Source organism: Perna viridis, chromosome 12 (genome assembly GCF_037379345.1).
Source record: "Perna viridis isolate PV_CMFRI_1.1 ecotype Kerala chromosome 12, ASM3737934v1, whole genome shotgun sequence".
Classification (NCBI taxonomy): domain Eukaryota; kingdom Metazoa; phylum Mollusca; class Bivalvia; order Mytilida; family Mytilidae; genus Perna; species Perna viridis.
In genome coordinates, this window is record NC_142456.1 from 14530962 (window position 1) to 14675140 (window position 144179).

At 32.8% G+C, this 144179-nt stretch overlaps 5 protein-coding genes across 10 annotated transcripts; all 5 read right to left on the reverse strand.

Annotated features, from left to right (window-relative positions):
• Nucleotides 1-24752: 24752 nt before the first annotated feature.
• Nucleotides 24753-27292, reverse strand: LOC148601323 (acetylcholine receptor subunit alpha-like 2). The gene is made up of 2 exons (XM_088555844.1): nucleotides 27196-27292; nucleotides 24753-26803 (listed from the first exon to the last, which is right to left on the reverse strand). The coding sequence occupies exon 2, from the start codon at nucleotides 26695-26697 to the stop codon at nucleotides 25747-25749; it is 951 nt and encodes a 316-aa protein (XP_088411970.1). The 5' UTR covers nucleotides 26698-26803; nucleotides 27196-27292; the 3' UTR covers nucleotides 24753-25746.
• Nucleotides 27293-40092: 12800 nt separating this feature from the next.
• Nucleotides 40093-41456, reverse strand: LOC148601324 (acetylcholine receptor subunit beta-type acr-3-like). The gene has a single exon (XM_088555845.1). It carries the CDS (start codon nucleotides 41382-41384, stop codon nucleotides 40221-40223), a length of 1164 nt encoding a protein of 387 aa, XP_088411971.1. The 5' UTR covers nucleotides 41385-41456; the 3' UTR covers nucleotides 40093-40220.
• A 4301-nt stretch (nucleotides 41457-45757) lies between these two features.
• Nucleotides 45758-47610, reverse strand: LOC148601325 (neuronal acetylcholine receptor subunit alpha-7-like). The gene has a single exon (XM_088555406.1). The coding sequence runs from the start codon at nucleotides 47119-47121 to the stop codon at nucleotides 45961-45963; it is 1161 nt and encodes a 386-aa protein (XP_088411532.1). The 5' UTR covers nucleotides 47122-47610; the 3' UTR covers nucleotides 45758-45960.
• Nucleotides 47611-58696: 11086 nt separating this feature from the next.
• On the reverse strand, nucleotides 58697-113794 carry LOC148601326 (phosphatidylinositol 4,5-bisphosphate 3-kinase catalytic subunit delta isoform-like). 5 transcript variants are annotated; one of them, XM_088554202.1, is made up of 24 exons: nucleotides 113689-113794; nucleotides 107289-107442; nucleotides 105058-105153; nucleotides 104217-104352; nucleotides 103488-103606; nucleotides 98341-98463; nucleotides 97508-97684; nucleotides 92378-92447; nucleotides 90917-91095; nucleotides 88437-88622; nucleotides 88119-88254; nucleotides 86743-86843; nucleotides 82512-82565; nucleotides 80571-80780; nucleotides 78449-78570; nucleotides 75730-75873; nucleotides 75352-75505; nucleotides 73849-73976; nucleotides 73059-73168; nucleotides 71114-71192; nucleotides 69184-69345; nucleotides 67962-68079; nucleotides 65547-65689; nucleotides 58697-64545 (listed from the first exon to the last, which is right to left on the reverse strand). In XM_088554202.1, the coding sequence occupies exons 2-24, from the start codon at nucleotides 107427-107429 to the stop codon at nucleotides 64287-64289; spliced, it is 3147 nt and encodes a 1048-aa protein (XP_088410328.1). In that variant the 5' UTR covers nucleotides 107430-107442; nucleotides 113689-113794; the 3' UTR covers nucleotides 58697-64286. The 5 variants fall into 5 exon arrangements, with proteins under 5 accessions (XP_088410328.1, XP_088410325.1, XP_088410326.1 ...); XM_088554199.1 differs by lacking the exon at nucleotides 82512-82565 and adding an exon at nucleotides 85652-85705; XM_088554200.1 differs by lacking the exon at nucleotides 82512-82565 and adding an exon at nucleotides 85652-85705 and having other exon boundaries at nucleotides 107289-107516; nucleotides 113689-113787.
• A 10631-nt stretch (nucleotides 113795-124425) lies between these two features.
• On the reverse strand, nucleotides 124426-133192 carry LOC148601327 (vitelline envelope sperm lysin receptor-like). 2 transcript variants are annotated; one of them, XM_088556193.1, is made up of 10 exons: nucleotides 133142-133192; nucleotides 132110-132151; nucleotides 130588-130627; nucleotides 128666-128880; nucleotides 127859-128016; nucleotides 127189-127343; nucleotides 126413-126494; nucleotides 125591-125756; nucleotides 125339-125378; nucleotides 124426-124822 (listed from the first exon to the last, which is right to left on the reverse strand). In XM_088556193.1, exons 1-10 carry the CDS (start codon nucleotides 133166-133168, stop codon nucleotides 124590-124592), a joined length of 1158 nt encoding a protein of 385 aa, XP_088412319.1. In that variant the 5' UTR covers nucleotides 133169-133192; the 3' UTR covers nucleotides 124426-124589. The 2 variants fall into 2 exon arrangements, with proteins under 2 accessions (XP_088412319.1, XP_088412321.1); XM_088556195.1 differs by lacking the exons at nucleotides 130588-130627; nucleotides 132110-132151; nucleotides 133142-133192 and adding an exon at nucleotides 129701-129954.
• Between the last annotated feature and the right edge of the window lie 10987 nt (nucleotides 133193-144179).

Sequence of the window (144179 nt, forward strand, 5' to 3'; positions counted from 1 at the left end):
AGCATGCATTTTACACCTCTTTACCTTCGCAAGTATTGCATCAATTTTTGTACGAATGCTTTTCTACCCACAATCAATATTTCAAATTTCACCTTTTATTTTTTACAAAATTTTACAAAATTAGACCGGGTCAGCTTTGTGTACGAAACAGTGCAACCTAAGATAACAGTATTATTACAGCAAATGAAATGTGTTCTTCGGCTTCTACCGGAAGAAGTACCAATGGGTTTATCAAACCAGTTTGTGTGAAAAGTCAAGATGAAGAAAAACGATCATTTCTTCCACTACCGTTTGTCAACAAAGGTATAGATGCAATTAATTTGGTTAACATCCTCCATCACAAAAACGTTACCAACAAATTTCCCCCATATTTCAAAGACAAATCCATACCAATTATTTCATATTCCTATACTGCACCCATCGCATCCAAAATTTTCAATTATAAAAGGCTATTGCAGAACCTCGAGATTGAGGACTTCAAGGCTAAACCACCTGACTGTTCTTGCAAAACCTCTCCATTCAAATATGGCCCTTCTGATCACGTCGTTACGGGAGATTTAACCATTATCGAAAACGAATCTCTGTGTAATATCCTTTCTAAAGGTCCTAAGTATCGTGTACCACGCCCCATAAATTGGAATTATAACTTTAAAGTTCTTATGGATGCCGTCGAGGACTATGCAAAAAAATGGATAAAACGAGAACAAGAAGACATTGTTTCTCTGTCAGAGTGATTAAAGGACGTGAGGTCTTTAATTTTGAAACGAATGAAAGTTTTAAGTAAGTCAATGAGTGCCTAGGCCACATCTGTTTTCAAAGACCCCGATGTAACAAAAACATTGTCTACTATACATGACAAATATGTTGTCGTACCAGCAGACAAAGCCCAAAACAACATTGTTCTTGTCTGCAAAACATTTCATATCCAATGTTTATTATCAGAGGTAGACGTAGAAAATAATAGCAGTGATAGGACCTACACTGCTACCACTCTCTCCAAAGAAGAGATTGTGGAAAACCATAAATCTGTGCTATCCTCTTTTGGTCTCTCTACCAAGGACGATGATTGTGATTTACCGTCTATGTACTGGATTCCTAAACTCCACAAGAATCCATACAAACAACGTTTCATAGCTGGATCTGCAAAATGTACCACCAAACCTCTTTCAAAACTTTTAACTTCTATACTCACAACTGTCAAAGAGGGTCTACAGTCCTACCACAACACTTGTTACTCCCGTAGTGGTATTAATTCAATGTGGATCCTGAAAAATTCGAAAGATCTTTTGGAGACAATCAGTTCAAGACTATTATCTGAATATAATAGCATTAAACCTATGATTTTTCAACACTGTATACTTCTTTTCCCCATACTCAGTTAAAATCCCAATTTAAAAACATTATACATCGTTGTTTTTCCACAAAAGATGGTACACTAGATACAAATATATAGTTCTTGGTAGAGATTCCTCATACTTTGTAAGAAATAATTCCAAATCATCTTCCAAATATACAGAGGAAGATGTTTACAAAATGCTGGAATTTTTAATCGACAACATATTTGTCCAGTGTGGTAGACGTGTTTTTCAACAAACGGTCGGCATTCCAATGGGAACAAATTGTGCTCCTTTACTTGCTGACCTATTCCTTCACTCTTATGAAGCTGACTTTATAGCTGATCTGATCAGAAAAAGAAGATTATCGTCTGTCTAGATCCTTCAATCTCAGTTTCCGCTATGTAGATGACGTATTATCTTTAAACAATCCTAATTTCGGGGATTTGATACATCGCATCTACCCAAAAGAACTTGAGATAAAGGATACCACAGACACTGTGAAGTCAGCCTCATATCTTGACCTACACTTGGAAATCGATGGTAAAGGAAAACTATTGACCAAACTTTACGACAAACGTGATCGACAAACGTGATGACTTTTCATTCTGAATTGTCAACTTTCCTTTCATCTGTGGCAACATCCCTTCGGCTCCTGCGTATGGAGTGTTCATATCACAACTCATACGCTTGCCGAAACTACGCAGACTTTTCGTATCGCGCTAGAACTCTAACAAATAGGCTTCTGGAACAGGGTTATGTTGCTACAAGATTAAAGTCATCACTAGAGAAGTTTTATGGTCGTCATCATGAACTCGTGGATCGTTATGGTGTATCAATCAACACCATGAAAACTGATTTATTCAACGGGTCATAGTTTTCCTTTCCTCGTTTGTCTACCCCGGACTTGACAACTCGGCGGGTGTTTCTAGAAAAGCAGAAGACGCATACCCTACCGGTGCACCTGGTCCATGCTCCCAGTTTTTAGTGGAGTCCGAGTTGCTCATTTACTATTGTTGCTTTGTATGTATGATTTTGGTTGCTTTGTGTTTTTTGTTGTGTGTGCCTTTTTTCCGTGTCTGGTCTTTGTCCCTGGATTGTATTCTTTTGATTACCGCTATAACCTTGGTTCCCTTGATTACTCTTTTTAACCGGATTGTTTTAATCTGTATAAATAATACTTATAAATGAAGATACATACGTACTTTTGGTTTATTAGTAATTCGAATATTTGAAATTAAGAACACCCAACCACAATTTATAAGTTAAAAACATGAAAAACTAAAGCTTTTATCTTTATGTCGGCAACTTACAGGTACTAGGTCTGTCGATTAAAACGAGCTTCTAGATCAAACCCAGTCACTGAATATCAACACACGTTATGTCCTTCTGCAATTCGTTTTTGATACAATACGAGATTTGATGCAGATTGAAAGAAGATAAATTGGTGTTTGTCAATTAAGAACTACAATGAATTATGCTATATTAATCAACAAATCGTTTAAATTATTTCATCCATTTGATCTAAGTTTTATATCGTTAAATTACTTGTGTATTGTTTCAATAATCATCGAAGTACTAAGTTTCTATGTGATCAATTTCTGATCAATTAACGCAAAAATGTATATAGAAGGATCTGTTTGTATAAAGGCACTGATAATCAAGGTTACACGTTTGTTATCCATTAGTCTGTTTTTCTTTTTATTACTTTCATTTTTTTATCAGGTAGAGTCGTCCGGCTAGGGACTTTGATCATGGTTTTAAAATATGACTAATAGAAGTTACAGCTATAATTATTCATTTTCCAAGTTTATAATGGACATATAAATACATTTACGATAATGGATTTATGTTATGTTTGATTGATTAGGCGGGTGTTCAATCTTTCAAATTAAATAATGCTTCTGTATTTAATATCATGTCATACCAGCGGAGTCAGAGGATAAGAGCTTTTCATATTGGTGAAACATGTCTATTGATATACGCCAATGCCTTCATAAGATTCTTCAATGAAATAAACACAAAAACCGCACTAGTTTGAAGGTATTATTAATATATTTACTGCTCTGGGAAAGTGATTTTAGCTTTAAACATTGATAGTGTGACTCGACGCGCTATCAATATTTTAGGCATTAGCATTGCTCCTCGAGCTGTATATTTGTTACGATGATGTCTACACAATTGTGTAGATGTGTAGATGTGTTGTTCTGATGCATCGTTGCCTAAAAACCGTACAACCCACTTCTTTGTTTGTTGATTGGTAGAAGTATTGGTTTGCATGCCGTATGACCATTTTTAAAAACAATTTTTTGTTAACATTTGAAGAACACATTGCTTCGATATACAATCTTGTATGAAAATAATCTTAGTAATGATACATTTTATACAACGTAATATGGTCACAGTGTGTGTACACTAAACACTTAAGTAGTACTCCAGCTAAGAATCATGCAAAATGTGATTCATGGGTGAAAAGCCTACATATTTTTATTTTTTTATATTTTGTTTGAATTGCCATAGTAAACAGAAAATAACATCATTCCTTTTCTTAAGTCGTGTTCTAAAGAGATAAAAATTATAAAGAATGCAGTGTAGATTTCAAAATTAAGGGAGATAACTCGGTAAATGACACTCAAATCTATTTGGATTTTCAATGCCGATTATCTTCTAAGAGCAGACAGATTAGGATGAATAATTACACGTTTAATAATATAAACCCATAAAACAATTACTTAATAACAAAAATAAAAAAAATATGTAGTCTTTTTCGGGATGTATCACATTTTTTTGATTTTACTTTATTCTTAAAAAAACAACTACTTATTTCCAATTTCTATTAAAACAACTTGGCAGATATTTAAACACTTGTCTGGATATTGATTCAAGATAGTTGGTCTGAACTTAAACTCCTACTCAATTTAATAATTTCTTATATGTTTTTAAACCAATAATTTTACTATCAGAACCATATTTGCAAGTCCAAGGACGGGCTTCGTATTTTTCCCTGATTCTGAGCAGCACACAACACGCATTACTTTATCAAACTTAATTTCATAAGGTCCCGTGCAGGTCCGGGTGTCAAAAGAATAGGCCTGCGACTAAATAGTGCTCAGAAACCTAGCCGGGGGCTAGGCGCTCTACCCACAGAGCAACTGGGATGTGTGCCCCAGATGGTGGAATGGGGTACCCCTGGCGTGTTACATGCTGGGGCTGTTAGGCTATAATACGGAAAACTTGTTGGGAAAGATGCCACGTTCCTCGCACGTTAAAGAACCCTGCTGTGGCATTCGATAGGAGTAAAAACCTTTGCACTCCGCCACAGGAGGCTAAATTGCCCGACCCTACCCATCCCTCCCTTTTATGTTGTGGCAATCAAGATTTGTCGACCCTATTATCCTTGTGTCCCATCCCTTTTTTTATTTCATCATCATCATTTCATGGCTGAAATATTGCTGCTCGGGCGTTAAACCACAACAATCAATCAGATGAAAATTTGTGCGACATATGAAAGTAGAACTAAAAATGTCTTTGATTACAGCAAAATCGAAATATTATCACCCATTTCCAAGAAACGAGAATAGAACAAACTGAGACATGAAAAACAAAACACAAATCAAACCACAGGAAACGAGATATCAAGATTCTACAGAAAACATAAATAGATTGGATATGTTAATTAACAATAATTCTAATCATGAGATTCTTCATTCTTAAAGCCGTTTTTGATTGGTCGAGAACGTCGTTGCTAGAAAGTTCATACATGCATGAACTGCGCCAGATCGTTCATACATGCATGAACACCAGTCAACTTGAAACCAATATGGCGGCCGTGTAGTTTGAAAAACTTCGTCAAGTTTGTTTACAGAGTAATTTTCAACTCGGGCAAAGAAACTTATAACTGAGTCTGACTAAACCCTTGAAAAAACCTTTAAATATTCGTTCGCGCTCCCACACGTGTGCAAAGGAATGCGTGTGTATTGAAGCGTAAACATAAACACAGTGTATCAATATAACCGACTGAGGCTCTCAGAGGGTAACTTTGACTATCGGATTGAATTATAAGGATTGAACGGCTATTTACGGTCGTTCATGCATGTATGAACGGATCTCGGAGCTCCCAAACTCAATGAACGGCCGAAGGCCGTTCATGTAATGTTTGGGAGTGGAGAGATCCTTTCATATAATGAATCCTATAATAAATGCTTGTATGTATACAATTTTATATACATGGCGCAACAAGGAGCTTAACACAGAAAAAATAACATGATTATAAAGTAAAAGGTGTAGTATAAGTAAATGGCCGTAAAAAGTTATTAAACTCCTATGAGAGCCTCAAGTGTAATTTATAGAATAGACAAAAAAGAATCCTTGAAATATGACTAATGAATGCTGGATTTTGCGCATTGTTGACGAAGGGCGAGATAGGATAGGTAAACAGTTGTCTTTTTATTAAATAACCCAGTGTACCGGACCTTAACACTGTAAATAATTTTTTTATTGCTTTTTACATATATATATATATATATATTCGAATTGCATATTTTAATTTTACATGAATTAAAAGGCTACTTTCCCTTAACAATTTCTGCAGGCCCGTCTGATATCTATTCCGAATTGACACGGAACGTCTATCGCATGCAATACCTCGTAATATAGTATGAAAATGCAGGATACCGAGGGTTAATATACGAAAAACAACCAACAATACAATGAAAACAAATTATTCTATTTCATAAAACTAATCAAGGGTCCGGTTTAAGATAAAAAACGGAAAGATGCAGGTATAATGAAACACTTGATCAAAGTAAATGCTTTGCAATTTGTCTACTTTCTTTGTGCGAAGAAGGTGACGCTACTATGTTCATGCTCCTAGTTTTTAGTTGAGTCCGAGTTGCTCTTTTATTTTGTTGCTTTGCATTTATTTGCGTATTATTTGGTTATTTCATGTACTTTGTTGTGTGTCTGTTTTACCAGTCTAGTCTTTGTCCTTAAATACAATCTTTCGATTTCCTCTAGAATCTTGGTCCCCTTGATTAATCTTTCTAATCAGGACACTTGTAGACTAAAAATCATTACACCCTTCCATTTAAAGAAATAACTACTTTTAATTTGATACTAAGTTCACAAATATTGTATACTTCAACAAAGCATTATAGGTTTAAGGAACACTATGTAACTTTTGTCAGTCCCTTTTACTGTTGTTCTTACTGCTTATTCAATCATACAAAAAACGTTCCAAATCTTAACAAATCAGTCTGTACCTCGATAACTACAGTTTGTTGCTGTTGTTTCTAAGATGTAATCATTTTGAATGAAGTACTCAAATACCAGCGAATCAACTTCGAACCCACCACTGAGTGCGTCTGTGACAATAACGTCCAGCATGTGCTCACCTGTATTAAAGACTATTGTTTGCTCAACAGAAATTCTATCGTCATCTGATGACAATTCAACAATGTTTACCGATTGCATTTTTATGGCAATTTTGTTCAAACATTTGTCAATTGTTTCAATCTGTCGACCTTCTTTTACGATGTTGATACGGGCAATTTTCAGTTTAATTGTTCCTCTTACACAGAACATCTGCCTGATGTATTGACCTTGACGCAGGTAAACCACTACCTGTCCATCATATCCGTACCTTAAACCTTCACTAAGCTGCTCTGTAAAATTTTCTGCTTCAACGATTAAGGATTCTGTACTAAAATTCTCTTGAAAAACTTTATCTTTAAAAACTAAATTCAAATGTTCGCTGCCGTTACCGCAATTAAGACAATTCGATTTAAGAAATCCAATTTCATGTGAGCTATACAGCAGAAGATAATCAATTTCAATACCACTGACCTCGTCGTCTGTTTCAATTGACCACATTAAATCGTAATTACCCCTTGCAATTACGACGGGTGAATTCATTTCTAGTGATGCAAACTCGTTCCATGACCCTGTTCCCATCAGTTCCTTTGACGAAACATTGTACCCGTTGACAGAAAATGTTATGATTGATTTGGAAGTTTTAATTGTTTTTGAATATCGTACATCAGACAACAATTGAAAGGGATGACTAATGTTAAGGGTACATTGGATAGCATTCCCATTCTTTAGAAAAAGTGACAAACCGTTTGATGCCTTTACACGTTGTTTGTTGGAAACTGTCACATTTGTAAAATTTTCCCCTTCTAGAATAATTCCATTTACTTTTGCAGCTCTTAGATTTATCGATTTGGACAACATTTTGAGATGATCATCTATCAACATATACCTAAAAAGAAGTAAACATATTGTACTAGATTATCGTTTCATGGGATGAGGGTACCGTCCTTGAATCAATCCGCGCAATGATTTGACGGATCGATGACCGCTGACTGATTGATCGCTGATGGATCGATAACCGATGCCCGGGGTCCCATCTGATTGCTGTTTTGTTATGTAAAATGACGGATAATCTGTTTAAGATAAAAGAATTGTGAAATAAAAGTATAAATTGATGTTTAAATCTTTTGCAGTATAAACAAATATGCGTAGAATTGACAAAGATGAACAAGGAAACCATAATATACAGTGACCGCTCTGTGGTCACGTAATGCGATCACCGGTTTAATGGTTCTGACATAGTACTTGCATCTCAAACGGAATGGTGGGTTAAATCTAGGTTTTACAGCGCGCATAACATTTTCTTCCATCGCGGCGTGAATATTCCAGTGGTGATTAAAAAGAATTTGCATGCTATTGTCATAATCGGTAAATCAGCTGTCAAATCAGCACAAAGTACAATTTACAAACAAAAACAATCATTACTCATTCTTTGAGAAGAACCTGAGTTTTTTCAACCAACGACTGATATCTAAAACAAAGAAGACATTTTAAGACGCATTTCTTAATATCCTGATTTAGGAGTCTGTTACGCAGATATTTATGGCGTTCAAGGAAATCAAAATAGTTCTTGCGTGGCGTATCAATTGTGAAATAAAACACCATATGCAGGAGATGAAGGTTTTGAGAAAAAAATTATTATATTAAAATCAAGCTCGTCTATTTTATCATAAATCTTAGTGCTGAGATGATATTTATATATCTATTTATTACAATATCAAAGTAACTTTTTTATTTCTTGTACAAAAAAAGAAATTGTATCCGAAATGTCACAGTTTCACAATAAAGACGCTAGGAAATCATTAATCGAATGCTCGTGGGATAGCTTTGTTTTCCTTATTGAATTTGCTAGATTTGGTTTGGTTCGTCCTCTTAACAAATACTATCTTTGCCAAGCACGCGTACAAAAGGATACAGGGTTGCAAATTATATTAATCAATATGATTTGGTTTGGAACAAACTCTCTGATTGGTTATATTAATTAATATGATTTGGTTTGGAACAAACTCTCTGATTGGTTGGTTTCAGGTTATTTTGATTATCCTGTCTTAGTACTGTGGTGTAATTAATGTAAATTGGTCTGCGCTCTTCGATTCGAATAATCCCAAACAGAAAACGCTTTGATTAATAAGCAATTATCAATCTTTGGACTGCAATCCATTACTTTGCAAATTATAGGGAATATTTCTAATATTTGAACAGGTTATATAAAGAAATCTGGTAGGGGAAAGTTTACATTCAGTATGAATCGCTTTGCGATTTAAAATATTGTACTACCGCAAGACAGGTTATTTCGCATAACTTGGCAATATTCCTGATAAAATATTTCCGAGAAGGTTGACAGGCGGTGGTGTTGCTCTTGTGGGCAAATACGCTATAACTCCAGGTCATACTGTCAATTAGTATAAAACAGGGTCTGTGTATTTGATTAAACGTTCCCGTTCTGAAATGCATGAATTACCGATTTTCTCTGGAAGAGGGTTATGTTGTTACAAGATTGAAGTCATCACTACAGACGTTTTATGGTCATCATCATGAACCCGTGGATCTTTATGGTGTATCCATCTGCACCATGAAAACTGTTCAAAGGTTCATAGTTTGTCTACCCGGACTTGACTTTTTATGAGCAACTCGGCGAGTGTTTCTAGAGTGGATCGTTACGGTGTATCCATCTGCGCCATGAAAACTGATTTATTCAATGTGTCATAGTTTTTCTTTCCTTTGTCGTCTGCTCCAGCCTTGACTTTTTATGAGCAACTCGGCGAGTGTGTCTAGAAAAGCAGAGAACGCTTACCCTAACCTGGTTCAAGCTTCCAGTTTTCAGTGGAGTCCGAGTTGCTCATTTGCTTTTGTTACTTTGTATGCATGATTATAGTGACTTCATGTTCTTTGTTGTATATGTGTGTTTTCCATGACTGGTCTTTGTCCGTGGATAACATTCTTCTGATTATGCTATAACCTTGGTTCCCTTGATTATTCTTCCATAAATGTTAAGCTTTAATTAACATAATTAGTCAATCAATCTTTACACAGGCTGTGTTCCTACTACTTAATCCGTCGATTTTCATACCCTCGCATGAACTACATATTTTTTGAGAATCACTCCTGGGGAGCTACAAGTGGAGAAGAGAAATCACGGGAATCAAGATTCCAGCGGAAATTAAACGAACATAATCCATGATAAAGACAAGACAGGGAAAATAGAAAACAGCAAAGGACATGAAATTACAAAAAAAATAATGCGTACAAAGAAACAAATGTAAATAATTAAACCGGACTCAACTACAAACTGTAAGCATAAATTAGGAGCATCGGTAGGGTAAGTGTCCTCATCTCCCTCCGAGTGGTTCATACAATGTCATGTCCGTGGTAGACGAAAGAAAAAAACAACAAATACCATACTATGGTGAACAAATAGGTTCTCATGGTTGAGATAAACCATGCCGATCCACGAATTCGGGATGACGATCACAAAACTTATGTAGTGATGACTTTAATATTGTAGGCAACATACAGTTGAATTCTTCATTTTCTGATTTTAATTAGACTAATATAGTTAACCTTGCTAATTATCGATGTATATTCACCAAGGGGATAAACTGTAATGTTTTGATAATGGATAAAGTGTTTCTAATCCAATTTGTTTAATGGATCAAAAGAGACATCAGTTTACCTTAAATAAAATAAAAACAAACTACAATTAACTTACATTGATTGTGATTTGGTTGAATTCGTACAGCTTCTCTGTGTGCAGTTGTTTGAAAGAAACTGGAAAAACAAAAATAACAACAAATGAATGATTACACAAAAACATACCAACAAAACATATTGCAGTAAGTACATAAAATTATTATACACATACTGCCTGCAATTGAGGGTGGTATACTGGATTACCACAGAAAGGAAGAATATCGCCCGAGACTCCGTCTCGGGCGATATTCTTCCCTGAGAGTGGTGATCCAGTATACTACCCTCAACTGCAGGCAGTATATGTTATATTATACTGAATATCTTTTTAACCAGTATACCACTCTTCTATTGATAAACAAATATCAAAAGATCTATTGACTTGATATTTCTCATTGTGAAGTGTTTTTTTACTCTGCGAAACCATCCTTAAAAATGTTGGCGTCCTTGTTTGCTATAAGTTCATTAATCTTCATTAACCTCGGCAAAAGCCATTGTAACTATCGATTGGTGTTTTTTTTTTGTTTTTTTTTTTTGGGGGGGGGGCGGAAATTAGAAAATGTACAGTAATACCGGACTGCCCAAAGGTAAGGACAAGATACATTTTCGGTCGGAATGGGTGGTATACTTCACTTGAAGGAAGGATGGTATACTGGAATACCACTTATCCTTTTATCCAATCAAAATTCTAGAATTTAATATGAAGTATAATACATAACTTCATAAGTATAAGTAATTTCTCTTTCGTCTACTATGGACTTGAATTTTTAATGAGCAACTCGGTGGCTGTTTCAAGAAAAGCAGGGTACGCTTACCCTAACGGTGCACCTAGTCCATGCTCCCAGTTTTTAGTGGAGTCCTAGTTGGTTGCTCATTTACATTTTGTTACTTTTTATGTTTTGGTTATTTAATGTTCTTTTTGTGTATGTCCTTTTTTTCATGTCTGGTCTTTGTCCGTGGACTACATTCTTTTGATTTCCTCTAGAACCTTGGTTCCCTTGATTACTCTTTCACTCTCGGACTTTCACCCATCAAAACGTCATAACTTTGATATCAATCCGCCATTTACAGAATTTTGAATTCATGTTGAAAATATCGATAAAGTATGAAGAAAATCTATATAATAAATAGGATAATCAACTGGTTATCGTGAATAACCAAAATATGATCACTTATGCTAACACCGCTTGCGGATTTAATTCATGCATGGAACAAGTTCCGCACACTCGTTAAATATAGGCGTTCATCGGCACTCGTGATAATAGTTTGGTTATTCACTCTTTCCAATTAATTATCCTTTAATATTCAATACGAACAGACATATTCTAGTAGTACTTTTTTTTTAAAACTCATCATTGATCTCGATCGAGCTTCTGCTGTTAAGGATAAATCAAATTGATATTTTAGTACTTTAGTTTTTGCGAACTTTTAGTAACCGCCAAATAACACAAAATAAAATTGCTGCATAAATTACCGATTTATTCAGTGATTTAAATACTGTTGAATTTCACTTTACCGTGTGAAATAAAGTTGATATTTCATTGAGTCTAATAACAACAGATATGTGAACGCACATGCGTTGGTAAATACAAACAAAATTACGAATAATAAAAACAGAAGGACAAATCAGAAACATCGGCATCCAAAGACATGGCCAAGGCGTGAAAAAAAAAACAGAAACGATCCAAATGACTATTCAGTAAACAATTTCTTCATATTAAACTGCAAATGCTGATCACTCACCCAAGGTATCTGTCGTTTTTCCATATAGATATACTGTTTAGAATATATCCAGTCTGCCTCTGTCCAAACAGTGTCAAATAGCAAGCATACACGATCCGTTCTATAATGATTAAATGATTTGCAAACTTCTAAACAAGCGCATTGTTCTGCGCAGAAAAACATGGTGTTGTAACCTCTTAATATAGCTGCTGTATCATATAGTACGCGAACATTTTTAAACTTGAAACTTCTTATTGCTAAAAATGGAAATGGTAGCAAAATTAAGATAAAGTAAACGGATACTGTATGAGACTTTCCCATAACCGATTTGATTAACAGTGTCAAATATTTAACGCATTATTTTGAAAAGTATTGAAACGAGTCTCATACATCAATGATGCAGGGTCTTTTATATTTCAGTCTTAATTGATTGACATTTCTTAAATTGATTCAAATTAGGGGTTATACTAATTAATTATTCATATTTTAGACAAATTAAACCTTACATTTTTTTTAAAAATACTGATGTATTGTAGTGATTACAAGACTGTATCCTTTGGTCCGAATCATCAGAAATATTAACACATTTTTTATAGAATCAATACGAGTGTTGAACCCATTAATATGAACATTTTGTTTGTCACGTATAATTATTCCATTTTGAAAAACCCTGTAAGAGACTAATTACTCGTTCTTTGTTCATTTGTTATCTTTATCTAAAACAATAGCACAGACTAGGGTAACATTACTTTTGATTGATTTCCACAAACCTTAATTATTTGTTAAAAAATGAAATTGCAAAATTAATTGAATTCTCATTCTTTCCTTAAAGAAACACCATCAATATTTTGGTTAAAGCAACTTGTATAAAATATTTTATTAGAATTCTGCTGCTGTAAATGAGTCTTTGTTACTGATTTCGGTTTTATTTATGACTGTGTTTTGGAATTGAACCTTAACGCTTTTTCTCATTTTGTATCTATTTCAGTATTTTAAGAATCATTTAAGCAGATCTATTATGGAACAAAAATCAACTTGTTTCTAGAAAAGCAGAGGGTGCTTACCCTACAGGTGCACCTGGTCTATGCTCTAAGTTTGTAGTGGAGTACGAGTTGCTCATTTACCTTTGTTACTTTGTATGTATCATTTTGGTTATTTTATGTTCATTGTCGTATGTGTCTGTGTTCCATGTCTTGATTTTGTCCCTGGATTACATTATTTTTAATTTCTGCTAGAATCTTGGATACCTTAATTACCCTTTCTATAAGATTCTTCATCCGACTTTTCCCATTAATATTATATATATATCTTTATCATTGTTATCGTCTTTGTATTTGTAATATATCTAAGCAAGACTTAAGTGGGAATTTCATAATTAAAACCACTATCGTCGATGTCACAAAAGTATTTGTTTCTGCCTTAAATCAACACAATTTGCCATAATTATTGAGATTCTGTCATTTTAGTCGTAAACACGATTGTAATTTGCGATTTGAATAAAAAGTCAAATTGGTAATGTTAAAATTACAACGGTGAGTTTAAACTTCATAAATGAATTTACTGTATTTTGATATTTTATGATCATCTTTTTCAAAAAGAGTGAAAATCTTTGGAAAGGGCATCGATTGGCAGAAATTCTTTCAAAGATCTTAGTTACTTTATGTTCTTTGTTGTGTATGTCTGTTTTCCATATCTGGTCTTTGTCCCTGGATTACATTCTTTTGATTACCGCTATAACCTTGGTTCCCTTGATTACTCTTTCAAAGAAAGTGATCAATATTAATCTTTCGTGAGTTTGTCTGTGACATTAAAGTTGTTTTAATTGATAGATATATTGAGATATAACGAGAATAGGTATGGTGAATATGTGAAGGAGAATGTCAGCCCAAGCCACCCATTGGTCTTTAATGAACGACGAGAAAATCCTCACAGTACAGGGCAGACTGAAGTTCGCCTCAAAACACCATTATGTAGAGGTACAGCGAAAGAGTTGTCTATATATATTCAAGAAACATAAACATAAATTAAAAGTGAAAACAAAACCTACATTCTGACAAAGAACATTTCTGGAAATAATATAAAAAAAGTAATTACGAAAAAGTAATCTTGTTGGTTCTAATTTGTGGTATATAAATACACTTCAACAATATATTTTTGTTGGAAACTACGATTTAATCATGATGTTTATAATAGCAACGGCAGTAATGAATCAATGTGATTATATACGCACTCTGTGATGTTTGCTTTCAGGAAATTTGTAGTTGTGAACACAGTATAAAGATTATGAGATCAAATATTTTTTTTTTGTTTTTAAATCTAAAGCAATACGATAATCACTCTTAAAAAACGTTACTTGTATTCTTGTCGCAATTAAACGACGTAAGGAAAACATTCAACAAAAGTCATTTTGAACGTATTCTGAAAGTGATGCAGGTTTTTCTGTAGGCTGCGCAAAATGCAAAAATAGGTACGACGCAAAAATTAATGCGTTTACAGTTGTCAGTTTCACAAGAAGTGTTGACATTTTAATTATATGCCAAATAGAAATCTTAAACTAAAACAATGAAAAAGAAAAAAAAACATTTGGGAAAGTAATGGTATCAAGATAAGGATGAATAGCCGAACAAAAAGTGGTATTCAATAAACATTAGGTACTTCAACTATAATACCCATGGTATTTGTACACAGTCTATCATGTTTAAACCTGGTATTTATAGAAAAAAAATTGTGTATTTTTTCTAAACTATAAGTGAAACATGCATACGTGAAAGTTGTTACAACTTACTAAGCGTCCTTGGACAACAACAAAAAATATGAACAAACAAACACTTCAGTTGAATGACTAAAAACTTTAAAACAATATTGCAAAATGTGTCAAAGTTATTGTTATTTGATGCCAATTTGTTTAATTAGTTCTTAATGTTTATTTAAAGGAAACTATAATAACAAATACTTTATTCGAAACGTAGTTGTACATTGATTAAATTTTAAAATTTTCTCTAGAAATGTATTTAATGTAAAACTTATTGATTAGTTCATACAAAGGAATAACTCCATCCATATATAAGCCCTGCAGCTTGTGGTAGATCGTTTCATTCGACCTTGACCTAATTGTTTGTGTTGTATGGAATAGACCATCTAGACAATTTATATTTCTAAAGATCGTTTTACATTTTCTAGCAATGTTCACGCACTTCCGACATTCAAGACCAATTTATTGGTAACTATCTTACCGATATCATTTATTATTGTCTACTCGATTAAGTCATACTAAAAAAAGTTGTGGAGAAAAGCGTAAGTTGGCACTTTTCTTTTATTTCGGTTTCCTTTAAAAAAAAGATGATATTTCATCAATAAACCATTCGCAAAACTTCTTTGTGTTTATTTAAATAGCTTTGACTTATTGGCAGGTCACAAATTTGATATAATAATCATCTTAGATTAGACGGGGTTGAAAGCGGAAAGTAATGAAAACTTAATCAAAGAAGGAGAGCCTAAATATCGTCTGACAAGTTACATCCTGCAAAACACTTCAGGATTAATAGATATAATGTGGTCGAAATAACCGGATAGTTCCAAATAAGAAAAAGAAATTGAATACAGAGTAAAGTACTCTCAAACCATCCTCATTAAAACAACTCGATCAAACCACAGCAAAGTTGCCCAAAGCCTACTTATATCCTGCACGTGATCGATAAAACCTCACTATCGTAATACTTCGTCCTTTTACAGCTTGTACTTGCTCCATATTATTGTAAGTGCTTTAGTTCTTTGTCTTGTTTGTTTTATTTTCAGTTATAGATATATAATGGATTTAACTTGATTATCTGCCTTGTTTGTATAGTTTTGACCACGTACTTAAATTTGGGTGTATCTGAATCATTCTTCTTTTTATTAATATTTCTCAGTTGTCCTTCTTCTTTTTTCCTCAGAATTTTTCTTCCTTTTTTGTGTTTTTGAATTGTCTTTCCATCATCGTGTCTATGACTTTTCCTTCTTTTTGTGTTTCCAAATTGCCCTTCCGTCTTCATGTTTCCGAATTTTCCTTCTCTTTTGTGTCTCCGAATTGTCTTTGTATCCATCTTTTTGGCTTCATGTCTCTGGATTTTTCTTCTGTTTTGTTTCTCTTTAATTTTAAAGTATGACTAGTTAGAGTTGTCTTTCTTGTTATTACACATGGCTGTCTTACAATAATCAATTCGTAGATGACAACTATGTAATTTTCCACTAATTTTAAATATACAAACAATTAGTAGCAGCAACAACCTGCATGACGATTAAAGGCCTGATGTTCCGCTGTAAAATAGGTTTTTAGTCAGATCACTAATAACCGACTATTGCCTTTGCTTCTGAATCCACGGCCAACTAAAACATAATAAATATAGGAATGCTAGATTGAGATGTCACCACAATAGAACAACTAGATTCGAAGAGATAGATTTTATAGGGCAATTGTACCAGTTAATACACAGTTCAGCATTAGATTGATTGATTGATTGATTGTTGGGGCTTAACGCCCGAGCAGCAATATTTCAGCTATATTCAGGCGATGAACATGAAAGGGATGATACAATGAACATGAAATTTCAGCATTAGAAAGCAATAAACTTATTATAATAGAAATGTTGCACTAAGTATGTTTGTTTATTTGTTCATAAACAATATTACATTTACTTTCTTACTGTTGATGCATTTACATTAATTTTTGGTTTTATCTTTGTATCTGTATTGTTCTTTATGGGGAACTATGTTTACGATTTTACCAATAAAAATGCAGGTGACAATAATTACGAAATACTACCCGCACTTTCAAAATTTCATAATTTTGTCTTTTACGAGAGTATCAAACAAAAGATAGTCAGTGTATTCATTTTATATAATCCAGTCCAAAACTTGACATACTTCAATTACAAGTTTAGCTTCTTTAAAAAGTCTTCGTAACTTCTTATTTTTATGTTTGAAGTATATAAGTAAAAATCTTGTTCTTTAGTTTCAAGAAAGATTTGGCATTTTGTTCTCGGAAAATTGATGACTATTTTCGTAATGTTGGCTTTATGCTTACTTTTGCTACGGGAAGTAAACAGTTTGAGATGTATTATGTGCACACAGTGTCAATTCGAAGCTTTGTGCAATGCCTGACCTTTGATATGATGTTCAGTTTTTTTACCTCGACCTTAGAGCAGGACATTTCTTAAATCACGTGTGTATTTGGACCTAATGGGTCATTTATACAAATTTGTGGGGGTCTTATTTCAAGGACGTAAATGAAGTCTGGACCTAAAATTTAGTATAGGGGTCTTGCTTTCATAAGCTTGGCATTATTGCTGCACATTGATTAGTTTATTATCTGGATACACCCTCTATTTGTTTTTACAATCATACCAAATTTCATTTATTAAATTGTAATAAAAGATATTTTGTAGTTATTACTGATAATGTGAAGACTGTCAACTTTGATGCGATCAGGACTTATTTTTAGTAGGAAAAGTTGTCAATGTGATGAAATGTTAAAGAGTAATCACGGGAACCAAGGTTATAGCATTATAGCGTTGTTTCCAAAAGATCTTTCGAATTTTTCAGGATCCACATTGAATTAATACCACTACGGGAGTAACAAGTGTTGTGGTAGGACTGCAGACCCTCTTTGACAGTTGTGAGTATAGAAGTTCAATGTTTTGAAAGAGATTTGGTGGTACATTTTGCGGATCAAGCTATGAAACGTTGTTTGTATGGATTCTTGTGGACTTTAGGAATCCAGTACACAGACGGTAAATCATAATCATCGTCCTTGGTAGAGAGACCAAAAGAGAATAGCACAGATTTATGCCTTTCCACAATCTCTTCTTTGGAGAGTGTGGTAGCAGTATAGGTCTTATCACTGCTATTATTTCCTACGTCTACCTCTGATAATAAACATTTGATGTAAAACGTTTTGCAGACAAAAACAATATTGTTTTGGGCTTTGTCTGCTGGTACGACAACATACTTGTCATGTATAGTAAACAAAGTTTTTGCTACATCGGGGTCTTTGAAAACTGATGTAGCTTTGGCACTCATTGTCCTACTTAAAACTTTCATTAAACCCTTTCTTTAATTTCTAAATAAGTCAGAAGAAATTAACGAAGTATTGGAAGACCCCGATAAGTAAACACCTGATGGTCTGTTTTCGTTACCTTCACCAATCCACAAAAATGTTATTCAATGAAAAACTAAATGAAATTAGGGTCGTTGATTTTTGTCCAAATGGCAATACACTATTACTGACTGCCGTTTTTCCGTGACAGGTCAGAAGCAATCAATTTTAATAACTGACGTTATCTTATTATGATTGCTGAACTTTTATTTTCTGTAGATAGTGATGGCAGAATAAAATGCATAAACGTGCGCCTATTGTGTAAAACAATTATTGTTCAAATTTTGATTTATCATGGTTGACTGTTACACCTTCCAATCTTTAGCTCAATGCAAGGCATCAATCAGGAATGGTTTTAATTTAATAGTCATTGTAAGTAGCAACCTTGACATGCCAAAACTATATTTTGACTCTTAGATTAATACAGAACCTCTATTATAATGATCATAGAGAATGAGAATATCTACTCGTATTTTGACTAAGATACTTCCATACTGTGAGAGTACTATTTATTTTACGTGGGGTACCAATTTTCGTGGTTTTTCGTGGGTAGGGTAAACCACGAAATTTGGTTTCCAACAAAAATGAGATTTCCATTAATATTTATATAGAAAATATCAAAACCACAAATTCAAAAATCGACGAACTTGTGCTTCTTTCCTAATCCACGAAAATTAGTATTAACGGATCAAAGTCTTTTTACTGTACTTCACATCGTTGTATAATAACATTTTCAACTACAATGGTGGCAGTTTTAGACTGCGTTTCTATAATTTCCCATAAAAAAGGTTTTAAATTCCACATATGCACTGCCGCTTTTGCAATGTTTTTGAAATTGACAATGTTTTTAAGCTATGATACTGTAGCATATCAAAGGCAATGATACAATCTTCTCGCCTATATCGATGGGCCACATTAATTTGTACGGAAAAAAAGGAAAGAAAAAATGGAAAGTTCATTCCTCTTGATGAATATTCGTATAATTGTCCTATTGGAGATTACTATTTTGATATTAAACAGAAAATGTTACAATGGCATTTTGTTTTATATTGCACATCAAACATGCTTTTCTTTATTACATATTGAAAATGGATATGGTGAATATGTCAAAGAGACGACAACCCCACTGGTTTGAAAATGTCAGCACAAGGCAACTAATGGATTTTCAATGAACGATGAGGAAACCCTCACACCACAGGGAAGGCTGTAGCTGGTTATTACCATAGCCTTTCGGATGGAAGATCCCCGTACGTCGTAATCGTTTACAAGTTTATATGTATTTAAGAATGTGTTCCTAGTATCGATAGAATTTTGTGAATGTTGTACGAACTTGTGATATCGAAAACCTTGATGAAAGCATGGGAAAAATCACCAGTATACCTTAACAATGAGGGGACTATAGAAGCCTAAGGCTTATCCATTGACAAGGTAATCCAGGAAATTGTTCCCTTTTGTAACTTTTAAGGTAGATCATATCTATTACATGAAACATTTTTTCTATATATTTTTTTCTATAAAATGATAACGAAGTGAATCGAAGTAATATTTTTTAACAATTTTATACAATAATTTGACATGAAATTCCTTCAAGGGAAGATATTTGTCGGGAAATGTGTTGTTTTTTTTTTGCAAAAGGGATATAATTGGCGGTAACCTGTTCTATTGAAAATGTATTAAATATGACATAATTTCAGGTCGGTGTTCATTATATGAAGTCATTAGAAACTCTACCACTTACAAAATATGTTAATTCAGGGTCATCCTTGAGGAAACTAGGAAAATTTATTTACTAGATATAGTAAGTACGATCTCCCATAAACCTTACTTGTAAAACAAACATTTTGTTCACATAGACAGCCGTATAATATCACTTGTAATCAAAACACCAAATACGATTGCGCGAAATACTGTGAACGTACTATTTTTCGTGGGTACCATTTTTTCGTGGTTTTCGTGAGTAGGTCAAACCACGAAATTTAGTTTTCAACGAAATTGATAATCCCTTTATGTGTATACTGACAACCTCCAAACTACGAATTTAAGGATCCAAGAACTTCTGTTCCTTCTCTAATCCACGAAAATTGGTATCCATGAATTAGAGTACTTTCACAGTGGGTGTTAAAGTAATACATAGTGTAAATAGGAAGTATAAAGTACGAAATGTGATAATATGTTCACTTTATGTTAAACATGCCACTTTTAAAGAGAAATGCGTTCAGAAATACAATCATATCATATTGATCATATTGATAAAACAAAATCTTTATTTTATAATCATAGTGAAAATAAAGAAATTTAATGTTTATGGATAGCAATAAGTACACAGTAAAATGATATCGATTCAGGATATATATTATTTGTAGGTTTAATGATGCGTTACTAATACAGTCCGTTTTAAACTTCATGTAATTAAATGTACAAAGGTTTACGTCAGTGAACACAAAGCTTTGTATAGTGTTGCATTAACCTCAATTATGCAGATCAGAAGATTGCCAAACACAAATGAAGTATTGTTTGTCTGTTAATGAGAGAAATATAAACCTTCGGGTATGCACTGTCAGTCCATTCAGTTTCTGCTTATGTATTCAAATTTGATCAGTAGGTCGTATACATACAAACATGACAGTTCTCGCCAGTAGGGAATCGTCTCCAGAAAACAGGCACTATTTTATCATGGTTAATGCTTTGACGAAATCTTTCTGAACAACTTACTTCAACGTCTATTTATTCTCTGCTTTTTCCTTTTGGATTGTTCTTCTGTTGTTGATTTACTTCTTTTTTTGATAAACATATATTTGACTATTGAATGTTTCCATCTGATTTATATCAGAGGTCCTTTTCACAAAAAATCTTAAGTGTAAAATTAGTCGTAAGTTATGATGTCATAAAAGAGTTAAGTGTTGTGACGTCACAACCTGTGACTAATTTTACTCTTACGATTTTTTGTGAAAAGGTCTGCAGAACCATTATTGCGAAGATTTATATATTTTATACACCCTATTTGCAAAGAGCAAAAGATACTTAGAAAAGCAAAGATTGGGCATGTTATCAAAATGCATGCTGGAATTGTTGATCGACAACATATTTACCAAGTGTAATGGATGCGTTTTTTCAACAAACGGTGAGTATTTCAAAGGGAACAAATTGTGCAGCAATACTTACCGACATATTCTTTCACTCCTATAAGGCTGACTTTATAACTAATCTAACCCAGATAAAGGAACATCGTTTGGTTTGATCCTTTGATTTTACTTTCGGCTTTAATGATGACGTATTATCATAAGACATCCTATTTTTGGAAATGTTTCACATCGCATCTACTCATAGACCTTGAGTTAAATGACTATAGACACTTAAAAGTCAGTCCCATATCCTGATCTACACTTGTAGATAGATTGTAAAGGAAAACTATTGAAAACTATACAACTTCCCTTTCTTCTGTGGCAATATCCCTTCAGCATCTGCGTATTGAGTTTTTATATCATAACTGATTTGTTGTGCCAGGGCTTGCCGTAACTACGCTATTCTTACAATCAAGCTTCTTGAACAAGGTTATATTTCTACAAAATTGAAGTCATCCCTACACAGGCTTATGGCTGTCATCATGAACTTGTGGATCGTAACGGCCTATTCATCTACACCATTAGTATCGATATTTTCATAATATCATAGTTTTCCTTCCCTCTAACATCAACCCCGGACTTGATGTTTTATGAGCAACTCCGCAGGTGTTACCAGAAAAGCAGAGGATGCTTACTCTCCCGGTGCACCTGGTCCAAGCTCCCAGTTTTTAGTGGATTTATTATAGTTTATATACTTTTGTTTCTTTATTCTTGCTATTTTGGTTATTTTGGTCGTTTCATTTTCTTTGTCTATTTTCCCTGTCCACCTTTTTTATACTTATAAAACGGATTAATACAATATATACTACGTAAGCATGCTTTGTACAAGTTGTATAGAATGTGGTTATTTTTGTGACTTTTTTCAATATTTTTTGTTGTATAAATTCTAGGGGTAAGTGCAACATATGATGACGATGTGACAAAGTTCATGTACAAGTTCCTTGGGTAATAAATTATATTGAAAGGCTACTTGTTGTACATATTAGTACAAATTCTCTAACGTTTCATCAAAATAAAATAAAAATCGAAAGTATGAATGAAAATATGCATTAAGGGTATTTTAAATCCCACAATAACGAACCGTAAAAGAAGCGTTAGATTCATTTAAATGCGTATCAATTACCTGAATTGAAAGTAATATATATAATGTGAATTGGCGTTTCCAGTCACTTAATCACTTTGAAAGTAATATTGTAATTGCATATGAAATATATGAAGGAAATTTCAATATGATGTCTATCAATGTTATGAAAGGGTTTTATAATTCACAAAGAATTTTATTATTGACACGAACTATCAATATTACTGTTTGAGAGTTAAAAACAGTATTGCATTCAATCACAAACATTGATAAACATAACAGATCAAAAAGATTAAAACAAAGTCGATTTTTTTTTCAAATCAAAATCAGCACCGCTATACCCAAAAGTGATGGAAAAAAATCAAGTTTTTTGTGCAATTATTACTTACTTTGGTCACAACATCCTACCAGAATTAAATAAACCTCATATCAATCAAGAATGCCTCAAATGAGTATTAATAAAAATTAAAGTGGTGAATTCGAAATATTTTTACACTTTCTTGCACTAAGCTTTTGAAGTCAAACCAATTTTTGACACTGAAAACCATGTGCTTTACATCAGCAACCATAGGCGTATGGTTTCCATGGCAACCAAATGAAAAAAATACAAAATTATGACTATTAATAGTATTTTCTTTCAATTGTTATACGGTAATTTTAGGTTCAATTTCTCATTACCGTCTTTATGACGTAAACTTTATGCTCCAAAGTATCTTTATGCCCTACCTCCTATGGTTAATCAGGTATATTGTTTCTACAGATTAACGGAATGAACCGAATGTCCGACATCCATAGGATTATTTATATGCGTTACATATGAAATGTGACCATGGGGGTTGGGGGGCTCTAACTATATATATTGTTCCAGAAGTGTTCCGACAAACGGGTTTGCATTTGAATATTGTCTAAAATGGGGTATAATTTTGTCACTGACATTATATTCTTATTGAAGTGAGTTAAAAAAATTCTAATATGACGCCTTCATATCGTCAAACAGTATATTTCGGTACAACCCCACCATTAGCACCTGGGCAGTGCCTCTCTTTCTTTCGCTGTCGCTTCGATACAAAACACTCATTTATACAATGATTGAACGGTTGAGAGGTTATCTAATTGAAATCAATTATATAAATACACACATTTAACACATGCGAGGACCTAAATATACAAATTTAGTCCAACTTCCATACGGGGGAGGTTAAACGGAACACCCGTAATTTTGGGCTACGCCTAGGGAAATTTTTGTTACAAAAAGTACCGTATTTGTCATATTAGAAAAGAAATAATTTCCCTCTGGGGGTAGAGTTGTTCTCATTTTAACATGGGTTTGGAAGTTATAATCTCATTTAACACCTCGCTGGCGCACGGTGTTTAATAATTGAATATAAATGCTGTACCCATATTAAAATGAGTACAAATTTACCCCCTTCACAAATTATTTCATAAAAATTCAAAAATATGTTTCAATGTTTTCAGCATGTTAAGTAATTAAGTAGCCGTCTTTGTAAGAATCATGCAAAATCTGAAAAAAAGTGATACACCCCAAAAAAGGCTACATATTTTTATTTTTGTAATTAAGTTGTTTTATGGGTCTTTACTATGAAATGTGTAATTATTCATTCAAATCTGCCTGCTCTTAGGAGATAATCCACATTGAAAATCCAGTAGATTCTATTGTATTTGAGCGCCATTTACAGAGTTATCACCCTTAATTTTGAAATCTACAGTGCATTCTATATAATTTTTATCTCCTAAGAGCACGGGTTATATGAAAAACCACGTGTTAATTTCTGTTTACTGCGACATTTCAAACGAAATATCAAAAATAAAAATATGTAGGCTTTCCAACCATATATCACATTTGCATGATTTTTAGCTGAAGTGCTACTTAACGCATGATTTGATATCCATACAGTACTTTATGTATTTTTCTAATATTCTTCTGGCAAGGTGTTTGTATTTTTGCGTGTATGTATTTTTTGTATGGTATGTAGATATCCATGAAAAATGTTTGGAACTGGCCAGGGTATGAACTACCAGAGGAACAACCAGTGTTTAATAGATGTCAACCCGGGAAACGTGACATTATGTTGTCTATATTTGTTGTAAATGGAATACAAAAATGACGATAACAAGATTTGGGATATTTATACATTACATTATAACTTGCAGCTTTTTCTACAAACGACGGAATACTTTCTTTTCTTTTCTCTTATAGGTTTGATGATATTAATAACGTTCACGGGTAAACTTTTTCATGTAACATAAAAGTGAAACGACATACAAATTAAGTAACAAAACAATAACAACACACATATATTTTCTCTTATGATTTTTTGGGTTAACCGTACATTTAATATTGTTGCAAAGTTGTATACAATTCTTTAACAAAACTTTCAAGAAATAAACAAATTGTATAAAAATCGGTGAAAGTTATAAAGTAATCAAGGGAACCAAGGTTATAGCGGTAATCAAAAGAATGTAATCCAGGGACAAAGACCAGACATGGAAAACAGACATACACAACAAAAAAACATAACCAAAACCATACATTCAAAGCAACAAAAGTAAATGAGCAACTCGGACTCCACTAAAAACTAGGAGCATGGACCAGGTGCACCGGTAGGGTAAGCGTCCTTAAATTTCGAATACCGAAGATAAACAGGAATTTATTCTTACACATTTGAATGTATTGGTCAACGCATCAAAGAATTCTTCAAAAGGCTGGTGTGAACCTGCCGTATCTGACAAAGAGATTTTTATAAAACTTAATTTGTGCTATATGTAAACATGCCAGTGAAAATTTTGTTAGGTCGATATTGTTAAGTCATGTCATGTCAAAACACACTTTATAGGTGTTAACCGTCTAAAATTCCAAATTGGGTGATCCCCTCTCAAAATTTTCTCAAATTGGGAGATTTGCCGAAATTTTGCTTAGCGACATGTTTATTTTCAGAAGCAGACCTTATTTGAACTTAATCATTTTTTTCACTACGACATATCTTCATGATAACCCATCCCGTGAAAGATGACACGCAATGTTTCCCTATCTTTCAATGAGTAATTCAATGGTCTTTATCATAATTTCAAGATCAATTTGTTTTGATAAAAATGAAATTAATTCATTATGATTTTAAGCTAAAAATATCGAAATTAGAAAGTTTCCTTTGTGACTTAATTTTCCGCTTTGATAAGGGCAAGTATGCGGTATTTGTAAAGAAATATCGGAAGATTTAACACCAATGAAATTTTTTTCAAGACTTAAAGGATTGGTGTTTGGTATTTACTTTGCATATTTCAAGCAGCTGTATACACAAAGTAAACAAGTATGATAATCACAATGAGTATGTATGAAACTAAAAAGAACAATTTATCAAGTGCATGCGCCATGTCTCGACCAGTAAACGGAGAACTAGAAACAAACTTGTTATCCTTTTCTCTGCCATTTTTAACCTTTCTGTTATGCATTTTTAAGAGTAGTTCGCCAAACTTTCCAGGAGTGTAATTTGATTCTCGATAAAAATATGAAGCAGAAATAATGACTGCAACTACAGTTAATCCGCTTATCATCATTATCAAAATCATTACTATTAGCAAAAAACACATCGGGTTTGATGAAGCTGGAATCGACGCTGCCACCAGTGTTAGAAAAATGGCATACGATAGTAATATCGTAACTGCGAGAGAAATGCGTTCTCCTGAATCTACAGGAAGTAGAAACACTAACGGGTTTAAGAGACACAATAATAAAGTTGGTAAGATAATCATTACAATGTAATAAACAGGTTTTCGTGTAATGGTTAAACTTACTTCATAAGAGTAATATCCCGTATTTAGTTTTGGATATGCCGATGTGCTTGAAATTTTCCAATTAGAATTTTCCGTGAAATAGTCCGTGTTGATAGTTGTAGATGTTGATGAGAACTTGTATGTTTCTGTACCAAAACCCCAAGCTAAAAATTGCAAGGCGCAAGTTTGGGTATCAAGTGGAAATTTTGATATATCAGTGGAGCACTTAGCTTCTAAAATTCCTCCAGGACTAAATATAACTTGACCATTGGAGAATATAATAGCTTTAAAAGGCGTATCTGAACCAATAGGCTCGAGTTTTTTGGCGTTATTTACAAGGTAAAGTAATGGTTTCCATACGTCCTCTGCGTTTACTGGAACGAAAGATTTTCCTCCATAATTCGAGGGGTCCCATGAAAAAGATGTATCAGACCAATTAAGTGCCATAGCACCAGTCATGACAAGTGTCTCTTCAATTTCCTTGAATTCGTTTATCGAAAGAAGATAAAACGATATTCCGATATCGACATTTGTAGAATGGTTGTTTGTAGGCACGATATTCTTTCTGTAATCATTAAATAAACTGTCGTGTAAATCCTTGACATTCTGAAGCGTTTGACTGTCTACGAAATGTGTAACTTCATGAACGGTAATTAACAAATACAAAATCCTGTTTACGAATTTCATTGTAACTTTCATTTAACACATAACCATTGCAGTAACCTTTTTACGTAAGGTATGAAAGTGTTTGACTTTTACAAAAACACATACAACGAATTATATCTTAAATCAGTCCATTTCAATAGTTGCATTGAAACTATCTTTCAACGATTTCAATAGGTTAGTTCACAATGAAAAGTAAAAAAAATGGTTATAATCCGAAATAATAATGACACTTTATATAATAGGTTTAAAAACACCGTTCTCTTGTGTATTTGGTTGATAAAGATTACTTACATTTTAACTGATCGTAAACCGCCGTCTCATATTTAATATGTATATGCTTCACCACAACTTCATTTAACAATTAAAGATCTTAAACCACCAGTGTAGAAAATTTTTCAATGACGTACCATTATGTTTTGTTACAAAACTAATCAAATTAATTGAAGTGTCATCCTCCTTTTATTTACATTAATCCTTATTAATCAAATAATACAAAAGCACTTTAATCTAACTGTATCACAATGCGCAAGGTATAAAACCAAATGACATCTATTTCACTTTATTCCTAGAACCGTTTTTGATTAATTTGTTAAAATATAACCGATGAGGAACACTATAGAGAATCTTATTTTATTTGTTGAACCCCTAAAATTAGTGGTGATTTAAAGAAATCAATCAATAAAATCAATTATCTCAATTGATATCGTTCATCTGTTTGTTCAACGTATTCGATCTAACGTTACAAGTATTTACCTTCAGTATAACATTTAATTGTGAATAAAATATGTTTGTTAAATACCTCTCCATATAAGAGCCAGTCGGTCTTACAGAAACGCTGAAAATGTAGAAATTATTGTTCGGAACTTTTATTGTTGAGAAGCATTCGACTCACCAAAGACATAATCAATTAATTCTTTATATTATAGATCCAGTATAATGATTTTAGCATTTTAAAATTGAAATGTTATATAGTTCTACACAAAATCGTCAGTGTGTTACGGTCTGCTTGATTTCTACATGGACGTGTACAAGAAATAATGAAAGGAAAAGTTATAAATAAGATCGATTGGTGAGGCAAAGGATATTTGAATGATAATTGAAATAATGAAAGGCATTTTACAATAATTACAAGTGTTTCCTGTACGTGAACAATAAATGTAATTAGTATTGTAAATTTAGCAGCTTCTTGAAACGATTTTGATTTCGAAGCTTGATTTGTAATTCAATATTTTCTGTACATTGAATCAGTATTTAGGATTCTACACTTATTTCGACAAATATGGTTATTTTTACCATAGTATATATAATGTATTGGAAAAAGATTTGATACTGCCAGTCTTAAATGTCTATATACCTCAAAATGAACTGAAAAATCAACCAAACCCTTAACTATAGATAAATAACAAACTAATACTTTACAATAGTAAATATCTTTTAATCGTATTATACCACTCTGTATTGACATGCTATTGTGGAAAACGTTAATTAAACTACTTGATTTTAATAAAAAGTTTGGATGAACTCTTGTTATTTTAAACCCTACTCGGTCTCGTTAATAGTTTTAACTAAGAAACGAGGGTGAAAACAGTTCAAGTTTAGGTGAACATTTTGTTTAAAAGGACAGAAGATTAGTTTGATCTTATACATATATATATCTTTATTTCCCCCAAATCAAAATAAAATGGTACAGAGAATATAAACACAGAAATTATTGAACACAAAAAAAAACAAATACAAAGGTAATACTACAAAGGTATCTGCATTTAGCATATAAGTATAAAACAGTTAAATTAACAAACAACTAGCCCAGGAGATTACATTTTTGAGTTACATGTAATAATACGTATAAATTTGCAGAGATTCTTTAAATCGGAAATATTTCTATTATTCATTAATTCTTTGAACTTAATAATGTTTATTCTGTCTCTAAATTTCTTCTTTATAATTTTTTTCTCTCTCATTTTCAAAATATTTACATAAAAAGAGATATTTGAATACGTCACCAACATTTTCAGTCTTCCCGTGCAATATTGTCCCATCTTCCAGATTTTATTAGCAATCTATGGTTGACTGTTCGAAATCGACAGAGAGTTATTATGTTTTTGTGATCTAAAACATTTAAATAATTTTCAAATTTCAGTTCGTCCTTGAAAATTCTATGTTAATAGACTTTGGAGAATTTTGCAACTGTGAAATCCAAACCTGGCGAAATTGATCAGCAAGATTCTGTTTAACACAAGAACTTGTTGGTTAATCTATGATAAACCACAATCATCTTAAACTGATTTAATGTATTAATTTATACCATGTTTTGGCCGTGTTTTCTAAGGGCAAAATTGTACAAGACTGCAGACAGTTTCTCATGTTTTCCTGGTATCAAATTTGACCAGTAAATGATCATACTAGTTTTAATGCAAATGACCGGAGGGTATCTACCCAACTCATCATGTATCATATGATCTGGTGTAGAATTCTTCAAATGTAACAGTATCTTACAAAATTTCAAATGCACTTTCTCTAATATGCAGTTGTTTCCCGTATTTCACATCCATAAAGTAATATGATTTGAATCATTTTATCAAAGAGTAATCAAGGGAACCAAGGTTACAGCGGTAATCCAAAGAATGCAATCCAGGAACAAAGACCAGACATGGAAAACAGAACACAAATTAACTAAATCATACACACTAAGCAACAGAAGCAAATGAGCAACTCGGACTCCACTAAAAACTGGGAGCATGGACCATGTGCACCGGTAGGGTAAGCGTCCTCAGCTTTTCCAGAAACACCATCAAGTTGGCATTCGATAGAATGATTTTGAATTATTCTTTTTCTTAGAATATCATACATGGCGCGACTTGCCTTAACTGCGTTCGCCTTTTTTGCTTTTACGATACTGCCTGTTCTTGAAAATTGAACATCTAAGTAAAAAAATCGTTAACTAAATCAAGAGGTATATCATTATACTTAAAGTTTAAATCATTTTGCAATCTCCCCTTTGAGAAAACAACAACTTTACTCTTATTATTATTGACTTTCAACTTCCAAAGTTTACAGCAGTCGAATAGTGCATCTAATTTGAGTCGCAAATCAGACATATTTTCATACATCAGAATGGAGTCATCTTCATATAGAATGACGAAAAGTTTTATAAACGAAAATAATGCAGGTAATAGATTTTCACCTAGTCTGACTCTAACATTACAAATAAAAAAAAAGTTAGATTATTCCTCTCCATCGAATATACGTGATTTAATGTTACTATACATGTTAACAATAACATTGAATATTTTTTCCATTTACAGAGGTCTTCAAAAGTTATGACCACAGGCCTGGACCCCATACCGTATCGGAAGCCTTCGCAAAATCAATGAAGGCACAATACAGCTTTTTTTTAATTCAACCTTAATAATTCAAACAAAAATGTAAAGTTATGATGCTTTGGACTGTTGAGTATCCTTTCCTAAACACATTTTCGCTTTCATTTACCAAAAAAGTTTACCAAAAAATTGCTTTATTTTGTGTTTAAAAAAGAGGTAAATAATTATCCCAAGCAACTCAAATTGTGATCGGTTTGTAGTTTTGTGGATCATTTTTGTGTCCATTGTTTTAGTAAAAAGGGATAATATTGCCAGTCAGTCATAATTTTGGAACCGTTCCCACATCAATAATTACATTAAATAATCTAACATATATAGACATTAACGATCGACTATTACTCTTTGTATATTCATTTATCATAACAATATCTCCAGGAAATTTACAATTTTTACAATTTACAATTTTTCAAGTCTTTGATACATTTAAGAATTTTAATTTTCTCTAAATTTATCATTTATAATCTAATTAACCTCATCATCGTCAGGCAATTAGAGAGGTATATCGTCTTCATTATCTGAAGTATTAAGTTTCTAAAAGAAGTCATAAAAATATCAATCGGAACTCCAGTTTTCTTTTTAAACTGTTTTAGAATATACCCAAATCCGTAGTCTTACTAGATTTCATAGTTTTAAGTTTTTTCCTCATTTCCTGAACTTTTCATCAATTCATTTTTCTCTGTACGTCCGTTAAGTTTATTTCGTATTTTAGAAATGCGACAGGCTCTTCATCAATTCTTTTTTCTCTGTATGTCCACTAAATTTATTTTGGCTTTTCTCTTTTTCCAACATTCTTGGCTGAACCAAGGTTTTTTTTTGTGTGTTTATCTTTTTCATAATTTACTATAAAAGAACCAAACACTTTTTTTGCAGAATCGTGAAAATTGTTTTAACTTTTGTTACTAAGTCATTTATGAAATCTTAATATTCTCAATATCTCAATATTAATATGATCGGTTTCCAATCGTTAACAATATCTATTGATTCTATATAATCATTTATCACTTCACTATCTCATTTTTTCAACTTTCTTATTTTAAAGTTTTTTTTCTATGAGAGGAATCTGGTGCAGCATTTAACGCATTTACATTAGAAATAAAATTAATGCACAATGAAATGGGTGAATGAACATCTGAATATGATTATGAAAATTCCAGAACATTTAAGCTATCTATATTGTATAATGAATCATGAGTACATATGAAATAATAAACCAAACTAGATGGTCTACAAGAAAACATGTCTTGCTTATCACCTTTGACTCTACAATATAGTATAAACATGTTGTTATTTCTACAGAAATTTAACAACTGATTTTCATAATTGTTCTTAGTCATGTCCTGACTTTGACGAAAATATGACATATTTAATTGTTTGTTCACCCCAAAGGGTATTCGAAAGCACGTTTCATTTATCTCTGTGGTGTAAACCTTAGCCACTATCGGTCTTAGGCGTCCTTTTTAACCGAGTTGTGCACCTTACTTAAATTGATTGACGTCGCCGAACTCGATGGAATAATAAACTCTTAGTTCTTCCTTTTTAAATTCTCTAATGAGTTCTTCAGTGTTTTCTCCTCCGTGTTCCTTTAACCCGGTAAATATTAAATTTTACTTCATGGATCTGCACTGCAGATCTAACACTATGCTTTTCAGCTCTAAATTTTCTTACCTAACATCGCTAAGTGCAGATTTTATTTCTTGCTTAATTTCTATTGTATGATTATTCAGATCGTTCGCAACTTTACTCACTTTCCATTTCATTTGTTTTAGGCATTTTACGATGTTTTTGTGATCTTTCTTGAAATCGCCCATGAAGTCACTTATCCCTTGTAAATTATTTGAGCTTTCTTAGCTTCTTTTTGTAAATCTTGAACTATTTTCCCCCACTGAATCTTGTTCGTTTCTAATTGCGACCATTTCTCCCTTTTGCTTGTCATTTCTATCCATTAGTGTTTCTTTTTTTATAAGATTCAATTTCGTCAACCTTCAGTTTCATATCTCCAATACTTTTACTAAAACAGTTATAGATATATTTACACTGTCTATTTGTATAAGTTTAGTTTCAATCATAGTAATTATGATATACATACTGTCATTCATACTCGATAAGAGTTGATACATTAATTTCATTGTGATCGGTTCATTTGTATTATCGTAGAGAGCCTCTCTGCTTTGACGTAATATTTTGTGCCATCGTGCCCATTCGTAAAGAGCCGCAATGAAAGTAATCAATACTGTAGTATTATTATTGAAATTAATATGTCACTCGATTTGTAATACTGGCACGAGGGTAAATTCGATTCTCTGTAGACTTTTCTTTAATTAAAACATAAACAAATATGTGTTTTAAAGTAAAGCACTTTTTCCGCAGTTTGATCATCGGCAGAGCCATCATGTCCATACTAGAAAGCTTTAGAAGGCATTTCTGTATCATTTAAAGTCTTATTACATATAAAAATAGATCAATTTATCTTAGGACTAAAAGTGCGTACCTCCATGGTACCTTCGTAATCCTCACCTCTATAACTATAGTGGATTCCTGTTAATCGCATTACCTATTTGTCTGAAAAGAATATGCAATTAACAGTTATATGGAATTAACAGAAATTATCATTTCATGGGAAAATACCTGATATTTACCATGTTTAAGTGGGATATATTCCTCATGTCTAGTTAGATTCTCGATTTAGTGTCCAGTAAAAATAAAGAGAAATTATTGTTGTATAAACACATTTCTTAAAGAAACTAAGGTATTTCACTAACGATGGATTGGTTTTTTTTACCCATTTAGATACATTTTTGAGTAAATTTTGGAAAACAAATTTTGAAATTATGTAATTTTGTCATTTTGGCCTTATGTTATACAAATGAGAGGATGTTTTTATATGGATAAGATGGGAAATGTTTTTATTCTTTAAGTTATTAAACAATTATCAAGAATATGCAATTGACAGGTATTCGATGAAATGGAATCCCATGTATTAGTAAAATGAGAGAATAATATGGCGTTAAAATGACATTGATTGCAGAGTAGTGATTGTTTTCCGATGCAGTCGGTATTGTTTCGCTTTTTACCCTTTGACCTTAAGGACGCTCTTCTATGGAACCTGATCGCAATATTGTTTCCCGATTGTCCAAATACCGATTACTTAGTAGGCGTTCGAAAAAACTGTATCGAAAATTGAAATTGCGTGCCATATGTTATTTTCTTGAATAAAATGTACAAACTTATAAGTAAAAAAGCAAAATTTTACTGCGTCGGTTATCTTTTTTGAAGATAGTACTTGTTTCAACTGCATGGAGATTTTCATTTCAATTCCTTCATGTCTATCAATCATACTTTTAATTGTATATTCGATGTTTTTTTTTGACTCAGAGAAAACTCATTTATTAGACAGAAAGTACACTTTGTTCGGTCGAATCCCTTTATGAAACACGTTTGCAATAAAATGAAAGTAACAATATTTTTATGATTGATATTTTTGTATTTTGTCACGTATAAAATAATGCTTTAGAAATATTGTAATAAAAGTAACTGTGTTCTGAACTGGAAGAACCTCCAAAGTTCATAACATAGACAGTGCATGCATATCAGCATAATCAAAAGAAGACCCTTATAATGCTGATAATTAAATTTGGGGACAATCCACTGAATGGTTAAGGAGATAGGAGAGAAAAGACATATAAGAAATGTCAATGACGCCAAAGACGGTAGACTATGGCTAAATCAATGTGTTGACATAAGCTCGCTTGCAACTGAGCAAAACAGTGAACTCCAAACCAGTGTACATGTACAGATTGAGAGTGTAAATTGGAAGTACGGTTTTTAGTAATATAGGACATAAGATGATTAATGTGAAATAAAGTTTTAACTTGGAAGCACCGAGAACCTGATTTAAGTCTGACAGGAAGTCACGTTTATGATACGGTCTTCATAAATATTTGAATTCAGATACTCTTTTCGTTTCCGACATAACATAAGAGAAGGCCTCTCCGACTTTAGCAAGAAAGTTCACACTACGAACACAAAGTCATACCGATCTCACTGATTACGACAGAAAGTGTCAAGAAGTGACAAAAAAAAATCAATAATTCTAGAAAAAGCGACAAAAGCGAAAAAAAAAACAACAAAAGCATTTTTAAATAAAACTATATATATTCAACTTTGTCTACTTACAGGCTACACCTGCTTAATATTAGATATATATATTGCTGTAGCTGTATTTATATTTCGTTGCAGGCTTCTACTGTCTAAACCAATACAATCAGAGGTTGTTTTATCAAACGTGTAATACAGTAACATCATGCGTAAATGTTTACTCTCTAAATTTAGGAAGTATTACCCCATTAATGAAAGCTATAAATTTGTATATAGCCTAGTTGGCGGAATGGTCTAGAGCGTTGGACTTAGTACAAAGCGGTGTTGTCATAGATGTCAGAGCAGAGAAGGGGTTCAAATCCCGCTGAGGAAGCGATCAAATTTGCAGCCATGCATCGATTCAGAGTTTGGTTGTACCATAGATTTGTATATACATGTATATGCATCCATGCATCAACATTCTATGTTGATCATAGCCGTGCGTGCTATATGCCTATATATTAATACACCAGCAAGTAAGATGGTAGATCAACACATTCTATGTTGATCATAGCCGGGTATAATATGATTTTTTATGTCAATGAAATAGCAAGAAAGATGGTAGAGTCCCAACATTCCATTAGAATTTTGCAATTTTGATTCTGATGCCATATGTTGCTGCGAATATCGTCATAACTACATGTGTACATGTCGTCGAAAAAGTTAATTTGCTTATACCAGTGATATATACGCATACAGTTTGCGGACAAAGGTACAACAATCTATTCTTCTACCAAAGTAGAATTGGTGAAGGGCATAGAAATATACCTTTGGCATGTTGCTTGAAAATGCCTTAAATGTTGATTTTAGTACCCATAAGTGTCAACAATAGAGATTAATTTCCTTATTTAATGTAATTGGACGTTATGTAAGTACTAAATAGCGCGTGACGTTCCACAGGAAGATACTTAGTTACAACCGCGTATATGGAATTTGTAAAGACGTGCTTATAGCCAATCAAAATTTAAATAAAAATTTTCAACTATGGGGATAATGTCTTAAATATATATCTCTTTTTGTACTAAATGCAATGTCAATACGTTGTGTATTTTAGGTTGAGGACAAAATTTAGATAACTTATTTATACTGGTATGCACCTAACACATTGTTTTGAACAAAGCAATCAAGACTACCTCAGTGTTAAAGGTGTAGGACAGTTAAAATATAATCAAAATGAGACGATTGTCACGTTTATTAAAAAACGATAAAATAGGATAGTGAACATTTGAAAAGGGTTCTAGTTTTCAAATTTGGGGTGATAGTATGATACGTCGAAGTTTTCAGTTGATATAAACAAACAGTCGTTTATTTGGTCACATGAGTTTTAGTTAAAAATCTTTTGTTCTAAGTATACCATTACAAAAATTAAAAAAAAAAACAGTAATTTCGTTCCTTTTTGGCTAACGTTTTTACCGTTTTTGTCTGAGGTAAAGTTTTTTTCCAAATGTTACAAAGTAGCGTAGAAATTCAATAAAGTTATCCAAAATATATGATATCTCGAATTTATTTTACGCGAACAACGTACAATACTGAGAAGTTGATCAAGCAGACGATTGTCACCGGAGTTCGATGGAAACTTACGAACTTCGTTTGTAAACAAATCGTCCCGTAGAAACCAACATGGCGGATATTAGTATGCGATTTTCCCGTAAGGATTTGTTACGCACGCTTTAAGCCAATAAGCGACTCGTTGGTACTAACACGTCATGCATATATGCGAACTATCTTCAAATTTAGTAAAAGAGAGACAATTCTAGCGGTAAGTCCCGACGGTTTAAAAAGTAGAGCTTTAATTTTAAAATGTGCTGTAAGTGACGTCGAGTATAATTAAAAAACACCAATCATATTAATATTGCAAACTTTGATATGCTGTACTCGTATTTCTTGGAGTATCCTCTCACCAGGCGTCCATTTCACAAAAATTAGTAAGTGTGAAATTGATCGTAAATTTTCACGTCATAATGCTATTTTAGATTGTGACGTCATTACCTACGATCAATTTTACACTTACGACTTTTTGTGAAATCGATGCCAGCAAAATAAGAATCAATTATATAGGAAGGATCAACTCTAAAAGTATTGAATTCAAGAACTACTAAAATAGGAAGACCAAGAGGTTCTACTGTTTGCAATACACGGAATTAAGGCTCGGTGTTGCAGGGATTTTAAAATTTGTAAAACGGCAGTTTGTTTTTTTTTAATTTATAATATAATGCAAAATGACAAACGAAAGATTAACTTTTGAAAATCACTCTTTGGACTTTAATATGTGAAGATGGGCACCCCCTACAATTACTGTATAGTTTGTTCCTACTTGCCAATATTATTTAAGAAATGTGATATATTTTAATATACGAAAATCATATTTGTTAACTAAGTTTCACTTTGGCAAATTTCTGTGAAAATGATTTCCATCCTTTTACTGTTGCTTCTATCCACTCACCAAAGGGTAAGAGAATTACGTGTAAAAATGGTAGCGCTACCAAGGCGACAAATCGTAGTCAATATGTTTTATTGTTATGTCCTTTTACAAAAAGTGGGCTGTTATTTCTGTGAAAAGTATTTCTATCACAATATGAAGACAATCTTGAACAAAAAAAAGCAGTATCCCGGCGACAACATCCTTTTTTAATGTATTTTATTCAATAATGACTAGAATTGTCCAGCAGGCTAAGCTTATTAAGACTCTCTCCACAAAGAACATCCTACAACACAATGACTGACGTACAGAAGGGTAAAAAACAAAACAGCCACACAACTCGTTGCAGTGATATCATTTAATGAGGTGTATATGATATGGGCTTCCTTTTTACTATTCGAAGTTGACCACTGTCTAGAATTGTACATAATCAGCTCGTTAATTTTGTTATTAATCTTCATGCTACCATATATACAACTATGTATTATGTGAAAGTAAATTTGAATTTTCTTAAGCTCATTATTAAAGTAAAACCCACAATGATATTTTGACATTGTCTTAATAAAGTGGTTTTATCTAATTCAGACTTTTAAAATATTAAGCTCTTTCAATCTGTTTAATAAGTATTAATATCAACTTATATAAAGAAACTTCTGAACACTAATGATAGTTTTTACCAACGGCTTGAACTAATAAAATTTGTCACTTTTTTATCTTTCAAATGACAGCTGCACTGAGAGTATTTAAAATCACAAGTTATTTAAACTCATACTTACTCCGAAAACAATATTTGTATAATTTTGTAGTTTATAGCTGTATATAGTGGCTCATTAGAGTGGAACCTCAAAACGAAATGAGTTCAAATAACACTATCTGCAGAGAATAAATTAAACTTTATCTTGATATATTTTTCGATAGCTAATCATGCTGTATGTTTAGATGAACAAGTTAGAATTCTTTGTCAAAAAGCTAAGCTAAGCTAAACTAAAAAATGTATGTTTTTTCGCCAAAATATTGGTTCCCTTGATTAATCTTTCTAATAAAACATTTATGAGACAAAAAAACTATTTTATTTTCTAAACCATCCTTGATTATGACTTTCCATTTTTAACTTTCGTTGTCAAAAAGCTAAGCTAAGCTAAACTAAAAAATGTATGATTTTTCCACTAGAATACTGGTTCCCTTGATTACTCTTTCTAATAAAACATTTATGAGACAAAAAACTATTTTATTTTCTAAAACATCTTTAATTATGACTTTTAATTTTTAACTTTCCTTTTCTTATTTCCAGTATATTAAGTACCAGTCCTTCTAAAAATCAGACAGAGGGCGATTCACGCATGTCAAAAACTCACTAAATTCAATTTTATTTCTTGTTCAGAAACCGTTACTGATCATATAATCAGTCTTAGTTTTTCATTTGTATGTTGCGCTTTTGAGATACAAAAAATATTTAGATCGTACAGGAAAGTGGTACTTTGCAAGAGTTATCGTTCTTTATTGTGTTTCATTTGGTTAATTTTAGCGGCAGATGAATGTATAGTTTTCTCGGAAGTGCATGTTGAAATACAATAAGGACTATCGTTATAAAAAATATAGCATATGGAGACTGAAAAAGCATCGTTTGTTTGGTGGGTTTTTCTACACAATAATCACCTCTAATATAGGCAGTGTCTGAATTTTATATAGACTGGTACTTAATATTTCCAGCTTAAGCGGTAAACACTTTAAAGGTGATCCGTTACTGTCATGGTTTTTATATTTACTTTCTGAGTACATACTTTATGTCATCCATCATAAAAAACATGAGAAATTTTCAATAAGAAAAAAATTGGAAGTATTGAAGGACCAGAATACGATGACAAGTTCCACAGAATGCCAAGATTTAAGTGTAATTGTTTTTTGTAAAACTAAGGCAAAATATACTACTAGTTATTTCACTCTCAGAAAGTTAAATTGCAGGTGCATGGTTTTCTTTTCAGAGACCATTCTCTACCTAGAAACTAACAAAAAAAACACCATAGACAAGGAGCACTGAATATCGTCATTTGAGTGTAAAAAACAATTTTGATTTATCACAAATAAAAACAAATGAATCATTTGCGACAAAACATGCTCCCGATTAAAAGAAAATAATGGAAAATATTCATTATTTTCATATTTTTACATGTTGACTACGTATATTATGTCAATATATAAAACACCTATGTTATGCATTGAGAAAGTAAAAAAAAACTGATAATTTGTTAATACGAAAATAAATTGGTAAGATAACCAGAATACTATAATTGTAATTGAAGAACTCGGGTCTTATCCCGTGCTCAAGTTTACTCTCCAAGTGTTCTCGATATGAGTTATTCCATTTTTGTGATTCACTAAAACTAATAGATAATCATATTTACTATATAGATTATCTGGATAATTTGTATTTTCTTTCAAATTAATAAAAAAAAATTGTGATCGGTGGATTGATGTTCTAATCAAGGATGGGTTAAACTACTTTCAAAAGTAATTAAATATTTTCAATTACTGAGGACTTTCTGTCAAACAAATTATATTGCAATTACTTTGATTTTTAAAAATGTATTTGATTTTTTTTTCAAATATTTGAAACATATTATTAATAAATTTTCAAATACTTTTTTGTTTTGTAATACCACAATATATGAGAAAGATATTAAAGATGCTAAATGTATCATCATTAGCCGTACAACATCATACAATAATACATGTGTGTATATATTTGATGTATCTTTTGTACTGGCTCTTATCATTGTTAAAAATGCTTGCATTTAGCTCAGGAAATGATTTTTTCCTTAAAACTGATCGCTTTAAAAAATAGAAAATAATCATTCCACTTTAAAACAAACTATTTTTATTATATTTTGTTCCTATATAAATTGATCATGTAGTATTCATATTGTTCACTTACCTCCAGAAAAACAGTGTTAAAATTATTATTAAATTGCAATGTATTTGAAATGTAATTAAAAAAGTATTTAAGAAAATCATTTTTTAGTATTTAAATACTTTCAAATACATATAATTAAAAATTCCTTCAAATTACAAATACTTTGCAGTTACTTCAAAAAATTTTTTTATTTGTAATTGATTTCAATTACCTCAACCCAGGTTCTAATCATCAGTGACGTCTAGTAAAAGTAAAGTTTTAGGACGTTTTTGCGACAAAAAAAAATCAAACGTTAAGTGACAATATTTATTAAACATGTATTACATCAACATTTGTTTCACGGGGAACATTGCTCTGTACGTGATAAATTGTAGCAATTCATTACTTTAATTTTAACATTTAAAATGAATTCCTTTGGAGCAGTTCTGTTGCTACTGGGCTAATAGATAAATTCAATGTTCTAATTAACTTTTTAAACTGAAATATATATAAAATATATAAAGAGAAACAATATAATTAGAATATAAGCAACAATCATAAATACTTTGTCAAATATTTTAGACACATCTTGTCCCGAGAATATATGCGCAGATTTTTCAGAATTATCTCCGTCGCCGACTTTCCGTTTTATAATTTTAATGAAGAATCTCATCGTTTTTCCAGGTTGATATTCATTTTTGTGGTAATACGTTCCAGACAGTATAACCAGAAATACTATGATGCCACTTATAATCATAATACCAACCATTAAACATAAAAGATAACTCATCGGGTTCGAAGTGGCTGGAATTGAAGAGGAAACTAATGTTAAGAAAATAGCGTAAGACAGAAGGATTGTCATGGAAAATCCTACGCGTTCCCCGGATTCTGAAGGTAGTAGAAACACAATTGGATTAAGAAGACACAATAGGGTCGTTGGAATCACTACCATCAAAGCATAATACGTCGACGCACGTTTTATTGTAAGATGTACATTGTACTTTTCGTATCCGTCTAATCTCTTTACCAGTGCAGAGTTTTCTATAATATCCCAGTCTGCATTAGTCGTGTAATAATCCAACAATATGCTCTTTTTGTTTGAAGAGAATTTGAACATACTACTATCAGACGACCAAGTAAGGAAGTTTAAAGTACATGACTGTTTGTCAAAAGGAAATTTAGATATATCCGTAGCACATTTCGCCTTAAAAATTCCCCCAGGGCTATATCCTACAGATCCATCGCTCAGTATATTGGCTTTAAATTCAGAATCTGATCCAACAGGTTCGAGTTCTTCGGCGTTATTACTAAGATACATCCATGGAACCCATACGTCTTTCGAGTCTACTTGCAGAAATTCTAAGTTCCCAAAAGACGATGGGTTCCATTGTAGCGAAGAGTCCGTCCAGTTCATCAGAAAAGCTCCATTTAGTACTAATGTCTGTTCCGTTTCTTTAAACTCGTCGATAGACAGTAAGTAAAACTCCATGGCTATTTCAAAAGGTTTGGAAAAATCATTGTTTGGTGTTAAACCTTTGATGTAACCATTAAAAATTTGATTATACACGTCTTTAGCATTTTGCAAAGTCTGGGCATTCGCTTTTGGTGATAGGAAGTACATCAAAACCGAAAAAAGGTATATCCAGATGTTGTTCATATTTAGACTAGGAAAGTTTGAGTAGGAAACGTGGTAAATTGTAGAATATCGCAGGTTTGGTGTTCCTCCCTGTGCCACTTAAGTTTGCAGATTTATTCTTGTACTACCAATTTAACAGCGGAATTATTATATAGATTTAAATCTATTAAAACCAATCGAAGGGTTACTTTGCACTTGACATTACAGTTTTCTCCACGTGTCTTTAGGAATTAATTAAATCTATTCGGACAAAAGTTTGTATAGTTGAAAATATAACTGCAAATATTATTGTAAGATTAATTGTTCATAACACTGCCCATTTAATTTAATGATCGCTTTGTATAACCTGAGTCGATCATGCATTGAAGTATTGATTTGTGAACATTGTGCGAAAATCATGGTCAATAACTTCATATTTTTATTTGTATAACATACGGCTCATATTTATAGAAAATGTGTCGTAGATTCAAATATGTTTTCATGTTCTTACATAATTTTAACGTTTGATAGTACTTTAATCATAATTGTGTTTGACTTCTTGTTATTGACTTGCTAGTAGTTAAATATGACATAAAAATACAGATGGTCGTACTGTTGTAGGACGTGTGATAAAACTGTAGTCAATTAATTTTTTTCCTTAAAATTAAAGATTAAACAAGTTGACGAGTTAACTTTAATCAAATGCCAACTAATAAAATTTCTATGAATCAGGATTGATCAATGATATAGATAGCAATTTCTGTAAAACTTGTTCGTACAAATGAAAACATATATATATATATATTATTTAAATATGTGATATTTATGGGAAAAAAAACAGAAAAATATCAACATGTACATTTTCAACAGTAAAACTATGCAATCCAGGGACAAAGACCAGACTTGGAAAACAGACAAACACGACAAAGAACATTAAGTAACAACAAAAATAAATACAAAGTATCAAAAGCAAATGAGTAACTCGGACTCCACTAAAAGCTGGGAGCATGAACCAGGTGCACCGGTAGGGTAAGCGTCAAAGTATTGATAACTATGGTTTGCGATATATAGCGGTAATCAAAAGAATGTAATCCAGGGACAAAGACCAGACATGGAAAACAGACATACACAACAAAGAAAATAGAGTAACTAAAATCATACATACAAAGTAACAAAAGCAAATGAGTAACTCAGACTCCACTAAAAACTGGGAGCATGAACCAGGTACACCGGTAGGGTAAGCGTCTTCTGCTTTTCTAGAAACACCCGCCGAGTTGCTCATAAAAATACCAAAAAAAGTCCAGGGAGGACAAAAGTGGAAAGAAAACTATGACACGTTGAACAAATCAGTTTTCAAATCAATTTGCAGTGAACACACCGTAACGATCCTCGTGTTCACGATGACGACCATAAAACTTCTGTAGTGATGACTCCAATCTTGTAGCAACATAACTCTGTTCCGGAAGCCTAATTGTAAGAAGTCTGGCGCGATGCAAACAGTCTGTGTAATTACGGCAAGCTTTGGCATAACGTATGAGTTGTGAAATGAAAACTATATACGCAGGTTCTGAAGGGGTGTTTTCACAGACGAATTCTGAATGAAAAGTCATTACGTTTGTCGTAAAGTTTTGATCAAAAGTTTTATTTTACTATCGTTCTCCATGTGTGGGTCAAGATATGAGGCAGACCTCACAATGTAGTATCCTTTATCTCAAGTTTTTTGGGGTAGATGCGATGTATCAAATCCCCGATACTAGAATTGTTTGACGATAATATGTCATCAATTAAACTGAGATCAAAGGATCTAGCTATATGATGTTCCTTTTTTTCTTTCCTTGAACATTCCAATATAATGTTTTTATCCTGTAGTGTAATTTTTTTGACCGCATAGCGAGTAGTCCATGACCCGGTTTCATGAAATAATCTATAATTGAGATTATCTTCAAATCCTTTCTCAACTCAAATTGAACAAAATGAGGAAAAACTGAAATAAAGGCCAGGTAACGTATCCTCTATATGGTATTTATCTGATTCAATACAACGTATGATATTTTAATAATACTACTTATTATTTTCACTTTTAGAAATTCTGAATGTTGAATTGCATACTTTCTTATAAAACTACACGCGAATATAACATTTACTTAGAAAATGTATTATGTACCTAACTGTTGACAGTTGACTTGTTTTCTTTAAATGTCGGCAATTGACTTTTTCCCCTTGAATGTCGATAGTTGACTTATTTCATTTGATTGTCGACAGATGACTTGTTTCCCTTGTTTGTCAATAGTTAACTTATTTCTCTTGATTTTCGACAGTGGATGTTTTTCCCTTGATTGTCGATAGTTGACTTATTTCTCTTGATTGTCGACATTGGACTTGTTTCCCTTGATTGTCGACAGTTAACTTGTTTCCATAATTGTCAATAGTTAACTTGTTTCCCTTGATCGTCGACAGTTGACTTGTTTCCTTTGATTGTCGATAGTTAACTTGTTTCCCTTGAGCGTCGACAGTGGACTTGTTTCCCTTGATTGTCGACAGTTAACTAATTTCCCTTGATCGTCGACAGTTGACTTGTTTCCCTTGATTGTCGATAGTTAACTTGTTTCCCTTGATCGTCGACAGTGGACTTGTTTCCCTTAATTGTCGACATTTGTCTTGTTTCCTTTGAATGTCGACAGTTGAGTGAAAACAATTCTAATCATAGTTAGTGCTTTAAAATATGTTAAAAATAAAATGGATCATTTACAAAAACGTACCCGTTTAAAACACAACCAATGCGATATATTCATTATTTCATACGCATGTGAGACTCGGAAGAGCGATGGGGACGCCGAAGTGCGATGGTCGCGCTGATCTGCGATTGTCAACGCTGAAGTACGTTGGATGTTTAATGCAAATGTGCCGAAGTGTGTTGGTACCCCATTCAACGTCTGCACGAAATTTTACGTGCATAAGAGCGTACAATGTTACAGAGAAAACTAACAAACTGAAAGAAAAGTCATGAAAGTACTAGTATATTGCTGCCTGTATAAACAAACGTCGTTACTAATTTGGAGTGTTAACATACATGTATTAAATGCAGTAACAAAACTTAAAGGCTACTTTACGATACTTGAGGTAATTAGAGTAACATAAAATGCTATCTACGGGTAACAAAAGATAGCGGATATTGAAAGTCGTATGGCACGCATCATGAAAACTATATTAGATGTAACTAAAAGATTTACTTGTTACCGGGACCACTTTGTTATCGTTGTAGTAAAAGTCGGGAAAAATGTTGCTTTTTTAATAAATTAGATATAATAGAATATTACCATTTGGAAAAGTTAGACATGCTTTCACAACAAATCATGAAATGTATTTTATAGTTGAAAGGCGAAATAGAAACTACTATATATAGAAGTTCAAAGAGTGTATTAGAATGTCGAAGACACAAATTAAGTTCCATTGGACCAGACTGGCACGTTTCTCTTCATATTACGTATAGTCCGTTAATACATCCAATCTAGACTTCTATCATGCTTTGATAACTTTAGTAGCAGTGTATAGAATGACACACATATAGAGAAAAAAAGCGCCGTCTTATACTACATTATATTTATACTTGCAAATTCTACAGGTACTTTTGATCAGATGTGTTTTATATAGTACATGTTGTTTATACCCTTACACATAAGTCTTTGAGCTATCCACATCCGTTCCATCGCTTAGTTAGTCAAGAAATATTCAAATATAAAAGAGTAGTTTTGTTCAGGTTGGATGCATTACATGCATTCATAATTTTTGTCAATACATAAAAATCTTTTTTATGCATTATAAGAATAAAACATGAAAAATCATCAAAAAGAAATAAATTTGAAAGATTAAATAACCATGAAAACGAGGACCAGTGTCGAAGAACACCAAAATATTAAGAGTGCGTGGAACTTGTTTCGTGTTCGCTAATCGTGTTGATTAGCCATTGGATATCATGAATAACCAAAATGCAATTACTCATATCGAGTACACTTAGAGATTGTCCTCTTTTTTATCTAAAAGAATAACTTTGGAATTGGTGCAATATAACTAGATTTTCTGGATAATTTGTGCAGTTATTTTCAAATGAATTGAAATTTTGTTGATCGATGGATTGATTTTCTAATAATCAGTGACGTCAAATAAATTATCGTCACAAGAGATATGTGTTGAGACAATTAAGCGGGTGTAATTTTGTCCGTAAAAACATTAAAATTTACAGTTTTCAGTAATCTTGTTTTAATTACGTATAATTGTGGCACTGTTATGACGTCACTCCAATGAACTTACACTGCAGAACATTCTCTTCCCTAATATTCATATATTTTATTATGTTATGAACAATTTGTATGCGATTTGTACAAAAATGATATTTTGGGGCAATATTCGTAGGCTAATGGAACTAAACCTTTATTGAGCATGTAATATATCAAATTTACTACTGAGAGAACAATTAATAATTCACTTCAGTGCAATTCAATAATTTTAACAACTGCTTTGTATGTTTTAAATTGTAGCATTTTGTTAATTAAAGAAATGAGTTCCTCTTGAGCAGCTATGTTGTCACTGGGCAAATAAATTCTACGTTGTAATTAACATTTTAGAAGAAAATATATATATAGAAAACAAAAAGAAAAAATACAATAAGAACGTAAGAAACAATCATAAATACTTTGTCCAACATTTTAGACACATCCTGTCCTGAGAGCACATTCGCAGATTTTTCAGAGTTATCTCCGTCACTGACTTTCCGTTTTATAATTTTGATGAAGAATCTCCCCGATTTTCCAGGTTGATATACATTTTTATGGTAATACGTTCCAGACAGTATAACCAGAAATACTATAATGCCACTTATAATCATAATACCAACCATTAAACATAAAAGATAACTCATCGGGTTCGAAGTGGCTGGAATTGAAGAGGAAACTAATGTTAAGAAAATAGCGTAAGACAGAAGGATTGTCATGGAAAATCCTACGCGTTCCCCAGATTCTGAAGGTAGTAGAAATACAGTTGGATTAAGGAGACACAATAGGGTCGTTGGAATCACTACCATCAAAGCATAATACATCGACGCACGTTTTATTGTAAGATGTACATTGTACTTTTCGTATCCGTCTGATATGTCTACCAATGCAGAGTTTTCTATAATATCCCAGTCTGCATTAGTCGTGTAAAAATCCAACAGTATGCTGTTTTTGTTTGAAGAGAATTTGAACATACTATCAGACGACCAAGTAAGGAAGTTTAAAGTACATGACTGTTTGTCAAAAGGAAATTTAGATATATCCGTAGCACATTTAGCCTTAAAAATTCCTGCGGGGAGATATCTTACGGATCCATCGCTCAGTAAGTTGACTTGAAATTCAGAACCTGATCCAACAGGTTCGAGTTCTTCGGCGTTATTGGTTAGATATATCCACGGAACCCATATGTCTTTCGAGTTTATTTGCAGAAATTCTAAGTTTCCAAAAGATGATGGGGTCCATTCCAGCGAAGAGTCCGTCCAATTCATAATAAAAGCTCCATTTATTACTAAAGTCTGTTCCCTTTCTTTGAACTCGTTAATGGATATTAAGTAAAACTCTATGCCTATTACAAAAGGTGTGGAAAAATCATTGTTTGGTGTTAAACTTTTAATGTAACCATTTAAAATTTGATTATACAAGTCTTTAGCATTTTGTAAAGTCTGAGCATTCGCTTGTGGTAATAGCAGGTACATCAAAACCGGAAGAAGATATATCCAAATGTTTTCCATTTTTCCGTTTAGATAATTTAAATATATGATAGACAATATGTGATATCACAAGATTGGTGGGATTCCCTGCGCCATTCCAGTTCAGAGAATTCATCTTCTTCTACTAATCCCTCAGCGTAAATTATATATAGATTTGATAAGCCAATCGAAATGTTACTTTAAACTTTACATCGCATTATTCTTCACATGTTATTAGAAACTAATTTAATCTACCGGGACAAACATTCACACAGTGAAACATATGAATACAAATGATATTTTAGCAGGTGTATCCTGTAGGAGAACAAAGTTAAATATATTTTATTCTTATACCGTCTGCAGTTTTACTTAAACTAGGATTTACTCTATGGTTATAATTAATTAAAACTATAAGATGTGCGCTGTAAACATTTTGGTTTTGTCAAAGATACGAAACTAGTATAGATCCACCTGAGAAAGGATCCTTTCTAGATATCACAATATAACCTTCTATCCGTCTGAAAATGGGTTCAATTCGTACGTATTATCATTAAGAGGACTTTGTCCTTTTTAAATATAAGTATTATAGTTTTTTTAAATACCCGTAGATCGCTTTACATAACCAGAACCAATCATGCATTTCGGAACTGATCTGTGAACATTATGTTATAATTAAGGGCAATAAAAAATATATTTTTTTTTTGTATAGCATATGGCTAATGTTAAGAGAAAATGTATCGCAGATACAACTTTTTTTAAATACTTCATTGATATAAAAGGACTGTTTCTGTTATTACAAACTTATTTACACGTTTTGGCAGTACTTTTATTTATATATGGTATTTGACTTCTTGGAGTGAAGTCGTTTAAATGTGTATAATGTTGACAAGCAGCCGGCCGCGCCACTGTAGGACGTGTCATGAAAAGAAATAAAATTAATTTTCCTTTCAAAATAAAATAAAATCTCGAAGAAACCTCTAAGGACAAGTTGACTTTCATTATTTGCCGAACAAGGACCATTCTTCGAATAAGGTTTTGCCATTGTCTGTAGAACTTTTTCGTGCATGAAAAAAAAGAATCCATTTCTCTAAATATATAGTATTTGTGACAGAAATCAAAACGAAAAGCAATATGCACATAATCAACAGTAATATGTACTTCAACATTCGAATACAGTAATACTTACTAAATAAAAACAAATAATGTTTGTCCAGGTTATGTATCCTCTTCATTCAGTTTTTCATATGATACTTTAAATTTACTACTAATTATGTTGTCTCAGGATGTTTAATAGCGCAAAACCTTCTTAGAAAATGCACAAGAAGATAACATCTACTAAGACTATGTCGTATGTCCATAGGTATGTATAATTAGGAGCATTGTTAAAGACCATTATCTACTTAGCCGTTATTTTAAGATCTTTAACCTTGTTAAATTTTAATCATAGTTGGTGCTTTATATCACAGTTAAATATGGATGGATCATTTACAAAAAAAAATGTACCATAGACAAGGAATGTTGCTTGTTTCCATTGATTGTCGACAGCTTATTTCTACTAAATCTATGTAGAAACATTTGTATACAGATAAACATGCATATTTTACAATATTAATGCACAGTTGTTGAGGAACAAAGATGGGTGTACAAATAGCCAACAGACAAAAAAGTAAAAAAAAATCAATACAATGAGGAATAAAGTTTGGAGTATAAATGACAAACTAACAAAAAAGTAAGAGCGATAGATACAAAGTAGCATATAAAAAGATGGATAAAATCAGGATGATGAGTAAATGGCTAAATGAGAGAATTCATTTTCTTATTGATAATTTTGATAAATTGACACAACTTGCGGAGTGCAGACATTTTTCTGGTATTCATTAGTTATTGAACTTTAAAACATTGCAATTCACTAAAAACTTCTTATCTATATATATTTTTCTTTCCATCACGAATGAGCTGCATTTTAGTATATAATGATATTCATTACCTATATCGCCATCCCCACAAAAAAGGTCAGATTCTGTTATCTCTTGATATGCTTTTCCATCTCCCACTTTCAACAGGAAGTTTATGATTTATGAGTCGAAATTTACATAACGTTGCAATACCTTTATCATTAAGTATATCAAAATATTTTTCAATACCATGATCTTTTTTGAATAGTCTGCAATTTAATGTTTTAGCACCATTTTCAATATTTGAATACCAACTTTGGATGAATTGGTCATGAAGAGTTTTTTTCAACAGTGCTTTTTAGTCATTTACCATTGTAGACAAATTGATAGCGCCATATGTATTGTCTTCCTTTTTCCAGAGACATGGCTTTATTTGCCTTTTTACCTAATTGATGTTTGCAGGTTTTAAAGTTTCCACTCTTCGAAAAATGTACACCCAGGTAGTTAGTTATTTACGATTTCTACAGCAGAATTGTTGTAGACAAAATTCATATTTTTATTTGTCTTTTTCGCCAAAAAATTAACATTTTTGTTTTTTCGACATTAATTCTTAATTTCCGTGTGTTACAGTTCTCTTTAAATTTGTCCAATGAGTATTACAGATCACTTGCCGATTCAGCCATAATGACAGTGTCGTCAGCATATAAATTGACAAAAAGTTTTAAAACAATTCTAATTCTTTTTCAATAGATATTGTATTTAAGCCCATAACGTTTCTCTCGCTAAGAAAGTTATCGAGATCATTCAAAAATAAAGAAAATAAGAAGGGGAACAGATTTTCACCCTGACGTACTCCTGTTTCACATGGGAAATAGTCTGATATCTGACCATTATAATTTATACGAGATTTGATGTTTTGATACATATTATGTATAACTTGAAACATTTTCCCGTTTATTAAGTATTAAGTATCATTTTTTGCCAAAGGGCGTCTCTTTTTACGGTATCGAACGCCTTTTCGAAATCTACGAATGCACAATATAGATTCTTCTTCTCAAACTTAAGAACTTCAAACAGAGAATAAAGAACAAAATTACTGTTAGCGGTAGAATATCCTACACAGAATCTACATTGGTTTTCCTTGATCAAGAAAGATTCATCCGAAAAACTATTTAGCCTAATATTCAGTATAGGCGTGAAGAGTTTTCCAAAGCAGCTCACTATAGTTATTGGTCGATAGCTTTTTGAATTATATTTATCTCCTTTGTTTTTATAAAAGGGTTTTATAGTTCCCACAAGCCACGACTCTGGAATTTTACCTGTTTCAAATACGAAGTTAAAGTATTTTTCATACACATCAATAAATTTATCTAAAGTTGCCTTAATATATTCGTTTATTATACCGTCATCGTCACATGTTTTATTATTCTTTATTTTTTTACAACATTTGTATATTTCTTAGTTCGTGATTTGCATATTTAATTTCTAATTAATGTTTTCAAAATTATTATCTTCTAAAAAAGATCTTTCATTAGTACCACTGAACTTATCAGAATATAAATCTTTTAAAAAATCAATCTGTTTCGTGCTGTCAATATCAGGCTGGTTACAAGACTCTCGTTCGTTAGGGATTTTCCAGAATTCCTTTTGGTCTCCGTATCTTAAGTTATCCATATGGTTTTTGAGGGTTTTCTGTATTCGGCTTGTGCCTTATTCAGAACACTTTTATAGTCTTTTCGGCTTTTTAAATAGTTTTCGGATGTTATCTGACTTTTCCTTATTTCGCTTTAATTTTCTGAACTCTTTTCTTGAAACTTTACATTCATTATTAAACCAAGCTTTATTTTAAAAGGTTGTATGGAAATAATTTCTTTCGCTTTCAACTTTACTTTGGTTAGTTCCAAAAGTTTTAGAAGCTGTTTTGTAGAAAACCTCTGCAATCTTATCTGAAACAAAATATTGATCAGCTTCTGTGTTGTTCTCTAATTCTGTGAGAAGTAAATTTATTTCTTCGCTATCTATGTTATCTAAAAAGATACTGCTCAATTCATTTTTTCCATTTATTTACTTGTATTCCGACACGTAAGTTTACCCGTACTGTCACTTTTTAACCTACTGTTTAAAATAAATAAATCATTTCCTTTGCATAATTCTAACAATTGGTTTCCGAATCTATTTTTACCCCTATCCATACTTATTAAATTTATTATAGTTAAAGCTGATCCTTAAATCATAGTTAAAAGAGTGATAGTGCTAATCTGGAAATAATTTTTAGCATTAATTAATGTGATAATTTGATTTGATTTGATTTGACTTGACTTGACTTGACTTGACTTGACTTGACTTGATTTGATTTGACTTGATTTGATTTGACTTGACTTGACTTGACTTGACTTGACTTGATTTGACTTGACTTGACTTGACTTGACTTGACTTGACTTGATTTGATTTGATTTGATTTGATTTGACCTGATTTGACTTGATTTGTATTTTTTATTATCATTTTTATTATTGCTATAATAGTTAATTTGCTATTAATGAATAATCACGCAGCAAAATCAACACAAGTAATTCATGAATCGGCGGGTGTTTCTAGAAAAGCAGAGGACGCTTACCCTACCGGTGCACCTGGCCCATGCTCCCAGTTTTTAGTGGAGTCCGAGTTGCTCATTTGCTTTTGTTACTTTGTATGTATGATTTTAGTTACTTTATGTTCTTTGTTGCGTATGTCTGGTTTCCATGTCTGGTCTTTGTCCATGGATTACATTCTTTTGATTACCGCTATAACCTTGGTTCTCTTGTTTACTCTTTCAACAATATTCTATTTAGTGGATTTTTTTACGACGAATATCAACAGAACAAGCCTTATTATACAAAATGACGATACATTTTTTTACCATATGAATTTCCGAAATTCTTAATCTGTTAATTATTCTAAAAATTAATTGGAGTATCAAATGTTAATGATGAAAACAAATATACGGAATATCTTCCGGATAATATGATCCGGAAAATAAGACCATTGTAAATACAATATAACCTGAGGTCAAAACTTCAGGCGAAGTTGTATTAAATTCGACGCAATGTCAACAATTTTATAAGAAATTAAGTGCTACAGTCATTTAAAAAATGATCTTAATGTAGAAACGCTTAGAAGCCATATTAAGTTACCTATGTTAATGATGATCTGAACTGTTTGAAATGTAACTTGGTATGATTTTAGATCTATGAGGGGCGGAGATAGCTATTTTTAATCGAATTACATTTTACTTTACTGATAATGCACAGCTATGTTGTTTTATCGATGATGTCTCGATCAAAAGGAATATACCAGACTTCCCATAACACATGACATTACAATTCTAAAAATACCTAAAAACACTGAGACTTCATTCCTCGTATTGCACTTGGTAGAATCTCTTTGTGGTGGATCTAGTTTTATATTTCGATCATTTTGGTTTCGAGTATTTTTGCATATAATTAATATTCGGTTTTAGATCTTCTTATGTATTTGATTGTAATGGTTCCGATGAGAGTTTACTTCTTAAAACACGACGTGTACAGCATATTGAATTTTTTTATATAAATATTTTGATATTTTTTAGAAATTTAATATCACATAATGGTATGATATTTATCACGATTCCTACATTTCACGAAGAAAAGCTTTGCTTTTCTGAAAATATTTGAAATATATTATTGTTTAATACCATAATTTTACATTATTTTTTATGAGAAAGACAGAAGTGATTTATGAAATATTCCCTGTTAAGTGAATATTTATGTGAAATGAGTTCGATATTTCTATCTAGGACCTTCCAAAACGTTATAACACGAATATCCAATTAAGTGGCACTCCATCTAAGAATTATGCAAAATGTAATTTATGGTTGGAATGCTTACTTATTTTAATTTTTGATATTTATTTTTAAATGCTTAAATAAACAGACAGTCACATGTGGCTTTTGAATTAACCCATGGTCTTAGGAGATAAAAATTGTATTAAATGCACTGTAGAATTCAAAATTAAGGGAGAGAACTCTGTAAATGACACTAAAATACAATAGAAACCGTTGGATTTTCAATGTTGATGGTCTTCTAAGAGCAGAGAGATTGGAATGAATAATTACACATTTCATCATAGACCTATAAAGCAACTTATATAACAAAAATAAAGGTGTATAGCCTTTTTTTGTGGGTGTATCACATATTACAGAATTAGCTTGATTCTTAGCTTGAGTACTACTTAAATGTTGAAAATATGAGCAAATTTTAGAGAAAGTGTATATGATAAATAGGATAATCAATTATTATCGTAAATAACTCAAAAACTGTATAAAATAAGTCGTGCAAAATGTATTAGGAAAAAGTAGATTTTTGGCATGAAATTGTGATTTTCGTTAAAAAAAATATACCTTTAAAAATAGAATCTTTGCTCTTTGCGGCAACAGGTTGTATTGACGTGCCGCTATCTTGTAAATTTAAAATCGCCCCTGTTTAACAAATTTGTGAGCTGTAATGCATATATACATTTTTCAAAAGTTCAAATTTTGAAAGTTTGCGCCTTTATTTATGATGTCAGAGATTCCTATTTCCTTGGTGGGTTTAAGCTGCTTTAATAGTATACGCAATTTATTTTCAGTGATCAGGATATAACAATATCTGGGACGCAAACAAACGTAATTATGACAATATATTCATTATTTCAATGCATTATTACAACGAGTTGAAAAGGACAAATTTCAATTTCAATGCAAATCTTGGTAGGCTACTAAGTAGTTTAAATAGCTCCCCAGTTAGAAATCCGCCCTACATTATACCAATGTGTCCTATTAAGCTAATTCAGAACACCTGTGTGACCTTTCGGACACTGCCTTTTAAGTTTGAATACTGTCAGTTATGATAACCTTAACCTCTTTATCATGCCATCCATCACTGAGTTTGAGTAGCTAGTACTCTATAAACAAGTGATTTACTTGTTTCTGATTGGATAACACTGTTCATTTTATTTAAATATTCATAGACCAATCCTATTTTTAATTTCAATTACTTTAATTTCAATTCAATTAAATTGAATGCTGAAACTTCTTATAGAAAGTATTTGATGCTCATATATTATTAAACTGAGATTTTTTCTAGCTGAAGTAGTTTTAAGAGCTTGAAAGTTATGGTAACATTCATTACACTTTTGCAAAATGGTCATGTTTTCAGTTTGCAATATAAATGCATGCACCAGTCGTTCTAAGGACCTTCTTAATATTAAACAGTTTTAAAAAAATGTTAAAGAAATCTTGTAAAGTGATTGTAAATACTAGTATCATTTTATTTTTCATTGGCAGCTATTCAAACTTAAAAGGGAGTGTCCGAAAGGTCATACAGGTGTTCTGTGGTAGTTAAGTAGGACACACTGGTATAATGTAAAGCAGATTTCTACCTAGAGAGCTATTTAAACTACTTAGTAGCCGACCAAGATTTGTATTGTAATTGGAACTGGTCCTTGTCAACTCGCTGTAACTGAAACGTTTTTGAAACGTGCCTACATTTAGCATAAATTACAATGGATTTCTTTATTTTCTCAAACATATGTGAAAATAAGATTTTTACAAACATGAGGAAATAGATATTTTAATTCAAAATATGTATTTATTGTTCAATTGGCATCTTGCGGAGGTCAGCCATCTCTTGGATTATTGGGTTAACATTTAACGAGAAATAAATGACAGGGAAAGCATGTAATGCTTGACCCAGTAATACACTGAAATAATCAAAATATTTCCTGTTGATGAAATACTTTTATCAATTCAAAATTGGGAATACCTCAACACGACGTGAAGGGCGAAATGTTCGTATATTTCACCGTAAAATTTACATTTCCCTAGCTTGATGGACCAAATTTAAAGCACCTTAAAAATGGTACCACCAAAATCGTATTTGCATACATTTCTGATGAAAAGATGAAATTCATGAAAAGTATGTATAGTATGCAAGCGTTCAAATAGCTTTTATCTATAACCATTAAAATAATAAAAAAAAATAGTGATTGGTATTAAAATTATGCGTACATGTGCATCCTTGGTTTTGACTTGTTAAGATATACCTTGTAGAAGATTTTATATATGTATTTACTACCCATTAGGTCGATACCACTGCTGGTGGACCAATGGTTCCCGAAGTTAATCACTAATCCAGTAATTAGATTTGTCTGGCCCGAAATATATCATATTTTACTTCTCATATTTATCAAAATTTGCGGTACAAATTTCAAAATAACTAGAACACTGAGGCTTCATTCCTCATGTCACACATGATAGAATCTTATCTTCTTATTATGATAGTTTTTGTTTCAAGTACTTCTTGTATGCAATTAGTTTATGGATATAGATTTTTCAGTATAAGTGATGCTATTGATGAGAGGTTACTTTTGAAACACGTGTAGAGCATATCGAAATTTGCTATTTATATGACTGGTATCTTAGTATTTGCAATTATCAGTTCCATGTGATCTCTCATTTCTTAAATGATTCTTGAGATATATTCATCAACAGGCATCGTTGGTATGCTCTCAATGGTAAAATAAAAATAAGCATTAGCACTTAGAAATGTGTAGATGTATTATGAACCTGGTCTGTATATGCGTAGATCTTCAGTTTTACACAAGTTGAATCAACTATCACTAACTGTAAACATTTTATATGGGTATTTGAACTACTTTGACTCATGAGTTAGATGAAATACCGTGTTGTATTATAGGGATATTGTCTCGACTGTTGCCTCTATAACTTCAAAATACTAAATCTACAAATCATAGTACCAGTCAATTGTATATTCTATTTTTAACATCGAAGCTTGGCTTCAATTTGTACTACTCATTCTCGTTCTAAAGTTTGAAGTTATTGCACTCGACAATGTTTGTTATGTCAGTGTTATTTGACATTTAAAGCTGTATTAGCTGCCTAATTTGTTCAGTTTTGATTCTACTGTATTTTGCTGATTCAGTGAAATAAGTTTGTAGTAATGCAATTGAAGCAATTAATGTCGATAATACCTACAGATTATGGTGAAAACGACGAAGCGACCCTTACAGCACATGCGCGGATTAAGGTCACCAGAATTCACATGCATACGAACTAATCTAGGTCTTGCAAGACAATTAATATATAGATACCTATTTCATGTATTTAATGCATTTTAATTGTGGGTATCAAATGAAATTGTACAAGAAAAGTGCAATTTAGTAGAAATAATTCAAAGTTGAGGTAAATTTAAAAGAAACGAAAATTTACAATATGACAGCTAATGCAGCTTTAAACATAATATCTTATGTGTTGCTACATGTCCTAAATTCCGATAACGTTGGTCATTCTCTCAATTTGAGGATCAGACCACTCTTTTCATTTGGTTGTTCGAATCTCATACGAAATTTAGTTTGTTTAACCATCGTTGTCAGTAAAACAATACTTAGTATCAAAATTGAAAAAGAGAAGTATTTTTTTAAATATAAAGTATATTATCACAGCAATAGGCAATATGGAATCAAAAGAGATAAATTCGAACGACAGTACCTAATGATTTCTCCATCGCATATCCATTCTTAAGTAAACCGAAGAAGAGATTGTGGAAAACCATAAATCTGTGCTATCCTCTTTTGGTCTCTCTACCAAACCAAGGACGATGATTGTGATTTACTGTCTATGTACTGGATTCCTAAACTCCACAAGAATCCATACAAACAATGTTTCATAGCTGGATCTGCAAACTGTAACACTAAACCTCTTTCAAAACTTTTAACTTCTATACTCACAACTGTCAAAGAGGGTCTTCAGTCTTACCACAACACTCCCGTAGTGGTATTAATTCAATGTGGTTCCTGAAAAATTCGGAAGATTTTTTGGAGACAATCATTTCAAGACTATTATCTGAATATAATAGCATTAAAACCTATGATTTTTCAACAGTGTATACTTCTATTCCCCATACTCAGTTAAAATCCCGAGTTAAAAACATTATACATCGTTGTTTTTCCAAAAAAGATGGTACACCTAGATACAAATATATGGTTCTTGGTATAGTGGTATAGATTCCTTATACTTTGTAAGAAATAATTCCAAATCATCTTCCAAATATACAGAGGAAGATGTTTACAAAATGCTGGAATTTCTAATCGACAACATATTTGTCCAGTGTGGTGGACGTGTTTTTCAACAAACGGTCGGCATTCCAATGGGAACTAATTGTGCTCCTTTACTTGCTGACCTATTCCTTCACTCTTATGAAGCTGACTTTATAGCTGATCTGATCAGAAAAAGAAGATTATCGTCTGTCTAGATCCTTCAATCTCAGTTTCCGCTATATAGATGACGTATTATCTTTAAACAATCCTAATTTCGGGGATTTGATACATCGCATCTACCCAAAAGAACTTGAGATAAAGGATACTACAGACACTGTGAGGTCAGCCTCATATCTTGACCTACACTTAGAAATCGATGGTAAAGGAAAACTATTGACCAAATTTTACGACAAACGTGATGACTTTTCATTCAGAATTGTCAACTTTCCTTTCATCTGTGGCAACATCCCTTCGGCTCCTGCGTATGGAGTGCTCATATCACAACTCATACGTTATGCCAGAGCTTGCAGAAACTACTCAGACTTTTTGTATCGCGCTAGAACAAATAGGCTTCTGGAACAGGGTTATGTTGCTACAAGATTGAAGTCATCACTACAGAAGTTTTATGGTCGTCTTCATGAACTCGTGGGTGGTTATAGTGTATCCATCAGCACCATGAAAACTGATGTATTCAACGGGTCAGTTTTCCTTTCCTCGTTTGTCTACCCAAGACATGACTTTTTATGAGCAACTCGGCGGGTGTTTCTAGAAAAGCAGAGGACGCTTACCCTACCGGTGCACCTGATCCATGATCCCAGTTTTTAGTGGAGTCCGAGTTGCTCATTTACTTTTGTTATTTTGTATGTATGATTTTAGTTACTTTATGTTCTTTGTTGTGTATGTCGGTTTTCCATGTCTGGTCTTTGTCCCTGGATTACATTCTTTTGATTACCGCTATAGCCTTGGTTCCCTTGATTACTCTTTTTTCAAAATTTTAAACAAAGAAATCTGTGAGCCAATGACCACTAGTGATAGCCCTACCCAAATTCTAGACAGTACATATGCTACACACCGAGAGGTCAAACATTAAGTTTTTTTTCGACCAACCCTGAAATCATATTACACAATACTGCACTATCTATACTACATGTGTCAAAATTTAAAGTTGCTTTAACAAATAGTTGCAAGGAAAATGATAAGAAAAAAGAGAGACTAACGAACTGACTGCCAGGCGTAAGTTGTAACTTGACAATTTCCCTTATGGATAAGGTTCATCGGTAGAGTAAGCCTTACCTACTTTTAATACCACATCCTTGTACATGACATTTTGAAGTTAAAAAGTTATTGTCAATACCGGGTATTTGGTTTTGGTCCCGTTACCGTTCCTAAATATTTAAGGCTATTTCCTCCACATTCAATACGAACCGTTTCGAGTTTTGTGATTTGGAACTTTTTTTCTTGAAAATCATATTAAAGCACAAAAACCAAGTGACCAAGGACGACAACAACGACAATTAAAAAAAAACAAATTTATAAGATAAATTGTACACTACATTTCAGCATTTGGCACCGGTAGAATAGAAATAATGATATGGTATAGGTTTACAAAGTATTTCTTTCAGAGAATCTTTATTCATAAAAGACAAATCATAACATAACAATTTATATTTTAAAACAATGGCAATAAAAAATATTATATATACAAAAATCATGGAATGTTAATCTGGTTATATTAAAGTCAGCTGCAAACGTATCACGGGGAGCATGATGAAAAATATAAATGGAATTTCTAGGAAAACAAAAACCAGTAATATACATGTTTTGTAGTTTCTTGAGCACACAAATTTTTATCTTTATTTTCACATGGTGTAGGACAAAAACATGTGATGCAATCTGGTTGATTTTACCTCTTAACACTCTTTTGTAGAGTTTATTCATCTTTGTCACACTGTAGTCAGTTTGATCTTATACATACACTATTTAGGTATAACAAGTTTAATCAACTTTGTCTTCAGGTGGTTACAGTGTGTTTTAGAGAAAAATAAAAACCAAAACAATAATAGAAACTGGTGCCAAAGAGACACTGACAAATTCAACTTTTTCTTTTCTAGTTAAGTAGCACTTCAGCTAAGGATCATGCAAAATGTGATTCATGGGTAAAAAGCCTACATATTTTTATTTTTGATATTTTGTTTGAAATGTCATAGTAAACAGAAATTAACATTCAGTTTTTCATATTACCCGTGTTCTTAGGAGATAAAAATTATATAGAATGCACAGCAGATTTCAAAATTTAGGGAGATAACTCTGGAAATGGCGCTCAAATACAATAGAATCTACTGTATTTTCAATGTCGATTATCTCCTAAGAGCAGGCAGATTTGAATGAATAATTACACATTTCATAGTATAGACCCATAAAACAACTTAATTACTAAAATAAAAATATGTTGCCTTTTTTGGGGTGCATCACACTTTTCTGATTTTGCATGCTTCTTACAAAGACAACTACTTAATATTTTGTTTGCATGAATAAAATTCAAATGTCTGTACATACTTAAAGCTAATTACAGGTTATATGTGGAACTACCTGGGTAAGTACAAAGAAAATTGCATTTCAAATACATTATGCAAATGACTCATCCCACTTCCATCCTCATACTTGCAGTACTGGGAGTCCCTTGATTCCCAAACCTATCTTAAGAGTTTTGGAATTTCTTGGTTTGCAACAGAAAATAAAACAATCATCTTGAACAACTTCAATGAAGTATCTTTATGTCAGCATAAACCTATTTTTAACCTGGATATATAAAATAACAAATATACATCCAAACAGGGTTTGGTTTAGATGGGGTTCAACATAATTCATAGATTAAGCAGCACGACCATTTTGATCATCCATTAAAAAGTTTGATTATGGTATTTGATTCCTTAAAAGCACTGTGAAATACTCATGTCACTAAAATATTTTTTTCTCAAAATAACTGCTAGCTCTACTAAATAAATCAAATAATTCACAAAGAATCTGATACAAGGATTGGCAGAATTAAATATAGCATACAACTTCCTAAAAAGAGCGAAACCACTAAAATTTCCTACATTAAATAAAAAATAATATATTATTCCCATTAAACAACTGTACATAAAATAATCAATGGGTTGAATCAGGCCCTATAAGAACAGAAAAATAGCCCATTCAAATTTATCAAATGATTCCATTAAATTATAATTTTTTCTTTAAATCTGTTGTAAGGCCGACATTTTGGGTTTTTGACTTATGATTTTTCTCTTTGAGCCATTGTTGATGAGAAATGAGGAATGACAGATAGGTAAAAAAATATCTTCAGCAACTTCAGTGTGTGGGTAATAATAAGAGGGCCACTGACCAGTAAGATCAGGATGCCAAATTTATCACTGATATATATCATGTGAAGTTAGAACCAGTAAAAACATAGGTTATCATTTAAGGAGGTAGACCTAGGGTAAGGGACACAACTCTTACAAATCACTTGAACGTTTGTATTCAGCATTTTACATTTACATTTTACAGCATGATTTCATTCTGTTTCAAATGAAAGCTTGAAAGACTTTAGTGAAATTGAATGTGATACAAACATATCACTGATTTCATGGGTTAAGTCCCTTACCCTAGAGCTACATCCTTAAGAACAGTAGACTACAAAATGATTGCACTACAAACTAAGAGATCAATGTTAAATCCACCCACATTAATGTTAACACTATCACAAAACAAAACTTACATTCATTAAGTTAAAAGATATCATGCAACATACATATATTTCCCTGGCATACAGAGATAAAATTGAGTGATCAACAGGAATGTAGAAATTCTAAAAATCTGGAAAACATCAATTTTAACATAAGCAGAGAATAAAGCTGAATTTAGCTAATGTTGAAAAGATAAAATAAGTAAAAGTTGAAAACCATGATATTACTTGGATAAAAAATATATTGCCTATGGTGCAAAGTGGCTCCTGAAATGATAAATATACCAGTCAAGCCAAATAGGCATCCCACTACACCATAAACATATACAAACCCAAGATTTAAAATCAAACATGATTAACAGGGAAAGGTGCAAAATAACACATCTCATAGAATAACACTCCATACTATCTACCACTGCATGACAGGCAACATTTAGAACTGTATAAATAATAAATATTCTAATTTACAAACTATTATGCTTATTGATGGCTTAATGGTAAAAATGAGGCATTGTAAATGAAGATAGATGTTCTCATGTATATGATAGAAGCATGAGTGAAGGGCAATAAATAGGACATTTTAGGCAATCAATATGACAGTATAGGCAAGATGAAGCATTAATCTTTGAATGCTTAAGTAAACAGTGGTCATCATTCAGGAGTAGCTTTAGGTCATCATATAGAATCAAAAGAACCAGAGACCATTACATCAAATCATGAAACTTGATATACACATATACAGTCCATGAACCGATCTGAGCAACTATTTGACAGATTGACAGACTGATGACCGATCTTATTGTAGTTTTGTAATGTAAAATTATGGATGATTGGTTTGTATAAATTACAGAATTTTGATTAGAAACGATTCAAATAAAATGCCATATCAAATTTACTTTCAGCTTAAATTAATAAATCAACATTTTGTAGCTCATTTCAGAGATGAAATTTAAAAGACAAGTATATCAATTAATGTCTGAATCTATGTTAGTGATTTTGTGTACAAGTGGATTACCAAAACCAGGGATGATTTTACGAGGTCTACAAACAAAGTGGAAATTTGCAAAATCGAAAGTAATTACAGAGTAAAAAAATAAATCATAACGGTAAAATTCAGATTTGAAATATCGGAATTCCGCTAAAAAGTGGAAAACAATTATCTCTGCAAAACAAACCAATCCATACAATATATTAACCGATCATCAGTCAAGTGATTTAAAATGGAGGAATCACTGGTTTAATGGATCTGGTTGATGGATTGATGAACATTCACAATTTGAGTTGCATGGATTGATTCAGATACTGTATTTTGCTTGCTGTAGTCAAGAACCCCATGGCTGGTCTTTTTAGATGTTATTTGACATATATAGATAGAAAAGATGTATAATATAGATAACAAAATAAATACAATGGCACAATATGGTATATATACTATTTTTCTTGCCTGAGGCTTGAGAACAAACACACATCTTTAAGGGTGGTTTAACCTTCGGTTTTCAGTGGCAAAAATTGTCCAATATGAGGCAAGTTTTTTTCTACTGAATTTAATTTCCTATGCTAAAGATTAGATACAAACATTACTGATTCCAATGACCCCCATTCATTAAAATGTCCATAGCAAATAATTAGAAAAATAATTTACCTATAGATGAAATAATTGTTATAATCTCATTTTCTAAAACTGCTTATTGTGTCTCTTTCAGATTGTTATCTGTTTTATAGCAGTACAGTATTGATGGCACTGACAGCTTCATAAACAAAAAAAAAACTACATAAAAGCTTCCCTGAAAAAGTTTTCTAATCTCCTTATTAGGCCAATTTCACCTGAAAGTGTACCATGTTCCTTCAAAACAAGATAACTATAGAACACTACTATTTCAACTTTAATTTTATTTCCTTTATAGTGGACATCCCCTCAATCCTATTCATTGAAAGGAATCTGAATGTACATCAATTTCAACTGCCATGATTAAAAAATATAACACAGAAAAACCTGATAAACCTACTCCATTAAGGATTGAAGATTAAAAATACAATTTCATAAGGCCAAAATAAAAATATCCTAGATTCTCATTGCCGGCCAACACAATTTTTTCACCCTCCTTGAAAAATTTTATCTTGATTTTTTTTCAATTTAGGTTGGACATTTTTCACTTGAATTGAAAAAAAATAATAATTTGCCCGCACACCCGCCCCTACTTTTGAAATCTTATTAATTTTTATAATGGCCTTAATTAATGTACAGATGTGCTTCCAGATTAAGTGTTCTACAATGTCAATGCAAGTACACACTCATTCTCAATAATAAAAAGGTACTGGTGTCTTCCAAGACAATCTATTTCTGGCAAGATTTTTGATTAAATTTATGGTACAGCCCTATTAAAGGTTTACTCAGGAAACAGTTTAGCTTCATTGTATAATACAATAACAGATAAACTAAAAATAAATAATGTACATAATATTTGTCAAACCTGAAGTCAGATATTTAGTGGGTTATGATAGATGTTATTTGGACTGGTTTTTTTTTTACACAAATGTAAAAATCTGAATGATTTTAATCTTGAACCAGTTTTAAGATTTCTCTTAACAATTTTTTATGCTCTTTTTAATTCTGAGTGGTGAGAGTCTCTGAATTGACACCCCTGACTTCAGGCAAATTTGTGTGCATTTTAGTAACAAAAATATAAGCAAGTTTAACTATGTTTATAGAAAGGAAAAAATCACATTAATTCGTTTCAAAACATGAGTCATTGGTAGACATAAAACAACTTCAAAATAATATATAAAACTTAACTTGAAGTCATTTAAGAAAAATAATATTTGCATACATATATTGGAATAAAAAAATATTCTAATAAAATAAAAAAAAAATATAATATAAAAATACTTTGCATCACTTTGTAGCTAATCTTTAAATAGCACCAGATTTGTATCTTAATCCAACATCTAGTCAATACTTATGAATGTTAAAATTATTCCAATAATAGATAACCTTTGTAATATAGACTTAACAACTCAAAATCATTTTCAAGTAAAATACAAATATTCATTTTAACTATCATTGCTGGGTTTGATTTTTTTGGAAAATTTGGGAACCCTATTTAAAATTTCTGACCAAAAAAATTATTACATATAATTAGGAGATAACTGTGTGGATTTGAAGATTTGAAATCAACTGTGGATTTAACGGTGGCACATTACAATTGTCTGCTCCAGCATTGCTCATTAGAAGCACATTTTTGAAATTCTACACAGTTCAGCATTTCTGACCCAAAAATGAACAGTCTCAAATTTGCAATTGTTTTTCAAATTGCATGAAATCTTCTATAAATGAAATATTCATAACAGCTTTATATCCACAACATAAATAGTGAAAATAAAGCTGTTAAGAGTCTTTTACTGTTTTATACAGATCATAAATTAAACTCCTGAGGGTTTGGGTTTTTAAAACCATACTTCCCACACTGCCTGACTTTTAATGAGCCCTCATATGGAACCACCAATTGACAGATGTGGTCCAGCTACTCTCGTGAGCCTCTTTAAATTTCTTCCTAAATCTATCAATAGCTTCATCTGTGCTACAGTTAAGTGCTAAAACTTCTTTTAGATAGTCAATATCAGAAAAGTTGTTGAGCTGGGGGATACCAGAGTTCAGCATCATTGTAAATAGCTGAATAATAAGTGGAGCTCTATTCCTTATAATCAAATAAGCCTTCTCACAAATGTCCCTGAAGCTGGAAGAAAAGGAAAAAAATCTGATTAATTTCAGTCTATAAGTTAAAGACAGATGCAGTAAAACCTACCTAAATCAAAGACATTTTATAGACAAAAGAACAGATTGGATTACTCCTGTTTCCTGCTACAAAGAAGAAAAAAATAGGGTAAGAAGGCAAGGAAGTTATTCTATTTTCTAAAAACATTTTACATTAAATTAATGAGGAAACAATCTAGACACTGAGTGCTTGAGCCAAAATGGCCATAAAATGTTTAGCATAGGCACAAAAAATAGAGTAGGAAGGAAGCAGGAAACATACATTTATTTTTTTGGCCTTACTTACATGCATAAAACTATTAATAAGCTGTTTGAAAGTTTATAGGCAAATACACTTTTGATCACATTATTTGTAATCCTCATAGCTGTCAAAAAGGTTCACATAAATGTGTTAGCTTGCCATTTCAAAGGAGTTGAACTTGGATATTCGGCAAATTAGCAGCAAATACAACTAAAAATAGTCCAGAAAAGTAAACAAAAAATGTGCTTTCCAAATGGGGTTTCAAAGCCACTTAACATCAACACAAGCCACATGAACATCATTGGTGGACTTTATATTGAGGTCATTCCTATCAACAATCACTTCAAGTTTCAAGCATAGAGGCTTGTTGTCTAAGGAGGATTACTAGACTGCCACAAAACTCGAAAATTTACTCAGAATGTTCTTAACTTTCTATGTAATGTTTTAGACTTTAATAGGAGTTAGCACATAATTTTCTAAGACTTAAATATTAGTTATGAAGGAAATATGAAGGATATTTATTGGATTAATTGTCTGTCATCTGCACTAACAAAGTGACCAATCAGCAACTTTCATATAAAACTTACTGCACTAACAAAATGACTAATCAGCAATTTTCATATAAAACTTACTGCACTAACAAGATGACCAATCAGCAATTTTCATATAAAACTTACTGCACTAACAAGATGACCAATCAGCAACTTTCATATAAAACTTACTCAGCAAAATTTTGTGGTTCCTTGTCAGCATTATTTATGATATAAACAAAATGATCAGTCAATATGAATGGCACTCTTTCTCTTTGAATGTTAAATTTGGTTTTCTTGTTCCCTAGGAAATGTCCAAAATCTATGTGGAATAGCTGAAAAGAAAAAAACAATATATAGATAATGTTACCACCATAGAAGAACGATGTTTCAATTGACAAAGTTATAGTCTATAACCTGTGGAATACCTATAGAATAAAAGTTACTTTAGAAGGTGTGATGACGTCATAGTCACTCCCCATAATCACTCCTGATGTTTTTACTGATATTTTCAAATATCTTGTCATGTACAAGACATAAAAATAATCTGTCAACAAAATCAAAGGATAAAAGTACAAATTACCTATAAACTGTATTACTATAATAACTGTAATAACTCTTGCAAGAGTACTCTAGGGAACCAAGGTTATAGCAGTAATCAAAAGAATGCAATCCAGGGACAAAGACCAGACATGAAAAACATACATACACAACAAAGAACATAAAGTAACTAAAATCTTACATACAAAATAACAAAAGTAAATGAGCGACTCAGACTCCACTAAAAATTGGCAGCATGGACCAGGTGCAACGGTAGGGTAAGCGTCCTCTGCTTTTCTAGAAACAACCGCCGAGATGCTCATAAAAAGTCAAGTCCGGGGTAGACAAACGAGGAAAGGAAAACTATGACCTGTTGAATAAATCAGTTTTCATGGTGCAGATGGAAACACCATAACGATCCACGAGTTCATGATGACGACCATAAAACTTCTGTAGTGATGACTTCAATCTTGTAGCAACATAACCCTGTCCCAGAAACCTATTTGTTAGAGTTCTAGTGCGATACAAAAGGTCTGCATAGTTACAGCAAGCTCTGGCATAACGTATGAGTTGTGATATGAACACTCCATACGCAGGTGCTGAAGGGATGTTGCCAAAGATGAAAGGAAAGTTAACAATTCTGAATGAAAAGTCATCACGTTTGTGGTAAAGTCTGGTCAATAGTTTTTCTTTACCATCAATTTCTAAGTGTAGGTCAAGATATGACTTTACAGCCTCATATAGCTAATTTCATGTTCAATCTACTGTGAATGTACTTTAATTGGTGGATACCAATATTCATGGAAAATACAAAAATTAGTAGTTTAATGTTTTCAGTACACACAACAATAGAAATCTGCTTTTCGTTGGGAACCAAATTTCTTGGTCTGGCTCACCCTTGAAAACCGCGAAAATTGATACCTTGTGAACAATAGTACTTTCACAGTACATAATTTTTTAACTCAAAAGTGCAACAACCAAATGAAAAACTAAGATGCAACTGATTCTGAATAAGAAATAAAACTGAATTTGATGAATTTTTGACATGCATAAAATTACCTTCTGTCTGATTTTTAGAAAGACTGCTACTTAAGTTTATTTCAACTTATGGTTGTACATGTACATAAAATTATAAAACAAATACAGTGAAACTTCTAATTTTTGTAATTATTTGTATTGTTTTCGTAAATTATCTATCAACAAAGTCAAATAATTTCACCCCTATCTTGTTTTCGCTTGGGTACAGGTTACATTAATTGACAGTTAGAAGATCGAAAAGATCGTACTATTAAATGACCCCGGTTGTCTGACGTGTGTACACACTAACTAACAGCCAACCAGTGACAAAATGTAATGTCTGGATTAATTTTGTTGTTTAAACTACTGTCCCCTTCAATTATCATCTGTCCACTGATGAAATGCAAACGGATAGTGAATGAATTATTAATTACATAATATTATGTAATCATTTACAGTTTTGTTGACACATTTATTACAGGTGAACAATACCCGGGCGGCCGGAATTGAGAGGTTGTTTTTAATTGAAATATGTAACTAAAACTGTGAAAAACCAGCCGATGTACGGTTTTAAGGGGTGACCGGTATATTGAAGACAAAATACATAGGTTTTAAGGTATATCAGCCGGGTCTTTTAAAAACAACCGCTTTGAAGGGAAGACCGGTTTTCTGAGGGTCCGGTTTCACTGTAACATCAATGCCAATCATTTAAAACAATCAGAAAATGTTAAATTAGTTGTAATTCATTGGATGTTTGTAACAGCAGTGTCAAGGATTTATATCTTCTCACCAAAGAATTATAAGACAGTCATCATAGCAAATTTGTGTTACTTGGCCTTTTTCTACTACTAGTAAATGGAATACTTTTTTTCTCCAAAATAGCATTACACAACTATTTACAACAACTCTGGTATCATTGCATTGCATTACCAAAAGATGGAAAAGTCATATCATATTTTTCTAAGAAGAGTACGAAAAGAACATTGTATGATTATTGTGTCCAGTACTTTTGCTTGTATACAAATGAAAATTCAAGAAGGCCTATATTACCTGTCCTGTCTCTTTCATCATGATATTATCATTGTGTCTATCACCAACACCAAGTATATATGTGGCAACAGCATACCCTGCACAGGACAACTTAAATTCTTGTATGGCTCTCTTTAAACTGAAATGAAATGAAGAAGAAAAATCTTAGCATTCGATGGCAGAGATAGACCTTATATAGAGCTAAATCGTAAACATGAAGTTGCACATGTTGTGCTAGGTATACCCTTACTGGAACAGTTGATATTGGACAGCAACCAAAACTGCTTACAACATATGTCCTATCTATATAAAGCCATGTACCAAATTAGGAATCAATCCCTTCAGTGGGAGACAAGATATTGGTGACAATTTTTTCTTCTGTCTACCAATACAGTGAAACACTGGAAAATCCCATGAAACATGAAGTTGATAACAGATAAGGACAAAATGGCTTACAACTATATACAGAAACATACTGATCAATCCAATGGGATGCAAATTTGTAACAAAATTTAGAATAATGGTATGACAGGCAATAAAGTGTATAATGACTGATTTTTCTCTCCTACTTCACATATCTAAGTGTAATTAAAAAAAACAAATAAAAATAATCACTCTATTGAATTTTCAGTTGTAAAACATTTACCAAACAAATTCAGTTACCCTACTCATGGAGGCACACATTCAAAAATTTAAATTAATGAAGTGGACAGCAATTTGATCAACTATAGTTTAACATCCCATAACAAATATATCATGCACTTCAGGAAGTGACTATCTGATAAATCAAACAGACCCTGCTTTTTCGTAGTACCACAGACTGAGCCAGACTTTTATTGTGTTTACTCACAGAAGCTAAAACCTACAGGTAGGCAGGTCAAAAATGTAAAATTGAATGCATGTTCTAATAGAACAATGAAAAAGTACACTGTAATATTGAAAAAAACTAACAACTTTTTGTGAAACTTACAGCAGTATTTTACAATTGCAAATTAGAACAAATGGACATTTGGACACCTCCATTTTTTAAAATTGGAATTGCTTTTACATTGCTGAATTAAATTTTCAACAATAATGATATATAGTAACATACCCACAACAAAATACAGGTCAAGGCTCTGTATAGTTCAGTGACCTTTAATGCAAGGTCACCATTACATAAGGTCAGCCAATGGCTGCCTACACTTCAGTCAACACTTCAGTCAAAATTACAGGAGTAATTAAAAACCTCAGTGATAAATACCTGTGTTCAGCTTGATTTTTAGACTTTAACCAATCATATAGTGATGTTTTATTCTGCCCTTTCTTATTCCAAATCATAATACTGGCTAGGGTTTTGGAATTCTGGACAACTTCAATCATGCCCTCCTCATGGCCTGTAGCTATACATCCATATGGGTTTAATCTGAAATAACAGGACACATTTTGAGGAGGAAAATAAGGGCTTAATTGGATTACTTGCCATATTGGATTTTGAACTTTCTAATCAGATGAAATCCTACAACCTGATTTTTTTCCCCAACAAAAAACAGAAATAAGTTTTAGACACTTTTGATTATGTTAGGAATAATCATTATCTTTTCGGGCATGCTATGTAAGTTTTTTTCCAGGAACAGTTAACATGATATAACAGACAAAACCAATTTCATAATTGAACTGCAAAGCCAAAAAAAACAAAATATGAATATCTTACAATGTCTATAAGATGTCATTGATAAATTCAAACATGTACATGTATCATGCATTATTGAACATTCAAATATTAGCCTAAATATGATCAACATTGCCTATACAATACAAAATACATAAGTGTGCCAATACGGAATTCAGTTATCCAATAAAGGATTCAGCTATCCAACATGGCTTTTACCCATCCAACACGACATATTGGCCTGGTTAAAATACATATTTGCCTCGGCCAAGATCACGTATTGGACAAGTTAGTCAATAAAAGTATAAATGTGTAAGGTTTTCAAAATTTCGCTGAGTTATTGGTCCTCGGCTAGCAATATTGGACTTCGACTATGCCTCAGTCTAATATGGCTAACTTTGGACCAACAACTAAACCAATACTGAAAACCTTACGCAATAATCATATATTATTCTCATGTAAATGTATGGCAACTCTGTCCTATGTTGTGAACAGGGCTTTAAATAAACAGATACGGCTATAGTACAATCATACTACAACCCTAATGGGCTGAACCGGGTTTTGAATACGCAAAAGCCAGAAAGAGAACATGTGGAAATGTTACACTATTTCAAATGCGGTGCCCTCAGCAGAGAATAACGCAATAATCATCAATATTTCAGTAGCATGCTACACCTCAACCATTCTACAAACCTGAACCCTCAGGGACATGCCGCATTTCAACAATTCTACAAACCTGAACCCTCATGAGCATGCTACACCTCATTGGTTCTACAAACATGAACCCTCAAGAGCATGCTACACCTAATTAGTTCTAATAACCTGAACCCTCATGAGCATGCTATACCACATTAGTTTTACAAACCTGAACCCTCAGGAGCATGCTACACCACATTAGTTCTGCAAACCTGAACCCTCAGGAGCATGCTATTATTCAATTACTGTCTTGACTTGTTTGTTTGTTGGGGTTTAACGTCCGAGCAGCAATATTTCAGCTATATTCAGACGATGAACATGAAATTGATGATAAAATGAACATGAAATTATGATGAAATGAAAAAGGGATGGGACACAAGGACAATGGGGTCGACAAATTTTGATTGCCACTGGAAATTGGGAGAGGTGAGTAGGGTTGGGCAATTTAGCCTCCTGTGCCGGAGCCCTATAGTTCCTACTCCGGGAGAATTCCACAGTAGGGGTCTTTCACGTGCGAGGAACGTGGCACCTTTCCCAACACGATGCACCACTATGGTTTGCGGTCAGGTTTTCTGTATTTTAGCCTGACAACCCCAGCATGTAACACGCCAGGGGTACCCCATTCCACCACCTGGGGCACACATCCCAGTTGCTCTGTGGGCAGAGCACCCTAGCCCCCGGCTAGGGTTCTGAGCACTATTTAATCGCCTTTTACGACAAGCTTAGCACTGCTGCAGGCCTATTCTTTTCACACCCAGACCTGCACAGGGCAACTACTATGTTGAAGCCAATAAAGTAACTTATATATGGTTTGACCCTATATTACCTGAGATCATATCCTTCTGACTGCCAAATATTATCCATAACTTCCAGAAGCTGTAGCGTCAGCATATCTTGTCTTAAATCTAAAAAAAATTAACAATATTTAAGTATGGTTCTGTCTAAATCCAGGCATGGTGTGATTCATCATATCTCAAGATAATCAACAAAACTGTTCAAACACATTTTTTACATCCTAAAATCAACTCTTCCTTTGATCTACTATATATCATTTGACTGGTTATTGTGTAAAAATTCTGGCAGGATATTCCTACAGTAGAATGTATGTTGACCCAACTTTAAGTGTCTCCAGTGACTGACTTTCATTTGTATTCTTATATATTGTATACAATTTCTATGAACCCTATCGAAGGATTTCCAATCAAAAGAATTTTTTAGAATTAAGATATGCATGAATCACTTTATCCTAAACTTCTGCCGGGTTTCAAGGCAGAGCTGTACTAAAATGAAAATGTTGCACTTTCAGGCTAAAATAAACAAAAAAAATTCTGAGGTAAACAGGAGCCCCATTATCACTGCATAATAATCTGTAATTATGTTGCTACAAGACTGAAGTCATCACTACAGAAGTTTTACGGTCGTCATCATGAACTCGTTGATTGTTACGGTGTATCCATCTGCACCATGAAAACTGATTTGTTCAATTATCAGTTTTCCGTTATTCTATAATCTACCCCGGACTTGACTTTTTATGAGCAACTTGGCGAGTGTTTCTAGAAAAGCAGAGGACGCTTACTCTACTGGTGCACCTGGTCAATGCTCCCAGTTTTAAATGGAGTCTGAGTTGCTCATTCATTTTTGTTACTTTGTATGTATTATCTTAGTTACTTTATGTTGTGTTCGTCTGTTTTCCAGGTCTGGTCTTTGTCCCTCAATTACATTTTTTTCATTTCCGCCATAATCTTGGTTCCCTTGATTACTCTTTCCAACTCAGAGGGGAATATGTGCAAAGCCCGATCAAACTGTTTTATTTAAAAAATCTAGTCAAAGAGCAGAGTATAACTATTGAAATCAACCCCAAATTTGGAAAATATACTTCTAAGTCAGGTGTCAGATAAATTTCATCAATATCAATCAAAACAGTGTTTTGTATTCTGTAGGAACACATATTTTTTTTTAATCAGAAATTGATTTGGTAGGAATAATTTTTTGTGGTTTACATTGAAAAAATGACATAAATTGATGGTTAAAATTTCATTAAGTTCTACTTGTTGATAATTATCATCCGACAAATTAACAAAATTTATTCCCAAATCAGCATTTCTGCTTTTACAGTATCATTTAATTACCATTCTTTGTAAAAATCAGGCATAAAATGGTACATTATTTTTCCGAATTTGGTTTTTTATGTCTTTAATAAGTATAGTACATCTAGAAAACAACTGAAAAGCTATTAAAATTTATCCTATAGTATCTGTGACACAGATATTTTTGACAGCTTATGTAAAGAAAAAGTTAGGAAAACTGTTGCTCACTTTTTCCATAGCGTATTTCAACTAAAGGAGGAAATTCACTAACACTAGTTTCAGGCCTTCTATTTAGCCAAAGTTTCAACTTACTATTTGAAATTTTCTATTTGCCATTTTTAAAGCTAAGAAAATAATCTGAATACTAATATACAGAAAATAAAAGATGTTGTGTCATAATTTATTCAATAGGAGAGCAAAATACTCTTCTTCTACACAGTTTTCATAGAATTTTCACCAAAAAAAAAGAGAATAAGGGGTAGTTTTTTAATCCAAAAATATAGAGCACAATTATGAAACAACGTCAATGCCTGTGGTGCAAACTTCGTAAATTATTCAGTGGATACCATACTATTGAGGTTACTTCTTCATAGACAGAAACAAATATAACCCTCATTCCATAAATATCTTTATACTGATATCTTTATATTGCAAGTACAAATGAATCTGATAATATATACCTACCATCACCACACTTAAAAATCAATTCAATATTCCCGCCTTTTTCATCTTCGTTGGTCCATTCTAACCAAAATGGCTTCTTTTTAGAATCCATAACCTTGCAGGACTTATCTCTAATAAGTAAAAATTAAAGTAATAGATTCTATAAAAAAAAGCAATGTATTTATACGAAATATACACCAAACATTACAAACCAAAAAGGTGAGAAGGGGCGTATCTCTTGAATGGTAAATGTTATATACATCCTACTGTATGGTCCACAAAATTATTAAAAATTGACAAAGAATTGGTCTACACTTTTTCAAAATCTCACTGGAGGACAATACTCTCATGGCTGGACAAAGAATAAGAAAATCACCTGAACTCAGCAAAAAATATCTGTGAAAGAGTTTACATGTCACTTGAACCTTCACATGAATTTCATGTAATTTTTCAACATACAATTCATATTAAGGCCATAATAAAATATATCCTAAATTCTCATTCCTTCCTAATCCAATTTTTTCACCCTCCCCAGAAAATTTTATTAGATTTTTTTCTTAATATGGGTTAATTTCTTTTAAATTGACAGCATTTTTCACTTAAATTGATCAGAAATAAATAATAAAGTTTGCCCGCCTGCACTTGATTCCCCAAAATGTTGGATGAGAATCTAGTAATTTTTTATGATGGCCTAAGTGAATTTCATGTGAAAATCACCATAATTTCACGTCATTTTAGATGAAGCTTGATCCACCTTAATTTCACATTGTCAGAATTCACCTATGTATATATATATGTGACCGTAACTTACACTATTTTATTCAATTTATACAGCAATGAAATAGGATTATAAAGTTTACAGAAAGCTTCCTTATAGCTTCCCATCTGCATTACTTTCATCAGTGGAGAATCTTCCTTTGTAGTTTTCTTCCTCAGATTCTGAAACAAAAGATGAATTATAGTTTGTTTTTACTTTGTCTCCCCAGTTAAAGTCCAAACTATAACAAAACATTGTATACGGGGTCTTCAATTCCAGGGGCGGATCCAGGATTTGCGTTTAGGGGGGGGGGGATAAATTAAATTAAATACCTTGCAAAGCAGGGCAAAAAATATTATAGGGTGAAACTTGTGGTGAAAATTTAGGGGGGCGTACGCCCGGTACGCCAGTGCTTGGATCCGCGCCTGACTTCCTACAAAATTTTCTGCAATTTCTGTGGCAGTAATTTCTATTATATTCTAAATTCACTTGTTCAACCGAACATAAATTATTTATGTGCAAAACTCTGCTATCTACTATCCAAATCCAAGCTATGTCTCAATCACTTTTTAATAAAATAATAAAACACATTTCTGATTTCATCAGGCACGGTGACCATGTCAATTTAATATTTTAATTACATAAACAAAACATATTCAAAATAGAATTACTGTCCAGAACAGAATCTATCCACAAAACGTCCAATAAAAAAAATAGTCCTGCCCAATAAATACACTGGCATTACATAATATAAGTAAAGTGAGAGCAGAATAAAATTATACATTTTAAATGTCAAAAATGAATAAGTGGAAGTTGATCAATTTTCAACCTACAAACAAGAATTATTCTTTTCTAGATCAATTCCAGCCACAAAGTTCCATGCATTATTGATCTATGTAACGTAGGTATTCCCACAATAGTACTTGAAGCTAATACCAGACAACAACCAAAATTTCTTAGAATGTATGTTCCATCTGTATTAAGCAACAAACAAAATTTGGATTTATGTCGTTAAAATCAGAATTAGATGTAACCTTAAGTTATTAACATGCCATCTATGATATGAAAAGGGAAGGGAGTTCTCCTGATAACTACAGGACACCTACATGTACAATGTATGACTTGTGACTTAGACTGAAGTATCATCCTAGTTAGTTTAATATATTTGTTCCGGTGAATTGTATAGCCCTGTCCTACATCCACATTCCTTGACCTAATTACCTTGACCCTCCATATGACGACTCGTAATAAACAAAATTTGGAGCTAATCAATCCAATGGTAGCCAAGTTTTTTGTGATTAAAATAAAAAAAATTGGTAAAGACTCATGAAACACAAAATCAATACCAGACAGCAACCAACATCAGTTATAACATATGCCCATCTATATAAATCTACATTGGGGGCCAAGACAATCGTGGGAAAATTCAGACAGACAGACTGACAAGATGATTCCAATATAACCCCCCCAATAGAGTGGGGTATAATAAAAGATTTACTCAAGACTTACACGTTTTTAAAGGGGCATGTGATCAAAACCTGTTGTGATAAGACTTACTAGTGCTTTTTTATGTATTTCTGTAATAGTTTTAAGTTTCTGAAGGATTGTTTGCTGTTTCTCTAAGATAGCCATGTGGTCAGCATTGGCTTTCAAATATATCTCTATAATCAGACCATATTGCACAGTAACTGAAGTCTCATGGAGCTCTGACCTGCAAAAGATAGACTTGAAATAACATCAGGTCAACAACAGAGACAAAAAAGCTAACGGGAACTACAATTTGTTTCTCTATAATAGTCTTTATAAATGCATCCACCAAAAATCACTTTTGTTTATTGACAATTAAAATAAACACTTACTTGAAATGCAAGAACAGTTAATGGCCTACACTGCTGTTACAGAGAGTGGCTTGTGTAGATCCCAATTTCAACTTACTTGAGAAGCCAGAAGAGCCGATGGCCTATATTGCGGTTACAGAGAGCTCTGCGTAGTAGTAATTTGACTAGATCACAATTTAGGTAGTTCTCAAACTTCAATGCTTGTACTAGCTGGAGTAAGTATCTGTACAGTTCATCATCTCTGAATTAAAAATAATAAATATGTTTACTATATAGATAGTAGCGTTTTATCAAATGTTTCAAGTGAAGTAAATTTCAATAATTCACACTGTGAAATATATTCGATAATTTCACTCTCAGACTTCCTCCCGCCAAAACGTCACAACTTTGAAATCAATCCGACACTCACAAAATTTGAAGTTTATGTTGAAAATAGCAATGAATAACGGAGGAAATCTATATAATAAATAGGATAATCAATTGGTTATTCACTCCTTTAAATTAACTGTCCTATTAATATCAAACAGATAAGATATCTTTATTATGGTGGAAATGATCTAGTTACGATCCTGAAATGGATATCGGAACCGGTTTTATAATTCCAGTCCGATTCCTCATTTAGCTTAATCAGAAGTCTAAAACAGAGTAATGACAACTAAAATTGTGTTTCTCAATTACAAACAGATTTATCTGCTGTTTTGAGCACTTTAGGTTTACTTTAAAACGTAAGGGATAAAAGCCAGTCATTACTCACATGCGTGACTATATGTAATTTGTTTGTAATTTGTTAATGAAATTACACAAACAAGCAATTCAACATACAAATTGAATCGTCAACCAAGAATCGTGATATGTATCAGATTCTCAGAAGGTGGAATCATTACACCTAATCTTTATGCATGAAAACTGATATCAATCATAGTCATGGGGCAGACTTAACTCAAAAATATTCTGGTTAACCAAAAATTATGTTGAGTTACCATGGTTTCACAATTTTTTTTTTTTTTAAAAACATGATGGATCAGACTTGACATAACAATAAACAAAAATTATTGAAAACCAAAAATTTTGATTGAGTTATCATGAAATATCTTTTTTTTTATTTCACAAATGTTGGTGTGGACTTGACCAAACTACAAACAATTTTTTTTATCGAAGATCAAAATGAAGTTGCACACATTGTTATGCTACATATACCCCAACTCATACAGGGACAGCACCCAAAATTGCTTCCAACATATCCCCCATCTATATAAAGCAACACACCAATTTTTACCAGTCCATCAATTGGGAGCAGAGATTTTCGTGACAAAATTTTTTCTATCATTCTGAATAGCGAGAAATTACTATGTCCCACGAAAAAAGAAGATGATATCAGACAGCATCAAAACCACTTACAACACATGCCCCATATATAGAAAGCTACAGACCAAATTTGAAATGATTCCATGAATTGGGAGCTGAGATAACTGTGAGATAAATGACAGATGGACAGACGACAAGGTGATTCCACTCTTTGAGCTGCATATAAAAATTGTGCTTGAATTACCATTAAATTGGAAATTCTTTTTGTTAAACAACATATTGCTGTCGACTTGACCAACCTAGCTACAAACAAAATATTCAATAATAAGAATTTTTGTTTCAATTGACTACTAAATTAAAGTATGGATTTAAATGTTTGGTATCCTTTTCCTTAACAGTTGTGTTCATTAAATTGCTAATTTTGTGTCTGAAATGTAGGTTGCAATACTCAACAGGGAATAATGAGTATTAATACAGATTTTTTCAAGTTCAAAGCTAAAATATACTACTGGGCATAATGTCATCTTACTTACTATAATGTCATTGTACATACAGCAATGTCATTGTACTTATTGTAATGACATTGTACTTACTGTTTGTTTGTTTGTTTGTTGGGGTTTAACGTCCGAGCAGCAATATTTCAGCTAAATTCAGACGATGAACAGGAAATTGGTGATAAAATGAACATGAAATGATGAGGAAATGAAAAAGGGATGGGATACAAGGACAATGGGGTCAACAAATTTTGATTGCCACTGGAAATAGGGAGAGGTGGGTAGGATCGGGCAATTTAGCCTCCTATGGCAGAGCCCAAGCTTAGCGCTGCTGCAGGCCTATTCTTTTAACACCCGAACCTGCACGGGGCTGTACTCACTGTAATGTCTGTCATTGAACTTACTGTAATGTCTCTCATTGAACTTACTATAATGTCATTGTTTCTAATGTAATGTCATTGGAAATGAAAAAGGGATGGGACACAAGGACAATGGGGTCGACAAATTTTGTGATTGTCACTGGAAATAGGGAGAGGTGGGTAGGGTCGGGCAATTTAGCCTCCTGTGGTGGAGCCCTATGGTTCCTACTCCGGGAGAATACCACAGTAAGGTTCTTTAACGTGCGAGGAACGTGACATCTTTCCCAACACGGTGCACCACTATGGTTTGCGGTCAGGTTTTCCGTATTATAGCCTGACAACCCCAGCATGTAACACGCCAGGGGTACCCCATTCCACCACCTGGGGCACACATCCCAGTTGCTCTGTGGGCAGAGCGCCCTAGCCCCTGGCTAGAGTTCTGAGCACTATTTAGTCGCCTTTTACGACAAGCTTAGCGCTGCTGCAGGCCTATTCTTTTAACACCTGGACCTGCATGGGGCTGTACTTACTGTAATGTCTGTCATTGAACTTACTATAATGTCCTTGTTCCTAATGTAATGTCATTGTATTTACTGTAATGTCATCGTATTCACTGTAATGTTTGTCATTGTATTTACTGCAATGTCATTGTACTTACTGTAATTCATCTAACCAATCACAGGCCTTCTTTCTAACATATTTATCTGGGAATGTAAAATCTAACAAGGCTAATGCTTGGTCAGCTTGTAATGTAGGCCAGGTCTGTAGTAACGCCTGCATCTACAAAAGAAAAACATACTACAATGTAATTGCCTAAGATTCCAATCATAAATCTTTAACCTCTACTATTAACAACAAAAGTCAATATATGTTATATAAAGCAGAGTTAAAAATAGCCTGCCCGCCAGCCCAATACTGGCTAATTTTTGGCAGGGCTGGCTAATTTAAGAAACAATTTATATAGCCATATAGTAAATATATTGAAAAATTGTATTCAGGGCTGGCTAGAATTTGAGTGAGTGTCCTACCCTGATCCAAATTAATTAATGAATTTCTAAGCACAGTCATACAATCGAATAAAAAAAAATAGGGCATTAACAGAACATTAAGTGATACCCTGCCACATAATGGTGAAAAAAAAGGGATAGCAAATTGTTCAAAATGGCCTCAAATACTGACAATGGAGATACTACCTTAGACACTTCTACCTAATTATCCCAGCTTAGTGATTAGAAAGCCTACCTTAGGAACTATTACATGACTGTCCCAGCTCAGTAAATAGAGGACCTATCCTAGAAACTTCTCTGTGATTGTCCCAGCTCAGTGAATAATTGACCTACCTTAGACACTTTAATGTGATTGTCATAGCTCAGTGAATAATTGACCAACATCAGACATATCTATGTGTATGTTCAAGCTCAGTGATTGGAGTTCATATCTTTGACAGGTCTAGGTGATTGTCATAGCTCAGTGAATGGAGAACATAACTTTGACACTTTTATGTGATTGTCCCAGCTCAATGAATGGAAAACCTACCTTAGAAACTTTTAAGTGAATGTCCCACATCAGTGAATAGAGAACCTACCTCAGACACTTCCATGTGAAAGTCCAAGCTCAGTGAATGGATGATCTACCTTAGAAACTTCTATGTTATTGTCAAAGCTCAGTAAATGTAGAACCAACCAGAAGACACTTCTATGAGAATGTCCCAGCTCAGTGAATAGAGAACCTACCTTAGACATTTCTATGTGAATGTCCCAGCTCAGTGAACAGAGGATCTACCTAAGAAACTTCTAGGTGAATGTCCCAGCTCAGTGAATGGAGGATCTACCTAAGAAACTTCTATGTGAATGTCACAGCTCAGTTAATGGAGGATCTACCTAAGAAACTTCTAGGTGATTGTTCCAGCTCAATGAATGGCAAATCTACCTTTGACACTTTAAAGTGACTGTCCCAACTCAGTGAATGGAGGATTAACCTTTGACACATCTATGTGACTGTCCCAGCACAAAGAATGGAGAACTTACCATTGACACTTTTATATGATTGTCCAAGCTCACTGAATGTAGAACCAAACTTAGAAACTTTTATGTGATTATCCCAGGTCAGTGAATGCAGGACCTGCCTTAGACACTTTTATGTGGTTGTCCTAGATGAACTCAGTGAATGGAGGATCTACCTTTGACACTTAAGTGAATGTCCTAGCTAAGTGAATGGAGGATCTACCTTAGAAACTTCTATGTGATTACCCCAGCTCAGTAAATGCAGGACCTGCCTTAGACACTTTTATGTGGTTGTCCCAGATGAGCTTAGTGAATGGAGGATCTACATTTGACACTTCTAGGTGAATGTCCTAGCTCAGTGAATGGAGGATCTATCTTAGAAACTTCTATGTGATTATCCCAGCTCAGTGAATGCAGGACCTGCCTTAGACACTTTTATGTGGTTGTCCCAGATGAGCTCAGTGAATGGAGGATCTACCTTTGATACTTCTAGGTGAATGTCCAAGCTAAGTGAATGGAGGATCTACCTTAGAAACTTCTATGTGATTATCCCAGCTCAGTGAATGCAGGACCTGCCTTAGACACTTTTATGTGGTTGTCCTAGATGAGCTCAGTGAATGGAGGATCTACCTTAGAAACTTCTATGTGATTGTCCTAGCTGAGTAAATGGAGAATCTACCTTTGACACTTTCATGTGACTGTTCTATCTCAATGAATGGAGAACCCACCACTGACACTTTTATATGAATGTCCCAGCTTAGTGAATGTTGAACCTACCTTAGACACTTCTATGTGATTGTCCCAGCTCAGTGAATGTAGAACAACCTGTAAGGAATGAGGGTAGTCATGGACCTTTTCACGGATATCATACCGCATCCACCAGACCAACTGCTTTGTCTGTTCATCCATCTGTTGTATTACTATATACTGATTGGTTGACAAGATTGATTCCAGTTGTTGTTTATGTGTCTTACTTGGTCGCCATGTCTACAAGGAGAAAAACATAGTTTAATTAAGATGGACGGCAAAAATTGAAAAACCTTTTAGTTTGTTCCCAATTTAAAGGTGAAACTGTTTAATAAATTTTTGTTTGTTTTTTACATATACATGTACATGATGTATAAAAAAACGAATTAGCTTGTATCCTATCTTAAAAATTTCTGAAACCAATCGTTTCAAATGCAATGATATTCATGAAATATTATCAATTTACATGTGAATGAAATTAACAATATACCTCTAGATGTGCTTTGGTTTTTTTGTGAAAACTAGCATTATTCATACAGTTAAATTAATTTAAAAGACAAAATTTTATGATATAACAAGGTTTGACAAATTCTTATTAAGCATTGTTAGTCGTATGTGTGTAGTCCTACTTTAGCAAAAGGGGAAAATATTGTTCACATGTATTGTGGATACTAGTGAGATAATTAATTGGTAAGAGTGAAAAACTACAGCATAATCATGAGTGCCAACGGACACCTAGATTTAACCAGTGTGCGAAACTTGTTCCGAGCACAAATTAAATCTTCAAGTGTTCTTGGCACAGGTAAGCATATTTTGGTTATTCACGATAAGCAATCCGTTATACATTGTACTATTTGTTATATAAATGCTCTCCATAATTTATTGCTATTTTCAACATAAATTTAAAATTTACTGATCAGTGGATAGATATTTGTGTTAGAATGTTATGATGTTAGCCCCTGAGCGAAATTATTTCACATATGAATTATTGAAATACACTATGAAGGGAACACTAGATCACTGCAAGCTAAATAATAAAGATCAGTTTATAAGATTATAACCAATACCATAATGATCAGCATTTTAAAAACAGAGAAAAATAATTGAGCACTTTCTAAAATTAACTCTCTTGATTAAACAGAGGAATTGTACATGCATAAACAAAATCTATTTCCAAATATACTGAACTGACAAAAGAAAACAAGAACAAACTTCTTTGTTCCCCTACCTTAGGCTAAAATAAAAAAATATCTCATCCCCTCCCGACCGAATTCTTTCACCCTTCTCGGAAAAAAATCATTTTTGATTTTATTCCTCAAGTTAGGTCAATTTCTTTCAAACTGACAAATTTTTCACTTAAATTGATAACAAATAAAAAATAAAATTCACCCGCCCGTCCCTAATTCAAACAAATTTTGGATGAGAATCTAGGAATTTTTTTTTATGATGGCCTTAAGTGTACATTGTGACCATTTTCTTGCCAAATGAACTAACACAAAGTATACACAGCTCCCTCATTACCCTCTCTTGCAATAAAAAATGCAGAAAAAAAACCATTGAAAAGAAAAAAAAAATTGTTTTTACTGCCTTGTTCCCTCATTGATTTTCATGAAAATAGGCCAGTAGTGAGAACTTAAGTACTAGACTGTGTAAGAATCAGGCAAAATGTGTATTAACCAAGTATTTTCACCTCATGATCTCCAGAAATATCCATCAAAGTGTTTGTAAAGTTTGCCTTTTTAAGATATTGATAGGTCAAATTTAGTTGAAATACACTAAGAAAAAATGGTGGGGAAAATTTGTCCACACTTTTTCCCTATGAAAGTTGCAAAAATATCAGTCACAAATGCTTCATGATATATTTAAATAGCTTTTAAGTTGTTTTCTTGATGTACAAAAAAAAAACTGATGTATCACCCATCTTTCTTACACAGAATGGTACTTAAATGGCTTATAATTACTGATACATACAGTAGAACCTGGCTGTCCAGGCTTTTCAATGCATTCTCCAGCATGCTTCAAAACCTGATAAATACAGACATGCATAGCTAGCTACAGTACCACATAATGTGATGTATGAATAAGTGTAGCTAAGGCCAAATATATAATAGTCATGTTTCCTGCTAACAGCAAGAAAAAAATAGGGTAGGAAGGTTGGGAATTAAGTTTACAAAAAACATTTTACATTTCATGAACAGAGAAACAACCTAGACTTAAATCAGCCAAAACAGCAATAGGATGTTAAGGGTAGGTAGGGTAGCAGGAAAATACATTTTATCTATATTTTTGGCCTAATGTGAAACGTTGGAACTACCATCCATAGGCTCATCAAGAACTGCATATAAAACAGAATGGAATAATTTATGATGTTATTTTTAAAATTGGTTGTATAATAAAGTAAATTTGAGGAATATTTCACAGGATATATACTCTTAGTCATGTCCTTGTGTTTTGTTTTTCACAATGGTCTTTCTCATACACCAAACACCAAAGACCCAGTTCCATTTCCCTCAGGTATAAAACCTCTCTTTACAATGTTCTTGATAATAACCTTTGGAGTTGGGCGATCCAAGTTAGAAATTAAAAATGCAGATTGTTCACTGTAAATTCAGAGACAACTTCGTTGTTAACATCATACTGAAAGACATATCAAATCTTCCTTGATAAATTTTCAGAAACTATATCATCCCCTCCTTCCCCAAGCAGGCTTACCAAAAACCTTGAATTTGTATTCAAGTCTTCTGAATTTACAGTTTAGAATGTGAATATAATGAATTATATACATAACATCCAACTCATGCTTTAAGAATAAGTAAACCATGAAATCTGGGACTAAATATGTTTCAGTCTTAACCACGATGAATTACAATGTACAATGTAGAGCCAGATGAACAAGATTTCTCCTATAGATACATGTATATAAATCCAGGTACACCCAAGATTTCAAATTCCATTGAATTATTTCTAAGAAATAGAGAAAACAGTTCCATTTAAAGACAATGGAGTTTAAACTGTAGAAGCCAAATATCATTTTTTTCTTTGAAAAGGAAATTCATAACTTGTCAAAAATTCTCACTTTTCAAAATGAGTTTGGACTAAATATCAAATTAAATTGGATTGTCTGTCACTAATCTCTATCACAAAAGGTACCTCTATCATTGAATTTCGTAGAAAAGTCACAGTTTTTTCTCATCATTTTTTAGATTTAGTATAAACAAACCATTCAGATGTATTTGAACTTCAAAAATGATATATTACAAATGTAATAAAATAAATATTGGCATGTATCTTTATTCTAAATGGCAGTTGCAATGTAAAATAACAAGTCTAAGCATCATACATGTACACATGACTCCAAATAAATAATGATAATAAGAATCATATTGATAAAATTGAAAGGATTTGAATGGTTTACTTAAATAAGGCATTGATGCTCCAAGAAATAAGAAATGGGAAATAATAAGACAGTGTTCTAGCCAGGTAAAATAGAAATAAAACTAATTACTTCCACAAGTCAAATTTGTCAAATTTATCCTAAAAACCCACAATTTTGTTTTACATAAAAATACATTTTTCAAAATATACCAAACGTGTAATGTGTGCCCTATAAGTCCTGTGTATAGAATACTGAGAAATGCAAAATTGCTCCCTTTTTTTCAATAATTCTGTTCTCCACAGCTGTACTTTCATTTGTCGCAGGAATAATGTGTGACTTTCTATTTAGTAGTATTTATTTCCCATTCCTTCTACTTTAGAACAACTCAACGCAACTACAAATAATTGTTAATTAGCTACTGATACATTGTAACTGTGTTAGCACTGTAATTTTAGTTTCTTCAAATGTAGTTTGATAGTTTTCAGAAAAGATTTACATGTAACAGCCTTGAAAAAATTGATCCTGATAGTTTATAATTAGAGCTTTTTACTATGAGTATATTTCCAGTCTACTATATTTTAATAAGACAATTTTTACTGTTAGAAAATATGCCATTGTTTTTATTTTATATTGGATACAAAATTTTCCTATTATGCCATCATACCACACCCCTTTTAACCGGACTACTTTTACCAATGAAATATTCCTGTCTGAAAAAAGGCATGTGTATTTGAATAAATTAATACTGATTTACCATAGTTTTTGCTAAAATATTAAATTATACACAGGCAAATATTTTTCACGTGAAATTCATATTAATTGAGCTTCACATGAAATTCAAGTGAAATTCACATGAAATTAACATGATTTTCATGTCAAATTCACTAACACCAATTTAATGTGAACATTTCATGTGAATTTCACATGAAGGCTCCATTCATCCGAATTTCACGTGAACTCTGTCACTTAGTTTATTTGCTCAATTCAGGTGAAAATCATGTGAAATTTGTGTGAAAATCATGTGAAATAATTTTGCCTGTGTAAAGAATATAACTAACATCTGAATATATTATCTTGTATAAAGAACTTAGGTTCAATCTACACGTAAAATAAACCACTTCACTGCTTATTCTGCGTAAAGTTCTTCATACAATATAATATATTCAGATATTAGCTACATTCTTTAAGTAAACAAACTTAAATTTTTGTTCTTTTTCAGAGCAAACGTTCACAACAATTCTTGATTTTTTAAGATTAAATTTGCTTTCACAATAACCTGAATTTTGTTAATCCTTGCAAAAATAACAAGAACTGCTAAATTTTTTTACTCTCTGGGTACATTCAGTTTATAGACAAAATTTGCTGGAATAATATCAAATTTGAGGGTCAGGGCCTGGTTTTATAAAAAGAAATCTACATTTGAGAATTCTCTCAAATCCTTCCTCAATTTAAAATAAATTTGACCAATCAGATGGTTTAAAAATAGAAAACTTGTAAAAATTTCAACTTGTGAATTCATTTTACAGAACTGGGCCCAGGACTTGAGCGCTGAAAACAGAAAACTTACAAAGATAAATCAGTTCACTGTTGCAATGCTAACACAGTTATATTGAGAATGTTGTTAGATGCTTCATCATGTAGCTATATTATCTGGTGCTGGACTTCACTGCAAAACTTAAAAGAAAAGTCATGCTGTCCCATGCAAAAAAAAAAATTGTGGCATCTGCTAACTTACAGGAGACCCACATTGGCCTGGCTCTTCCATGTGGTCACTGGCACATTGTAAAACCTGGTGAGGACAATCAGCAACAAAATGTTTATTAATTACATAACATTAAGAAATGTAACAAGGGGCAACATACAAAACAACGGCAACAACCATGGGATATAAATTAATATTATTTTGTGAATTGGGGTGAAATTCAATTTTTTTTGTAATTTATTTAATCGTTTTATCCTTTGCTACATACGTACCTGCTCATTTCACATAAATGCAGTGATTTAGCTAGCACTCGTCATTTTTGCCATTTACAAAAAGATTTCATAAATGACGGAATTTTTTGGATTCTTTTCGTCACTTAAAATAAAAATGTTGTTAAAGACTGTCAATAAAAAATTACATAATTTCACCAGGCCGTACGATCTTTAATGAAGTGTGAAGTAAAGCAAATGAATCCTTATCATCTACAAATCAAAAAAAGGTCCCTTGATCACATTTTACCTTGACACATAGTAACCAGAAGACATGTTGGATGCCACTACCGATAGCATCAATTAACTTTAACAGTAAATACATAGGGTAAGTTATAATGAGTGATCAAGATAAAACCTGCATTTAACAAAAAACCTAGCATTAAAGATCTGTAAACCATACTTCATAGAGAGGTTGCTCTTTGAAACAGGTGTACAGCATATCAAAATTTGCAGTATTATTAAATATGATTGGTATTTTTGAATTTCATATCATTATAATGGAAGGTTTGCTAGTACTGATGATGAATACTTACAGGATGGATGAACATACAGGTACCAATATGTTAAACATACATGTATGTTCTAACAACAATGAAACTTTATATCCTTTGATACTTAAAAGAAAAGTCACGAAATTTACAAGTGTAAAGATTAAATATCAATCAGTTTATCAAAAATAATTGATATAAAATGAGCTGCTAAAACATCAAGTGTGGCAGTAAGGTTTTGTCAGTACCAATTCTTCATAGGTTCTCTCATTATGACTTGAAATTATCTACTACAATTGGGAAATGGATGGTCTTTTTTTAAATATGCACTCATTATAACAGTATAAATGAACAATAAACTTACCTTTTCTATAGATGGGAAATAGATCGACTTTTTACAATTGAAATCTGGTACAGTAAACTCTATCAAAGAACAGTCTCCCTGAGGATTGTTGGCAACAGTTCCTATAAAATAATAAAATTTGAATGTCAGTCTGTAAAATGTATTTATTGCTATATGTCCCAATCCAGGATGCTATTTTAATTAATACAGTGTTCTATCTAAAAAAAATTATAGGAGGTCATCATGGCCCAAGTAACTTGACCCCCTCTGGGTCACTACTAAACTAAAGGGTAAATAAAAAATAAAATTTATCTACAATAACCTATTTCAGAAAAGGTGTCTACAAAAACAGATTGGTGGCAGTTATAGATGACATAAGTGGTGGTAATAAATAACTAGATAACAAACAGAGATTTGAAGAAAAAAAATGATGTTCTGAAATTGAAACACTCAGCAGGTTTTGTTTATTTTTGAACAGAAATCCACAATTATCTTCCTGCAGCAACTTTTTAAACTTGGCAATTGAGAGTCATTGAAATTTTAAGTTTGCACATTGCTGTCACATGCAATTGTGTCTAACAATGACCAATGACTATCAAATATGAATTCACAAACATCTGATGAAAACAAGTTCTTTTTCTTTTGCAACAATACTCAAAGTGTCTGATTTACTTTGAAGCCAGGATAACAGAAAAGGAGATTTCTTCAAGTGCAATATTGATTCAGACTATGGACTTTCCAAAAAAATCAAATGCATTACATCTTCTGGGATTCATAAAATGGATGATCTCAAAAGGAGAAAGAAGAAAACTCAATGTGCCCAATTCTGCCCAGGTTACATTTCTATTGTGCCAGAATGACACAAATTGAAGGAATCCCACAACAGTATGTTCTATATTGAACACTGATAATGATTTCAGAAAAAGTGTGACAAAGAACAAGATCTACCCACCATTCTATATTTTCAAGCTTGTTTTCTGAAGCCAAAAAAATCGGAAGGCAATGAAAAACAAAACAGAACTGAGAATGGACATTGTACCAAGAAAGTCTAATTTTGATATATGTGGAAAGACAGACAAACAGAGGGACAGACAGACTGATTTATAAAGATGACACTTTATACATGAATTTCTGAAGGGATCAAAAGAATAATTTCATACAATTCAACTTTGCATTTCTTCATTTTTAAGATGTTTGAGTAAATTAATTATGACATAATGCAATTGATTTTACTACATGCTAGACTATAACACTCCTAAGAATTCTACGGTAGCAACAAATATATTTTTTAAACAGTAAAGCCAATATAATGTAAACATAAACTGAACAAACCTTTTCATCCGTTAAAATATCATTTTGCTAAGATATACTATCTAATTATAACCTTAATGACTTACCAATGGGATAGCAGCTAGATTCATCCAGCTGAAGTAGTTCAGATCTAGGCCACATAGGCAACCTAATCTTGCCTTTCTGGAGATTAGATTTGTAATCAAATATTGGAATATTTGCCCAGGCTAATAAAACATCATCCTAAAATAAATCATTATATTTATCAGTGGAATCTGACAGCATTTCAGACATTATAATTCACAATGAATATGGCATTATTTGCAGAAAAAATTCATAGGATTATTGAAAATTGATCAAAGCAAACACCTCTGTGTTCTCTACAAAGAAAATTGTCATCCCATCTATTTTTCCTGCATTCTTACCCTTCCTTTCTTCGTGTGCAAACCAAAGCACAAACGAGCCATTTGGGGGAGATCTTGTACTTTGAGATCGAAGTTGATGATATCATTAAAACTACATAGTCCATCCAATGTTACATGCACATCTTTGGTTGGAACAATACTGCAAAGTGGTTCTGGTCCATGAAACACACCTACACATAGTGAGACCTGAAAACAAAAACAAATTTACTCTAAACTGTACAGTTTCAACATAGACAGTCCATGAAAGAACTACTGTGAAAGTACTTTAATTTGTGGATACCAATTTTCATGGAACAGGGAAGAAACACAAATTTGTGGATTCTTGAATTCCTGGTTTTGAAGTTTTCAGTATACACATCAATGGGAATCTACTATTTGTTGAGAACCTAATTTGATGGTATGACCTACCCACAAAAACCACGAAAATTGGTACCTGACGAACAATAGTACTTTCACAGTAATACGTAATACCACTTGCAGAAGCAGGTGTAAAGCCTAAGCCCATAACCATATTTTTTACAAAACCTGTCAAAATTACATCATTAACAATATTTACATCCTCATATAGTAATCACGAAGTTGCTTGTAATGTTGTGCTAGTTATAACCAACTCATACAAGAAGTTGATCACCAAAATGTGTGCCTCCTATATATTAAGCCAGAAGTAAATTTAGCCCAGGAGGGGAATAGCAAAAAAAGTAATTGAGTAAAATTATAAACTACCTGACTACCGTTGGTGCCAAACCCTGATGTATGATGTATAAAGCCACAAGCAAATTTAGCCCAGGTGGGGAATAGCAAAAAAGTAATTGAGTAAAACTATAAACAAGCTTGCAATCAGCAATCTCCTTGGTAACCATTGATCAGAAACCTAGTGTTGTCACAATTGTTTATCAGAAATCCCACCTTTCCATTGCCTATTCTATTTGCCTTTGCAGTTTCACAGAATCTTCCAGCTTTGAAGACCACATTGAGGTGTTTGCAAGGTTGTTTAAATTTTCTTGAAATTAATACACTGTTCTTTTGTTTGATGTATTTAATTCAAGTTAATAATATATTTATAAAATAAATTCTATGATTTTGGTTTCTTTAAATTTCTTGATCAACAAAAACTAAAATTATGCATATTGAGTCAATTACACACTCTCCATGCAGTATGATAGTGTGATAGTTCACCCTTTCTTCTAGCCAAAAAGTCAGGGCTAATAGATTTTCAAATTAAGTGGCCAACTGGCTACTGTCTTAAAAAAATTAATTTTAATCCTTCAGGGTATTAAAAAAAAGGTACATGAAAACCAATGAGTTATATACATGTAGATGGATGCTTTAACAGTATTGTTAAACAGCAAGCTGAAATGACTAAACTTGTATCCATTTCTTTTATTTAAGAAAAAGCAATAAGAAAAATTTTGTCTATTGAAAAATTACATAAATTTTCCATGTGCATATTGTTTATAGCACGAAATGCAACAAACAAAAAATATGCACATGGAAAATTTATGTTATTTTTCAATAGACAAAATTTTTATCATAGCCAATTCTTATAATTGTTATAAATTAATTTTAAAACATATTTTTATCTTTAAACATGAGAAAAGTAGCTCTGAATTAAACTGAATAGGGGCGTGTCGATATTTTTTCATCCATTGAGATATAACAAAATTATTTTAACCAATCTGATTACAGTATTTATCTAAAATTAATTTATTCAAACTTGAAAATTGTCAAAAGGTCAACTAGCAGGCCATTATGGTATAATAAAATACCATGCAAAAACAACAATCGTAAGAATAGTGAGAAAATGTCTGAAAGGTGTTATCTTACTTATTTTAACTAAGTCAACTGCATCATGAAATACAATTAATTCATAACAAAGAAGAAAAGGAGTTCCTTACTTCATTTGTATTTAGCTGTATTTTTACCTTTTAAATGTGGCTATTTTTTACTTGTTTTCAGTGATCTGTCTACCTAGACACCCAGCATTATTCTTAGGTTGATATGTTTATTTATGTCGAAGAATAAAAATTAGGAAAACAATATGAATTAAAATGGAGAGTTCTCCATCAAGATATTCACATACATTGTACAAAATATGGCCAAAATGACTGAGTGTTTTTACACCATGTGAAAGAAAAATAAAATGGATGAGAAGAAATACACAATATACCTTCAAATGATGGATATATATCTAATTTAAGTAGTTCTCCATCAAGATATGCATGTACTTTGTACAAAATATGATCAGAGAGTTTTTACACCATGTGAAAGGAAAATAAAATGGATGAGAAAAAATACACAATATACCTTCAAATGATGGATATATATCTAATTTAAGAAGTTCTCCATCAAGATATGCATGTACTTTGTACAAAATATGGCCAAAATGAGTGAGTGTTTTTACACCATGTGAAAGGAAAATAAAATGGGTGAAAAGACGAATTCAAAAGATGGATATATATCTAACGTAAGATTTCACTTACATAATCCCTACAACCCTCAGGGACACTTATATTACAAGCTGTATGTATGGTAATATGGAAGTTCTGATGAATGTCCCAGACACAACTTCCTGTTTTCTTCTCATGACGTGTATTCCTTCTCTCACGATCTGACATCTCTAAAGATGGTCGACCTCTCTGCTGTGGTACTTCACGTTCTTCTGCATCAAAGAACATATAACAATAAATCAGTAATTCTAAAGATACCATCAGTCTCATTTACAACAACATTTCAACTTCTTTCATGAATTCAACAAGTCACACATCACATAAACCAAATGTTTCTTAATTGTGCATTACACTGCAAAGTTTGAGAAAGAAAATTTACAAAAAAGATATTTTATTATCGGTACTTTGTCTTCAATGTTTTTTGCACAAATGGGCTTGAATAAAAGTACTTGAAATCCCTGTTTACCTTTTCTCTTAACTAGCAACATGAAGGCTAGTTATTCCAAGGATAAATTTACGAGGTCAACAAAGTAGAAATTGACAAAATTGGAAGTAAATATACAGTAAAACAAGAGGCTCTTAAAAAGCCTGAATCACTCATCTGGCAAACCATGCCTTATAAACTAAGTAAGTAAAGGTACATGTACATGTATCATGTTTTGTTACCATGTTGACCAAAAATTAATTAAAAAAAAGAGCATACATTGATGAAAGCCGTAAGTTCAACTGAGTACATAAAGCACTGTAAAATGTTGGAAATGCCTTCAGATTTTTTATAACCTCTGGAAAAAATTTGGACAAAGGTCCCCCCTATACCCCATTATACCATCGGGTCAGTGGGGGGGGGGTGGGCAATTACCCCACTATACATTTACTAAGAACATGAAATGAAATGATATCATGGCTATACAGCATTTTCATCATCACCATTCAAATTAGGACACATGTATATAAACCAATTATTGTTGAAATCAAAGCAAGTATAAACATTAACAGGAAAATGACAGCCAAAATTTTCATAATCATGATTTAACTTAAAAACCAAAAATCATTTGAGATTCAAATGACCAAAAAATGGAAGCCTAAAAAACAATTTCAATACTGCCAGTCAACTCAGAATATCATGTTTATCTTATGAATAGCTTTCATCTTATTCATCATTCTTCTATAGTTGAGGCAACAGACAAAGACAGATGGTGGGTGCAAAGTGATGATGATAACTCACACAGCCTTCTGGCCAGATGAGCAAAAATGCTAACGATGACAGACGATGATGGATGCAAAGTGCTGACAATAGCTCACACAGCCTTTAGGCCTGATGAGCTGAACAGGAATCCTAACGGTAAAATCTGGATGATAAATAGCGAAAAAAAATCATCCCTGTTATTCCCACATGTAAAATTACTTATGTACATTTGAATATGGAATTATGTGCACAAGACATTTCTTGGTTATAGTGCATATTCTTAAATTGATAAAATAGTACAAACTTACCTAATACTGTGCTAATATGTTTTAACCAAAACGCAGGTGCCATGTTTTTAATAATACAGCTATACACATACTAAAATAGAAAATTTTATTGATTGACTGATAGTAGTTTAACATCGATAAACAGATATTTCATGCATTCAGGACTGAACATTTGATCAACCAAAAGACTTGATTTGTACTAACCAGATTTTCAATGCAATACATTTCCCTCACAAAAACAACACCACAACAAGAGGCTCCCAGGAGCCTGAATCATTCACCTGGTTAAATTTTTGCCTTTTAAGGGAAATAACTCTAACAAGGAGTTGTTAGACAATTTTGACTCCATTTGATTCATTGGACACATTTGTAAGCCTTATAATAAGGATCATTTCAGCAATTGAAAGCTATTGGCTAATCCTAAGATTTGGAGATGTATGCAAAAATCTGCTATCTAACCCCATTGTTCTATTTTTAGAAATGGCAGCCATGTTTTTTCAGCAATCAAAAATCGGTCATTTTGTTAAGGATATCCTATAAAACAAAAATGCCAACTTTCATTGAATTTTGCAGAATAGTTTCTGAGGAGCAGATTTACATGTATTAAGTAATAACAGCAAAAACGTCCAAAAAAGGCAATTACTCTAACATGGGTCAACAAATTTTCACCAAAATTTGACCACAGATAGATCTCTTCATGCTGAATAATTTTACCCCAGTCAAATTTTGGTTAAACCTAACCGTTTTGGAGATATATGCAAAAATCTGCTGTCTGACCCCTATGTTCTATTTTTAGTAACAGCAGCCATGCTTTATAACAGATCAAAAATCTAAACGGTCATTTTGTTAAGGATACCCTTTAATATAAAAATTCCAGCTTTCATTAAATTCTGTAAAGCAGTTTCTGAGGAGATTTTTTAAAATAATAACATTAAAACAGCAAAAAACATCCAAAAAGGGCAATAACTCCAACATGGGTCAACAGATTTTCACCAAATTTTGACCACAGATAGATCTCATCAAGCTGAACACTTTAATACCATGTCAGAATTTGGCTAAACCTAACCAGGAGATATATGAGAAAAACTACTGTCTGACCCCTATGTTCTATTTTTAGTAACAGCGGCTATGTTTTTTGACGGATCAAAAATCCCCACATCAGTTCTATGCAGGATACCACAAGGAACATTCATACCATGTTTGGTTCCAATTGGTCTAGTAGTTTCAGAGGAGAAGAGTTTTGAAAAATTGTTAACGAAGACGACGGACTCGAAGTGATGGGAATAGCTCACATGGCCTTCAGCCAGGTGAGCTAAAAATGGGTGTCACCCAACAACACAGATATTTTAGACCCTGAGTTAATCATCTGTCACTCTTACGACTCCAAGTTCTTCTCAATGCCCAATGCATGGTTGAGAAGCAAATGCTAACAATTTTTAAGTCTTTTGCAGAACTTAGTTGGAAACAAACTCACAACCTCCAACACTTGAGGGAAGTATGCTGCCATAAGACCACTAAACAGGTCAGAAAAATTTAGACAGTATACAAGTCATTAACTGCAGGTATTTCAAGCACCATCTTATTGAGCAGTCTGCATTAAAATAAAATAAATTGTACACTAAAATTTCATTTTAAGAAAGTGATTTCTATATGAACAGAAGCATCTTCTAGGATTAGACAGTAAACAAGGAACATTAACCATTATGACAACATATTACCTTAGCTATTCAGTACCATTCTGTGTAAGAAACAGGCAATGGGTGGCACATCATTTTTCTCAATTTATTTTTTTTACATCAGTAACCTATATTTTTTCACTGCTTATATAGGGAAAAAGTGTGGGAAAATTTGACTTACAAAAACTTTTATGGATATTTCTGGATTTTAAGAGGTATAAATACCTGGAGAATGCAAATAAATCTGTGTTTTTTTTCTCCCCATGTGCCACACCATACACACCTTTTGCCTGATTTTTAGACAGGGTAGTACTTGACCAAACCTTGATTTGTACAAGGTTTGATGCTTTAGACAAGGCATTGACATGCACATGTATAAATTGGGAAAATTGTCAACTTGTTCAACATTTCTTGGTCCTTAATTCAATTTCTATAATTAACAAGAAATCATTGAGATGGAATCTATCTCTGTGGGCCTCGCCATGGCAATTAAGACATATATACTAGTGGATTCAGGTGATCTACCCACATGCTAAATATCAAAAGCCCACATGAAAAAATAAAAAGAATTACAGCCCAGACACAAGTTAGTCACAAAAAAAAATTGGAAAATGAACACAAGGTCAAAGTTCAACCTCATAGGCCACTATCCATTAAGCAGGACACATCATCTTTACGTGATCTACCTGCATGCCAAATATCAAAAGCCCATATAGAAAGACAAAAAAGTAACAGCCTTGACACGAGTTTGTCACTGAAAAACAGGAATCTGACCATGAGTCAAAGTTAAAGGTCATAGGCTATTATCCATGGTATACAACACATCTTCTATAGTTGATCTACCCAACATGCAAAACATCAAAAGCCTACTTTGAAAGGCAAAAATGCCTGGACACAAGTTTGTAACAGATGGACGGACAGAGTGATCACTATAGGGCGACCCCCACTTTTCGTGGCAGGCCTCTAATTATGTTAAAGAACACTCAAAAGAGAATGTTTTTCAGTTTCAAATGTGCCATTAATTTACTACATTAATTTTGCTAAAAACAAACACACCAACAGACTGAAACCAATTTGACCTCTTAAGGGAAAACGATACAAAAAAGATATACATTTAATTTTTCATGAAAATTTGTGGTGAAGTCCATTTCAACATGCACTTTCTAAATTTTTTTAAATGTGCAAAGGAAAATATACCTTCATGACTTAGTTTTTGAGATATGCATGTTAAAATTTTAGACATTTTTCAACAAATTTCTATAAACAAAGTTGCATATTATGGTACAGAAAAAATACTGTTATTTACAAAGGTAAATGATAATTGCATCTAGTTTTTTTTTGCAGTAGCTTTTTATATGCATATCCTTTCAGGATGATGGATATATACACTGTAGTCAACAGAAAAAAATAGTTGTAACTTCTGTTTAATAGTTTAATATGAAGTATTTCAGTGTTTTTATGCCAATAAATTATTCATGAAGAAAAAAAAACTGCCAATTGCTTCAAGGTTGCAGATCATAACCGTACATTTTCATGACAAATCTGGACATTGTTGATTTTGGCACCAAATCACAGCACCAATTAATTTTCTAGGTAAATCATTCCTGTCTTTTTCCTCACACTAGGCACTTCAGCTTAGCATATAAGAGGTTGCCGCTATTTCCAAGCTCAATTACAATTGCAATTTCTGGCAGCTGCATTGCTAACATTTTTTGTACAATGAGTATACCTTTTTGCTTTGATAACTTCAATAAATGTTGAAATAAATAATTATAAGCCAGACTTGAGTTTATTTCATAATAGTAAGTAATTATATTCTTGACAAGCCATATTTTTATAAGTCCATTTTTTCATTCATTCTAATTTTGGTACAACCAATAACTAGAATTAAAATCATAAATATAGAGAACAACAAAAAACACAACAGAAAGTTAATGATACTCTAATAATTCATTTTTGAAGATATTTCAGTATGTTAAGAGGTTTCATCTTAAGAAAAAAGAAATCAATTATAAAGAGCTGTGCTTTAAGCGCATGATACGCCAGTTGCCCTATCAATTTGACCTTATGCTTTTAATGAATTTATATGATCAACTAGAAGTACTGTGAGCCCTGTCAAATACCCCCCCCCCCCCCAAAAAAAAAAAAAATGCACAAAATTTTTTTGTATTTATTTGTGGATCATCATAACAAATGGTCTATTTTAAACGATTTTGCAACAAATAAAATTTCCTTGGCCATTTCCAGCTTTTTTCTTAAGAGTAAAACTTCATATCACGGAAACGAAAAATTCGACATTTTTACTAATCAGAAGGGACCTTACTTCAATAGATCTGAACAATTCACCAAAGTTTCATAAAAGTTATTGAAAGCGTTTTTGAGTGATTGTGCAAAAACTTGAAAATCTCTCTTTTTTTAAGTATAAAAATTCATAACACGGAAACTTTGACGGGCATATAAAAAGAATTGTCATAACCAATTAAATTATTGATTACTTTTGTTACAAATTATGGTACATTAATAGGCCATGTTTCTAGTACACATTTGAGTTTTTGGCTATAGGAGTGTACACAGGTAAAAATCAACACACAAAATGGATGAGTGGGAAATATTTATCATAATGAAAATGATATATAAAATCATAAAAGGTCAGTATTGTGGCAAAATAAAGACTAAACAGTACATATTCTTTTACTGCTTCATATTTTAGCTGTAAAATGTAGAAGATGAAGACAGTTATCCTAAAATTGACATTTACAATTAAATATTGGGGTAAACGGCGCCAGTCTGGCTGTTCAATCTGGTGTCACACTCATGTCAATTACCAAGCTTTTGACATTTTTAAGCTAAAAATTTTTGTTCATAAGCAAGATTTCCAGCAGTTAAAAATTTAGTCTAAAAAATCAGACTATTAGGCGAGTACATACCGTATTCATTTCTTGGAAAATTAGTTATGTTTTTTATTTGTTACAAAGGGCTGATTTTGTTAAACAAAGATAAATAAAGAAAGATCAGGGCAAATAAGATCCTGCTTTTTCTTTTCAAGTTAAAAAAAAATTATAAACTTTTATACCTCTGGCCCTTTTTGTAAAAGTCAAATGGTCGCATCAAATAGAGTGTCTACAAGGTACTATCCGCAGCAATGATGTTTTTCTGTGGTTGTATTACATGCTTCATGTTGATTTGTATGATTATTCTTCTGTATCCATTCACATATATTAAAGACTTCTTTTTTGACATTGTTTTTCATCCTCTTTCATGATTTGCTTTCAATTTAAAGCAAGCGCTCTCAAAATTTCCACAATCGGTTATTTGTGACACCAAATAGAGATGTTCTGTCAATCAGCATTGGGAATTTGTCACATTCATTACCCTGCGTTGCAAATATTTGATACAGTAATTATCTGTCTTTGCCACTGTTTCATATTCCCATAACAATTTGTGGGGAAAGGGTGTAATAATCAAACTGATTTACCTTGAACCTGACGAGTGGAAAATTTCCATATAAGTAGTCTTCCATGCCTATCACCTGTAAAATGTAGTCATCTGGGTTTTTCATACTCTTCCCTGACTTACTGGACCATTTGTCTAATGTTGTTTTAACCAATTCTCCTGGAGTGGACATTTTGTTTATCCTTAATTTATAGGAGTACTGAAAAAAATCACACCTTATAAAAGTAAAAGTTATTACTCAATAAAGCATCTATACAACTTTCTGTAACAGAACAGAGTTGCTTTCCATACCTTGGTTTAAACCTACTTTTACTTTTTCTACTTTCACTTTGTCTAGCATTTCATTATAAAAGATCAAATCACTGTGGTACAGAACAATTCAAATTCCCATTGAACTGCAATATTTCTTTTCAAAACTGTTGTGTTCTTAATTCAAAAATCCACAAATCTATAAAATTAAGACTGATTTCTAAATGTGATACCCACGAAAAATATTAGTACCATGACAGTAATAGATATCAAGAACAACTCAATGGATGTTTTAAGAGAGATTAATAACCTAACAAGTATTTACCATGCCATGATTCCTAATATTAAACCTGAGTATGGTATATTTTAGAGTTTCTATATTTATTTAAGAGGGCACCCATGCAAAAATCAAGCAGTGGGTTGCACAGTGAATTTTGTTTTAAAAAAATGTTCATCCATTTCATATCACAAATGAAATAGTACATTAGACTAGTCCTGACCATATTATTCACGTTGGTCCAAAACATTTTAAAAACATATATTGCAATTTTTCCTGCAAAAAGAAACTCTTTCAAGAACACTCTTCATCAGAATAAGATAGCTTACTAAATTTTCTTCAATTATGACAGTCAAGACAATATCTTTTATTGCCAGGAATCCCACATCATCGGGCAGTTCATCTCTATTTCTAATCCTTACTGGGTGTTTGTATTCAAAATGCGTCCAGCCCTGAAATAATGATCAGTAAAATCAACTAATAGGAAAGATTTTTTGTCATTGTATTTTTTATGTTTACATTCCTTTTTTTAAGTTCTCAATATCACACACACAAAAACTGCTACGTATAGTCATATGTTCCCACTGCAGCATAAAAAGTTGAATGGCAAAAGTCTCATATTTCCTGTAAAATTTGTAGAATCAAAATTCAGATGAATTATGATCAACTATATATAGTGACTAAACCTAAAAAATGAACAAAATCTGTTGAACAGTTTCCATGGAGATGATTCCACAAAGTCAAGTGTGATGGACAGATGACACATTACGGCAGGGGACAAAAAGCTTGCAGCATAAAAGGCCCTTGACTGATACTTATAGTAGCGCAAATAATTATTGAGAGCACTTCCTAAATGACCCTTACAAAAAGTCATAGATTTTCTTGCTTACCATTGATTTTTAGAACCAATTTTTTTATGAAACGTTTTTACAATAATGGTCTTTCAAATATTTAAAAATCTGTAGTACAATTATACATCAGAAAATATCACCTAATTTTGCTGTCTTTTTTTTTGCATATCAATAAAAATAAAACAAAATTATCACATGCTTATAAAGTTAAGCAATATATCAAGGAAACTCTAGTTTATCATTGTTTTACCACATGCTGACAAATAATGCAGCATTTATTTACCACAGAGATAGCAAGGGGTAAAATATCAGCATAAATGGTCAGCCTGTGGTAAAACAATGATAAACTGGAGTTTCCGTAATTTGTTTTGATTCTAATAGGACAATTACAGTACTTAGTATTTTCGTGACCTATTACAGTAACCTTAGACCCACCATTTTTGTCCATATTTAGATGTACCCTTTTACACTATTATAAGTTGAAATAGTCGCTAGTGAAACTTAGTTCGTTTTATTTATTATGAAGGAAAAGGCAAATTCAGTGGAACAATGTTATATATGCAATAGTTGTTTGCATTATAAGGTCACAATGATCACACATGGAGAGGTGCAATGTTTCATTCAATGACTGTTACTGTTTGTTTTCATACACTATGGCACACATAAAGAGTGCAACTGTGTATGTGTGTGATTTTTACCGAATATAGTATAACTTTTCTACAAAAATAAGGTTTAAAATTTTATTAAATGTGAATTTGATGTTCAATCCTGCTAATGAAATGAATGAAAACAGCTGATACACATCCAAATGTGTTTGTTTACATGAATTAAGGTGGGCAGTAATTCACACACACATACCACACCCAATAAGTCGCATGGTGCTCATATACACTACAGCTAACAACTATTTTGATGATTCCACTCACCCACAGTGGACAAATCAAGTTGTCCACACTTTGCCCACCCTATGTGCCCACGGTGGACACACATCCACGTGCCCACCATGTCAGGTGGACAGTATAGTGTCCACAACCACGGTCTCCGGTGGATGGGTGATAACTTGTTGATTGGATTTAATCCATGATTGGCAATTTTATTACAGAGTTCAAACGGTTGAAAAATAAAAGAACAATGTGTCAATCATTACCTTGACCGTGAGAGTCAATTTTCTTTCACATATAATTGGCCTTGAGCCAAAATTGTGAGGCCAACAGGTGTTTATTTAGGAATTAAGATAATTAGGTTTTTATACAAATTTAAAGGTTTGATATATTTCTTAAAGAAATTCACAAGGCCTTAATTTAAACATTTCCAGTTGCTACATGTATCATGTAATAATATTGTACATCTGACCAGAATGTTACTAATAATTAAATCATGATGTATCATGTATTTGCGATCTCCTTATTTCACTGACTACCTATTTAACGCAGTTGTATTTCCCAAGTAAAAGAATGAGTTTGAAGCAACTTTAACTTACAGTCTATAATTAACCAATTTCAGTATCGTGCCATTTAAAAAAAATTTTAAAGTGGGAGGATACGATATGATCGTGAAATAATGAACCACGTAGTTCATGAGTTTTCAAATAGCAACGGATTTAACCACATAGGTAAACGGAAAAAAAGTCACAAGAAAAAAAGTCACAGGATAAAAAGTCACAAAATATGTGGGAAAAAAAGTCACAGGAAAAAAGTCACAATATATATGATTGGTTTGTTTTTGGTTTTGTTTTTTTTTGTTGTTTTTTGTTTTGTTTGTTTTTAAAGTTTTGTGACTTTTTTCTTTGTATGTATGTTTGTTTTGTTTTGTTTTTGTGTATAGACATTTATGACAATAGCAAGCAAGTGGCTTCTTTTTATAAACCACCCCTTTCAATTTCAATCATTAGAGTTTCTGAGTCATTTATAAATTAAATACATGTACTAAGTAAACAACTGGGTCTCTATCCAGGAAGAATTAACAACAGTATAAACAAAAAATATATATTAAGGCATTTAAATTATATTTACCAAAAAAAAATTATCCGTAAAATGACATTTTATATATCTATATAACAAATTAATCCTAAATACATGTATGATAAAGATATTAAAAAACAAAATTAAATTTATAATTTTTGTCCCTATATATGTGACCATTATTCCTAACAAAATATATATTGTGACTTTTTTCCTGTGACTTTTTATCCGTGACTATTTTTCTGTGACTTTTTTTCCTACATTCAACCATATATTATCCGTGCACACTTTAGCCGAATATAGTGATGGGTGAGAATGTGCAGTTAGTTCATTCAAAAAACATGTAACTTTAGAGATATATAGAAATATAAATACCTTTTGATTAAGATTTTTTAATTTTATTAAATTACTGAAAATCTTCGCATACCAAAATACACTTTCGAAAATAGATTTCCATTTAAGTGTTTTATTTTGAAATCATGTTATTTTTTTAGATTCTTCTCGAACTTTATTCCAGAAACATTATTATTTTCATTTCCGAAATATTCATTTTCAGTTTATGAATATACATTCAGGTAAATGACACAAGGGCAATTGTATTTTTCTTTTAAATAATAAAATACTCACTGTTCTTGTCAAATCATTCTCACTACAAGCATTTTTTTTCTATTTACAAAACGTAATAATCTTGTAATACATTTGTGATATTTCATATCATAGTCAACTAGAAATAAAATTAATGAATGTGTTTGAAACGTTAACTTATTTCGCCAAATCTCACTAATTGTACCAGAAATAGTGTGTATTATCTGTGTAGTGTCACTACTTAATACCCGAGCGTGTCACACTTACCCAATATACAGGAAGTGGTCGATCAACTGTTAATTAATAAGAAGGAATAGTTTGGAAATATTTAGATCAAAGAATTAAAAGGAACCCAATTTAAATTTCATGATTACTGAAGCATATTAGGGACATCCAAAGTGTTTTTTTTTTTTTATCATAATTTCGACATTTAAAACCACCTTTAATATAAAAATAGAGTTTGAATCCCCCAGTTATGATCTAATAAAAAAAATCAAATTCATTTAGTATGAATTTTACGGCTCATTATATACAGAATAAATTAAACTTATCGTATCTTATAACACTAGTGTGCCGACTTCAAATGAAGTAGACTTTTTCTGAAAATCACCAATATATTTCAATGATAAAACGAAACAAAAATTAGATTTCGTATGCTTTGCGTTATTTTGCCTTTTCACTTGTTGAAATGGATACATAATAAATTATCATAGTTGAGAGTAACTTTCCAATTTTAGCAAATTTCATAACACCAGCCCTCGTTCGCCTCGATTATACACGAACATGTCCTTTCTCAAATTCCATGAAGGTTGTACTCATTTTATATCTAATAATTTATTTTTTCCTGGTTGTTGACAAAAAACAAACAATTTATTACTCCTCAATCTTAGTACACACAAGATTAAATCACCTATATATATATTTGACTCCTCAGGTACATGTAAATGCCATTTTTTTGTATGCGCTGGCTGACTGTCCAGTTTCAGTTCTCAATACTTTAAATCACACCCTCAGTATTCCTATAACTTATTACCTTTCAATCAAAAATACTGCGTCTTTACTTAAACCACACCTTCGACATTTTATTTAATTGATCATCTGTCAATCAAAAGTCCGAGAAAGAACACCTGTATATTTAGCCACCATGAGAAATTCATAGCAACATGATGCTGTGCCATAGAAAAAGGGGATGCAGGTGTAATTAGTTGTATCTTTCATACAGGGTTGCACATCCAATCTTACCTGATTTTCTCTAGGAATTTTAAATATTATAAGCAAAAGGAGGGAGCACCATTTCCATCACTCTCAGAATTCATCTTACAGGATGAATTGTTGTTTCCAAATTCACATAAATTATGTTGAACAATTGAGTATTTCTGAATATATTCTAATCCAACAAGTAACGTTAAATCAAATGTTCTAACATAATACAATTTATTTGTTTACACATGCACTGTATTCAAACATGCCACTACCATTAATTGATTAACTGTCAATTAAAGAGACTAAATGACACCTGTCAAAGGTTACCGCAGATACTTTGTTATAATTCATTTGTTGGCACGCTTCTCTGCTTTCATCCCCGCCCTATAGTTAATTGATGACTGTCAATTATAAAGAAGCTCTATTGACACCTGTGAAATATTTGTTTCCGCAAGTTCATACAATTAGATACGCTTCTTATAATACAACAGGACAGTAATATTTATTACGCAAGAATAAGTTTTAATTCCAATTTCTGTTAAAACTAAACAAGATTTAAAAGTGACCATCAGAATGCATGGGCAACATGGACAGAGATCAACCACGTGTCCACCATGGGTCGGTGGGAACGTGTCTAAGGATGGACACCCTGTGTGGAAAAAGGGAATCTTCAAAATGGTCGTTAGCAGTAGTGTAGCAATCAAAAATTAATGACAGTTGTGGTCTCAAAGCCTTTTAAGGATGTCATATTAGAATTGCTGTTATTAAATTCAGGAAAATATTGATCTTCCATCTCTATTTGCTTTATTGATTATAGGGGCTAATAATTGAACTAACTCCACCTCTTCCTATAGATATCTTTTTAGCCATACTTACAGTTTGATCAGAATTGGCAGATTTAAGAACTTCATTTTCACAGAAACTTGTCATTTTCTGTCTGAATTCTGAAATTTCAGCCAATTTTATTGCATGCTGTGCCTGTATGTAGTTCGATCCTGCATAAAGTAAAATAAATCAAATTTGTAGAAATTTTCTAGTAAATTTGAACTAGGATGATTTAGCTGCTTTGTACTACTCCATGCTAACCTGGAGTTTTATGATGCTAGTTTCAAGGACCAAAGGCCAGTATGAAGGCCTATCTTTTATCATGTCTCCTATATGATACATGCTTGGCAAAGAAAAAGTGATTCATTAATTTTGAACTCTTTAGAATGACCAAACTGTTTATCAAATTTGTGACCAACTCCTCATGATATGAGAACACTTCTATTACACCACTGTGGAGGTTGATTTAAATTAATGAAAAAAGTGAAGAATTCATAAAGTTTTGTTTTCATGGAAATAATTGGAGATAATTTGATTCGATTAGTTAGACCCCTTTTGGTTGGTTATTGCTCTTTTAAGCACGATAGGTTATTTTCCATAGATTAATATCATTAACATTGATTGGTCAGCAGTTCACAATTCAAATAATTCTTATAATATCTTTTTAAGGAGGACAAGGACATATTGCTTTTTGGATGCCATTATGAAGTATATTTACACTGTTTTGGGAAATTTTTCCAGAAATCTACGTATATCCTTAGAATACTAAGTTTTACTAACCCTTCATGCCAATAAGGCTATTGATCTGTCTGTCCAAAGTTCTCCGTGAGTCATCAGCTGGTTTCACCACAACTTTCAGGAAGGAAGCGGCAAGACGGATTTCTGCAATTCCAACTGTTTCATCGACAATATCTTCCTACAAAACAAACTACAAATACTGTGAGCAAGTTCACAAAGAGAATACCCCCACTTCAAATGAACCCATAAGTTGGATTATCTCCCTTTGGAGTCAATATAACTATATATTGACAGTAACTTTATTTGACCACGCACATCCACATAATTTATGTTGCTTAACCTTCCTATAAAATATCATAAAAACCCCTTGAGTGATTTAGAAGGAGTTGCACTTACAAGGAATATAGACAGACAGACAGACCAAAAGACAAACAGTGATTCTTATATAAAAAAAATGTATCCCCCATACTTTGTTAAAATCTCTACATGCAAATCACACTACATCACTGTTTCGAGTTTAATGTCTCTTTTGACAATGCCCATTTAAAAATTATCAACATTTTTTATGTACACCTATGTTCCTTTATAACAACAGCAAATGCCTGAATTTTACAAGAAAATAGCTCCTTTTTTTTCAAATTAGTTATTGTCATAGATCATTACAATACTAGTCAGGAAATTATCACATGGCACCATAGCAAGTGTTGAATAATACTAAGCCCTATCAAAGTAAGTTTTACTTGCCTATGGCAAGTTGGCTATTGAAGGTTTCATACACTGTGTAACTAGCTGTCAAAACATGACAAAAATATAGAGAGATGCTGTTTCCATGATTACTTAATTTCTGGCATTTTTTACTGGAAAACTCACAAAAAATACTGACCTTTTGACCTTCATTACTAATATAAACAAAGCCATATTTTTCAAATGATGTCAGCTCTTGAAACAAAGGATATGTCGCCGCTTGTTTCCATAAATCCTGAAATGAAACATAAACATTAAACCCTGTTCAGACACTTGAGAAGTGGATCCATTCTCAAGCTAGGGGAAGAACTTACCAGTAAGGAGGTAGACCTAGACTAAGGGACATAACTCTTGAAATCAATGACATGTCAGTATCATATTCAATTTCACCAAAGCCTATCAAGCTTTCATTTGAAACACTATGAAAACAGTCCAAGTTCCTTCAATGATTTGTAAACATTGTGTCCTTTACCCAAGGTCTACATCCTTAAGGAAGGGCGAAGCAAGGCTAGACAATTTTTTGAGAAGATCCAGATTTCAAGCAATACAAAAATTGTTTTCCTTTTTAAGGGGCCATATGCCCAGCGCTCCTTTACATTAGATCAATGCCTGCACGTATTTCTCAATATCTTTCATGTCACTACAAATACATGCAGTAGAATATGGTAAAATAATCCAACATCCTTTTATAACTTTACCTAAGACACAGTAGGGATTTAAAAACAAAAGCAACTTACGTGATCATGTGTTCTATAAGATATTCAGAAGCATTTTACAAAGTTTAAGGATCATATTCAAGTCATTAAAAATCCAAACCCATGGCTTAAGATGGTGGCTTTAAGAGAAACTAGAAAAATTCACTTTGAATGCTTTATTACAATATTTTCAAAACATGAAAAAAAAGACTATTGGCCATAAGGAAGTTTAGTCTTTCAAATTCATTGGAGAAAACTGTCCACGTCAATCATGTACTTGTATGTACATACAAGTATAGGCACATGTAACATGTCTGAAATGATTTAAAAACAAATGTAGGTGAACCATTAGTCCTTGTTATGGTGTCATTACAGAAAAGAGCTTTTTGATGTCATTACTTGTGACCATTTTTCACGAATGGATTTTTATAAAATTGAACACTGATGACTTATTGTGGTGGCACACAGATGTCATCAGGAAGCTACCTTTTGAATGGCCAGGAATTCAAAATTGTCAGGCCCCATCAAACGTTTTATCATGATTGATTGTTGGGGTTTTATCATGAAAAGGACCTTCAAGATTATATACAGTGTAACCTGACTAAACCTATTCTGGACATAGATAATGTTTGGTTTAAACAGGAGTTTACTGTACTCAAAAGTAAAGTAGCTGTCTTAGTAAGAATCATGCAAAAATCTGGAAAATGTGATAGACCCTAAAAAAGGCTACATATTTTCATTTTTGTAATTAAGTTGTTTTATAGGTCTGTATTATGAAATGTGTAATTATTCATTCAAATCTGCCTGCTCTTATAGGTTCTATTGTATTTGAGTGTCATTTACATAGTTATCTCCCATAATTTTGAAATCTACAGTGCCTTCTATATAATTTTAATCTCCTAAGAACACGGATTATATGAAAAACTGAATGTTAATTTCTGTTTACTATGCCAGTTCAAACAAAATATCAAAAATAAAAATATGTCGGTTTTTTACCCATGAATCATATTTTACATGATTCTTAGCTGGAGTGCAATAAAAAAAAAAAAAACATCCAAATTAATATAATAAATGGACTCTAAAATGTTAATTTTACAAGAGTTAATTTTAGACAGGTCTTTACACAGTTTTCAGAATGGGTCACTTATTATAAATACTTCTCAGAATTTCAATGGGCCATTCTTCAGAAATTGCTTTTAATTTCTGATTTTAATGAGTCATTTTAAGCTGGAATGTCACAAATTGTGCCAGCCCCCCTCTTATCTTAATCACTTATATTTGTCTACAGATGTATATGGAAGAACCTTTCATTTTTTAGGCCAGTGGCATTACTTCATGTATTCAGATGTAATATGAATGATCTTTCACTTGAATTGCCTCCAAATCAAACCTTACTTAAGCAGAGGACACTTACCCTACCGGTGCACCTGGTCCATGCTCCCAGTTTTTAGTGCAGTCCGAGTTGCTCATTTGCTTTTGTTGTTTTGTATGTATGATTTTAGTTACTTTATGTTCTTTGTTGTGTGTATCTGTTTTCCATGTCTGGTCTTTGTCCCTGGATTACATTCTTTTGATTACCGTTATAACCTTGGTTCCCTTGATTACTCTTACTTCATTCTTGAAATTTGATTTGAACATAACCCCTAAATACATACAGATGTACATTTATACATACCTGTTTCACCTGGTCTAGTGGTCTATCGATATCTACCTGAAGGGGTATACATATACCATTGGGCAGTAAAAAGTCTATGTCCACCTGTCCCAATTCATTCTGACAGGAGGTAATGTCTAAGTCTGGTGCTACTATCACCATGGTTACTGGTACCCTATAATATACACACACAAAAATCAGGATGTAATGTCCAAGTCTTGGGCTACTATCGCTTTGGTTACTGGTACCCTATAATATATATAAAAAAAAACATCAGGATGTAATGTCCAAGTCTTGGGCTACTATCATCATGGTTACTGGTCTCTGTAATATACAAAAAAACATGGGTATATTCAGAATTTAACGTCCAAGTCTGGTGGACTGGAGCTACTACCAACATGGTTACCAGTCCCCTGTTGTATACAAAAAAACATGGCTAATCCAGGATGTAATTCATCATGAGAAAGCAATAAACCAAATACCTACGCATTCCCTTCAGTAGAAACTGAGAAATCTGTTACGAAAATTTCCATTATGCATCACTTAAAAAACTACAAAGTTGATGGTTAAACAGGAAGATGAAAGACAAACCTGAAAGGGCAAGGCACAGTACAAGTCATCATGAGAAAGAAATAAATCAAATATTTAAGCATTCCCTTCAGTAAAAGCTGAGAATACCTGTTACAAAAAAAAGTGTAACAGACGGATGGACGGACAAGACAATATGAGTTGGGGTATGATAATCATTTTAAAAAATGATTCTTCTAAAATAATGACAAAAATATCTGTCAATTCATTAGAAAAGCCATCATTCATGACAAACATGTACTCCATGTATAAAGCAGGTTTTTAGCCAGGATATAAAACCATTTATCCCAGCCTTGTAAAAAACTAGGATTTCAATTGGTTGATGGCAGGTGTTTAAAAAACCTATATACCCAAGTGCTGCTAACCCATATACCCAGACATTGCTAGCTATTACCCCAGGGAAACTCACATACGTACTTATTCTGCGATTCCTACTCCATTCGCTGTTTGTTTTCAATGAGAAATGAATTCTGAAGAAGCACTTACATGTACATATCTGTTATCAAACTTCATCATTTATTCCTGATTTTATTCCCTGAAATCTTGATACATGTATATCCTCATCTCCTGTGCTTTGACAAAAATGTCACAATGTCTTCATGAAGGAAATTCAAGACCTGATTATGCAAATGACCTATGTCGACATCACACACTTAAGACATTGCAGCACACAACATTCTCCTCCAAATAAAAGTTGGCCGATTTCTCTTACTGGTATTTTGAAAGATAAATTTTGAATATTTTGGAAATGTAGGGTTCTACAGAAGGTAGTTCCCTAAATTTTGCAATAGAATATCCAAATTTTATATTTTTCATTTTTTTACTGAAAGTAAGAAAAACATCACTTTAACACTACTCACTTGTTTCTATTTGTCCCTAAATGCTGCTATTTAGGCAAAGACCTGGGAACAAAATTGTTACTCATTTTAATATCCCTAGATATGGAGATTTTAACACCCTTCAGTACCCTGTACATCCTTCGGTCTCGCCTCTGGGCATACTTGGGTACATTGGGGAGTTAAAATCCCATATCTTTGAATATTAACATAGATAACTTATACTAATAGTTACTTTTCATATGCAAAATTATATACTGTGAAAGTACTTACAATGTATATTGGTGGGGTACCAATTTTCGTGGATTTCATGGTTTACTCGAACCACAATCAAATTCCAGATGAATGCATATTTTACATTTATTTGTACTGTGGAAAAAGTCAAACCATGAATTTAAGAATCCACACACCAATAATTGTCAGTAATCCACGAAAATTAATATCCACGAAGTGAAAGTACTTTGACAGTAGTACATATATACTACTCAAGAAACAGGTGTTTTTTTTATTATAAGGGAAAAAATTTCTAGCAAATCACCATGACCCATTAAATAATTCCCTTTTTTGTTCTCTCTTGTGTTCTTAAACTCCTGTTTGATATTTGAATACCATGACTTAATTTTGGTCAAATATGCCTTCAATATTTCCTTACTTAGATTCACGGAATCCCATTTCTGTTTCTTTACCTATTTTCCCAACAAAATTCACATTCTCATTAGAAAAGTATAAAAAGTCATCCATATCTTCTATCAATTATTGCAATTTGAAGAGATTTAGACATTTCCTGGTGATGACCACGACCGATGCTCAGTGATGGCAAAAGCTCATCTATGGCCAGGTGAGATAAAAATTCACAAATTGCAAGATTGGCGAAGCCCAGGACAATCCATGAACTTTGTTTTTACAATATAAGCCTAGGTTTTTGATATTTGCCTGGTCAACAATTTGTTTTATAAGTGTAGTTTAGGTTGGATTTTATCTAAATATTGAAACAGACCAATGTTGTGGACTCTGGATAATGGCGACAATAAAGTCAACTTAAGGTTTCTAGGTTAGCAGGAATTATATCAACTATCAACAAGGAGCTCCAAGAAGCCTGAATTGCTCACTTTGTTACATCTTAGCTTTTCAAAGGTAATAACTCTAACAAGAAGTTGTCTGACAATTTTGATTCAATGAAGACTTTGGTATAAGGATCATTTCATCAATTGAAAGTTTCTTTCTTTTATAGTTTTCAAGATATTGGCTTATATAGTTTTCAATATATTGGCTTAAAACTGCTAAAAAACATAATTTTTGTGCCTTTCAAGGGCAATTAAATATAGTAAGCTTTAACAATGAGTAGTCTGACAACTTTGATCCCTTGCAGACTGTTGTAAGCCTTATAATGATCATTTCGGCAACTGAAAGCATTTGGCTCAACCTGCTACTTTTGGAAAAGTATGAGAAAAACTTCTGAACCCTTAGTTCTATTTTTAGGACCCCTGGCCATGTTTTTTTTAAACAGGCCAAAAATCCCCACATTAGATCTATGCAGAAAACCTTAAGGAATTTTCAAACTAAGTTTGGTTCTTCTAGGTCAGATAGTTTCAGGAGAGAAAATCTTTGGAAGTAATGACATTAAAAATAGGGCAAAAACTCTGAAAAAGTGCAATAACTCTGACATGGCTAAACAGATTAAAATGAAAGGAGTTTGTTCCCCAAGGGTAAAATTTGGCCACAAAATTAAAGTCTACTTGAAGAAATTTATGATGTTTTTCTAACTATTTAATGTGTTTTATAGTTGATTTGATTGGTTTATGGTAATAATTTAAACATATGCAGTCATATATGCCATCCAAACTTGGCTGAAATTGGAAAGAGTAATCAAGGGAACCAAGGTTATAGCGGTAATCAAAAGAATGTAATCCAGGGACAAAGACCAGACATGGAAAACAGACATACACAACAAAGAACATAAAGTAACTAAAATCATATACACAAAGTAACAAAAGTTAATGAGCAACTCGGACTCCACTAAAAAATGGGAGCATGGACCAGGTGCACCGGTAGGGTAAGCGTCCTCTGCTTTTCTAGAAACACCCGCCGAGTTGCTCATAAAAGGTCAAGTCTGGGGTAGACAAACGAGGAAAGGAAAACTATGACCCATTGAATAAATCAGTTTTCATGGTTAAATCATGGTTGAACAAAAAATCTGTTAAATAGGCCGGAACACCAGAATTTTTTAAATATTTTTCACTCTTTTTATCACGTGTGTATATGTTTTGTGTATAATTGTCTGTTACAACTCATGTGAAAATATCTTGATTGAATAAATGTGTGGTCACTTCTTTTCCACTAAAACCATATCTTAAAAATTGAAGAAATATCAAAAAGTATAAGGTTTTTGTGAACGTTACATAAATGCATACTGTTATTTCTGGTATAAAGTCATTAATCTTGTAAAAAAAAAAATTGTATTCAGTGTTCATTTTAATTGTACTATACTACCATTACCTAGATATCAGCTTGTATTAAATTTGTAAAAATGCATAAATTACGAGGTCAAAATGGGTTCTTCACGAACTTTCTGCTTGGACCACAAATAGATCTCTTCATGCTGATACAATATATATGCAAAAAACTTCTGTCTGACCCAGTTGTTCTATTTTGAGTATCAGTGGCAATGTTTTTTCAACAGAAAACAAATGCCAACATGCATGCAGAATACTCTAAAGAACATTCATACCAATTTAGGTTCAAATTGGTCAAGTAAAGTCAGAGAAGAAGATTTTTGAAAGAAATAACATTAAAAAGAGCACAAAAACATAGAAAAAGAGCAATAACTCCAACATGGCTTCACAGATTAAAACAAAATTTGACCACAAATACATGTAGATCTCATCATGCTAAACACTTTGGCCCCATAAGAATTTGGCTAAACCTCATGCTTTTGGAGATACATATGTATATGCAAAAAACTTTTGTCTGAGCCCTTTGTTCCATTTTTAGTAACAACGCCATGTTTTTCAACAGATAAAAAATCCCTGCTACAGTTCTATGCAAAATTCCCTAAGGAACATTCATACCAAATTTGGTTTCAATTTGTCAAGTAATGTGAGAGGAGAAGATTTTTGAAAGAAAAAAAAAGAGCAAAATAAAAAAATACGTCAAAAAAGGGCAATAAGTCCAACATGGTCTAACAGATTAAAATGAAAATGGAAATTTGATCTCATTATGCTGAACACTTATAACTTGTCAAAATTTGCTAAAACTGACAGTTTAAGAGATATATGCAAAAAACTTCTGTCTGACCCCTGTTCTATTTTTAGTAACAGTAGCAATGTTTTTTAATGGATCAAAAATCCCCAAAGCAGTTCTATGCAGGATACCCCAAGGAACATTCTAAGTTTGATTACAATTGGTCAAGTAGTGTTAAGAGTAGAAGAGTTTTGAAAAATTGTTAATGACGACGATGAGGGATGCAAAGTGATGGTAATAGCTTACATGGCCTTTGGCCAGGTGAGCTGAATGAAATATATTAATAACATGTTTTCAGTTTGTTTTTGTGATAGAAGTATGGTACATATATGATTGATGGTTTTATCAAATAGTAAAATCCAAGATGATAGTTATTTCATTAACAATTATTTGTAACAAGCTTGTATCGCATGGGTCTTACATACATGTATGCTTATACATACATTGTATTTCATGAATATTAAAATGTAGCAGGGAATATATGATACTAAAAAGTTGATCAAGTCTGAATAATCAAATTATTTTTTAATATTTCAAGTGTGTTACAACAAGGGCTATATTTGACTAAATATGTACACTTCCTGGATATTGTGGCAATGACAAAATTATGACTTACATGTATGTCATAGAATGAAGGAATGCTTATTAACATTTGATGTTGTATTAATGGATAGTCCGAAAAGCCATTTTTGCCAGTTATACTGGGGTCTCACTGTATCACAGTAGTTAATTTTTCTTGTAGACTGAGGAAAAACATGCCTTCAATAAGTTGATTTTTATTTTGTCTCAAGTTTGAACAACATCTTAACTTTCATTGATTTCAAATATTTTTTTCTGCTGCAGCATTTTTAACACCAACTTATTGCTTGCAAAAAGGTAAGGTTAATATTTGTGCCATTGCATCACTGTACTGAAAAGTAAATTCTCTAAAAATTATTTCTACATTTGTACCAAAATCCTTGCAATGGTAAATCAAAAAGATACACTTAAACTTTTCAATGGATCATGATACACTCCTTGAGACGTTTAGGTTTCCTGCACGCCCGATACCTAAAGGCAGACTAAACACTCACTAAACACAAATACAAACGCTCAAAGTGTGTGTTTAAACACACGATAGATGAAGATGAAAAATTATAATATTAACAAATAATGATGAAAGGGAAAATGGAAAATTGAATTAATGAAAATATATAAATTAATAATAGCAAATAATATAAAAATAACAGTTAAATCAAGGAAATAATCAAAGTACAAAAACTTGTAAAAAAAAGTATGGTGTGTTTAAACGAACCCTTGTAACGTTCGTTTAAACGAACACTTCTATCGTGCATTCATACAAACACAAAATGACGTGTAAACACACAATAAACGATGCACTAATGCTAAAATGGGAAACATGAACATTTTAAGGTGTTTAACTTTGAAATCCTTTTTTTCATCTATATTCAGACAAGGAAAAATAAGCTAGCTCCCAGTCCCATGCAACTGCTATGCTGTGCCTCTGCTTAATTGTGATTTGTATTAGTTTAAAGCACTGAAAGTTACAGCAACTAGAAAATTCAAATAATGTGACATTTCTTGGCGTATGCAAAGTTACTTAAAGTTCAATGTAAATTGTTTCTGTAACTTTACATCTGTTTCCTTCAAGGAAGTTTGAACTTCGACTTTGACATCGATTACATGTTGAATGTGTATGCTGTAGTGGTGCTAAATGATTTAAATATGCCCTCTTTCTTTATGGGGCTTTTTTCTACCGTTTTTATGTACTGTCATTGACCCAACGCAGTGAAACTTGGAGAAAACTCAGTCATTTCAGTCAAAACAAGGATGCTGTCGAGTGAGGAAGTTATGACCGAAGCACGAACTCCGCGATTCGTATGTAGTTTCTTAAAAAAATTCAATTATTTTTTTTTCGAAAGTAGATTGAATGTTTTCCTATCAATTTATTCAATTCTATTGAGAAAAAAATAAAATTTGCATTATTTGGCAGGAGATAGCTAGTGCATTTATGCAAAATATTACTACGCCAAAGGGAACTAATCCAAAGCAGTATAATGCGGAAAGTTTAAACGTTAACGTTAAACAATGTAGATCGACACTTATATACTGGCTTTGGTTGTTGTAAAAATATATATATATAAAACGCCGAAACCAAAAATGAATTATCGTTATTATCTGAGATATAAAATTATATAAAATTGTGTCTCTGTTAATAAGTACACTTTATCAAGGATATATATATATATGTTGTATAATGTTGATTTGTTGTGGCGTGCATCATTAATTTGATCCTCTATCCTACATAATAACATCTAACTGAACTGTACCGTACTACCATACATCGTGTACTAAGTTACAGCCTTAGATTAATCCTACGAGGAGGAATGACCCAGCCAGCGAAAGCTATATTTTATATGGCCTAGCTGGTCGAGTGGTCTAGGGCGCTGGACTTTGTGTAGGCGGTGTTGCCATAGATGTCACAGCGGTACGACTTCGAGTCCCGCGGAGGGAACGACCAAAACATATTTTTCAGGCATATATACATATATATGCCTGAAAAATTCCCAACAATATATATATATATATATATATATATGAATCCTTGGCCTCCGGAAGGTAAGTATGTCACCACAACTATTCTAACTGCGAGCCGACCAGTCACCACTCTTTGCCTTATAATTATCGTTTGCTTGGCGAAGAAGCAGTGACTACTAATTATAAAGTTTTTTGGTGCGATTCGGCCGGGAATCGAATCCTCGACCTCCCGCACCCGCACGCTACCATGACATCACCGAGGCGATTAAATAAAACTGATTTAAAACTTCTAACAAGTATTTAAAACTAATTAATTATGTAAATTATGTCATAGATTAATTTTATATAATGTCACAAAGGTCAACAAATGTACATTGCATTTGTTGGAGAGAAAAAAAAACAAAACACAAACACAAAATAAAAAAAAACAAGCAATCTAGCCGGGTAACATATGGTATAGTGCATGTCTACATGATGAAGTGTTGCAATGTTTTGGTAAATTGTTGGGTTTTTTTGGGGTTTTTTTTTTTTTGGTTTTTTTTTTTTGGTTTTTTATTTTGTTTTGTTTTGTTTTGTTTTGTTTTTTTTTTTTTTGTTGTTGTTTTTTTTTTGTATATGATGCCAGCATTCGTTTATCGGCCGAACTGCTGTTAGTAAGTTAGTAAATAAGTAAGTTTTATTGAAATAAAGACCAAATATTGATCTATCATCAATAGACAAACAAACAATACAACGAAGCAAGCAAACAAAACATGACATACAATCAATATAGAAAAAAAAATATTACTATAAAATGAGAAAATTCCAGCTGAGAAATATCTATCTTTGACCATCCAATTTATATAAAATACATTTATATCATCTCAGACTACGGGGTGCCGAATGGGACACTTGTGGTTTTGTAATCGAAATTCAATTTTGTACAGACAAAAGTGAGTTTTGTTCGACAAAAATGAGTTCAGATTAACAAAATGTATAACATACTACAAACTTAAATTTTGTCATACAAAGTACACTTTCAGTGGACAAAGGTTACTTTATATATTTTGTCATGACAAAATTCATTTTTGTATCACAAACTTTACTTTTGTTACCTAATTTGAATATTGAGTAACAAAAGTCAATTTTGTATACAAATTAGTTTAGTTCACAGAATCCAAACTTTTATGTCAAAAAAGTCATATTTGTGTCACAAAAGTCAGTTTTGTTTCGCAGAAGGCAGTTTGTGTCACAAAAGTCAATTTTAAAGTATGCAAATTAGTTTACAGAATCATTTGGATATGGTTCTCGCAGACGCAGGTTTCGGATTACTTCGGACAAGAACATATCATATGGGTGATCAGATATTCTGCAGAAGTAAGTAATACCTAATAAAGAATTATTTACTTTTTGCAGAACAGCGCATCAACTACATGATATACCCTTGCTCGAAGCAGTAATCGGAAACCTGCTAGACCCGCGGTTACTATATCCAATGAGAGGCCTTCTTACAAAATCGTGATGAGAGAATTCTTTTGCATATCCAAAGGATTCTGTAAAGTAATTTGGCATACAAAATTTACTTTTGTGTTAAATTTTCACTTCTGTCTCCAAAACAATTAATTTGAATTACAAAATCACAGGATGCTAACTATAATTTAATCAACAATTTGCATACAATTTCAATTTTGTCTCACAAAATTGACTTTTGTTATTTAATTTCCATATCAGATGACAAAAGTAAATTTTCTATGGTAATAATTAGTTACAATATTTGCATATAAATTAATTTGAGATAAATACTATAATCTGATTGGTTAAAATAATTTTTTTTATATCTCAATGGATAAAAAAAATATTGACACGCCCCTATTCAGGTAAATTGAGAGCCACTTTTCTCATGTTTAAAGATAAAATATGTTTTAAAATTAATTTATAAGAATTGGCTATGATAAAAATTTTGTCTATTAAAAAATAACATAAATTTTCCATGTGCATATTGTTTATTGCGCGAAGTGCATAGCCAATTCTTAAATAAAAGATTTTACAAAACTGAATTTTCTTATGACAAAAATGAATTTTATCTACAAAAATGAATTTTATCTACAAAAATGAATTTTGTCATTACAAAATTAAAGTGATCATAACACAAGTCTACATAACATAGTTTGTACGACAAAAATGATTTGTTTTACAGAATTCAATTTTGTGTATACGAAATTGATTTTGATTACAAAAAGATCAAGTCCCATTCGGTACCCCGTACAGACAGCTTAGTGACACTATATATTTTGCTTACACCATAAATAACAACTTTACAAAAAGTCAAATAATGACTAGTAAATATAAAATTAAACTGATCTTCTTCAGACAATAAAAGAAAAAGAAGGTACTATGTATCAATAAAATGAGTAAGACCAAGAGATTTGTATCTGTAGGAGTACATCAGATGTCTTGCTTGCTACCGAGTCCGCTAGGTGGTTTCATTCAATGGCAGTGCGTACAGACAACGAGTTCTTTATAACTGTTCGGTTTTGTTTGGTGGTACAATTACCGCTCGTGTGTTGTTACGAATTTGATTCTTATTAATGTTGGTTGTGACACAATCAATGTATTTTTTTGCTCTAATTTGCTTTTTGGGTCTTTGGAATTTATTTAGTTGCTCTGGTGGAAGCGCTGGTATCAACCCCTCAACCTTAATGAAAAATCAGTTGGTGTTGTCGGCGTCTGGTTTGTGAAGTTGTTAATTCGAGGTCCTTTTACATTTTGGTCAGGTATCCCTTGTCTCTTGATTTATAGACTTTTATGATAAATCGAGACCCTCTCCTTTGTTTATCTCTGTTTAAGTGCATGGATCCCAAATTGTGCCATACTGTAGTATAGATCAGATAGCGCAAATATATGCTGTTTTTCGGCATTTCCTCGGATTACGTCGTATGAATCCTACCGTTTAAATGACTTTGCTACATACATTAGTTAACTGTTTTTATCCACTTCAATTTTCTTGTATTTGCAAGTCAATGTAAGGGTTTGATGAAACTTCGTTTAGGACGCAGTTGTTCAAGTTATAGCAACGGTGGCTTTTCTTTTTGAGGCTTAGTATGTAATATTTCTTGACGTTGAAACACACACTGACACCCAAGTCGGTGGCACATTTTTCCAGCGATTCAAGGTCTTCTTAATTGTAGTTTGTTATGGTCCTTTTGGGTTTTGATTTCCCGGTATAGCAAACAGTCATCTACGAACAGCCGCACGGGTGAATCAACTTTAAGTATTATCTGCATATTATGAAACTAAAGGTCCATTGGCAGACTAATATGTATGGCACGCCAAATTAACCAAAACACCGTTATCTATAGGATTACGCTGTATATATGGGTTAACAGACCGTTATCTATGGGTTAACAGACTGTAACTCTCAATATCACCTGTGATCGATGATTAAATTCCGCCGTCTATGGGTAAGCAACCAGCTAACCCATATATAATGCTCGTTAACCCATAGATAACGCTTGCGAACCCATAGATAACGGAAAATTAATTAACATTACCGTGTGCTATTGATAATTAGTTATATTCAATTCATTTAAGACACCGTTATATATGAATTAATTTACGAAAATTTTCGTTACTATGGGTTAGCAGGTGCTAACTATAGGATACCGAAGCTAATTCATGATAACACTTTGACCAATCAAATGACGTACATTTGGGTAAGAATGGCAGTGCAATCAGTTTTAGGTTCGCAGTACGTGTCCGTTGGCAAAGGTGTACGCAATTTGTGGACACAAATATCGATCTTGACATATAACTGGTTTTTTTTTTTTAAATAAAATTAAACCATCAAATTTACTGTTGGAAAGGAAGTTCAAAGTAATAAAGACAGTTTAAAGGAAAGGAAATAATATAAAGAACCATCTCGTGCTTCCCATGCGAAGTAGCCACGAGCCAGTACATCCTCTATGTCTCTATTAATATTCCCTACCTAAATTGAAATTGTAAGAGACAAAAAAAATCATGATTCTTCTCCAGGCAATTACTAAAGTGCCTTCAATTCCATTGCCCCTCGGCTAGCTCCATTATGCAAATGTTCACCATTTCAGATATGATGCATTCATAAAGGGCAAGCCCGTGGTAAAAAGGTGTACACAAGGATTTTTGGAATACATATACTTTAAAAATTCTTGTTCGTAAGAATAAAAAAAATCTTTTTCAAATATTTTTTAAGGGTGTCTGCCCCCACCCCTCGAGTACAGCATACAATTCACAACTCTGCATCCGAGTTTAATTTAAGAAACATTTTGCATCCGGTACTCCCATGTGAAAGTATTGCAAACACTGGCAGAATTCTGCATACTAAAATGGGGGTTGCACCCTCATTTAACCAATTAAGAGAGCAATATATGGACTTGTTGGTTGCCCCTAAAAATCATATATGCCGAAGAATTACTGAGGTCCATCGAATTTTTGGAGGACCAACTGGTCAATATATATGTTGCCATTTAACCTGAAGTATCACTAAGTAATGTAGTTATTATTAATCATCTGTGTGGAAAAGACAGAACACACACACTTCTTATATTACGATGTTGATTTCGCGTGCCATAAATATGTTATATGTAATTTAAGATATCATATAAAGTATTGAGTTATCGATGTAGCACACCATATTTATATTTAATTAAGATTGAAGATATCTTATATAAATCAGTAGATATTTTCGATTTTTTCGAACATATTGATCTGAAAAAAAACTGATACACATTAACATGACAAAATCATATGTTTCGAATAACAAACTGACCACAGCACCCGACTGTTTCGACCAAAGTGTAGCAACTTTCTATCTGGATGCGTCACGTAACCATATCACCCAGGTGGGCGCATTTAAATCAGCAACTTATTTGAATTTAGGCTACAACAAACTTACCCAAATCCAAGCTGATTTCGTGGGGCAGAACCTATATACATTACACTAAGAGCATAATTTGATAACCACAATTGACAGCTTTGCGTTTAATCTATCGACATATATTCACTATTTACATTTGCAAGGCAATCTACTTCCGAAGGTACCGAATCGATTACTAGAATCAAGAGTCTTGAGTACCTTGATTTAAGTTCAAATCAAATCAAACAACTCACGATGGTTCAACATCTGAGATATCTTCAATATCTAGACATAAGTTTTCATAAAATAGATAAATTCGAGAATGTTCATCTACTGAAATCTTTGAAGATTCTAAATACTGTTATTCTCACTAAAAATGACTTTATATTAACACCAGATGTATTGACTACACCAGGATCAAACTTGCATTTGCACTGTGACTGTGATCTCTTTTCTCTAAGAAACTATACATGGGACGCAAGGGGGCGTTGCACATCCCCACCGAAAGTAAAAGGTTATGATCACGTTTCATGTTTCTCAATCAAAGTATGTCCAAGATCTGAACCTTTGTACGTCCATTCGAAAACTATTGCAAAATGACAGAAAGATGATTTTAAAGATTTTACTCTTGAATATAAGACGAAAGGACTGGTGCCGACTTTAGTATACCACCAGGCTGGTGCTTTAGTGCAAACCTATTTGGAGCTAGAGCTATTTTCAAATAAGCAAAGCATTAGAAATATATGGGTTTTTTTTAACGACGTTACTTACACGTTTATCGAGAATGAAATCAGTGAAAGCGACTTGGTCTGTGTTACAGCATCATTCAAATCGAACGCAACATTGAGAAAATGCTTAAAGATTCCTAGAAAGTACACTAATCAAAAATCGGAATCGTTCATTAACAACACTTACGTGACGCTACTAAGCCTACTTTCCGTCAGTGTAATCGTCCATATCATATCGTGGTTGCTCCTTGCAAGACATTATCGACGGATGTCCGAGTCGACTTGCTCGCAAATACCAGCGAAGAGGCAAAAGCAATTCAATGCAGAAAGAAATGTCCACAACTGTATCAACATCAGCGAAAAATATATATGACAACCTGAGTTTTCCAGCTCCCATATTAATTCATTAATACTTTACTGCAAGAAAAATTAAATTCATTTAATTTGCTTTAATTGTAGTTTTAAAATCAGGAATTGATGAAGAGCGTCTTTTATCTGGATATGCTGTACGTAATCTGTTCCGCCAACTAATTTGAGGTCCGACCTAAAGCCAAAAATTATCTACCTGAGCAAATTTGCACATATGCAAACTGTACTCAAAATTTGAATTCATATGCAAAATAACATTCGCATTCTGTGTGTTATTATTATTATTTTTTATATGATTGCCAAACATTGTAATCATACATGTATTGGACTTTGATTGAATTATAAAAAAAAACAACTATCTAGTTTTGCCTAAAGTTATTTTATAATTGTGTATTTTAGAAAAAACAAATCAATTTCAAATGCTCTTGTTTTGTTCACGATACGTTTTGTTTTTTATCCGATGTGTTATTATCAACAGTTCTGACATTGAACAATGACAAAAATATATGAAGGTGATATTTATTGTTCATTTAGCAATTCGTAGGAACCATTTTCACATCAAACGTGTAATTTTCAAAAGCTTTTCATTTCATATACATGTAAGTATTACGCTATTGTTTTTACGTGCAATGCTTTTAGTTTAGTTTCAATGCGTTTCGTAAATATTCATTTAAACGCTCTCATGCTCTGTTGTTATACATGTTAAAGTATCTGATATAGAAAGGTTTTGCTTTTGAATAATATTTTCAAGTACATGTAGTTTATCAAAAGAGTTTATCACGGATTAGCTTAATAACTTTTAGGCTTGATGTAAATTATCTACAGTGAAAAACGCAAATTGATGCTAATTGTTAACCTTAATGCTGCTGATGAGAGGTTACTCCTTGAAACACATGTACACCATATCGAAATTTACAATATATTAAACTGGTATTTTTGTACTTAAACATTAATGATTCTTCAGACAAATTAAGTGTTTGAAAGTAATCCTACCTTAAGGTGAAATATGTTCAAAAGTCTATGTTACTGTAAAGGGAGAGCATGATTTGACTCACAAAATTATACGAGGCCACCGAGGATCGAACTCTAGACCGCACGGTGACAAGCCAGCGACAAACCGATTCGTCTAAAGTCAATTAACTGGCTATTTAAATCTCACTACCTACTACAGGTAGGCCGTCCTGCCATGTTACAATTACTACTATTGGTTAGGCTATTACTTATTCCATCTGTCAATCATGTTTGTGTAATTCGAACGTTATTAAAATAAATTATATAATACAAAGTAAATCCTGTCTTTTGCTATCACCTGTATTCGACTATCATCTACCTTAAAAAGACAATATTTATTGGAGCATTAAATAAAGGATAATGTGTATCTAAGGACTTCGTTTAATACATTTTGAATTTATCAACATGCACCACTTAATCATTTCATAAAAAGAGCTAACAATGAAGTAGTTTCCTCTGAAGGTTTATTATTAATGTAGTATACATGTAGATGTAATCTGCAGTCACAAGTCTTGGGGGTCAAGACCACTGCATAAATATTTGCAGATATTACAGTTTGTTCGAAGACATTCCTTCGGGTATTATTCCTTAATATATTTTAACAAATGTTTTGAAGACCTGGTGTGTTCATACGTGTCGCCTAGGTTAACATCGTATGATACAGCTTTAAATGTTAGGAAAAATATGTGTTTGTGGAGAAGAATTTATTGTGCGGATGTGCTCTCCTTTTTATGTTGGTAATATTGTCAGCGACTTTTTGCGCTCGTAATTTCAATAATTAATATTTGCATATGATATGCATAAATATGTAGTTCTGCGACACGTAATGCTGCAGATCCTCGCCGTGTTTACCGCCATAGCGTCATAGTTCTTGCTTCATACGAGATAAAAATGTGCATCTTTTAAAAGTATCATACACGTGTGTTCCACGTGTCACGGTTTCTTGCTTGTACGAGTACAGGAAGTTTACATGAAATGATCGGTTAGCTTTGAGCATTACACAGTTTCCGATTCAGGCAGTGGGACTCGTTACAAGACTTTGTATGTCATATACATTAGCACACCCAGATATTTATGAATATTCATTGCCAGTTGCTTAATCTGGTTCCTAAGCTGATTTCCTGGACAATATCATAAGCGACCTAAAGATCGCTATAACGATTTTTTTTTCTCCATATCAAGATGTCGATAAGGAACAAACCAACATAAGAGTTAGATCGTCAACTCGACTTTTGTAGCAACATAATCCTGTTCCAGAAGCTTAATTGTAAGAAGTCTAGCGATACAAAAGGTCTGCGTAGTTACAATAAGCTCTGGCATAACGTATGAGTTGTGATATGAAAACTCGATACGCAGATGCTGAAGGTATGTTGCCACAGATGAAAGGAAAATTGACAATTCGGAATGAAGTCATCGCGTTTGTCGTTTAGTTTGGTCAATAGTAATCTCTAAGTGTAGTCAAGATATGACTAATGAGATTTTGAAAAGCCAAATGGTTGAACTGTGGTATGAGAGTTCCATCGTCGTTTATTGATTACCAGTGAAAGGTCTGGGCTGACGTTTTCATACCGGTGGGGTTGTCTCTTCGACATATACACATTACCTATTCTCGTTATATCTTTGATTCCAAATATTTTTGAATGGTTGCAGTCACAGTCCACAGAATAAATTACAGCCTTACCTTTCTCGTTGGTTATCTTGTGGCACAATCACAGAGATCAATTGAGGCACCGATTTTTTTCCTGAGGGGTCTGGGACTTGATGTCGGATACTAATTTTTTTCGTGCAAGCACGAAATACTTTTTATTTAAGCAGCAACCAAAATCAATATTTTTTTACTTTAAAATCTGCCTTGTAAATAGAGAAAACTATAATCATTTGTTCTACTTTTCAATGAATGTGTGAAAAAAAAATGCTACGAAAATTACTTATTTTTTTATGCCAAAAATATCATTTCTTGCCTTTCCACAACAAAACATTTATTTCTAAAATTTAGTCGCCCGACAAGTTTGACCCAACAAATGAAGGTTCTTTTTTAACATGCATCTACTTTCAATATGTACAGGAAACAAACATCCTAAAAAAAAATGACGTTTTCGCTTTCGAAAGAGCAAAACATGTACAAATGTATATACGTTATCTGTTATTTAATAATGTGTCGGAACAACTTCATCTCATGAAGTTTTTATTTATTATGGGCTTCATGATTAACATGTAATGAAAAACCAAAAAAAACACATGTACTGAAAAAAAAATCATTTTTCGACCATTGATTTCGATTGTGTATGGAAACTTTTGTAGATCTGATGAGTATCATTTCACAAATTGAAAGTTTCCTTTTCTCTTGAATAACATTTGACTGTGTTAAATACACATATTAAACTAATGTTCAGTAGTTTTGGGCATTTCTGTGTAATGATTGACCGTTACATTGCATGTTCGTAAATGTTGACCCTCGTGCTTCTTTGACAGTAGGGGTTTAGAGAATTCTTCTTGTTCTTAGTATCATCCACAGAACAGTTAAAGATTTTAATGAAACTGGGATTCATATAAGCCTTGACGAGAGAGACACTCGTTAGTTTTCATGACAAGTCTAGGTAACTATTAAGCAACTCGTTTTACGTGCGTTATTGACTTCAAGAACACAATGTAAGGTTGACTTGAAGCTTAACAAATGAACCCTAGTTACAAATCATACTGTCTGCAGTCAGTGGTTCAAATGCTTTGGTGTTGGAGTATCTGAATTAAGGAAAACTTTTTCGGATGTCATCCCCTCATCTTTTTAAATATTCAAATAGTAGTTATTCTTATGTTTTTTTTTCTGGTAAAGTTGTACATGTAGATTTCGTTTTGAAACTTGATATTAACACCTGTTTTAGTGAAAAATCATGTTAAGGCATTTTGCAAACTGTCAAGTATCGGTTGTTAATGAAATTTTGATATGATCCTACATATTTACCCTTGTAGACTATAGAAAACTAGGGTTTTTTTCATATTTATTTACACTCAACAAAGAAAATTAACAATACACATTTAACAAAGGTATGATAAGTTAACCATTGACACCACAGCAGACAAGACAGAACATTCAAGGCACATCGGATGTATATACCAGTTTAGTCTTGCAGTCTATGTGTTGAAATCACGCAGAAGGGTCGGAACGCCTCTTTTCCTCGCTCCTTCTCTGTTCCACTCTAACGACGGCGACGACAGCTAACAGTAGAGCAATAAGGGCTACAGACCCAACTCCGAGGATTTTCACTTCTGAAACTTTCATTTGGTTTTCTACTTTCACTTCACGGATTTCTTGCTTTGCTTCCTCAGCTCTGTCTTCAATAACGTATCTCACTGGTGAGCGGATAACTATTCTGTCCTCTGAAAAAATAAAAACAATCGAATAATTTGCAAGTAAACGTCTTCATACTTATCAGATCAGACAGGTGACCAATGGATGTCAAAAATAAAGAAAACTTCAAAAAAGTTATACCACATGACCGTTCCTAGTTTTTCATTCGGTTTTTTTTTTTATTTATACTCAACATTAATTTTGTCTCAGGAGTTAGGTGAATCTTCTTGATACGATTGATGGGAGATAAATATATGGGATATTCTCCAAACTGCAGATCTGTATAAAGGAAGGACTAGAGTTATATAAAAATGTGTATGTAGACCGAATTAGCATGTCTGTTTTTAGGATGTTTAATTAAAACAATGCTGGAAGAATATCAGAAATGGACTGTTGTAGAATCCATGGAAAACTTGCATTTTAGATGCATAATAAAGATGATCAAAGCTTAAAATTAGAATAACATGCATCTTACTACATGTACACAAAGCTTATGGTTCATGTTGTTATTTTTGAATTTAAAAAAATGGTGGTAATACACTGACCTGGGTCGACTGAACGTTTTGCTCTGAGACCACAAGAAGACTGAAATGAAACAAAAATATTAACTTTTTTTTTAATTGAGAACATTGGCAAAGTTCCACACATCTATATTACGCTTGTTACACCTCAGAATACTGATTTATAAGTCCATTTTAAATCAAAAGTTAAAATGAATATATTTTGTATGACTAAACAACTGCTTAAGCCATTTTGACTAGATATATTAGCAGGATGTATAAGTGAAAAGTACTTACCCCATCACACGGATCTGAGCACATTGTTATTTCACATGTGAAAGAAATACGGTGCCTGTTGCCGGTGAATGCCCTTAACTGGAAAGCTCTAAACATAGGGCTCTTGGCTTTCAAACCATTAGTTGTGAATCCTTCAGATCTGCTGAAGATATCTCCATCCCCACACCTACAAATGGAAACATTCTGTGAATCCATTGATTATATCAACCATAATTAACACCCGCGGTCGCTGTGGAGGTGTTTCGGAACCACTGAACACTTGGGCGAAGGAACTAAAGAATCCAGAACACGACCGTCAAGGATAACGTTATTACACGTATCATAAAAATACTTTTTTTCGCCACTGACTGTTCAATGTCGGCTATGGTCATTTTTAGGCCATACCTTTTTTGTTGTAAGAAATTTTGTATACTTTTTAGGGAGTGTCAACTGTATTATCAATTTTATATTATTTGTCTCATCTCTGACAGTAACACTCCAATTTAATGTACATCTGTTACTTATTTTTACTGTTTGATTACCGTCATTTAATAAATGACATTTATGGGATATTTTGTTTTATTTATGTCCTAACCAAAACACTTAGTGGAGTAGCTTGCACAGTTGTTCCTCTTTTTCTCTAAAGGAAAAACTTGGGAATTGGTGCAATATAAAAATACTTTTTTTCAATAGAATAACTGAAGACTTTTCATTCCATTTCAACCAATCTCCTTTGCTGAAAAAAGCGCTCGAGTGTTAATCATACACTTGTGCAACCTTAAAATGTTTCAAGCAAATTAACAAATCGGCGAGTCATCATCTACATGTATTTAATCAACTTACCCAGCTACCAGGAGATCATATCTGTTATCTCCGGTTGATGTTTCGGCATAGCAATTGTATGGAGTAACTCCAGACTCAGAATCTAAAATGACAAATACATGTACAGGATTGAAAATCTGTTTGTAAAAGAGTTGGTGAGGACTCACCTCAAATAAACCTTTGGACATTACGGGTGTGGTACACACAACATTTACATGCAAGCTAGGTAAGGAAACCAATTCTTTAAAAAAAAGTTTAGAAACAGATCATATTCAAATAACCCTAGGTACACTGAATGTATCAGTTATTAATGGTATATGTAAATCATACACAAACATCTCAAATACTACAATTATTGATTTTATCACAACTGATTACTCTAATCCCATGCATGCATCTTAATAAATTGTTTCACTCCAAACTGTCCAAATACTTCGATATTTCGGGAGTATGCTCGCAAATAACTCCACTCCAGATCGAAACTAGAACTCTTAACAATAAGGCCCATCTAAAAAAGTTTTATTGATCTACAATTTGTTTCATCCTTTCAAAATTTTTTTTATTCTATTTAGCACATTGGTTGTAAGTCGATATACAGAAAACCAACATTTTGTAAGGTTGCAAGCTTACGAAAATGTCTATCTGAAACACACATATACAATAACCAGCATGATTAAAAAGATCGAGTCTTCAGAAACTGAATAAAATATCTGTACACAGAGGGCACAGTAATGATGGTACCTGAAGACTTTGTTTCATTACTATAAAGGGAGGGGTCATTTTAAACTTATGCTTACTATTAGCGACAGCAGCAACTTCAATAAACATTTTCTTCCCTTGTGGAATTTTAGAGCTGGTTATTTCCTGTCCAAGAACATCTAACAGCTTCACTGAAACTTCGCCTTTATAAGCTGAACCAAGATTTTTGTTGAGAACTTCCATAGGAGCAAGTCTACAAAGGAATGTTAAATAAATACATGTAATCTTATAAAACATAGTTTCCGATTTTGAATTTAATCCAAAGCCGAACTTCTGAATTGATCCCAAAAAAATCTGAAGGAAATATATAGACCACTTGGCCATGCAAGTGTCAGACCGACATTGACAGCGTCAATAGTACATCATTTTGGAGTAGAAGTGTCTTTGGCACCAATCATTTTAGTAACGGGGGAAAAGGGGGGGGGGTGCTTGGATTTGAAAAAAATAAACTTGATTTTAGCAAAAACATTTTACTCGGCAATCAGACAGAAATAAAACACGATGCATTATTTCCAACATTACTTCACAATGTAGATTTACAAATATTAAATGCGGCTGCACAAAACGACATTCTTGGCACTCAACGGACCCGCACCCCCCGAAGCAAAGTTATCTGTGCCTTTATCATGTATGCATTGTTAGTTTCATTCACATTACTGGTGCTAGTGTAGAAATCCAAGATACATGTATATGTAAGATGATATTTACGCATTGTCAATTTCTTTTACATCACTTGTGCTCGTGTTGAAATCCCCCAAGGTACATGTAAGAGTGTAAGTTTGGTACTCATCCATCAAACTGTCGTTGTACAAACCCCAAGCTACAGCAACTTCCACAGCGTACAATGTAGAATTGTCATTTTGTTGCTGAAATGGAGATAAAACCCTGTTAAAGTCGTAATTTATCGTCGATAAACTAGGCACTATTAATGCAAAGACCACTAAGGATCCACAGGCTATAGGACTATGGTGGACAACAGTCCAGTCGCCTCATGATTTGCATGTATGGGGGTTTCTGTAAATCCAGTGACAACAGAGGTAACAGTAACTCCTTGCATTGGCAATAGAGGTAACTCCATTGACAATATAAGTACAAAAAAAAAACATTTGATACTTGTACCATGTGTAAAAAGTAAATGGTCGATAGGTGACTTCCATTGGATGAACTGTGAAAATTCACCTTACTTTCCAAGTGTACTGTAAAATATCATGCACCAATCTAATATCATCCTCAATGTTCATCCCGCTTATAAAACAAGTATGATATAAATTTATCAATTTGTCCAAAACCTTTTTATAGGATCACAATTTCTCTCCGTCGTAGAATGACATCTATTTTGAAATATTACAAGCGTTTGCTCATTTCTGCTTAAATTTTGCACGAGATCATTTTTATTCTGATAAGAACGATTATGGAACTTTCAACTTCATTTTTCATTATAATAATACGATTCAAGCCCCATGGTACCTTACAGAAAAACACTGTGGCAGTGAACATCTACACAGTACAACTTACATTGAATTTACAATCCCCACTGGAATATCCAGTGTCGCTCTCACTGTAAACTATCTTCAGGGTCGATTCGTACGAGGTTTCGTTTATTGGATTCAACTTCACTTCATTCGGTCCTGCACAGATAACACGTGCTTGGACGTGGAGATCAGACTTGATAGTTACACTTGCTGATTTTGTTACTGAACCTGAGCTATATGTTCCACAGTCCTGTTCAACTGAAATTTAAAAGTGAGATTTTTTCTTTTTTTTTTCCAAAATAGATGAGAGGAAGGCCAAGTATGCTCTAAGTAGAAAACTTGTCTGATATTGCATGAAAGGTAACGTTTTCTCATAGAACTAAATTGGAAAACAGCTTTGCAATATTCAACCTCATTAGTATAAATATTGCACAGGGACAAATCCGCCTCTGACGAAAATGACTCCACCTTTAAAGAATTGCTTTGTGCTTATTAAAATATTTTGACTTACCGCTAAACAAGAGCATGAGCTACCCGTGTCTGTACTTTCGAATTGGTCAATTATCGTTTTGTCAATTCATGCCACAAATCATTAAGAGCATTGCTATGAGAATAGACTTCTCACCCTGTGGGCTCAAAGTCTATTTGAAGAACTCATAAGATTGTGCTATAAATATAATTTAACGCTATTTATTTTTAAAAAGTATCAATATATGCTCTGCTCAGCACATTTTATTATGGGGTAGGCAAAGCCTAAAGCAGCGAGTATTGTGAGCTTTACCATACATGTACCGTCTGTGCAACACTTTAAATTAAAATAATAATAGACATTACAAAGGGGGGGGCGACCCGGATGAAAATCTTTGCTTCGCAAGTGCAATATTTTTATTTATATTTAACCAGCAAGCAAAAATCAATGTTTCTATTTGAAAATCTGTCAGGTCAATTAACGGGGGAGTGTGGGGTGGTCAATAAATGAATAATTTGAACAATTTTCCCCCCAAAATTCCACCACCATTACCCCTTTCGCCTCGCTCTCAAAATGGTCAATAACGTTATAGCACTACGCAATACTTACATTTTATATCTCTTAAGGGCATCTCTAGCAACACAAATTTTAATTTTGATCTCTCAGATCAATCTGTACAGAAACCGGAAATATTACAATTCTCCACGAATGGTGAGAATACTTGACGTTAACAAAATTCAGACGACAGCTGCAAATTCCAAACAAGAAAATGATTGCCTTTCCTATCTTAGAAAAGCTATGCTTCGATTTTGATAATATAATCGGAGTTATCTTTTTCCGAGGTGGGTTCGGTTCTTGATAGCAACAGTGAAACAGCGGAGATACACGTACGTACATCCACGTGTTTCCCGAAGTTTTTATAAACATAACATTCAGATCACTTTAAATAAGTAAAACAAATTATAGAAAAAGATTGTAAACTATCAGAAAAGATGAATCTATTTCTACTGAAAGGTAATCTAAAGCTATATTTTTTTTTATGTTTGATTGAAGGAAATGGTGAATTTTCTCCGTAAGGACAGTCACTTTTCGTTACTTCCGGGACATGACTTTTTTGTCGTTAGTATACTGGGGAACCTGAAGGGCGATTTAGAAAGTACTCGTAATAACGGTAGAGATCACACCGCTTCGCGGCGCTCGCTATAATTAAGTTTCCATAAACTCATTATTTTATATGTTTATGGCTTCTAGGAAATGCAGAATTACTAGTACATGTATCTTTTGGAAACAATTATTCTTAAATAGAAAATTATAGCTCTGTATTTACCTATTTACCTATTTACCATCGTCATTACGTACATTTGTATCAACTATTTAGGTGACCATTCGATATTTGGGAGATTAGTTAAATCGAGGTCTGACAAAAGCAAATGGTTGTTATCACATGATTTTCATTGCAAATGTATCACTATTCCAAGTCGTCAACATGCACCCACCTTTCAAGATGTAGCCTTCTGGGACAGCTTGGGTCACAGCCTACAAAAATAAATATAAAGTACAGTACAGATCGTCCGTCTTTCATCATACTGTCAGTGCTAGTCAATGCTTCAAACCGTTGCTTTACACACAAGTAGTAAATTCCTTTCTAAGGGTAACGCTACAGGCTCTTCGTTTACTAACGTTCATTACCTTTCGGCAAATATGGCCTCAATTTCACCACATTTTTCGCTCCGACTGGAGACAAACTATCTAGAAAAAAATTAAGACAAATCATCCCCTTGATATGGATAAGCTGTTACATTTCAAAAACAAACCCGATTTTATATGTGTTGATAAAATCCATTTTCGGTAAGTGCCAAAAATAAAACCTGAAATTCACTGATATGGTCCCCCCATCACCTACTGACCAGCATGTCAATGTGAATAGAGTTTATCTCATACATGTATCTATACTCAACAGAAGAAACGCAAAACTACAGGTATTTTTTTTTCTTCACATGCACACGTTATATAATCTAGGTAAAACCAGAACTATCAAATTCTGTGAGAATGATTTGGTATATTTTAGATTCATTTATTAAAATGAAATGAAATTTTCTGAAAGAGAAGAAAAAAGAAGCATTTAATTTTTAAATTACATTTAGCCTAATAGGATTGTTTAATTTATTTAGACAAAGTTCACGTGAACTATAAAATACAAAAGTTAAAATTTTCAGATTTCCGAAGATTTAAAATGAAGTGGAGTAAAGTATTTTCTGGGTTTTGTTATGCGTTGTTCTATATAACAGGGGCTTCCATTCGAAGGTATACTATAGAACCTTTTAATTAGGTAGTCCTAAGGTCAGGGAATAACGTTTGTATGTTTGGATCATATTCAATTTCACTGAAGCATATCAAGCTTTCACTTGAAATCAAAAGAAATCAATCCAAGTTTATTTTTGATGCCTACATGAGATTGCTATAAAATGCTGAATACAAATGTTCCAGTGATTTATGCGAGTTGTTCCCCTTACCCTGGGTGTACCTCCTTAAAGGAACCATATATATATATATAGGATATCTTGTAACTAAAGTAAATATATTTCAGTAGACCCTTTTGTGATAACTGAGATGGTCATTAGCATGTGCAAAGCATGCTCAATATTTATTGCCGTGAGGAAAATTCTTTGTTCTATCCATGCCGTACCTCGCAGAAGTGTATATTGAACATGCTCATCTACTTTCCACAGAAGGGTCTAGATGTGTACGAAATTGAGGCTTTCAAGGGAGAACACTACGCACTAAACATGCGGAAAATAGATATAAAAAGAAATCTTATCTAAGTTTCCCCTGATGAGTCTCATACTTTGTTATGCAATACTTTTGGAGTTTAACTTGATCTCAGCTTAGTTTATATGTACAATCATATAAAGCAAAGTGATGCCGGTACTTAATACTTAACAAAATACACAGATGTACGTTTTCCATTTAAATTGAAGAGAGCAGAGAACCAGAAGATACTAATAAAAAGTGACTTACCAAGGCCAATCCTAGTATGAAAAGTCCGAACATTATGGGAATCTAAAATGAAAACATGCAGGATTACTCCGATAAAAAAAATAAGCGGGGATACATGTATGCGTTGAATTAAAATACGTTTTCTGACGTAGGTAAGCAGTTTGCAAGCATAATTTAAATTAGTGATTTCATTTCCCTGAAAATATCGTCTCCTGGTTGCATTGATGACAATACAAAGCATTTTTGTGGATATTTCAGTATACTATGTAAACGATTATGAAATTAAGTTTTCCCTTGAAATAGAAACCAGACGAAGAACACTCATAGACTTATATTTGTGTTTAGTAATGGTTCTAAAAATAGTCAAATACTTTAGGGTAAGCACAAAAAGGTTGGTGCATTTAGGGTCAGCGGTAGCACAGACATTTTGTAGACCAAATTAGTTCTATAACATTAAACCACGCATTTTATATTTATCTTTCATGTATTCATCGGATATTTTCATTTTTTGTTTCGTCAATATCCGATGAAAACATGAAAGATAAACATAAAATGCGTGGTTTTATGTCATAGAACTATAGACCAAATAATTTTTACATCGGTTTTAAATGCGTTAAAACTTTTTCAAGCAATTTGAAAAACTATATATAATACGTCAATAACTTATTCTAAATGATTTTAAAATGATGAATGTAGTTAACTGAACAACTGCTTTCGACTGAAACCTATTTTGTTAACATTCACAAAAAGTTGCTACATGTACGTTATGTTATAAACATTTAAAATTTTCTGTTCTTCAACCTTGCTGTTTAACTTTGGTGCCGAAAGAATGAGAACAGCGAACAGAATCAAACTATATATAAGAAACAATTGCCTGTGTTACATGATCATTCGTTTGAGAGAGAGTTATAATTTCAGATAGGACTGGTGATCAATTCAGATTAAACCGTGTTCAAAAACAGGGTTGATAAAATTATATGCTATAATGCCTATTTTTTCTATTTGCTATTTCTTTTTATTTTAACCTAAACATAATATAAAAAAAAATCTTACCTTGTAGTCTGATGGATTCCTGTACATGTACCTCCAAGTGCGAGTTACCTGTCGATCTGAACTCCTTTTATACCATAGTCTCGGTTGTACGCGCTCGGCACGAGCGAGGCGGGAAAACACCGCTGTCAATATATGGGGCAAAACTGGGAAAAGTACACGGTTTTTTTAAACTCCATATTGGACATTGTTACGTGCAGGAAGGTCACTCCAGTTTTCTATCTTTGACCTTTGATATTAGAATAATCTGTATCTATAAACAAAGGAAAAACCTGCATTAATTGCTATGTGCGATTTGCTTCTGGGCCATTTCGCAGGAAAAATAAATTTAAAAGAAAACAAAGACATTAATACCGTCAAGTGCCTCCAAAATTCATAAACAGCTCTTTTCAATTATTTGTTTTGTTTTGTTTTTTTTTTAAATGGGGGGGGGGGGGGGGGGCAAGGCGTACGTCCGACAATCGACGATTTTTCTGCAACAGGTCTTGGGGTCCAAGAAAGATACCAGGAGCTACATATTGAAAAAAAATGAAACAAAATCCCGTACTCTGGCCATTTCCTTGTACTAACTTCCATTTAAAAATGCTGGTCATATTTTTGCATGCTTTCTTTTTTTCCTTTCCATCTTTCATGGAAAGAAAACTTATTTAAATGTCTTCATGAATATAACTACTCATAGGAACTAAATAAGTCGAATTAGAAATGTGGTTCGTTGGAGTGAGTCGAACAGCTTTGAAAAGAAAAAAATCTCCCAGTTTGAACTTAGTTTTAGTGAGGGGATGGTCATTTGATTCTGAGGGGGGATTAGTAGTGGTGGTTGGACAGAATATCTATTTCTAAAAATTTGCGAGATAATTTTCAAACGCTATGCAGTATAATGATTTATGATCACATTTTTAATAATGTATGCCTCAATACATGCATCAATGGGTGCTGCGGAGTAATTGCAACCTTTTAGAATTTTTCAAAATAAGCATTTGTTTCTTAGACTTGTCATGTAAAGGGAAGTAACTCAAGCATCAGACAGACTGGTACACTGTCTCATGGGAACTTATATTTTTTTACCAGCGGGGACGGGTGTGTGTGGGGGGGGGGGAGGGGCGTGAGCTCCTTATTTCTAACCAATGAAAAATGAAAAAAAAAAGTGTACCCCTCCTCTGCAGCTAATTAAGAAAATGACCCCTCCTTTCTAGTTCTTCTGAAAAAAAATTACACCCTATATTTTATTTTAGAAATGTAGACTCTTCTTGTTTAAATATCAATTATTTATAATTGCAACATTTTTATATAAATATTTTAGATCCCTGCTTTCCTCTCTGAAAGCGGGGAAAATCAGGTGGGTGCAGATATTATGAAGAGTGTTAAAAAAGAAATAGAACAATAACAAAGTATTGCGTAAAAATGGAGGACATAAAACAGAATGGTCTTAATCGTTTCAGTCCATTGCAAAACTTGAAATACTTTTTGAAACTTTTAAAACAATTTTAGAGTAATCACATTAGCAAAAAGTAATCAAGGAAGCCAAGGTTCTAGCGGAAATCAAAGAGTAACCAAGGGAACCAAGGTTCTAATACAAATCAAAAGAATGTAATCCAGGGAAAAGACCAGACATGAAAAAGACACACACAACAAAAAATGTAAAATGACCAAAATAATACAAACAAAATAACAAAAGTAAATGAGCAACTTGGACTCCACTAAAAACTGGGAGCATGGACCAGAAACAACAGTAGGGTAAGCGTCCTCTGCTTTTCTGGAAACACCCGTCAAATTGCTCATAAAAAGTCATGTTCATGGCAGCCAAAAGGAAAACTATGACACGTTAAACAAATCGGTCCTCATGGTGCAGATAGACCCACGAGTTCCTGACGACCATAAAACTTCTGGTGTCAGTTTCACAAAAAGTCGTAAGTGTAAAATTGATCGTAAGTAATGACGTCATAAACTAAAATAACATTGTGACGTCATGACTTACGATCAATTTCACGACTTTTTGTGAAACCGATGCCAGTAGTGATGACTTCAATCAAATAGGTCTAAATTCTTTCATTTTATATCTTTTCTTCTAGTTCCTCAGGTTTTTTTGTAGGAAACTAACACTGTGTTACGAAAGATTCTTGGGAATTTTAGTGGTTTATATCCACAAATACAGTCGAATTATCTCCTAGAAGCAACGATGTTCTAGCTTTATAATGCACGAAATGAAGGATGTAACGGATATGCAGAAAGCGCTATCATTTTCAACTCTATTATTATAGTGTTATTTAAACAGTATTCGAAATCTTCAAGAATATCTTTTTTAAATATTTTATGGATAATTTTACATGTATCGTCTCTTTTTTGTGTGTCAATTGTATGCTAACTAACTGCTGCATCATTATTTCCACATTTGAGGTTTTCAAACAATTTTAGAAGCAAAATAATAAATGTAGGCCCCAATGATTTCATTATATAGCTTTTCTTCTTGTTTTGAGGTTTTCGAAGGAAAGCAAAGTATTCGCAGTCATCATCAAAGATACTAAAAATCAGAATATTTCTCTTTCTCTTATATTTATTTTTTGATATTTTATAGGTAAATTTACATACATATATCTTTTACAAGGAAAAAGTCAGAATGCTTTATAATTTAGCACTTATTTTGCTTTTCATGTCAAAAGTATGCTTACCTAACAAACTGTAACATGAGGGAAAAAAGGTGAATATTGATCGCTTAATTGATTTATTTCATTGATCCTAAGGTTTCTGAAAAAAAAAGATAAGTCCATAAAGGAGGCCATTAAATACTAGTATTGGGGCAATTGTTTGATTTCTATGTGGGGGCTAGGATCAAATTTAGTGTCCCAGAAATTTGTCAGTACATTTTCTGACACTAATTTTTTTCTCTAGCCTGTCCTTGATTTGTTTTTCTGCAACCTGCATCCTGCCTTTTTACTTTACTAATTTTTTTATCTTAATTTAAAAAAAAAACAAAAAAAAAACTATACATCATCGCCCTGCCTTTTTATTTCAAATTCAATCCTAGGACCCTCCCCCCTCCCCAACACCCCCCTAAAAAATAGATATAAAAAGAATCCAAAGGTTGCTTCCTAGTTCGAGTGAATGAAAGCAGTCGCTGGAACTATTCATTGATTGGTAAACAACTAGAACACATATCAACTATGTGTTTGTTAAGTGTACACTTTATAATTATGTTCATTATTTTAGCCACCCTTTACATGAATTACATGTACATGATAAAATGTGATAAAAGAAAGAACCAAGTAAAAAACTACCATCACTTGAAGAATCCACCGAATAAAAATAAGGCATTTAATCTGTTAAAACTGCCTATCGGACGGAAAATATGGCCATTAGGTGACATTATCTTGTAAACATTTACTGCTGTTTTTCACTGTATTTTTGTACAGAAATGTATTACTGAATGAGAAGCAAAAGTGACAAAAACATATTATTTTTTTTTATTTTTCTTTGATTTTTTAATGCTGACAAGACTGCAAAGCGAACTTGCATCTACAATGTACATTGTATATGTACAGTACATGTATAACCATTAGAGATTAGAATGATGACCATCGATTTAATTGATTGATCTATTGTGGCATTACGGTCTTAGGCAAATATTCCATGCACTTCAGGGCCAGAACGTTTTGCTAATTCACAGAAGCAACAGCCCACCAGTAGGTATGTACCACATCCAGTCACACTACATACACTTTGTATAGTATTCTGACTCAGAGCCAACCAATCGTCACGCTTGCTGTTTTTTGGTGAAGAGACCGTGGCTATCAACGTCTTTGATGATGCAGGGATCAAACTCATGACATCCTCCTGGACCATTTAAGTAGTAATCCAGCTAAGAATCATGCAAAATGTGATACATGGTTGGAAAGCCTACATATTTTTATCTTTGATTGTTTGTTTAAAATGCTTAAGTAACCATTAAATAACATGAGGATTTCCATGGAACCCGTCTTCATAAGAGATATAAATTGTATAGAATGCACTATAGAATTTAAAATTAAGGGAGATAACTCCGTAAATGACACTATAATACAGTAGAAACCATTCTGAATTATCTCCTAAGAGCAGACAGATTGGAATGAATGATTATACATTTCATCATATGTAACAGAGATACAATGAAATGCCGTTGAGATAAGTTTAATTTAAATTTAACTCACATAACTTACACAACAGGCCTAATTGGAAGTCAAAACAGATTAATTCGGGGACGTCAAAGCAATAGTTTAAGTAACAGAACAATGAAATGCTGTTGATTCGTGCCCGTGGTTTCTTTTTTTACGAATCAAATGCATTTCATTGTATCGCTATTACAGATACAAATCGTTACCAAAATAACTCCTTGTAGTATCCAGTTGACATCTTGAGTAATTAAATATAATGTGTAGCTTTTTTCAATTCCATTTTCTAATACAAACCTGTATAAATTTTCTCACAGTGAAATAACGAATTGGTTCATTCTTATATTTACTTTTATTCAAATTCGATTTATTCACAGAGCTTTTTTAGGATTTGACCCCCTGGGTCTATACTAGGGCTAAGCCTCCACATACTGAGGACCTATAGTGCAAGCAAAGATACATTGACCACTTTTTGTAAAAAAAAAGAGAAATATCTAGACGCACTTCCACAAGAAATGTCGAAAATAAAATACCAAATTGGGAGTCAAGCTTGGGGTCCAAGGTCTATTTGTCCATTAGTCCATCTTTGGACTGGAATGAGATTTTATGCATACTTAAGGACTATATCAATACCCAAAATATTGGGAATTTCTATATATTCCTCTGTCGTTTAGAACATTTGATAAAAAGCTTCGCCGAGCGCATCATGATACGACCACAGCGGTCGAACTCTGAACATCTTGGACACACTTTTAGTTTTTGCGCACTTAAGCATAGGAATTGTGATTTTTGGGGGCGTTGCCATATATTGGGACCTTACTTATTTCTTCTGTCGTTGAGACAATTTTTAAAAAAGAGACCCCTTACCACTAATATACCATCTCCGAAGTCGGTGGCTTTCACCAAAGTCTTTAGTCCATCTTGTGACTAAAATGGGTGATAGGCCTACTTAAGGACTATCAATTCTCTAATCATTGGGAATTTCCATATATTATTACTCTGCCGAAGAGAACATTTATAAAAAGGGACCCCTTACCACTTGTGTACAATTCCAAAGTCGGTGGATGGGATCAAAGTCCATTAGTCCATATTTGGACTGGAATGAAATTTTCAATGCCTACCTGAGGACTATTAATTCCAAAATATTAGGAATTTCCATATCTTCCTCTGTCGCTGAGAACATTTTGAGAAGGGTGCCCCCTTACCACTTATATACCAACTTCGAAGTCTGTGGACGGGACCAAGGTTATTTTGTTCTCGCGAAATATTGACTCGGTATCATACGATATTTTTACCCCCTGCTGCGATAAATTAACCCGCCTCCAATTGCGATAAATTATCCCCCACCCCTTTTTGCTGTAATATTTTAACTTTCCTGTTGGGATATTTTAAGATCACCCTTATGATAAATCAACCCCCTGCTGCAATATATTAAACCCCTCTTCTGCGATAAATTCAGTCCCTCTGGGGGTAAAATATCGTAAGGGGGTTATTTTAGAATAACCCCGGGGTCAACATATCATACGACACAGGGTTAAAATATCAGCGAATTTTTGCCCTCTTATTAAAATTAACTCCCTCCCCGATGATATTTTAATCCTTTAGCGAAATTTGAATAAAACATGGGGCCCTTTTGTATTGGGGGGGGGGTAAATAACAAAGTAGGGGGTGATCTATCATAGAAGTAAGTTAAAATATCGCAACAGGGAAATAACATATAACGCCGGGGCATCTATCATAGGGTTTTTCAAATATTACAGCTAGGGGTTTAATATATCACAAGGCCAAATATATCTTAGTAGGGGATAACATATTGCACTGGGGAGGGGGAATGGCAGCTTAGGATGTAATATCACAACTAGAAGTTTAAATATCGAAAAAGGGGGTAATTTATCACAGGAGGGGTATCAATATATCAGCATGGTAATTTATCCATGGTGGGGGTTGAAATTTCTTTTATTGGAGTTATATTATCGTAAATAGAGGGTCAATTATCCCATAAGGGGATTAACATCGCAGTACCGGGTTCATTTATCTTAAGTCGGTTTAAAATACCACAGCATGCAGGAAAATATGGCAGCGGGGGAATTTATCGCAGAAGGGGGTTAATATTATAAAAAGAGGGTAAATTTATAACAGCAAGGGGTTTAACTATCGAAGATTGTGGTAGTTCATCGCAGTTGGTGAGGATGGGGTGGGTAAATAGTGCAGCGGGGAGGTTAATTTATCAAAGGCGGGTTGAAATATCACTGAACATGAATTGTCAGTTAAAATGTATCCCCTCCTGCGATATATTAATTTCCTAGCTTATGCTGTAAACTCCACTAAGAAAAATTAGCCCCGCTGAGTAATTAAAATCCCCGTCTGAATAAAAATTAACTACTTTGTTCTATTCAACTTAATTTGCTGTTTGGGTCAATATATCGTGGGGCTTTAATGTCAGACAGGCGGAGGGCTAAACATCATTAAAACGGGGAAAATTTGGAATATTACTGTAACCCTTGGAACAGGGGTCAAAATATCGTATCACAGTCTATGATATTGACAGTGTGGTTAGTGGCCTTGATTCACCCCATTACCAAGATGGATTAATGGACCTTGGTACAAGCCACCGACTTCGAAGTTGGTAAATAAGTGGAAAGGGGGGCCCCCTTTTTTAAAATTTTCTCAACAACAGAGGTAGATATGAAAATTCCCAATATTTTGAGAATTGATAGCGATAGCATAATGTTATGGCGCAGTCGTCGTCTCGGGACACTTCGTTTCCGTGCGATACTTTTAATTGTGGTTGACCAATTGTTCTGAAACTTTGATATGATTTTACTAACCACTAATGGAATGTTCCTATTTAATTTGGACACATCCGAAAAAAAAAATCGTCGTTTTTATTTTTGTCCGATTTCAAAATATGTTTTTAATTGGATTCCTCATTCAGATCCCTACAATGCATTAACAATCAGACATCATTAATTTTTGATCCGATTTCATTTTTTTTATTGGATCTCTCATAAAAAGCCATGCCTGAATTTTTCAATTAGATTTTAGACATCTCTTACGGTGTTCGAGTTATAAAGGGTAAAAGGGGTCACACCCGAAAAAATCGACTTCTTTATTTTGGTCCGATTTCGGAAGTAAAATTTTATTGGATTCCTCATAAAAATCCCTGCTAATGTTTTAACATATAAAATTGAGATCTTTTCTAACTTTCAATTTTGAGGCTAAAATTATTCATTTTATCTATACACCACCGTGTTTTGTTCTAACCCGAATATAACTATGAATTTTGAAAAGTTGTTAATATATGTAATATATCACCAGAAGGAAATTTAAAATTTAAAACAAGAGTTATCTTCTTTGCATTAAATAGAAGTTTGACTAGTTGAGCAAGATCAAGCATACATTAAACTTGAACCAAATTTGGAAAAAAAAAGAATAAATAATAAATGAGATTAATATTCACTTGATTTAAGAATAATGTTTCAAGGAACTTGGGGTAAACTTAAAAAGCAATAAAGAATAAACAAGGGTATATACCTAATTCGAGAATAGTGTTAATATACCATATTATATCTATTACATTCATGTAATTCAAACAAAACTAAATTTCAAAATACTTTCATTATCGGTATGCAAGAAGAACATATTCAACAGTGTACTCATAATTTCAAAAAGATATTTATCAAGAATTAAAATTACGCCATTTGTATTGTGCATCTAGTTTGCAATAAAATGCAATTTGTTTAAGGTATATCTATAGAATATCATTATTATCAAAACAGTATTATGTAAAGGAAAATGACATTCGCGCCAGGTTCTACAATGATTATTCATTTTAATAAGCATCCCTGGAGCTCGGCAGCCGATTCTGCTAAAACAACAGCTTCACCTGTGTACAAAATAATAAAAGGTAATGTGTGACAAAATTCATCACCTTTTAATTTTTATTCGATATTTTTTCAATAATATGCAAGATTTTTTTTTTCACATTTCATCCTTTTTGTTCATTCATGCAGTAGGAGGCACTTTTTTATTTTAATGAAAAAAAATCTTGTATATTCATAAAAGAACATTTAATAAAAATTGAAAGGTGATGAATTTCGATCACACATGACTTGCAATAGGGAAAAGTCTTAAGTTTTTCTTCATTAACTTTGGTAATCGTATTCAGTCCAGATATATGTTTACGCCAGATAGACATCTAAATCGTTTCAATATCGCAAAAATAGAAAAGGTGACACATGTCTGACACCAACTTCGAAAATAAAAGTTTCATATGTTTTGTCCGTTGTAATTAAGACATAATTTGATGCTATGTTGTAAATAGTATTATGCATTTTATACCAAAGTGCATGTCAAAGGTGTATTAAAAATCGACAAAAGTAAAGAAAAGAATGTTTTTTTTTATAACGTAAAACTTCGATTAGAGAGATATTGGAACAAATACGCAGTATTAATATACATCGACTATACCTCCCAGATATTGCATTTAGGTTTTAAAAAATGAAAAAAAGTCTACACGAATATCAAATTGTAATGGTGTGAACTGTTGTATAAGTGCTATAATTGTGTGTTTCAATTTAGTTACAGTCTATATTGATTTGATGTTGTCATGCTTATTTAGTAGAAGAAAAAATAACAGAATTAAATAAAGTTTTGACTATTTATTTCAACCATTAGGGTGAAAATAACACAGAATTGACTCATATTTTTTTCTTGAAATAGATTACAATTTTGTAAAATATTCATACATACTCCAATGAAAAGGCAGGGACCATGGGCATAATGCCCATTAAAGTTACTTAGAATGCTAAGAAATGGCCCATCAAGGTAGCCTTTACTTGACCCATTTAAAAAAATATTTCCCAACCACCGTGATACACTTTTCTTTCTAATTTTTTTTTCATCCTTGCATAATTTCTATTCAAAAAGTGTTACAATAATTTGCATTTTCTTTCCCTACAATTTATAGTGATAATTAGTGACAGGTATCAACCAACTTGATAACCCCTTAATCCACCTTCCTTGAATACATGTTTATTTTACCTGTAGACGTTCTTTAGGAATACAAGTGATAATGCTTTGGTACTGAAACTGGGAGATTCTCCCTTTGTTATAACAAAGACCTAAACAGTGAAGGGGTAATGTTAAATAAAAAATATGTAGAAACCTACTGTTAAACTATTAAATTCTGGTACCTTACCATTTTGCATTAGCTACATGGCCTGAGCATATTCGTTTATCGTAAAAATCTTTGCGTACATGTATTTCTGTGAGTTTAACATCATGGTTGAAGAAAAAAAAATCATAACAAAAAGTAACTGATCTTTACAAGATATGCAAACGGTAACCAGACCACCTATGTCACCAGATTTGTAATACTCAATTACTGTCATGTATACAAGATTTAACCTTTGCAGTATAGTCAAGCTCTTTTAGAAGTTGGGAGTTAAACTTCCAATATTCCCTCCCTGTTTGTTCTAACTTGGCTGAGGAGGCAAAAGAATGGCTGAGTGATCAGTTCTGTAACCAGGAAGTAGAATTGAATTCTTTGAAAGCGAAAATACATCTTCTGAAACTAGAAAGAAATCATGCCGGCTCTATTTTTTAGATGATTGACGCGATGTTCTTTTTCTCTTGTCTGGGTGACAAACGCACCATGGACAGACTAAAAAAATTCTGCATCGCGTTAGACTCCTTTATACAATTAGGCCACTTGAATAGAGTTGCATTGCATCAAGATTAAATTAAGTTGTAATATCCTAGTCGGGAATTGTAAGCCAGGTTTTAGTAATTATGTTGTAACATTCACAAATTATCTCCCTTAATTTAAAACATGTGCATCCAAAACATCATGGCTCCTTTGTTTATTGTAAAATCACCTTAAAGAAACGCTGGTAAAACACACCACAGATATACACAAACCCCTTTAAATATTACATTAGCGACGAGGATATGGCAGAAAGTCTCTGCCTCCCCGCATTTCCGTCATTCGACGTGGATAGTGACAAACCCAATGCAGGTCCATGTTGAACGAAGTTGGTTGAACATTTAGAAATTGTATTTGTTGAGATAAATATCAAAGATAAAGACAGAAAACGTGCATTGCTGTTGCCCTACGCTGGAGAACGGCATATGACATATATCATGCTGAGAAAAAGCAAACTGACCGCAAATATGACGCAGCTAAAAAGGTTCTGAGTGACTACTTCGACCTAAAACAAAATGCACAGATAGAAATCTGTAGGTTTCGTTGTTACAAGCAATTAAATGGACAATCCCTTGATGAATTTGTCACTGAATTATACGCAACCTAGCAAAAAACTGTCAATTTAATAACACTGATAATGAAATACTCACTCAAATGATACAAAACTATAATTCAAACAGGCTTCAAAGAAGGACACTAAGAGAACCAGAAAAGGCTGATGTCCAAGTCTCAACTCTGGAAAGAGAGTCTGTTAACAAGGTGCAACACAAACAGATAAAGTATGGATACAAGAGTCAACAATATAGTCGCACAAGTCAAAACTATGAAGACAAGCCAAAAAAAGGAAAACTGATTAAGTTTCGCAAGTGTGGTGGACAATATCCGCTTATATTTAAAAACACCACGCTAAATGCAAAACATGTAAATGTGGCAAGAGAATGAATCATTATAGTAAGAGAAATCAAGGAAACCAAGGTTATAGCGGTAATCAAATGAATGTAATCCTGGGACAAAAACCAGACGTGGAAAACAGACATTCACAACAAAGAACATAAAGTAACTAAAATCATAAATACAAAGTAACAAAAGCAAATAAGCAACTCGAACTCCACTAAAAATGGGAGCATGGACCAGATGCACCGGTAGTAAAGTTTGCAGATCTAAACGACGAAATGAAAACATTAAGGAAGTC

Excerpts from the sequence above, each read along its gene's own strand:
- LOC148601323 (XM_088555844.1), bottom strand. The coding sequence starts at position 26,697 with ATGACTGGTGCTATGGCACTTAATTGGTCTGATACATCTTTTTCATGG.
- LOC148601324 (XM_088555845.1), bottom strand. The coding sequence starts at position 41,384 with ATGAACAACATCTGGATATACCTTTTTTCGGTTTTGATGTACTTCCTA.
- LOC148601325 (XM_088555406.1), bottom strand. The coding sequence starts at position 47,121 with ATGGAAAACATTTGGATATATCTTCTTCCGGTTTTGATGTACCTGCTA.
- LOC148601326 (XM_088554203.1), bottom strand. The coding sequence starts at position 107,429 with ATGGTGATAGTAGCACCAGACTTAGACATTACCTCCTGTCAGAATGAA. Across the intron at positions 103,607-104,216 it reads TAGCCTTATTGGCATGAAGG|GATCGAACTACATACAGGCA; the intron begins GTTAGTAAAACT and ends TACTTTATGCAG. Across the intron at positions 73,977-75,351 it reads AAATACATAAAAAAGCACTA|AATCTGAGGAAGAAAACTAC; the intron begins GTAAGTCTTATC and ends CTTTTGTTTCAG.
- LOC148601327 (XM_088556193.1), bottom strand. The coding sequence starts at position 133,168 with ATGTACAGGAATCCATCAGACTACAAG. Across the intron at positions 130,628-132,109 it reads TCATACTAGGATTGGCCTTG|GCTGTGACCCAAGCTGTCCC; the intron begins GTAAGTCACTTT and ends TTATTTTTGTAG. Across the intron at positions 125,379-125,590 it reads GCTCAGATCCGTGTGATGGG|TCTTCTTGTGGTCTCAGAGC; the intron begins GTAAGTACTTTT and ends GTTTCATTTCAG.